Genomic DNA, 114,208 nt, shown 5'->3' with positions numbered 1-114,208 from the left:
ATAGAGGACACATGTTGGTTGGTCTGTCAGACACTGTCCCTAATTTTATGGCAGGCAGCAATGTAGTGCGCTGCCAATCCACAGCTCTCTGCGTCCTCCCCCAACAGGACGGGTAGCCCGTCCTCATCAGAGAGTTCTTTGAAACCTTGAATAAGGGTTTCAAATTTGTGGAAATTACACTCTCTAATTGTTTTATATTTTTTACATTTTGTCAGGAAATGCAGCTCTGTCTCGGGTTCTGCTGAGGTGCAGTGGTTGCACAGCCTTTCCTCTACAGGGAGCCAGGTTTTCCTGTGTCTACCCTTCTCAATGACAAGGCTGTGCTCACTGAGCCTGTACTTCGTCAAGGTTTTTCTAAAGGTTTTGATCAGTAACCATGGTCAAATAGTTATCCACGGTGTACTGTTGATTTAGGGCCAGATAGCACTGCATTTTGTTTTGTGCTTGTGTTTCTCAATAAGTCATGTCGTTTTGTTTTGACTATGTTGTAATTTGGTTTATTCTGATTGATTGGAGGTTCTGGTCCTGAGGCTTCAGTGTGTTAGTAGAACAGGTTTGTGAATTCAGCCCTAGGACCAGCTGGATGAGGGTACTCTTTTCTTTGCTCAGTTCTTGGATTTGCAAGGCTTGGTAATGAATTGAGAGGGGCTCACTGTATTTTAGATGTTTCCAAAACTGAATTGCTATTTTTGTTTGTTTTTATTAATACTAATTTATACTAGCTGTACTAATTTATTTACTAATTCTGCCCTGCATGGATTGTTTGTAGTTTTCCTCTGGACATGTAGGAGAATCTTACAGAACTCTGCATGCAGGGTTTCAATGGGGTATTTGTCCCAAAAGGGTGAAATCTTGTTTTGCAAGTGGACCCAACACCTCGCTGCCACAAAGTGCAATTGGTTCAATGACACATTCAATTAGTTTTAGCCAAATTTGAATAGGTATTTCAATTTGATTTTTTTTTTAATGGTGTAGAATGCCCTGCGTTCTTTCTCTCTCAACTCATTCACTGCATCATTAAGGTGTCCAGTTGAGCTTGTTTTTAAACGTAAGTAGTTGTAGTGTGTGCAGTACTCTATATATGTTGTACCAACTGAGAACTTTGGTTTAACTTCCTGAGATCTAGATCTTCTCTAGAAAATCATAATTTTTCATATTTTTGGGGTATACTGCCAGGGTCCAGGTATGGCAGTACTGCTCTAACATGTCCAGGCTCTGCTGTAGGCCATGTGCTGTGGGTGACAGCAGGTACAGGTAATCTGTGAAGAGCAGGCATTAAACCTCTAAATTGTGGAGACACTATTTTTCTAGAATAGTGGCCATTTCGTTTATGTAAATATTGAAGAGTGCAAGGCTCAGATTCCAACCCAGCTCCTGGTTAAAGAATTAAAGTTATTTTCTTGCCTTTTCTTTTCTCTCTCTCTGTGTGTGAAATGTTTAATTTGTTTCACTAAACGTTTTGTAATACATAACTTGTAACAAACAATTTGGATCATCAAATATTCACCCAAGTAATTCCTTCCTTCTGGCTATCAGTCAATTATGAGTATACTATTGTGACAACATTTAACCACCAGGTGGCGTATGTTCAATAGTTTTCAAACCATGTCCATTTATTTTTTATTTAATGTAACCTTTATTTAACTAGGCAAGTCAATTAAGAATTAATTCGTATTTACAATGCCGGCCTACCAAAAGGCAAAAGACCTCCTGCGGGGACGGGGGCTGGGATTTAATATATATATATATATATATATATAACATATAAATATAGGACAAAACACACATCACGACAAGAGAGACATAAGACAACAACATAGCAAGGCAGCAACACATGACAACATAGCAAGGCAGCAACACATGACAACATAGCAAGGCAGCAACACATGACAACACAGCATGGTAGCAACACAACATGACAACAACATGGTAGCAGCACAAAACATGGTACAAACATTATTGGGCACAGACAACAGCACAAAGGGCAAGAAGGTAGAGCCATATTGCATAATTCTACATCTACAATGTAATAATGAAAATAAAGATGAATCGCTAGGTTGCTAGTTATAATTATTAACTATGTGTAATTAAAATAATACAATAAACAATCTTCATAAATAATACATTCATATGACTGAATCATGTAATTATGCCTATAAACATAATGTAAAATATTCCCATTACAGTTCAATCGATCGCACCAACAGCTGTAAAAAGATTCAACTGAAAAGTTTAATAAAGCCAAATGTGCTCAGAGTTTCCATCATCGGGATGCAATTTGATGAGGGTTGCATTTTTGTTGAGTCTTGAGTGTTGTATTTCTTGTTATGAAATGTCCCAATCGTTCAACCGTGCAGCACATGATGTGATCTTCAAAATAACTTCCAAATTCCACAATATTGGCTGAAGAACACATAGGTATTCCTCTAAGAACCAAACGGGAATTCATTCGATTCGAATTAATCTCTCTCTCTCTCTCTCTCTCTCTCTCTCTCTCTCTCTCTCTCTCTCTCTCTTTCTCTCTCTCTCTCTCTCTCTCTCTCTCTCTCTCTCTCTCTATACTCTGCCTCTCTCTCCCTCTTAAATTATCTCACATACTATGGACAAGTGTTGACTGACAACTTTTCATAGTAGCCCCACGTCTAAGCGAGGGGACAGGAGCGGAGGGGACAGGAGCGGAGGGGACAGCGTTACAGCGAAGTAGTCCGTACACTGCTGCAGCAACAGTACATGGATTAAAGCGCTCTGCCTACTAGCTAAATAGTAGCGATGTGCATTCCGCATCATTTGGCTCCGTTCAGTTTAAAAGAGCCGCATAATTTGCCTCCCAAACGACTCTTCATTGAAACTGTTGGAAAATCGACCTAGAACCACGAAAACATTTGCAAATCTCCAATGCAAAGACAAAATAGTAAGTTACCATTACCCTATGTGAGATCGTGATATGCAAGTTCAACTACATTTTTACCTAGCCAAATTGTTAGATCGCCTGCAAAACGTTTTTTTTTTTTATGCACTGCAAAAATGAGAGTGAACCAGAATGACCGCTATTTATTGTTTCTGCATTCAGAAATCCTCCATCTTCAGATAATGATTGTGTAACTTAGTTGTAAAAGCAGTAGTAAAAGTAGTAGTATGCAAATCAGGGAGCCAAATGAACGGCGAACGACTCATTCGCGAACGACTCATCACTACTACACAGTAGTAGCAGGCGCTTTCGCGCAGTTGCCGAATGTGCTCGCCTGTGTGTTCGTGCAGAAAACTAAAGGAGAGACTGCTGAGTTGAACAAGGTAGTTATTGCAACGAGAAAGGAAGGGGATATTTAGCTAATCTTTTAAAAGACTAAACTGGACCAGAGGACCTCTCTCCCTTGCATACATGTGTTAAAGGGAGGGAGGGGAACGGCACAGAAGGATGTTTGAATTACCCTCTACAGTTAACTTGCGAGAGTGTTTTTGCTGAGTTGAAAATATTAAGTTTAGGTTCGAGAAAAACAAGGTAACTCGAGCGCAATGGAGAGCCAACCACCCGAGCCGCAAATCTACGAGGACGTTCGAAAGAGCGGCTATCTCCGCAAGCAGAAATCCATGCACCGGCGATACTTCGTGCTCCGGACGGCCTCGGAGAGGGGCCCGGCCCGGCTCGAATACTACGAGAGCGAGAAGAAATTCAGAGGAAAGACACCCGTCCCCAAGAAAGCGCTGGTGCTGGAGACGTGTTTCAACATCAATAAGCGGGCTGATGCCAAGAACAAGCACATGCTAGTGCTGTACACTCGGGCGGAGAGCTTTGCCATCGCGGCAGAAAACGAGGCGGACCAGGACGAATGGTATCAGGCCATGGTGGAGCTGCAATGCAAAAGTAAGTAAGCAAACTACAACGAGCTCTATATGGCTGCCTATCGTTATAACGAAGTGGCCATAGTATTACATCTGAACGTGGCGATGTAGCCCACTGCAGCAATTTGCTCAAATGCAGCTTATAAACACGACACGTGCTGGTTTAATATACCACGACTGTCATTGTTATTAGGCTATTTGTTATTAGGTTATTGTTATTAGGCATTTCAAATATATATATATATATATGGTTATTGTTATTAGGCATTTCAAATATATATATATATATATATGGTTATTGTTATTAGGCTATTTTTAGGACATCCAGAAATGTGCATAACGGGAGTAACTTAACATTGCTCGTCAGCAGCGAGGAACGTCCCACTGCTCACTACCAGCGATGTTTTAAAACATGTCCGCACACGATTTTAGCGTAATAGTTTGAGGCATGCTCTTTGCGTTTTAAAGAAAAGCGATGTCAAAATATATCCATATTACAGTGTGTGGTAGGTTACTGTACTTATTAATGTGTTTTGCTGCATATGGACCATCATTTAAATATGATGTAAAATTACAGTGCATACTTCTTTGCATAATAATTATATTTAGCCAAGGTCCCCCAGAAACGGCAAATCGCATGTTCCAAGTTGCGGTGTGTGCTTATCCTTGCCAACACCCTGAGAACGTTATCATACTTTTTTCCCACACCCTAATAGATAGCCTACTTGCGCCAAAAGTTCACATATGGACCAAAAGCTTGTGGTTTGTACAGGGTTTAGAGACGGGTTAAGCAAGTAGTTTCATTAAAACGTATGTATCAAGAGTAGGCTATATTGGAGACAATGTTCTACAGCCAACCCTCCTCCTGCTTCTTCCTTTGCCGAGTCAACCCTGGCCATTGCGCAAACGCATCCAGATTTTTTGTCATGAGCCTGATTCTCTGTTTACTTAGTATGTACGATAAAAGTATGAACAAAGTATGAACACTCCCTACAGTAAATCGCCAGAGCGTCTGTTAAATTACTAAAATGTAATTATAAACTGGGCGATTCGAGCCCTGAATGCTGATTGGCTGACAGCCGTGGTGTATCAGACTGGTATGACAAAACATTTATTTTTACTGCTCTAGTTACACTTGTAACCAGTTTATAATAGCAATAAGGCACCAATGGGGTTAGTGATATATGGCCAATATACCACCGATAAGGGTTGTATCCAGGCACTCCACGTTGCGTCGTACCTCAGAACAGCCCTTGTGTGGTATTTTGGCCATATACCACACCCCATCGTTCCTTATTGCTTAAATGTATGTTTTTATTTTCTGCTGAGATGACAATATTTGCCAAGACAAGACATCACAGTAGAGGATACACGCAAAACCAACAGCATGAACAAGTTGACACAAGATCCATATTGTTGGATACCTGTGTAGTGTGCACAAGTACCACTAGGCACACTCATCTTCCCTTCAGAGTTTTTTTTTGTATTATTTATTCACATTTGCAATTATGCACATACAGTAACAAAAAGCATCGGTTTTCAATTTATACACGCGTTCAAATCCCTCCTGATATCAGCAGTTGAGCAAACCTTTTGTGCAAACAAAACTATCAAGCCAGTGGCTGACTGTGGCTGCAATCACCCGTTTTTTTTTCTGCAGTCTCATCATGGGAAAGAAAGCTCATAGACCAGTGACGGGGGTGGGGAGGACACATGATGCAATCTTGGGTTCAAGGTACTTACAGCTGACCTGCTGGCCTACGTTATGTAAAAGAGCTGACTACAATGAGGGGGGAAAGTAGGTGCTGCCGCAACCAACAAGAGAGAAAAGCAGAAGCCTCTTACTGTGTTGAACATGTCTTAAACATTCTCCACGGGTAACGGTGATCAAGAGGTTGACATAGAATTGGACCTCTTTTGACTTGGTTAACCTGTGCCTTAAAGTAACTGTCCAGTGTTTCTATGAAATATGGCCTATAATTTAAAAGCATATTATCTGTGTGGGAAGGGTGTGTGTGTACCCCAACAACAGAATGGTGTGGGAATATACCAGTCACTAAAATTATTCATGCGAGTAGACCGTTGATTGGCCAGGTCACCCTACTCTAGAATGGTGATTGGCCAGCTCATCTCCCCTCAGGAGTATGATATCTTACTCGATTAGAAAATAGCGAGCATTTTTTAAACGGCCTGTTGGAGATACAATTTTGAGGTGGGTTTTTAAAGTATTTTTTCCCCCTAAAATGTATTCTTTGGCCACAGATAGTACCGTAGGACAACTTTATTTAGATATAAGTCGACAACATTATTTGGGTATAAGTCAACAACATTATTTGGATATGAGTTAACAGAATATGAACTTTTAAAATTAGATTTTCACTGGACAGTTACTTTAACTAATGTCTTAGGCCTATGACCTGTGCAAAGGGGTCCAGGCTGTCTCGGGCTTTAGTTGGCCCTATGAACAGATCTAAGATCAGTTTTCCCTACTCCAGTCCTAACTGTAACCAATTGGGCACCAAAAACAGCAACAATATGTTTACATTTACATTTTAGTAATTTAGCAGACGCTCTTATCCAGAGCAATTAGGGTTACGTGCCTTGCTCAAGGGCACACCGGCAGATTTTTCACCTAGTCAGCTCAGGGATTCGAACCAGCAACCTGTCAGTTACTGGCCAACACTCTTAAACGCAATGCTATCTGCCGTGCATATGTTATATGCAATAGGTTACATACAGTGCCTTCAGAAGGTATTCATCCCCTGGACATTTTACTCATTTTGTTGTGTTAGACCCTGAATTTAAAGATTTTTCGTCACTGGCCTACACACAACACCCCGTAATGTTAAAGTGGATTTATTTTTATTTTTACAAATGAATAAAAAATGAAAAGCTGAAATGTCTTGAGTCAGTAAGTATTCAATCCCTTTGTCATGGCAAGCCTAAATACATTCAGGAATAAAAATGTGCTGAACAAGTCACATGATAAGTTGCATTTACTCACTCTGTGTACAATAATAGTGTTTAACATGAAAAACTACCTCATCTCTGTGTCCCACATACAGTGCATTCAGAAAGTATTCAGCCCTCTTGACTTTTTCCACATTTTGTTACTTTACAGCTTTATTCTAAAATGGATTAAATTGATTTTTTTCCCTCATCAATCTACCCACAATACCCTATAATGATAAAGCAAAAACAGGTTTCAACCGGAAATATCACATTTACATAAGTATTCAGACCCTTTACTCAGTACTTTGTTGAAGCACCTTTGGCAGCGATTACAGCCTTGAGTCTTCTTGGGTATGACGCTACAAGCTTGGCACACCTGTATTTGGGCAGTTTCACCCATTCTTCGGTGCAGATCCTTTCAAGCTCTGTCAGGTTGGATGAGGAGCGTCGCAGCACCGCTATTTTTAGGTCTCTCCAGAGATGTTCTAATGGGGCTCTGTCCGGGCCACTCAAGGACATTCAGAGGCTTGTCCCGAAGCCATTCCTGCGTTGTCTTGGCTGTGTGCTTAGAGTCGCTGTCTTGTTGGTGAACATTCGCCCCAGTTTGTGGTCCTGAGTGCTCTGGAGCAGGATTTCACTAAGGATCTCTCTGTACTTTACTCCGTTCATCTTTCTATCGATTCTGACTCGTCTCCCAGTCCCTCAGTCCCTGCCGCTGACAAATATCCCCACAGCATGATGCTGCCACCACCATGCTTCACCTTAGGGATGGTGCCAGATTTCCTCCAGACGTGACGCTTGGCATTCAGGCCAAAGTGTTCAATCTTGGTTTCATCATACCAGAGAATCTTGTTTCTCATGGTCTGAGAGTCTTTTAGGTGCCTTTTGGCAAACTCCAAGTGGACTGTCATGTGCCATTTACTGAGGAGTGGCTTCTGTCTGCCCACTCTACCATAAAGACCTGATTGGTGGAGTGCTGTAGAGATGGTTCTCCTTCTGGAAGGTTCTTCCATCTCCACAGAGGAACTCTGGAGCTCTGTCAGAGTGACCATTGGGTTCTTGGTCACCTCCATGACCAAGGTCTTTCTCCCCCGATTGCTCAGTTTGGCCGAGTGGCCAGCTTTAGGAAGAGTCTTGGTAGTTCCAAACTTCTTCCATTTAAGAATGATGGAGGCCACTGTGTTCTTGGGGACCTTCAATGCTGCAAAAGATTTTTGGAATTATTCCCCAGATCTGTGCCTCAACACAATCCTGTCTCGGAGATCTACGGACAATTAGTTTGACCTCATGGCTTGATTTTTTTCTCTGACATGCATTGTCAATTGTGGGACCTTATATAGACAGGTGTGTGCCTTTCCAAATCATGTCCAATTAATTTAATTTACTGCATGTTGACTCCAATCAAGTTGTAGAAACATCTCAGGGATGATCAATAAAAACAGGATGCACCGGAGCTCAAGTTCGAGTCTCATAGCAAAGGATCTGAGTACTTGCAGTTGAAGTCGGAAATGTACATACACCTTAGCCAAATACATTTAAACTCAGTTTTTCACAATTCCTGACATTTAATCCAAGTAAAAATTCCCTGTCTTAGGTCAGTTAGGGGCACCACTTTATTTTAAGAATGTCAAAATAATAGTAGAGAGAATTATTTAGTTCAGCTTTTGTTTCTTTCATCACATTCCCAGTGGGTCAGAAGTTTACATACACTCAATTTGTATTTGGTAGCATTGCCTTTAAATTGTTTAACTTGGGTCAATCGTGTCGGGTAGCCTCCCACAAGCTTCCCACAATAAGTTGGGTGAATTTTGGCCCATTCCTCCTGACAGAGCTGGTGTAAGTGAGTCAGGTTAGTAGGCCTCCTTGCTCGCACACGCTTTTTCAGTTCTGCCAACACATTTTCTATAGGATTGAGTTCAGAGCTTTGTGATGGGCACTCCAATACCTTGACTTTGTTGTCCTTAAGCCATTTTGCCACAACTTTGGAAGTATGCTTGGGGTCATTGTCCATTTGGAAGACCCATTTGCGACCAAGCTTTAACTTCCTGACTGATGTCTTGGGATGTTGCTTCAATATATCCACATAATTTTCCTTCCTCATGATGCCATCTATTTTGTGAAGTGCACCAGTCCCTCCTGCAGCAAAGCACCCCCACAACATGATGCTGCCACCCCCGTGCTTCACGGTTGGGATGGTGTTCTTCGGCTTGCAAGCCTCCCCCTTTTTCCTCAAATTATAATGATGGCCATTATGGACAAACAGTTCTATTTTTATTTCATCAGACCAGAGGACATTTCTCCAAAAAGTACGATCTTTGTCCCCATGTGCAGTTGCAAACCGTTGTCTGGCTTTTTTGTGTCCGTTTTGGAGCACTGGCTTCATCCTTGCTGAGTATAGGACTCATTTTACTGTGGATATAGATACTTTTGTACCTGTTTCCCCCCGCATTTTTACAAGGTCCTTTGCAGTTGTTCTGGGATTGATTTGCACTTTCACACCAAAGTACGTTCATCTCTAGGAGATAGAACGCGTCTCCTTCCTGAGCAGTATGACGGCTGCGTGGTCCCATGGTGTTTATACTTGCGTACTATTGTTTGTACAGATGAACGTGGTACCTTCAGGCTTTTGGAAATTGCTCCCAAGGATGAACCAGACTTGTGGAGGTATACCAATGTTTTTCTGAGGTCTTGGCTGATTTCTTTTGATTTTCCCATGATTTCAAGCAAAGAGGCACTGAGTTTGAAGGTTGGCCTTGAAAGACATCCACAGGTAAACCTCCAATTGACTCAAATGATGTCAATTAGCCTATCAGAAGCTTCTAAAGCCATGACATCATTTTCTGGAATTTTCCAAGCTGTTTAAAGGCACAGTCAACTTGGTGTATGTAAACTTCTGACCCACTGGAATTGTGATAGAGTGAATTATAAGTGAAATAATCTGTCTGTAAACAATTGTTGGAAAAATTACTTGCACACAGTAGATGTCCTAACTGCCTTGCCAAAAATGATCAAGAAATTTGTGGAGTGGTTGAAAAACGAATTTTAATGACTCCAACCTAAGTGTATGTAAACTTCTGACTTCTACTGTATATAAATAAAGTATTTAGTTTTTTTAGGTTTAATACATTTACAAACATTTCTATAACCCTGTTTTTGCTTTGTCGTTATGGGGAATTGTGGGTAGATCGATGAGTAAAACAATACATTTAATCATTTTAAAAATAAGGCTGTAACGTAACAACACGTGGAAAAAATCAAGGGGTCTGAATACTTTCCAAATGCACTGTACAATTAATTACCTGTAAGGTCAGTCAATCAAGCAGTGAATTTCAAACACAGATTCAATCACAAAGACCAGGGAGGTTTTCCAATGCCTCACAAAGAAGGGCACCTATTGGTAGATGGGTAAAAAAAAGCAGACATTGAATGATCATGATGAAGTTATGAATTACACTTTGGATGGTGTATCAATACACCCAGTTGCTACAAAGATACAGGTGTCCTTCCTAACTCAGTTGCCGGAGAGGAAGGAAACCTCCACAATACTAACCTAATTGACAGAGTGAAAAGGAAGCCTGTACAGAATAAAAATATTCTAAAACATGCATCCTGTTTGTAACAAGGCAGTAAAGTAATACTGCAAAAAATGTGGCAAAGCAATTAACATTTTGTCCTGAATACAAAGTGTATGTTTGGGGCAAATCCAATACAACACATTACTTAGTACCACTCTCCATATTTTCAAGCATAGTGGTGCCTGCATAATGTTATGGGTGTGCTTGTAATCGTTAAGTACTGGAAAGTTTTTTCTGGATAAGAAGACACGGAATGGAGCTAAGCACAGGCAAAATGTTAGTGGAAAACCTGGTTCAGTCTGCTTTCCACCAGACACTGGGAGATTAAGTCACCTCTCAGCAGGACAATAACCTAAAACACAAGGCCAAATCTTAGCTGGAGTTGTTGACTCAAGAGGTTGAATACTTATCAAATCAAGATATATTAATGTTAGAATTTTTCTTCCACTTCACAGAGTATTTTGTGTAGATCGTTGACAAAAAAAAAATACAATTGATCCCACTTTGTAACAGAACAAAATGTGGAAAAAGTCAAGGGGTGTGAATACTTTTTGACGTCACTGTAGGCCTCACTGATCCTGGATCTATGTCAACAGTTTCTCCCCCACACACAGCACTACGCATGGAGTGGGTATGGGATGTGGTTGCCAGATTAGGGAGACCGGGAGCAGGGAGGGAGAAGAGAGGGAGGAGAGGGGGTGTTTCTCACTCTCTGTAGTTGTCAGCCAATAAACAATCGGCAGAGCAAACCAAATAAACGACCCTGTCGACTCTTCGTCTGGTCAAACATTTTGACATCTGTCTTTTGGCATATCTTGTGTCAATTGTGTCACTGAATTCTCTGTTACTGAATGACAGCTTAACTCAACATTGCTCAGAATGCTGCCACCCTCTCCTCCTGTTTGTTTAGTGTTGTGTTATAAGCGTAAATCTATTTTCTCTGACTGGTCTGAAGTTTAGACATTTCTCAGTCAACCCCAGCCCCAGCCAGCTACATCAATCTACACCCATACGGCTCATATTGCATATAGGGTCTAGCTCATGCGGTTTCAACATTTTCCATCTCTTTCATGCAGACGTTTGACAAAATAATTTTTGAGGTGTATGAGGCCACCTTGTGTGCACACCCACTCACACACAACCCTTGGGATTCCAACCCATATAGAGTAAACGGGTATATCATACAGTGCTTGGAAGAGTCGACAACAAGCTCCTCCCATTTTAAATGATGCCATTGGAAAAATGGGCGGAGTCTCTGTGTCAGTGACCATCTAGTCTTCGGGGTTTCCGTCCAGTAAGCTGAAAGTGTATGGGGGTAACGTGAACCCCCACTTGTACAGTTGGGAGGGCAGAAGGATTCACACCCACCCAGATACCTTTTCAGTCGAGCAAATACTGTGCTGCTGCCACTTTCAAGTCAAGTCAGTCTCCTTGATCCTATAGCAGTGCTTGGTGACATGCTATGGCTTGAACTGAGATTTTGAGCCAAAGCTGACACATTGAGAGGTAGCTACAGTATTACGTCACAGTGCTACATTATTATTGGCAGTGTATGTGAGAACAGGGGCTACAATGGAGAGAAATGCATTCTCTCTCTCTCTCCACACACACACACACACACACACACACACACACACACACACACACACACACACACACACACACGGCATATGTTTTACTATCCTTGTGGGGACTTAAAATGAACCCCTAACCCTAATTGTAACCCAAACCTTAACCCCTAACTCTCATTGTAACCCTAACCCTTACCCATAACTCTCATTGTAACCCTAACCCTTACCCATAACTCTCATTGTAACCCTAACCCTTACCCATAACTCTCATTGTAACCCTAACCCTTACCCATAACTCTCATTGTAACCCTAACCCTTACCCATAACTCTCATTGTAACCCTAACCCTTACCCATAACTCTCATTGTAACCCTAACCCTTACCCATAACTCTCATTGTAACCCTAACCCTTACCCATAACTCTCATTGTAACCCTTACCCATAACTCTCATTGTAACCCTAACCCTTACCCATAACTCTCATTGTAACCCTTACCCATAACTCTCATTGTAACCCTAGCCCTTACCCATAACTCTCATTGTAACCCTAACCCTTACCCATAACTCTCATTGTAACCCTAACCCTAACCCATAACTCTCATTGTAACCCTAACCCTAACCCATAACTCTCATTGTAACCCTAACCCTTACCCATAACTCTCATTGTAACCCTAACCCTTACCCATAACTCTCATTGTAACCCTAACCCTTACCCATAACTCTCATTGTAACCCTAACCCTTACCCATAACTCTCATTGTAACCCTAACCCTTACCCATAACTCTCATTGTAACCCTTACCCATAACTCTCATTGTAACCCTAACCCTTACCCATAACTCTCATTGTAACCCTTACCCATAACTCTCATTGTAACCCTAGCCCTTACCCATAACTCTCATTGTAACCCTAGCCCTTACCCATAACTCTCATTGTAACCCTAACCCTAACCCATAACTCTCATTGTAACCCTAACCCTAACCCATAACTCTCATTGTAACCCTAACCCTTACCCATAACTCTCATTGTAACCCTAACCCATAACTCTCATTGTAACCCTAACCCTTACCCATAACTCTCATTGTAACCCTAACCCTTACCCATAACTCTCATTGTAACCCTAACCCTTACCCATAACTCTCATTGTAACCCTAACCCTTACCCATAACTCTCATTGTAACCCTAACCCTTACCCATAACTCTCATTGTAACCCTAACCCTTACCCATAACTCTCATTGTAACCCTAACCCTTACCCATAACTCTCATTGTAACCCTAACCCTTACCCATAACTCTCATTGTAACCCTAACCCTTACCCATAACTCTCATTGTAACCCTAACCCTTACCCATAACTCTCATTGTAACCCTAACCCTTACCCATAACTCTCATTGTAACCCTAACCCTTACCCATAACTCTCATTGTAACCCTAACCCTTACCCATAACTCTCATTGTAACCCTAACCCTTACCCATAACTCTCATTGTAACCCTAACCCTAACCCATAAGCTTAAAATATCCTTTGTCCCACAAGGGAGAATTTTGTTTGTTTAACTATCCTTGTGGGGACTTTGGGGGATTTCCTGTACCCATGAGGAGCCCACACACACACACACACACACACACACACACACACACACACACACACTATCCGTGCTGCGTTCTGGGAAACTCACCTGGAGCAACCAGGGACTGCCTTCATCTTAATATCTCGCAGGCCATCTCCCTCCCCCTGCTAACCCGTAACTTTCACAAATACAGTCCAGCTGCCATGCAGAGACCGAGAGAGATATTGAGATCTTGATTTGTTCAGCTGGGTCCAGGGGGGCCATATGGCCAGTAAATACAGTATCAAGCTGTAAGAGAAGCTTATTTACCAAACTATTTATATTCACTGTATCAAGGCTGAAGTAGGGTATTAGAAGTATGGAGCATCATCGTTTGCCAGGCAAATAAAGTCCTCTGGCTCACAAGCCACCTCAAGAACTGTTGTTAGACCTAGTAAACAATGAAGCAGTGTAAACTGGAGATGAGAGATGAGATACACGGCACTGTTAAGCCAGGCGCCAGGCAGGGGAACTGTGCGCGCGCGCACGCACGCACACACACACACACACACTAGGAGGTAAACCGCTCATTAAACTATAGTGTCATACACAACCAGCAAGCCACAACCCAGAACAAAGGCCCTTCCAGGTCTGTCTCGATGATAAACAGCTACTAAGCTCTGATCTACAGTCAGTGTTCCCTTTTGGCCTCACATGAACCACAGATATATTCACTGGTGTATGATCCACTAACCCCATATTAGCTCTGATCTACAGTCAGTGTTCCCTTTTCACTTCATATAACAGACATGACTGTTATCTAACACTCTGACTCTATATCAGTGCAAGCCAAGACACCACTTCACCCATGTGGATACACTTGTCTCAAGGCATGGCTGTAGTGTAGTATTTATACCCAGCCCTTGTCTCCCAGTCATCCAGGCAGGCGGTATGATCCGGACCTCACCGGTGGCCGCCTCGGCCGGGGAGGCGATTAAAAGTTAAACCCAGTTAAACTGCTGCTCATCTCCCTAATTAGACCGTAATTGTTGTCTCCGGGTCGGCCTGACTCGGCGCTGCCCGACGGGGACAACAGGATGGTGGGTGTGAACCGGAGCTAGCTTAGCCTAGAGCTATTTTGGCCGCTAAGACCCGGGGCCTGTGTCACAAATGGCACCCTATTCCCTATGTAGTGCACTACCTTTGACCAGAGCCCGGGTCAAAAGTGATGCACTACATAGGAAATAGGGCACCATTTGGGATGCCGCCTGAGTAAGCACTGTGAGCTGGACCCTCCCTCCTCCTTCTCACATTAGCCACAGGGCCACGGGGTCATTTCCTATGCAGAAAATAGTTGACACCCATTAACACCCTGTAATTTCATTCAACATGTAGGGCTAGCCCGTGTTTTGCTGGGCAGGTAGATCCCCTGTTGCACAATAGACCCATGTTCTCTCTCAACAGTCAGCTACTGTAAAACGTCAGCCCAAAGGCTTGGCTCGACATTTAGGCTTGAGAGTGATCAATTTAAATCCCCTACACGTGCTTCATATGCATGTTATATGTGCAACAAGCGCGATTTATCCCAAGGATAGTCGGTAAGTGGCCCATAATTTGATTGACATGAGGGAAAGGCTGAGAGAGGAACACAATCGATCACGTCGATGAGCATGCATAGAAACCTTTTTATGGCGATATTGATCTGCTGGTTGATAGCTAACCACCAGCTCACCGCACGCTGCTGCAGGACCAGGTCAATGGGTTCATCTCAGTGGTGAATGAATTGGACTTCTGCAGCTGCATTGGCATGAAGAAAACTGGACAGGCTCCAGTAAATTCCATTGGTAGTCCTCCTCTGCTATATTACTTTGGCTTATCTTGTACTTTTGGCTGAGTGATGAAGACTAGGAGACGAGAATAGACCGCCTCTTCTGGTATGCACCTGGTGTGTGTCCTCCTCCAGCGCAGTCTTCTTCCGTTAGTGGTTCTGTGAGCACACAAGAGCCTTGACGTGGCGCTCTTTAATGATGGCTGCCAGGTTGACGAGGCTGTTGTGAAGACCGACCAGCACGCTAGCTAACCTTCACGCTCACTTTCATGTGGTGCTTTAGCAATGACAAATCTGGATGCCTCACTGATAATTGTGTGCGTGTGTGTGTGTGTCTTCATAACGCACACCATATGTGCGAACTGAGCCTTAGGGAGGTGGTGGTGTTGTGTACGTGTTGTGTTTTTTCCTCCGGGGGGGCCGGGAGAGAGGGGGATGGATAATGAGGGAGTGGGAACGGAGGAGAGGTGGGGGAATAGAGGAAACAGACTGGGACACTCGGCAGTAAGGGAGATACTTTCTGGAGGGGACCCACGGTTTTATTGACACACACAGACACACACACACACACTAGACACAGCTGTCCTGTGTCTCTCCGCACTGGTAACTCAGGGTGATGGCGAGAGATGAGGGGGAGAGATAGCCGAGCAGGCAAGATGGTAAGCGAAGGGACTTCAGGCCTCAGATGTCCAGCTTGTTGGCTTCTTTAGTGACGTATTTTAGAGTGTTGTGGCATGCTAGGGCACTGGGGTCAGCGGCATGAAACAAGGCCTAGTGGGAAAAGGATCTTTCCATGCCAGCTCTAGCTTTCAGTGATTAGCTGAGTGCATTAGCGAAACTAGGAGAGATAACGTTTTTACGCCTAGCACTCAAAGATATCGATCCCCTCCATGAATCTGATGAGATTGGAATGTAAAAATCCACAAAAAGCGATGGGGGGCGGGGGCGCCACACGGTTTGGGAACCCCTGCCCTACTTCATAAAATGATCATACGAACAGTACAGTAGGCTACTTCACACCAAAAAAATAGGTTCTAAATGTAACCTAAAGAGACTTTTTGGTCAAATGAAAGTTGAGAAACTAAACCCTCAACTTCACTACAGCGTCTGACCAATAAAATAGACTATACATTATGCAACACTACTGAATCCTACCAGACATCACACATGAAGCCTACCTGCCAACTGAGGGCTACTCCAAGGCACACTGTCCATACTGAACCTACATGTCAGAGTTGAGGGCATTTCCATGGAAAAGGATCCATGAGCACCAACATGTGAAGCTCATAGGAGCATATCAAGTCGGGGGTCAGATGAAATGAAATCTACGTCTATCTTTTTTAGAAACTGGAATAAGCAAAGGCTTTGATTTCTTGTCAAACAGATGGAGAACGGGTCATAGGAAACATCCAGACCGAAAAAGTATTTAAAGGTGTTAGAATTACATCGAAACACAATAATGTAAAACTAAAGACTTCTGGCAACTAATATCAGCACTTACTGATATTTAGTTAAGGATATATATTTTTTCCTTCTGTAAGTTTAAAGGGACACTTCAGGATTTTGGAAACGAAGCCCTTTATCTACTCCCCAGAGCCAGATGAGCTTGTGGATAAAAATCGTATGTCTCTGCGTGCAGTTTGATGGAAGTCGCTAACTAGCATTAGCGCATTTGCTAACTAGTGTTAGCACAAAGACTGGAAGTCTATGGTAACTGCTAGCATGCTAGTAGATACCATAGCCTTCCAGACAATGGCCTAACACTAGTAAGTGCATTGGCTCGCGAAACTACCTCTTAACTTCCTTCATACTGGATCCATTGCCAAAATCCCGAACAATACCTTTATGAAACATTGCCTTGTGCCTTGAAATTCAGTAACCAAAAACCCCACACAGATCATTAAGATATTTTCAAAATGTTCTCCCTTTTGAGGAGGGAGGATCATGAAATTTCACAAAAGTAATGAGTAAAGGTAGACCTATCAATTAGTTGTAGTATTTTTATGTTAATTAACTATTAAGTAATAAAAGTGAAATTCTGTACCTATTATTCTGAAATTCTATTAATGATTTGGTAACGGAATTTCTGCAATTTAATTGGATACAAGGAGAAATTGTAGTGGTCACAAACCACAGTTGGGTCACCTGCTACAGTCCTTCCTTCCACTGGCATACTGTTATGTTCAGCTCTTTACCGTTTTCTTTCTCTTTCTGTGGTCATTTCCAAACGCCTGAAAGTACCATGTTCATCTGTACAAACAATAGTACGCAAGTATAAACACCATGGGACCACGCAGCTGTCATACCGCTCAGGAAGGAGACGCGTTCTGTCTCCTAAAGATGAATGTACTTTGGTGCGAAAAGTGCAAATAAAATAAAATAAAGTGGTGATCCTGACTAACCTAAGGCAGGGAATGTTTACGAGGATTAAATGTCAGGAATTGTGAAAAACTGAGTTTAAATGTATTTGGCTAAGGTGTACGTAAACTTCCGACTTCAACTGTACACACGCACACACAGGTGCGCGCATGTGCAAAGGACAAACAGCTGTTACGACCCCCAATAAAGGCCGGGCTGAGCTGGAGCAGGAGGAAGCAGGGGGAATACCGTAGTGCCTTGGAGCCAACAAGTCATAATCACACCTTAAGTCATATAATGGCCTGTGGAGAGATTCCCAGCAAGACATATTAGTCTACTGTATATGCTTATACTCGTCTTGAGGGGGTAGAGAAGGGTGCAGTTAATAAAGTATGCATGAATAGTGCAGTGTGTGTGTTCTGGACTTCACACTGCAGTTGGTGGTAGCCATACGTGAAGCTGAAAGTTGTCATAAGGTTGTAGTTAGGTTATAATACGTGACCTATCTTGTATGAATAGAGTAGTGTGTCAGAGTGTGTTCAAACTGCAGTGTGTTACATCCATTAATCACATGTTGAACTGAATGTTTCCATAATTTGTATTTATTTTTATTTTACCTTTATTTAACTAGGCAAGTCAGTTAAGAACAAATTCTTATTTTCAATGACGGCCTAGGAACAGTGGGTTAACTGCCTGTTCAGGGGCAGAACGACAGATTTGTACCTTGTCAGCTCGGGGATTTGAACTTGCAACCTTTCGGTTACTAGTCCAACGCTCTAACCACTACAAATCTGTCGTTCTGCCCCTGAACAGGCAGTTAACTGACTTGCCTAGTTAAATAAAGGTAAAATAAAAATAAATAAAAATGATGGAAACATTCAGTTCAACATGTGATTAATGGATGTAACACACTGCAGTTTGAACACACTTTGCCGTAAGGTTGAGGTACAGAAACGATGGGCTATATGAATAGAGTAGAAAGTGCTCTACTTATCCTGCAGTTTGGCTGTAGCCACAGACTAGCCACGTGGAAAAGCCATTTGAAGCTGAATGTTGCGATAAGGTTGCCCTACAGTTGTCTTGCTAGCTGGAACCGTCTGCTGTTCACCCAGAGAGGTGCTCCTTGTAGCCCTGGAGCACAGGGTCACTTTGACGCCGTCTTCGCCATCCTGTAGTCTTATGAATCATCCAAGACCGCTGCTGAGGGCTTTGGGAAATGACCGCTGTGTGTGCGTGAGGGCTAAGCTCGTTTGCAGTGTTATGTACCCCCCCCCCCCCCCACACCCCTGTCCCTCTGTCCTTGTGCTGGACCTGACTGCACGGCCACCCCACTGGGTTTTCATTGCGTGAGCTAAAGGCCTTGCTCTTTCTCCACCGCTGGCTCTGTTAGTAACACTCTGCCAGGGAGAGGTCCCTTAGGGGACAACCAGTCACATCTAGAATTCACACACTTCTGTACACCTCCTACTTCTGGAACGTCTGAAAGAGGTTGGTACGATGGCAGGTTGGGTAGCTGAGATGGATATTATGGCCACTTTAAGGCGACGATAAGTGCAGCAGTGGAACCATGTACGCAGAGAGTCGGGAAGCACGTTCAGGGAGCGAATACATTCAAATAAATAAATGAGCAAAACAAGAAACACAAACAGCGCGCCGTCATGAAAAACAGGAACAATGACTGGAGAGGAAACCAAAGGAAGTGACATATAAAGGGCAGGTAATTAAGGAGGTCATGGAGTCCAGGTGAGTGTCATAATGCGCGTAACGCTGGTGACAGGTGTGCGCCCTAACGAACAGCCAGGTGACCTACGAGGCCGGAGAGGGAGCACACGTGACAAGCTGATGCGTTTAACTGAGCTAGCGGGCTGCTCTGACTGCTGCAGACGGCGTGTGTGGGTGCGTGTGCACGTGCACTCCGTGCGTGCGTATCACTAGCAGGTGTAGGAGGGAAAACGGTGGCCTTGCAAGACCCGAGATCAAAGAAGGCTGTTGTGGGGTTGAAGTGGGAAACTTGACGCTCGGCTGATTTCTAAGGATGTATTCATAACAAGCAACACAGGGCTGCTTCGCGGATAGCTGAGGAGTTGTTGGGGATAAAAGAAACGCCCGGTTGAGCGGTATTTGGCCTGGGGATCTGAGGCCGTGCGTGGGAAGGATGGTCAGCGGAGGGGGATTGTAAGATGGTGACAGGGAGAGATAGTGTGAAGGAAGGATGGCGGATCTATTTTGACTTCCATTATTACCCTTCAAGTCAAGTTTCTGTCGTCACTCAGTAGATCCCGGAAAGTCTACGTCTTTTCCTTCCTCGTGTTTCATTCATTCTTTAACTTCTGCTTTCATTTTTCTCAAGGACCTTTTGTTTTCCTTCTGCATTCCCTCATCTGTCTCAGTCCCTCTGCCTCAAAATCTACAAAACACATTTTTCTGGTGGTAAATCTTTATGCAGCTGGCAACAACACACACACACACACACACACACACACACACACACACACACACACCCACCCACCCAGACAGCGGTCGATTAAATAGTCGTGCTTGGCTTAGAGTGACTCATCTAATGCAGAGGACATACATCGGACACAGCCAATGGTCTACGTTGTTTTCCATTTGTTTGGTACCATTGATTCCATTCCAGCTATTACAATGAGCCCGTCTTCCTACAGCTTCTCTCACCAGACTCCTCTGTCTGGCATAACAGCTATTCTGGTGTGCCTTGATGTCCTGGTTCATCATCCATTTAGCGGTAAGAAAGCCAGAAGAACATACACACGCAGGTTTCCCATTCCACGGCCACAACTGAATGTTTTGGAAGCGGGGAGTGGAAATGTTAGTCATAACAGATGGTCGAGTCTGTCGTCGTTTTGTTTTTGCGTTCGTGCCGGAGGTTTTTGTCCATACACGTGGTTGTGATTATTGGGTTAAACAGAAGGCACGGGAGAGACAGAGGAACACATGCTTCCCTGCACCTAATTGATACCACTTCATGTATGTGCGCGAGCACATACACACAAACATGCACACGTGCACAGTCCAGTATGATAATGTTGGAGGCTATGGAGAAGTAAGGGCTTTCTTGTGTTTGGTTGAAGTTGACAGAGGTGCCTCTAAGAGCTATCAGTCTAAACATCTAAGCATTTAGGCCTAGTCTTAAAGCGAGTGTGGGTCGTATGCTTGCGAAGGATTCATTGACACCCATTCTTATCTATGAAAGCCGTTATTAAACACATGTTCTGGTCCCCTTACCTACCACTGATATTAACAGAGGACTTCACTGTTCAGTATTCAGTGAGCGACCTGTAAATGAGGGTCTACTGTAACCAAACCTTATACAGTAAATGAAACATTTTTTTCTATGGGGTTGTAATGTATTCAGAACGTCTCAAACCTGCAAACGCCAACCAGGTGTATGGAAAAGAAGTCGTCCTAAGGGCTACAGAGATGGGCGGGATGGATGGTAAATTATCGACACCGACCATACCGATCACTTATCGCAGGCATTTTGCTGATATCGTTCTTCACAACAAGTAGCCTGTTCTACAGAAATTAAGTTTGTAATTAAAGAAGTTTGCTAATGCGGGTGATCGTTATTGGGACAATTGATGGCAACAACCATCAAACTAGTAACAGTAGTTTAAAGGATAATAAGAAAAGAGGAGTGGTGCACATGAATGTTATGAACCTTTTGTTCAATTTATCGTTATCACATCAGTTCAGACAGTTTATCACGATGTGGATTTTTGTCAATATCGCCCAGCTCTAATCCGCAGGAAGTCAGTCGCCTGTAGGCGTTGCAAGTCAGGTAAAAGACAGGCTAGTCTTTTTGTTTTCAGTCATTGTCCTTTTGAAGTGCCTGAATCCTCAACCGTTTACATTTTTCATGCGTGTGTGTGTGTGTGTGTCTGTGTGTGTGTGTGTGTGTGTGTGTGTCTGTGTGTGTGTGTGTGTGTGTGTGTGGCCACCGAGTTGAAACATGCAGCTGCATGAAGAGCAGGACTCACAAGCCCGCTGTGGATTGTTCAGAATTTGTTAAAACACTAGATATCAGCACAGTTTGCATAACAGCGGAGGCTTAATCGTGTGTGCTGGGTAAATAGTGGTGCTTTCACCTCACATTCCCTCGTAACTGAGGCACGACGGTCATGTTGGTCTGTTTTTATCTCTATATTCCCTGTATCCGCCCACCTGTTTTAATCTCTATATTCCATCCCTCTATCCGCCCACCTGTTTTTATCCCTCTATCCGCCCACCTGTTTTTATCCCTCTATCCACCCACCTGTTTTTATCCCTCTATCCACCCACCTGTTTTTATCTCTCTATCCACCCACCTGTTTTTATCTCTCTATCCACCCACCTGTTTTTATCTCTTTATCCACCCACCTGTTTTTATCCCTCTATCCACCCACCTGTTTTTATCTCTCTATCCACCCACCTGTTTTTATCTCTCTATCCACCCACCTGTTTTATCTCTTTATCCGCCCACCTGTTTTTATCTCTCTATCCACCCACCTGTTTTTATCTCTCTATCCACCCACCTGTCTCTCAATCTCTATATAAAACACTTCTCTCTCTCTCTCTCCTCTATATCCATCCCTTCTGTCCTCCTTTCCAGGTAAGGTGGCTAGTACCGACACCGGTCCGGGAGGGGACTACGGTGTACCCACCCCAGGCCCAGCCTTCAAGGAGGTGTGGCAGGTCAAGGTGTGGCCAAAGGGGCTGGGCCAGGCCAAGAACCTGGTGGGTGTCTACCGGCTGTGCCTGACTGAGAAGACGGTCAACTTCGTCAAGCTTAATTCAGACGCCGCAGCCGTGGTCCTGCAACTGATGAATGTGAGGCGCTGCGGTCACTCCGAGAACTTCTTCTTCGTGGAGGTTGGTCGTTCCGCGGTCACGGGCCCCGGGGAGTTCTGGATGCAGGTGAGATGAGATGTAACACAGGCCTAGTCTCTGGGGTTGCAGCTCTGAGTGGTCACTGTGTTTTGATTGGCAAGCTGTGTATTCATCCTAATGCATGACCATTTGATGTTGGCTAAACTTAAAGGAAAAGAGAACCCATATAGTATAACTGTGTTCTGTCTCATGCAGGTGGATGACTCTGTGGTGGCCCAGAACATGCATGAGACCCTGCTGGAAGCCATGAAGGCCTTGAGCGAGGAGTTCCGCCAACGCAGCAAGTCGCAGTCCAACTCCGGACCAGGAGGGGGCGCTACAGCCTCCAACCCCATCAGCGTCCCCTCGCGACGCCACCACCCCAACCCGCCCCCCAGCCAGGTGGGCTTCACCCGCAGGCCCCGCACTGAGCCGCCTGGAGGGGCTGGAACTGGGGGCAACAGTGCCAATGCATCGCCCACTCCCCGCCACAGCTTCCCCAGGTCACGCACAGCCAGCGACGGGAGTAAAGGTGAAGAAGGTGTGGGTGGAGCGTGTGGAGGGGTAGGGCAGAGTTCCAGTCTTACTACCAACGGGTCCTGCTCCACCACGCCCATCCTCAGGTCCAAATCGGCCCGCTCGGCCCCCACCCTGGCCAAGAACAACCCCATGGGCCTGATGCGCTCTGTCTCCACCCCATCCCCCTCCCCGGCCCCCAGCCTCTCCTCCAGCTCCGGCCACGGCTCAGAGTTTGGGATAGTGGTGGGTGCGACCGGAGGGGGGGGTGGTGGAGCAGGGGCCAGTGCATACAGCCGCGTCCCCTCGCACAACGCTTCCGTGTCGGGCTCCCCCAGCGACTATGGCTCCTCGGACGAGTACGGCTCCAGCCCTGGGGAGCAATCCTCCCACTCTCTCCTGGCCCCCTTCCCCAACATGCCTGGAGGGTCAGCCGGGTCGGGCGGCCACGGTCAACCCCTGGACGATGAGGCTGCTAACTACACCCTAATGGGTCAGCGTGGTGGTAGTGGAGCCACGTCATCTGGCTGTCTGCCTGCTGGTGCATCCAGCTCAGCCCCTTCCCACCAGGCCCAGACCAAGAGGGTCTTGCGTCGCTCCTCCAGCCGGGAATGTGAGGCTGAGAGGGGGCTGCTGAGCAAGCGGGCGTCCCTGCCCCCCATGGCACTGGAACGCCTGGCCCCACGGCCCCGCAGGGGGGAGGAGGAGCAGGACGAGGATGCGGCCGACTACGCCATCATGTCACGAAGCACCAGCAGGGAGTCCTTCACCACCTCCTCCTCTTCACGGAGAGACTCTGAAATAAGCCACGGTGGAGAGGGGGGAGGAGGGGGGTACCTGGATGTGGCTGGAGAGTTGGGTGGAGGTGGAGGTGTAGTGCGGGATAATGGCTACATGTCCATGCTCCCGGGAGGAGTGACCCAACCCCCTGTCAACCTCACCAACTCTCTTTCCGCCTCGGTTGCTGACGAGTCCAAGCTGGCGGACGACTACATGGCCATGACACCCAACAACAGCGTATCACCGCCACAACAGATCCGGCCCCCTCCCGGAGACGGCTACATGATGATGTCACCCAACAGCAGCTGCTCTCCGGACCAGCGTGGTGGCCTGACAGGCGGGGCCTGGGTGGGCAGCAGCAGCGCGGACAGCCGGGCGGGCAGCGACTACATGAACATGTCCCCCATCAGCGCCCGCTCGGCCAACAGCAGCCCCCCTCCCCCCGAGCACCCCCCTCAGACAGACCCCCATCCCCTTCAGCAGGCCCCTCAGACAGACCCCAATCCCCTTCAGCAGGCTCCCAAGATGGTCTACTCCTACTACTCACTGCCCCGCTCCTACAAACACACGCCACCTGGTGGACACTTTGAGGACGGCCGAGGAAGGAGGCCCAATGGGAGCGGTGGTGGTAGAGGGGTTGGCAGAGCAGTGGGTGGTCGTCAGGACCCCAATTTGGGTGCGGTCCAAGGTCGCCACCTGTCCCTCTCCTCGTCCTCATACTCCTCCAGCTCGGCCAGCAGCGAGAGCCTAGGGGAGAATGAGGACAGGTCTTCCCAGGGAGCAGGCCCCTCAGGTGGGGGAGCTCACTCTAAAGACATAGGGCTCCTCCAGCAGAGACGGGCGGCCCCCAAGCAGGGCCAGCAAGGGGGAGCCAGGACCCGGCCGGTCAGCCTGTTTGTGGACGTTTCCAAAGCCAACACCCTCCCCAGGGTCCGTGAGAACCCCCTCCCCCCGGAGCCCAAGAGCCCAGGGGAGTATGTGAGCATCCAGTTCAGAGGAGGGCCAGGAGGTGGGGAAGGGAGGGGACTCAGACATGGGATGTCCCTCCCTCGCGGTTCCAGCCAGCGCCCCTCACACCAGCCCACGTCCTGCCTGGGGGGGTTCCTGCCCCTCTCCCGCAGCCCCTCTGCCCCCCTGACACCGCTCACCCCACCATCAGCCTCTGAGTATGTCAACATGGACCTGGGGCCCTCTCCGTCCCCCTCGCCCCTCTCCCTGACACCGCTGGGCTTCCCTTCCTTCCCCACCCCTCCTACGCCCCCTCCCATGGCCCTGGCACCCAAGGCCCGCGGTGTGCTCAGGGTGTCCCCTCAGCAGCAAGGGGAACCCCAGGGGGTTGAAGCAGGGCCCAGGATAAACAGACAGACTACCCGCGTTGTGGTGACTCAATCAGAATCCCCTACCTCCTGCGGGGACTATACAGAGATGGCCTTCAGCCTGAACAACAACAGCGTTGCCAGCTCCATGTCCAACAACACCTCCTCCAAAGCCCCCTCCCCAGCCAGCCCCGAGCCACCAGTCCCTGTCCTCACCTTGGGCCTGGACTTCCCCCTGGCCAAAACCGGGCCCAACCCAGACCACGGCGCTAAAGTGATCCGGGCCGACGCCCAGGGCCGCAGACGCCACTGCTCCGAAACCTTCCTCCCCTCCCCCTCTCTCCCTCCCCAATCCTCCAACTCTTCCTCTGTCGCCTCCCTCTTCCCGGAACACGCCCAGGCTGTGGCTCGCCGTCTGGGGTTGGAGGGCGTGCTGTGGGGAAACGGAGCATCAGCCGAGCATCTCCCCTCGCAGTTCCTCCATCCCGGGCCTGGCCTGCCCTCTGCCCAGACTTCATCCATGGAGCAAGGCCTCAACTACATAGACTTGGACTTGGCTAACAAAGAGAACCCTCATGCAGCCCTAGACGGGTCTTCAACCGTCCAGGCCAACCCCCTTCGCCTCTACTCGTCCATGTTGACTGGGGGGGCCGGGGCAGTGGCGTCCGGGGCTGGAGTGGGGGGCAGTGTAGGCTCCAACCTCAACACCTATGCCAGCATCGACTTCTATAAGTCAGAGGAGTTGCGAACGCATCAGAACGGAAACAAGGATGGTACAGGTAAGATGAACTGTTTTTTCACATCTGCTCCTTTTGTCATATTTAGGTAGTAGTCTAAATGTCCTCGCTCTCTCTCTCTCTCCCTCTGTCTCTCTGTCATGCTCTGTGTGCAGCTTTGGTTGCTCTCCTGAGCCTCTTCTTATGCCACCTCTCTCTCTCTCCCACCTCCATCGCTGTGTCCTGCTGCTACTGTCGAGATTATTCAGATGAAACAGTGGCCTTTTACATAATCAAATGAAACTGAGCAGTTCTGTCCGTTTATGTTCATATTCAGGCCCACCTGGCGCCGGATTACGCACACACACACGCACACACACAAACACAGAAACCAATCAGATATTTGTTACTGTCTATTTAAGCCTAAATCAAAGATATGGTTAGGCTGCTTGCTATCTGTAGCTAAGTACATGCAATGGTTTTATCTGCAAATCTATTTTGTCTAAAGGGCAGAGCAATATGAAACCTTTTTAAAATTCAATGTTCATTTGTAGCAGTTGCATAAGGCTGAAACAACCTATTAAAACAATTCTTATTCCATGAAAATGTGCTTATCGATTTTTTTCATGTCTCGGACTGCACATTCTATTCAATTTTATCAACAGAAAATATCCATTTAGATAAAAGTTCATAGCAAATTCTATACTAGCCTTGCGTTTTGCTACATGTATGACAAACATATTCTCTGAGACGGAGACAAACGTTCTCTGTAAGAGAAGGCTGTCTTCCCTGACCTAGCCTGAGCTGGCTCATTAGAGAAGCCCGTCTTCCCTAAGATTGACGAGGGAAATCTCTGTGGAGTGGTACTGCTTGGCCTACAAAAGGCCTTTGAAACAGTTAACCACTGTCTCCTAATCTCCAAACTGGAGGCACTGGGGTTAAGCAGTATCCCTCTAACGCTGGGTAAAGTCCTACTTATCAGGAAGGGAGCAAGTAGTAGAAGTTAATGGCTCACTGTCTCAGGCAAAACCAATGAGTTGTGGCGTTCCGCAGGGGAGCGTGCTTGGGCCGTTTTTATTGTGTGCTGTTTTTATTGTATATCAATTATATGAAAGACGCTTGTTCTTGCCGTCTTTTTCTTTATGCGGATGACTCTACACTTCTGGTGTCTCACAAAAGTAAAACTATGTTGGAGAGCATACTTAGCACAGAGCTTACTAACATTAGCAAATGGCTTGGAGATAATAAGCTATCTCTGCACTTAGGGAAAACTGAAGCAATTATTTTTGGATTCAGACCTAAATTGAGTAGGTCCTCTGAAATCAGAGAGGAGTTACGGGGTAAGGTGCTGACTACTAAAACCTCTGTTAGCTACCTGGGATGTATCCTTGATGGAAGCTTGGGAGGTGTGAGCATGTCCAATAAGGTGCTAGGGAAGGTTAATGCCAGGAGTTTTTGGGTAGAAAGTCCAAGCTGCTTGATAAGGACTCCATGAAAGTGCTAGCTACTGCCCTCATTCAATGCCATTTAGTATATGCTAGTACTTCCTGGTTTGGGGGCTTAGCAAAGCTTATGAAGGGAAGCTCCAGATAGGCCAGGATAAACTAATCCTGGTAGTATTGAAGATGAGTCCACGTACTCATATAGGCAGGAGCTGCTTTCTCGAACTAAACTGGCCTGTTGAGGCTAGGGTGTCCCAGATTAGACTCGGTTTGGTTTACAGGAGTATTTATGGTCCTGCGCCCAGATATCTAAGTGATTACTTTCCTCATGTTAGGGATGCACACAATCACAACACCAGATCAGGTGTTGCTGATGTGTGCTTATACAGGTTCAGGAGTAATGCTGGGAAAGGTACAGTGCCTTGCGAAAGTATTCGGCCCCCTTGAACTTTGCGACCTTTTGCCACATTTCAGGCTTCAAACATAAAGATATAAAACTGTATTTTTTTGTGACGAATCAACAACAAGTGGGACACAATCATGAAGTGGAACGACATTTATTGGATATTTCAAACTTTTTTAACAAATCAAAAACTGAAAAATTGGGCGTGCAAAATTATTCAGCCCCCTTAAGTTAATACTTTGTAGCGCCACCTTTTGCTGCGATTACAGCTGTAAGTCGCTTGGGGTATGTCTCTATCAGTTTTGCACATCGAGAGACTGACATTTTTTCCCATTCCTCCTTGCAAAACAGCTCGAGCTCAGTGAGGTTGGATGGAGAGCATTTGTGAACAGCAGTTTTCAGTTCTTTCCACAGATTCTAGATTGGATTCAGGTCTGGACTTTGACTTGGCCATTCTAACACCTGGATATGTTTATTTTTGAACCATTCCATTGTAGATTTTGCTTTATGTTTTGGATCATTGTCTTGTTGGAAGACAAATCTCCGTCCCAGTCTCAGGTCTTTTGCAGACTCCATCAGGTTTTCTTCCAGAATGGTCCTGTATTTGGCTCCATCCATCTTCCCATCAATTTTAACCATCTTCCCTGTCCCTGCTGAAGAAAAGCAGGCCCAAACCATGATGCTGCCACCACCATGTTTGACAGTGGGGATGGTGTGTTCAGCTGTGTTGCTTTTACGCCAAACATAACGTTTTGCATCGTTGCCAAAAAGTTCAATTTTGGTTTCATCTGACCAGAGCACCTTCTTCCACATGTTTGGTGTGTCTCCCAGGTGGCTTGTGGCAAACTTTAAACTACACTTTTTATGGATATCTTTAAGAAATGGTTTTCTTCTTGCCACTCTTCCATAAAGGCCAGATTTGTGCAATGTACGACTGATTGTTGTCCTATGGACAGAGTCTCCCACCTCAGCTGTAGATCTCTGCAGTTCATCCAGAGTGATCATGGGCCTCTTGGTTGCATCTCTGATCAGTCTTCTCCTTGTATGAGCTGAAAGTTTAGAGGGACGGCCAGGTCTTGGTAGATTTGCAGTGGTCTGATACTCCTTCCATTTCAATATTATCGCTTGCATAGTGCTCCTTGGGATGTTTAAAGCTTGGGAAATCTTTTTGTATCCAAATCCGGCTTTAAACTTCTTCACAACAGTATCTCGGATCTGCCTGGTGTGTTCCTTGTTCTTCATGATGCTCTCTGCGCTTTTAACAGGCCTCTGAGACTATCACAGTGCAGGTGCATTTATACGGAGACTTGATTACACACAGGTGGATTGTATTTATCATCAATAGTCATTTAGGTCAACATTGGATCATTCAGAGATCCTCACTGAACTTCTGGAGAGAGTTTGCTGCACTGAAAGTAAAGGGGCTGAATAATTTTACACGCCCAATTTTTCAGTTTTTGATTTGTTAAAAAAGTTTGAAAAATCCAATAAATGTCGTTCCACTTCATGATTGTGTCCCACTTGTTTCACAAAAAAATACAGTTTTATATCTTTATGTTTGAAGCCTGAAATGTGGCAAAAGGTGGCAAAGTTCAAGGGGGCCGAATACTTTCGCAAGGCACTGTACCTTCTTGTATACTGGAGCCTCAGAATGGAATGAGTTGCCTCTGCCTATGAAAACAACGTCTTTTCTGTTTTTTTTAAATGGTCGAATTAATAAACTAAACTAAACTATCCTGAGCTGGCTCATTAAAGAATCCCGTCTTCCCTGACTTAGCCTGAGCTGGCTCATTAGAGAATGCCGTCTTCCCTGACTTAGCCTGAGCTGGCTCATAAGAGAAGCCCATCTTCCCTGAGCTGGCTCATTAGAGAAGCCCATCTTCCCTGACTTAGCCTGAGCTGGCTCATTAGAGAAGCCCATCTTCCCTGACTTAGCCTGAGCTGGCTCATTAGAGAAGCCCGTCTTCCCTGACTTAGCCTGAGCTGGCTCATTAGAGAATCCTGTCTTCCCTGACTTAGCCTGAGCTGGCTCATTAGAGAATCCCATCTTCCCTGACTTAGCCTGAGCTGGCTCATTAGAGAATCCCGTCTTCCCTGACTTAGCCTGAGCTTGCACATTAGAGAATCCCGTCTTCCCTGACTTAGCCTGAGCTGGCTCATTAGAGAATCCCGTCTTCCCTGACTTAGCCTGAGCTGGCTCATTAGAGAATCCCGGCTTCCCTGACTTAGCCTGAGCTGGCTCATTAGAGAATCCCGTCTTCCCTGACTTAGCCTGAGCTTGCACATTAGAGAATCCCATCTTCCCTGACTTAGCCTGAGCTGGCTCATTAGAGAATCCCGTCTTCCCTGACTTAGCCTGAGCTGGCTCATTTGAGAATCCCGTCTTCCCTGACTTAGCCTGAGCTGGCTCATTAGAGAAGCCCGTCTTTCCTAACTTGGCCTGAGCTGGCTCATTAGAGAAGCCTGTCTTTCCTAACTTGGCCTGAGCTGGCTCGTTAGAGAAGCCCGACCACTGTATCTGTATAGATAGACCCCAGTTAAACCCTGAGTGGGGATTTATAAGCCGATACTAACTATTAAAGTACTGAGTGGTGGAGCGTTAGCACTAGCTAGCCTTCACACTGTGGGCCTTTATGGAGGATTTTAGCCCTCTACAGTGGGTTCTTATTGGGAACATGTTAGCATGGTCGCGTAAGCCAGGCAGCATGGGGCAGAATGTTACACGTTGGCTGTGAATGTGGAGAGGGGGCCAGCGTTTCACTAACTCACACTGCTCCCAAATGCCTCTGTACAGTGACCCCTCCTCTCTTCATCCCTCCAGTCCATTCCGCCTCCCCCTTTTTCCTTCTCCAATAAATGATCCTTTTGTTCGGGTGTTTCTGCCGTGGTAGGTTGCCAGCTCCCTTCAGCTGGGCCAGGCTGGACTGAACTGAACTGAGCTCCCCCCTCTCCCCTTAAACGTGTTTTCGCTCTCTCTCTCGTCCCAACCTCTCTCTCATCTCTTTCTCTCCTTTCTCTGTGTCTCCTCTTCTAATCTTCTTTCTTCTGTCTTGTATCCTCTTTCTGCTCTTTCTCTTCTCCCCCTCTTTCTCTCCTCTCTGTCTCTCTCTGCTCTTCTCTTCCCCCCTCTTTCTCTCCTCTCTCTCTTTCTGCTCTTCTCTACTCCCCCCTTTCTCTCCTCTCTCTCTTTCTGCTCTTTCTCTTCTCTCTCTTTCTGCTCTTCTCTTCTCCCCCTCTTTCACTTCTGCCTCTTTCTGCTCTGCTCTTCTCTCCCTCTCTTTCTCTCCTCTGTCTCTTTCTGCTCTTCTCTTCTCCCCCTCTCTTTCTCTCCTCTGTCTGTCTCTTTCTCGTCTCCCCCTCCTCTCTCTGTCTCTTTCTCGTCTCCCCCTCCTCTCTCTGTCTCTTTCTTTTCCTTCCCTCTGTTTTCCCATTGTGTCTCGCTCCGTCCCGGAACGATGAGAGAAGGCAGATAAAAATAGATTTTGGGAGTGCATGGGAAGTACCCCTCTTATGGAGGAAAGAGGAAAGCGACTAGGATAGAGAGAACGAATGCCAGATAGGAATAGAATGAGAGCCAGTGTGAATGAAGTGTGAAGAACCCAAAAGTACAGACTGATCCGTGGATTACGACGTGGTATGGAAGCAATTATTAGTCTCGTCTGTGCATTTATGTAGGCCTAAGATTTTAGGTAAACTAACTCTGGTCCATGGTAATTGTGGGGATTTCTTTCTGGCAAGCTCCAGCATGTGCGGGTGTGTGTGTGTGCGTGTGGTGGGGTGGGTGGGTGGGGGGTGTGGAGGACTTGTTTAACTATACTTGTGGGGACCAGAAGAGTAAACTAACAAAGATCGGACCAACTGGGAGGCATTTTGTTAGTCCCTACAAGGTGAAGTGTTATTTTGAAGGCGTTAAGGTTAGAATTAGTGTTAGGGTTAGAATTAGAATTAGGTTATAGGCACTAGGGTTAGGGTTAGGGTTAGGTTTAGTTAGGTTTAGGGTTAGGTTTAGAGTTAGCGTTAGGGAAAATAGGATGTTGAATGGGAATGAATTGTGTCTCCCAACAAGGTTAGTTATACAAGACTGTGTGTGTGTGTGTGTGTGTGTGTGTGTGTGTGTGTGTGTGTGTGTGTGTGTGTGTGTGTGTGTGTGTGTGTGTGTGTGTGTGTGTGTGTGTGTGTGTGTGTGTGTGTGTGTGTGTGTGTGTGTGAGAGAGAGTGTGTGTTTGTGAGAGTGTGTGTGAGAGGCTGTCTGTTTATGTAGAGTTTATTCGTGGGTGTGTACGTCATGTGTAGTGTACAGTGCACACGACTGCATGCCTGTGACCGTTTATGTGTTTTTTAATGGGAGCTTTAAATTATTTAGATGGGAAGTGCACTGTGAACACGTGGTCCCTCCAGAAACACACACATCTGTGTTTAGGGTTACCTCATACTTATGTATGTTTCAACTACGGTGTCCTGCACATATGCTTCGTCAAAAAGGAGAAAGGCGATTTGGATGGTTGGGGCAAGTGCATGTGTTTACCAATGAGTGATGTGAAGTGGTTTTCCTGTGAAGTCAGATGGTGGAAATCCAATCCCCCTGTAGGCCATGCCAACATGTTTCAGGAAGACCATGTGACACTCTATTAGCCGTCTCACCACCATGCCTCGGGCTGCCCCTCTAACCTCCACATTACAACGGTTCATAATGTACCTCGATCCTTGGTCATTTGAAAAAGGCGACCTATGCTAAACTGACACCTAGCCCCTAAACCGACACCTACCCCCTACCCCCTAAACCGACACCTAGCCTCTACCCCCTAAACCGACACCTAGCCCCTACCCCCTTAAACCGACACCTAGCCCCTACCCCCTAAACCGACACCTAGCCCCTACCCCCTAAACTGACACCTAGCCCCTACCCCCTAAACCGACACCTAGCCCCTACCCCCTGAACCGACACCTAGCCCCTCCCCTTTCCCTACCCCCTAAACCGACACCTAGCCCCTCCCCTTTCCCTACCCCCTAAACCGACACCTAGCCCCTCCCCTTTCCCCTACCCCCTAAACCGACACCTAGCCCCTACCCCCTAAACCGACACCTAGCCCCTACCCCCTAAACCGACACCTAGCCCCTACCCCCTAAACCGACACCTAGCCCCTACCACCTAAACCAACACCTAGCCCCTACCCCCTGAACTGACACCTAGCCCCTTCCCTCCTAAACCGACACCTAGCCCCTCCCCTTCCCCTACCCCCTAAACCGACACCTAGCCCCTCCCCTTTCCCCTACCCCCTAAACCGACACCTAGCCCCTACCCCCTAAACCGACACCTAGCCCCTACCACCTAAACCGACACCTAGCCCCTCCCCTTTGCCCTACCCCCTAAACCGACACCTAGCCCCTCCCCTGTCCCCTACCCCCTAAACTGATGCCTAGCCCCTATCCCAGGTCCCTAGCCCCTATCCCGGGTCCCTACACCGAGCCCCTATCCCGGGTCCCTAGCCCCTACACCTAGCCCCTATCCCCGGTCCCTAGCCCCTACACCTAGCCCCTATCCCGGGTCCCTAGCCCCTACACCTAGCCCCTATCCCTGGCCCCTAGCCCCTACACCTAGCCCCTATCCCGGGTCCCTAGCCCCTATCCCGGGTCCCTAGCCCCTACACCTAGCCCCTATCCCCGGACCCTATACTAAGCCCCTACCCCAGGCCCCCTAGCCCCTATCCAGGGTCCCTAGCCCTTACACCTAGCCCCTATCCCATATCCCTAGCCCCTACACCTATCCCGGGTCCCTAGCCCCTACACCTAGCCCCTATCCCGGGTCCCTAGCCCCTACACCTAGCCCCTATCCCAGGCCCCTATACCAAGCCCCTATCCCAGGCCCCTATACCAAGCCCCTACCCCAGGCCCCCTAGCCCCTACACCTGGCCCCTACCCTTTTAGCCTTTAATAGTTGCCTCCAACTACTGACGTAGGATCCGATACTTTGCAATCTTTTCAATTCAATAAATCTTTTTAAGTCTCTGAAGGGGCAGCATAAAAACTCAGGATTAGTGAGAAACAAAAAATCATGACCTACTTACTTATATGATCTCGGTCCCTGCATTTTCATAGCCTGTCATAGTGGTATACACACCAGTCGCATGGCACTGTCCTGTATCGCTCTGTAATGCTGTAGTGCCTCCTGGCAAGCCTAAGGGCGACATGGCATGTTGGCACCTCCTCAATGCCCCATGCCAACTGTGGAACTTCTGGAGAGGTGCTTAACCAGCCATGGGCACCACTTGCTCTGGGGCACACGACACACACACAACACACCACACCACACACGGACGCACATATACACACACCGTTGGGACTCGGGAGGAAGGGAAAAATAAGAACCCATTCACCCAATTCTACTGCTCTCACTCACACACACACACACACACACACACACACACACACACACACACACACACACGTCTGGCCTCTGTTCTGTGGTGGCTGCTCTCCCAGTGGTAAGTGCTGCAGTGAGTGATGGAGTAAAGTTGAGCCGAGGCGGTTTAGAAGTATTTAATCCGTCTCACCCCTCCTCACCCCACCCTCTTCATCCTTGTTGTTGGAGTTATATTACAAACACACACACATACAGTACATACACACATACAGTACATACACACATACACACATACAGTACATACACACATACAGTACATACACACATACACACATACAGTACATACACACATACAGTACATACACACATACACACATACAGTACATACACACATACAGTACATACACACATACAGTACATACACACATACAGTACATACACACATACAGTACATACACACACACACACACACACACACACATACAGTACATACACACATACAGTACATACACACATACAGTACATACACACACACACGCATACAGTACATACACACGTACACACACACATACAGTACATACACACATACAGTACATACACACATACAGTACATACACACACACATACAGTACATACACACATACAGTACATACACACATACAGTACATACACACATACACACATACAGTATATACACACATACACACATACAGTACATACACACATACACACATACAGTACATACACACATACAGTACATACACACACACACACATACAGTACATACACACATACAGTACATACACACACACACACACACACACACACACACACACATACAGTACATACACACATACATACATACAGTACATACACACATACAGTACATACACACACACACACACACACACATACACACATACAGTACATACACACATACAGTACATACACACATACAGTACACACACACATACAGTACATACACACATACAGTACATACACACATACACACACAAACCCTTTTTCTTTCTGTCCGTCTGTCACTCACTCTTTTGCTCTCACACGCACACACACACACACACCTTGACACCACACACTGAACAAGTCTACTCTGTCATTGAATCCCTGACCTGAAACCATAGCCAGGCGAGGCCTATTTATATGCCTCCAGTATTTTCACTATCCTTTTGTACTTGTTGGATGACTGCAGTCAGTTCATAGCTTATTTTTTACTTGGTACAGATGTAGGATCTTAATTTGATCACCCTGCTGCGGGAGTACTTTCCTTGCAATGCAGCACATGTTAAACGTGAAGGTGTATTTGAGGTTTAAAAAGGCTTCTGAAATTTGTAATTTTCAAGTTTAAATTTCAGACTTGATTTTCCCTTCAACATGTATCAACCCCTACAAAAAAATGGCATTAATTATAATGCACAAAGTAATTCACATTTCTGTTTCTGCAGGATTATTTGCCTTCGACATCTATAATAAGATGGTTGGATAGATGCAGTGCCTATTCGAGTATATGACCAGGTATGACATTCAGTACAGTTAGTCACACAGTTGCCGCGGGTGCCATCTTGACAGGGAAATTATGAAGAGATGTTCGTAACTTCTCAACGTGACGCTACTCAAAAGGACTTAGAGAAACTGAACTGTAAATGAAGTGTTACAGAGTGTTGAACATTAGGCAACATCCTGCCAATTGCGTCATATGTATCAGTAACTGCCTTCTCATGGATGCTGCAGATTATAATGAAATTCATTCTGCTACAGATATTGTGTGGCATGGTCAGTTTGATGAGAACATTTTTCCACTGTGAAAAGTGACTTTCTACTATTAGCTCTATGCTATATCTACTTCTACGAGAGAGAGAGAGAACCCTGGAGATCCTTCTGGACCCTCAGATCCAGTTGATCCCCCCTCAGCCTATGTTAGGTCAGGATGTGAGCTATGCTATGGACACAGCCCTAGTCTAGACCAGACCTAGGTTCAAATACATGTGTATTTGAGTATCTGCCACGCTCCCCAGCATCGCACACTCCTGCCACCATCATTACATACACCTGCCCCCCCGTCACGCGCATCAACGATTATTGGACTCACCTGGACTCAATCACCTCTGTCATTTCCTCCCCTATATCTGTCTGGTTTCCCGTTCTGTTCCCTGCTTCAGCGTTGTTGTCGTATGTTCTTGTTTACCCATGTGCCAACGCTTCGCCTGTCTTGTTACCTGCCTGTTCCTGATTAAATGTTGACTCCCCGTATCTGCTTCTCATCTCCGGCGTCGGTCCTTACAGTACCTGGTATTTCAAATAGTTATTTTTGCAAAAAACAGCCACTTTTATTTAAGTAATGGTTATTTGTAAAAAGTAAATAGTCTACCAAATACTATTTTCAAATACCTGGGTTAAATACCTGGGTTAAATACATGGGTTAAATACATGGGTTAAATACATGGGAGTCTATTTGAGTCAGTGTATTTGAGTATCGACAGGGTAGCCTAGTGGTTACAGTGTTGGACTAGTAACTGGAAGGTTGCAAGTTCAAACCCCTGAGCTGACAAGGTACAAATCTGTTGTTCTGCACCTGAACAGACAGTTAACCCACTGTTCCTAGGCCGTCATTGAAAATAAGAATTTGTGACTTGCCTAGTTAAATAAAGGTTAAATAAAAAATCCACATTTACTTCCAAATACATTAAAATAGATAATTGAAAATAGTTACTTTGAATTGATGTGAAAGTTAGCCTAATTCAGATATTTGAAGGTCTGGTCTAAATATAGGACAAATAGCATTTTCTTAAGACTATTTATTTATTTATTTTACTAGGCAAGTCAGTTAAGAAAATATTCTTGTTTTCAATGGCGGCCTTAGAACAGTGTGTTAACTGCCTTGTTCAGGGGCAGAACGACAGATTTGTACCTTGTCAGCTCGGGGGTTTGAATTTGCAACCTTCTGATTGCTAATCCAATGCTCTAACCACTAGGCTACCCTGCCGCCCCACGATGAAGTGAGTTTTCCATTTGTATCTACAGTTGAAGTTGGAAGTTTACATACCTTAGCCAAATACATTTAAACTCAGTTTTTCACAATTCTTGACATGTCACGTTCTGACACCTTAGTTCCTTTGTTTTGTCTTTTGTTTTAGTATTCTCAGGGCGTGAGTTGGGTGGGTTGTCTATGTTAGTTTGTCTATGATTTTCTATTTCTGTGTTTGGCCTGGTATGGTTCTCAATCAGAGGCAGCTGTCAATCGTTGTCCCTGATTGAGAACCATATTTAGGTAGCCTGTTTTCCATTGTGTTTTGTGGGTGGTTGTTTTCAGTCTTTGTGTGTCTGCACCAGACAGAACTGTTTCGTTGTTGTTTTGTTATTCGGTGTTCAGTTTACTTTATTAAAAAGATGAACACGTACCACGCTGCACATTGGTCCTCACCTTCTTCCACCGACGACGGCCGTTACATGACATTTAAGTTTACCAACACTCAATTAGTATTTGGTAGCATTGTCTTTAAATTGTTTCACTTGGGTCAAACGGTTCCAGTAGTCTTCCACAAGCTTCTCACAATAAGTTGGGTGAATTTTGGCCCATTCCTCCTGACAGAGCTGGTGCAACTGAGTCAGGTTTGTAGGCCTCCTTGCTCACACACACTTTTTCAGTTCTGCCCACAAACTTTCTAGGGGATTGAGGTTAGGGCTTTGTGATGGCCACTCCAATACCTTGACTTTGTTGTCCTTAAGCGATTTTGCCACAACTTTGGAAGTATGCTTGGGGTCAATGTCCATTTGGAAGACCCATTTGACTTCCTGACTGACGTCTTGAGACGTTGCTTCAATATATCCACATCATTCTCCTGCCTCATGATGCCATCTATTTTGTGAAGTGCACCAGTCTCTCCTGCAGTAAAGCACCCCCACAACATGATGCTGCCACCCCTGTGCTTTACGGTTGGAATGGTGTTCTTCGGCTTGCACGCCTCCCCCTGTTTCCTCCAAACATAATGATGGTCATTATGGCCAGACAGTTCTTTTTTTATTTCATCATACCAGAGGACATTTCTCCTAAAAGTACGATCTTTGTCCCCATTTGCAGTTGTAAACCGTAGTCTGGCTTTTTCATGATGGTTTTGGAGCAGTGGGTTCTTCCTTGCTGAGCGGCCTTTCAGGTTATGTCGATATAGGACGCGTTTTACTGTGGATATAGATACTTTTGTACCTGTTTCCTCCAGCATCTTCACAAGGTCCTTTGCTGTTGTTCTGGGATTGATTTCACTGTTTTGCACCAAAGTACGCTCATCTCTAGGAGACAGAACACGTCTCCTTCCTGAGCGATATGACGGCTGCGTGGTCCCATGGCGTTTATACTTGCGTACTATTGTTTGTACAGATGAATGTGGTACCTTCAGGCTTTTGGAAATTGCTCCCAAGGATGAACCAGACTTGAGGAGGTCTACAATTTTTTTGCTGAGGTTTTGGCTGATTTTTGATTTTCCCATGATGTCATGCAAAGAGGCACTGAGTTTGAAAGTAGGCCTTGAAATTCATCCACAGGTACACCTCCAATTGACTCAAATTATGTCAATTAGCCTATCAGAAGCTTCTGAAGTCATGACACCATTTTCTGGAATTTTACAAGCTGTTTAAAGGCACAGTCAACTTAGTGTATGTAAACTTCTGACCCACTGGAACTGCGATACAGTGAATTATAAGTGCAATAATCTGTCTGTAAACAATTGTTGGAAAAATTACTTGTGTCATGCACACAGTAGATGTCCTAACCAACTTGCCAAAACTATAGTTTGTTAACAAGAAATGTGTGGAGTGGTTGAAAAACTAGTTTTAATTAGTCCAACCTAAGTGTATGTAAACTTCCGACTTCAACTGTACATGTTTGGCAGAATTGGCCTGGGATTTCCAGTGTATTATAAATGTATTATAAATGCTGCATTATATAGGGCCCTATAAAACCTGTGGCAGGTTTCCACCCTAAAACTCACCCTTTTTTTATAGAACATCCAATCTTGTTGTTTGTCCACAAGAATGCTTAAACAAACATCAGGGTACCACTTGAGGTCTGGGGAAAATCTCTCATTTGTGGTGTTGTTGTCCTTTTAATGCATGTGTGCACCAGCCATAGACTGTTGTTTGGCCAGCTGTGTTTCTGTAGCCCTCATGTGAATGCAGAGTTTGCAAAACAAATTGCGACTGGATTGATGCAAATAATCATGATATAATGAATTAACATTTCATTGAGAAGATTTTGGGGGATAGCCTTTCTATCTACCAGCAGATGGTTATTGTTAGCATTATCGCTAACGGATACACAAAGTGAGGACTAGACATACACAACACACAGACAGTGACATTCCTCCCACTGGGCACAGACTGGTTGAATCAACGTTGTTTCCACGTCATTTCAATGAAATTCCGTTGAACCCACGTGGAATAGACGTTGAATTGTCACCTGTGCCCAGTGGGCTGTGTCGTTTCAGAAAGTTCTAGGAAAATACGAATCGCTCATGCATTTTGTTCATGTCTTCTGATTATCTTCGGCAAATGAATGCATTTCTAATGAGTTCAATTCAGTAAGTTGAATTCGTACTAAGTTCAATACTTTTTTTTTTACGTTATTGAATTCCGTTTGAATGTCTGGATTCCGTGATTCTCTGCAGATTTTATGGAGCCCTGATTATATAGCCTCTATGTATTTGTAATGTAGTGGAACGCAACCCAGCTCAACCAGTCTTCCTGTGCTAGTTTTATTCATGTTTGGGCTTGTACGTCTGTCCTATTGACATATACTAGTGCTGTACTGCCCTCCATAACTCATTGGCTAGTAGCTACATCACTCTACACAGCTAGTGGTCTCACGGTGCGGATACGTTTGTTACGCTCTTTGTATGAAACTGTGTCAAGGATATATTTCAGAAACAAGCCATCTTGTTCAGACTTGAAGGGGTGGGATGATTTCTCGGTGCACACTGACCCTGAGCACCACATTCCACTCGAGTGACATCATCTTTGTGCGCCAGAGCAGAATATGTCAGTTGTCTAATAACACCATGTTGTTATGATGCCATGAGTCCAGCTGTATGTTAGTTAGTGGAAGTAGCTCAATTTAATACCCCTACATGGGTGAATCCCGACCCAACTCATAACCCCTGGGGGCTGGGTGATGTAACCACACACAGGTGTGTACACACACACACACACACACACACACACACACACACACACACACACACACACACACACACACAGCTTTCCACTATACTGTAGGGGGAGTGATGAAAGAGACACAGCAAAGCATGCGGGCCAGCAGAGGGGGACAATAAAAGCAGAAATGACATGTTTGGGCTGTGTCACAGTAATGTCCCCTGGAGTCACCTGTGACCTACTTTACTCGTGTTAATGGTGTCACTTGTGTGTGTGTGTGTGTCCTTTAAAAGTTGTGTGTGTTGCGTCAGTCTGTGCCCGAGGTAGTGGCTCACGCAGCCTAATATCCCATTGACCACAGAGAGAGAGGAAACGGAAGGATCTGGTTCTTTAAAAGGAGGAATAGAGACCGAATCCCTCATTGAGAGAGAGAGAGAGAGAGAGAGAGAGAGAGAGAGAGAGAGAGAGAGAGATTTAGCATGAACAGGGCTATCTTCCATTCTATCCACATTCAGTTACAGCATATATGGTTTCATTTTCCTTGTCAGTTAGAATGTCTTCTATTCTTCTATTCTGTAATATTCTGTGTTATCTTTCTGTTCCATTCTATTCCCTACTGTATGTTGTAGTGTATGAGGCCAGTGGTTGAATGGAACCCATTGTGATTGCCTGTGTCCGTTTTGTTGCCCCTCCTCTCTCTCTACCTCTCTACCTCTACCTCTCTCTACTTCCCTCTACCTCTCTCTACCTCTACCTCTCTCTACCTCCCTCTACCTCTCTCTACCTCTACCTCTCTCTACCTCTCTCTACCTCCCTCTACCTCTACCTCTCTCTACCTCTACCTCTACCTCTCTCTACCTCTACCTCTCTCCACCTCCCTCTACCTCCCTCTACCTCTACCTCTCTCTACCTCTACCTCTCTCTACCTCTACCTCTCTCTACCTCCCTCTACCTCTCTCTACCTCTACCTCCCTCTACCTCTCTCTCTCGCTCTCTCTCTACCTCCCTCTACCTCTACCTCTCCCTCTCTCTCTACCTCCCTCTACCTCTCTCTACCTCTACGTTGGTTATATTTACTATAGCCGTCCTGACATTGATTTCATTTTGGTGGACTTCAAAAGGCTGTTTTATTGCCTACTGTGGACAGTCAGCGGTGTTAGCCTTAGTGGAGCGCTACACTTGACTTGGTGAGACAGACTGAGGTTGTACAGGAACAAATATTGAAAGGAGGGAGGTAGAGAGGGATAGGTTTTTTTGGACTTTGATTTTAGCCCTCAGGGGAGGAAGTAGGTTTAGTTTAGCTCCGTTTCCTTGGCGATGCTAATGAAAGAAATACAAATAAAGTATTTATTTCTCGCTCTCGCTCTCTGTCTCTCGCTCTCTCTCGCTCTCTCTCTCTCACTCTCTGTCTCTGTCGCTCTCTTTCTTGCTCACTTTCCCTCTCTCTCTCGCTCTCTCTGTCTCTCTCTCTGTCTCTCTCTCTCTCTCTCTCTCTCTGTCTCTCTCTCTGTCTCTCTCGCTCTCTCTGTCTCTCTCTGTCTCTCAATCCCTCTGTCTCTCTCGCTCTCTCTGTCTCTCTCGCTGTCTTTCTCGCCCTCTGTCTCTCTCGCTCTCTCTCTCGCTGTCTTTCTCGCCCTCTGTCTCTCTCGCTCTCTCTGTCTCTCTCGCTGTCTTTCTCGCCCTCTGTCTCTCTTTTTTCCCTTCCTGCTCTTTCTCTTTTTTCACCCTTTCTTTCTCTCCCTCTTCTTGCCTTCTCTTCTCCCGTTCGTCCTCTCTTTCACCACCCTTCTATCAGTTACCTCTCCATGGTATCCTACCAGTCTCGCCCTTCTATCTCTCCTTCTCTCACTCCCCTCTGTCCAATCTCTTCCACGCATCTCCCATCTTCCCATTTGTTTGTGTCCTCAGTTCCGTTCTGCAAGTGCACGCACACACACACACACACACACACACACACACACTCACATTCACACTTGGCTTTCCTGTTTGGTGGTAGATTGCCGATAGTGCTGGGGAATGGTGTGTGTGTGCATGTGAGCATAGCATGTGTGCTGTGTGTCAGTAGATGACCTTTTGTGTGCGTGTGTGTGACTTTGTTGTTTATGGGGGTCATAGTGAGAGACCTGACTATCTTCATTCCTATGCTAGAGAGCGAGAGTCAGAGAGAGAGGGGGGGGGGTGCTTACGTCCACGGATGACTGGAGTAAGGGATGACAGATCAGGTGCATGTGTATGCATTGCAAGTGTGTGTTATGCAAGCTTGTCGTGATGGTGTGTTTGTTGTTGAGTAAGTCCAGCAGGAATAGTTCAGTGGCCTATATGGTAACAGACAGTCCCATCCCTTAGTACACCAGTATATCACGTTCACTCACTGAATAATAGTGCATTAGTTACACAGGCACACACACACATACATGTTCCCTGTCCGTTTGCCAGTCTGGTTGACTCTAATGGGGAGATCCAATGACTAAGTAGGCTAGTCGTGTTTTGAATTCTCAGTGCTTTATTCAAATGCTTTGACGAACACACACACACGCGCGCGCGGCGCTAAGAGAAAAAGGTCTTCTTGGCAGTCAAACCAGTCAATGGGGCGCCAGACAAGTTTGCGAAAGAGTGTGTGCGTGTGTGTATGTGTGTGTGTGTGTGTGTGTGTGTGTGTTCCTCAAATAAAATTGTCATAAAAAAAGTTGTTACGTTTTAATAAGCTCTCAGGTCGCTGTGTTTATGTACACACGTGGTCGGGGCTCCTCTCGCCTTCACTAGGGAAGGGCTCAGACTGGTCTGGAAGCCAATCAAATCACAGGAAAAAGGGATAGCCAAAAAGCCTATCCCCTAATGCCCTAAGGCCTCAGCCAGGCTCAAGTCTGCAGAAGGCCTTAAGACTGCTTTCCTGGCAGTAGACCCACTCGCTCTCTCCTCTCTCCAGGCGTTGATGTGCTCCCTCTCTATTTATCTTTCTCTATTTCTCTCCCTCTCTTCCTCCCTCCCTCTCTCTAATTCCCCCCCTCTTTCTTCTTATGATCATGTTTGTGGTTTAAGGAGCGAGTGTGTTTGTTTGTGGTTATGTGTGTGGGTGGTTGTGTGTGGACGGAAGAGGGTTTCTCTCTCTTTTTCACTCTCCATGACACACGCCCTCTTTCGTGCATTTCCTCTCATTCTTTCTCTCGCTCTCCTTGTTTTTGCCATTTTGTTTCTTTTTGGCTTAGTCTTTCTTCCATTCTCTCCCTCTTTCTCTACCACTTTCTCTCTCATGTTGCGTTCTCGCCGTCCTATGCTCATGAACTCTCTCCCCCTCTTGCTCCCATCAATCTCTCTCTCTCTCATAGCTCGCTCTCTCTAACTGGGTTTGTCTGTAAAGAGCTTTGTGCCAATGGGCGTTCCAGAACACTAAGCTGATTACTGTCTGCTAATGAGACAGTTCTCACATGGGGGAGGGGGGACTGGTGTGTGTGTGTGTGTGTGTCACAGACTTGGGTCAATGCTGAGGCAGAGGGTCTCATTTGTCAGTGGGTATGATGAGTGATGTGTAAAGGCCACATATGGGGTCAGGGGTTATTATTTTGCAAAAAATGGTTTTATTTCACCGCAAGTCAGTTAAGAACAAATTCTTATTTACAATGACGGCCTAGGAACAGCGGGTCAACTGCGTGGTTCATGGGGCAGAACGGCATATTTTTATGTTGTCAGCTCTGGGGTTTGATCGAGCAACCTTTCGGTTACTGGCCCGACGCTCTAACCACTAGGTTTCCTGCCATCCCAGGTTATAGTGCATGTAGAGGATCATCCCAGGGTGACACAGAGGGGATGTGATGTTGAAGGGGTCAGGTTAGTAATATTGGATCAGATGGCGACTGTGTGTTTGCTGATTCACACACACACGCAAACTTTCTTAGACCAGCTCTCAGGGCAAAGACTGGTTCAATCATGTAGAGACAGAAGAACAAAACTGATTCAGCTAGACAGCTGAGTTATGTCATCAATGTGCCAGAGGGCAGGCAGAGGTAATGGACAGCGAGAGGAGAGGAAGTTGCTTGCTCTTTCTCTCACTGTGGTGCTTGTTATCGTCGTCAACCTTCAAGGCTTCTGCCACTGAAACAGAAAGAAAGTCCCTGCAGAAATGTCACGGACACTCTGGGGAGTGTGTCTTGGTGGAGGCTGTGAGGAGAGAAGAGACAACCAATGTGCTAGTTACAGCATCAGAGCGCTCTGGAAAGACAGCAGAGAGTGGAAAGGCAGTTTGCTAGTTACAGCATCAGAGCGCTCTGGAAAGACAGCAGAGAGTGGAAAGGCAGTTTGCTAGTTACAGCATCAGAGCGCTCTGGAAAGACAGCAGAGAGTGGAAAGGCAGCAGAGAGTGGAAAGGCAGCAGAGAGTGGAAAGACAGCAGAGAGTGGAAAGACAGCAGAGAGTGGAAAGACAGTGTGCTAGTTACAGCATCAGCACGCGCTCTGGAAAGACAGCAGAGGTGGAAAGGCAGCAGAGAGTGGAAAGGCAGCAGAGAGTGGAAAGACAGCAGAGAGTGGAAAGACAGCAGAGAGTGGAAAGACAGCAGAGAGTGGAAAGGCAGCAGAGAGTGGAAAGGCAGCAGAGAGTGGAAAGGCAGCAGAGAGTGGAAAGGCAGCAGAGAGTGGAAAGACAGCAGAGAGTGGAAAGACAGCAGAGAGTGGAAAGACAGCAGAGAGTGGAAAGGCAGCAGAGAGTGGAAAGACAGCAGAGAGTGGAAAGGCAGTTTGCTAGTTACAGCATCAGCGCGCGCTCTGGAAAGACAGCAGAGAGTGGAAAGACAGCAGAGTGGAAAGACAGCAGAGAGTGGAAAGGCAGTTTGCTAGTTACAGCATCAGCGAGCGCTCTGGAAAGACAGCAGAGAGTGGAAAGGCAGTTTGCTAGTTACAGCATCAGCGACCGCTCTGGAAAGACAGCAGAGAGTGGAAAGGCAGTTTGCTAGTTACAGCATCAGCGAGCGCTCTGGAAAGGCAGCGGGAGAGTGGAAAGGCAGCAGAGAGTAGAAAGGCAGTTTGCTAGTTACAGCAACTGCCATTTAGAAAGTTTGAGGTGAAGGAGAAAGTGTGGTGGAACAAGTATTGTTAGCATTGTTAAATATCTTGCTAGCTGGATCGAATTCTCTGTTAGCTAGCCAGAGAAATGTTGAGCAACATTAGCCAACTTAACTGATCAAATAATTGAGTTTATGGTGTGAAAATTAGCTGTCTAATAAAGTCAGGCAGCTAACATTAGCTACCTAACGTTACAACATCAGATGAGCTAACGTTAGTAACCTAACCAATTCGCTATAGTATTAACTGTTAACGTTATACGACTCCTTGCCGTTCCTCAAGTTATAACGCGTTAACGTTAGTTGCTTACTGAACCTTGGCAATCTGTGTGAAATGTTAACTAGCTAATGTTTTCCCTCTACAGTATGTGGTTAATTTTCAGAATGAGAGAATTAGGTGAAAATGATGCGTTGCTTGTTAAACAAGTGGTTTCAGGGATCAAGTGTAGCCGGGCCTGGCTTAAACGGGATGCCTCTATAGAGGTGAAAGGAACGCAACACACTTTCCCTCTTTTTCAGTCAGTGGATAAAAGGGGTATGCCAGGTGTCCTCTCTGCCTGAAAGAGATCCGTTATGCCAACAAAGGGTATCATGCTCTGCTGGCACATTGTAGAACAGATGTCCGCAGGCAGAAAGTGTACAATGTAATAATGTGGAGTGCAGCCCAAATATATTGTATGTGTTGTGTTGAACTTGACAGTAACACATGTGGGTGAGTGAGTGAGGGGGGATTATTACATTTTTTACTCAGTGAATGTTATTTTTGCCCACATGTAGCCTTGTGCACTTGATTGATGTCTACTGTAGTGGCCACTATAATAGAGCAAAAATAGAATGTCTGTTTGTTTCATTCTATTTCTACTTTAAGATGTGTTTTCCCCAAGTGCAATATTTAGATGTGTGTGGTCACAAGCATTCTATTATAAAGGCTGTCATGGCTAACTGAAATATTAGTGGATTGTTTTTTCTCAAGACTTGAGTGTCATTTGCAGTAAAGTCTAGGCAACAAATAACATTGGATTGCTTTCTTTACATTTTGTAGCTGTGAGTTAGGTTCACATTAACCACTTTTTATTTTACACACAGAGACGGATCATGTAGATCATATAATTTGTTGTTTAATTAGTTAAAACCTGCATTTCCCCCTAGCAGGGATGTTTTGCATGTTTCAGGGCAACAAAAGTATCACCTTTTTGGGCCCTGACCAGTTTGCTTCCTTGGTCTCTGTCTCTCTACCATTTGGAACACATCCCATGCCAGTAGGCTTGTGATGCTCAGCGAGCCAGCGTCAGTAATTAGTGTCCGTCACACAATGTTCTCCGCCAGCCGCAGAGAAGCACATAGAACCTAATCTTCGGTGCATTAGGACTTATGAAAGGATTGACTCACCCAGGAATGGAAAGGAAATAACCACTATACTCCCCAATTAAAGAGAGAGAGAGAGAGAGAGCTTACATCCAGTGGAGTGAGGGATGACAGATCAGGAAGACGTGCCACCTCTCCCCTGCTTTGTTTGTTTATCTTTCATTTCATATTCATTTGTCCTTTGTCTAGTCTATCTGTTTCTATTCATCAGCGGCCTCCCGGTGGTAGGCTGGAGTGGTGGGGTTAGGCGTGTTTGTGTACTGTGGTTGTGTGTTTAAGTGGTCCTGGAGTGGCCACGTCTTTTCACACTGAGGTCAACTGCAGATGGATTGAAAAGGCTTTTAGAGTACAACTGGGTATATGTCATATTACCAACCAAAACGCACATCAAGCACCACTGCTGTGCGTCATGTGAGGGTACATTTAAATATGTACTGGTGACTGTGTGCCCGTGGGGTCAGGCAGAGTGGTAACATTTATGCCTGACTGTGTGTTTGTGTCGTTAAGTGCTGTTGGTTGATTATGTGTTTTGTGAAAGATCATGGTGACGTGTGTGTGTGTGTGTGTCGATTGGTCGAAATGTTATGACGTGTATTTTTCCATTTATAGACACATCACGTGTTTTAATCAAATCAACTATATGCACTGAGCTTGTCGGATACTTTAAGCGCACAGTTTGATAATTAAGGCACACAAATGACTAAAGGGAGTCTACAGTGCCTTGCGAAAGTATTCGGCCCCCTTGAACTTTGCGACCTTTTGCCACAGTTCAGGCTTCAAACATAAAGATATAAAACTGTATTTTTTTGTGAAGAATCAACAACAAGTGGGACACAATCATGAAGTGGAACGACATTTATTGGATATTTCAAACTTTTTTAACAAATCAAAAACTTAAAAATTGGGCGTGCAAAATTATTCAGCCCCCTTAAGTTAATACTTTGTAGCACCACCTTTTTATGCGATTACAGCTGTAAGTCGCTTGGGGTATGTCTCTATCAGTTTTGCACATCGAGAGACTGACATTTTTTCCCATTCCTCCTTGCAAAACAGCTCGAGCTCAGTGAGGTTGGATGGAGAGCATTTGTGAACAGCAGTTTTCAGTTCTTTCCACAGATTCTCGATTGGATTCAGGTCTGGACTTTGACTTGGCCATTCTAACACCTGGATATGTTTATTTTTGAACCATTCCATTGTAGATTTTGCTTTATGTTTTGGATCATTGTCTTGTCTTGTCATTGTCTTGGATCATTGTCTTAAGCCTAGCGGTTAAGAGCGTAAACGAAAGGTCGCTGGAACGAATCCCCAACCTGACCAGGTGAAAAATCTTTTGATGTGCCCTTGAGCAAGGCACTTCACCGTAATTGCTCTTGTAAGTTGCTCTGGATAAGAGTGTCTGCTAAATGATTAAAATGTATATAAATTATAAACGTACCAGACAGTGTTGTTGTAATGCTTTTTGTAAAGCCTTTTTTACAGCAAAGACTAAAAACAATTTACGAAATTGAACTGTTTATTACGCTAATTATTCAAGTCGTTTTATTTGATTTTAAAACTGAAATGCTTCATTTGCATTTCGAAACATGAATGACTCATGCTGTGTGATGAAATGAACAAATTAATGATTGATTGATACAGAAGCCTCTACAGGTATTGAAATATAGGCCTAAGTAAGTTATGGTATTAAGACTAAACAGGATGTGCTCTTTGGCCTACAGCTCGATGGTGGTTATACAAGGCTGTTATACCCTGCTTACTAATGATAATGATATGACTTATTATTATAGTAATAGTAACAATAACAATAAGACGGCGGTCAAGAAAAAGGAATGTTATGGCCTCCCGAGTGGCGCAGCGGCCTAAGGCACTACATCACAGTGCTTGGAGCATCACTACTGACCCGGGTTCAATCCTAGGCTGTCACACAAATGTCCGTGACCGGGAGTCCCATAGGGCAGCACACAATTGGCCCAGCTTCGTCCGGGTTAAGGGAGGGTTTGGCTGGGGGGGCTTTACTTGGCTCATCGTGCTCTAGCGACTCCTTGTGGCGCCTGCAGGCTGACTTCGGTCGTCAGTTGTATGGTGTTTCCTCCGACACGTTGGTGCAGCTGGCTTCCGGGTTAAGGAGCGCGGTTTGGTAGGTCATGTTTCGAAGGATGCATGACTCAACCTTTGCCTCCCGAGCCCGTTGGGGAGTTGCAGCAATGAGACAAGATTGAAATTGGGAGAAAAAGGAGCATTATTATTAATATTTTTATTTGTAAAAGTATAAACAACACTAAATAAATTATAAGTAATACCAGAGAGGCTGTTGTAATGAAAAAAAGTGTAAAGCCTTTATTACCACATAGCAAAGATTTAAAAACAGCCGAATTTGGTAAATTGTGGTTGCTCACGGAATCAGTAGGCTATTAAACAAACAGGATCTGTCTTATTTCAGTAGATATACACTACCGTTCAAAAGTTTGGGGTCACTTAGAAATGTCCTTGTTTTTGAAAGAAGAGCACATTTTTTGTCCATTTAAAATAACATCAAATTGATCAGAAAAACAGTGTAGAAGTTGTTAATGTTGGAAATGACTATTATAGCTGGAAACGTCTGATTTTTTATGGAATATCTACATAGGCTCATTATCAGCAACCATCACTCCTGTGTTCCAATGGCACGTTGTGTTAACTAATCCAAGTTTATCATTTTAAAAGGCTAATAGATCATTAGAAAACTCTTTTGCAACTATGGTAATCAGCACAACCGTTTTCAGCTGTGCTAAAGAAGCAATTCAACAGGCCTTCTTTAGACAGGTTTGTGCCTTTCCAAATCATGTCCAATCAATTGAATTCACCACAGGTGGACCATAATCAAGTCGCAAAAACATCTCAAGGATGATCAATGGTAACAGGACGCACCTGGGCTCAATTTCAAGTCTCATAGCAAAGGGTCTGAATACTTATGTAGAGAAGGTATTTCTGTTTTGCATTTTTAATACATTTGCAAACATTCTACAAACCGGTTTACACTTTGTCATTTTGGTGTATTGTGTATAGATTGCTGAGGATTTGTTTTTGTTGAATAAATTATAGAATAAGGCTCTAACAAAATGTGGAAAAGGTCAAGGGGTCTAAACAATTTCCGAATGCACTGTATATTTTTTTGCGGTCGACCAACAGCCTACTGACAAAACAATCAACCTGTCGACTAAATGGGGTCGGCCCTAGTGTGTTTCTTAGTGTGTGTGAGCCAAACGTACGTGTGTGTGTTGGGGACATAGCCTCCTGGGATGGTTAAAAACAGCAGTGTTGCAGACATGCTTTATGACTACAGACAGCTACTGTTACCCTGCTGTCCAGATAGTCCAACTGATCCAACTGGATCCCACCGCTCTCCCTTACACACGACCAGCCAGCAACTCTACTGCTGCTCTCCCCCTCAGCGACACATGTGTCAAACATGCACACACACGCAGACATTCCGGTACAAACACACGCACACACATCAGCTGTCGCTTCACCACAGGGCTCCAAACGCCAACATTTCATTAGGATGAGCAGAGAAAAGAATCTACCATTGTAAGTCTACCAACCTACTTACGTGGGTTGGAGAAATGGATTGAGGTAGGGAGGGTGTTGAGAGCTCTAAAAAAATATGTTCTCTTTTTCTGTTGCCACTGGTGAAGAGAAGGGAAGGAGAGAGCCCCTATGGAGTACCTAGCATTCCCTAGGCTCATGGATAAATATTTGCGGTGCCATGTTGGGCCTGGCTGGCTATCTACCCGCCTCATGCACACACACACACACACTTGTCTTTCACACACACACATACATACACACTTGTCTGTCGCACACACACTCTCTCCTGTGCACCCTGTTTCACAGAACTGCACTCCTCTGAATTAACGTCCTAAGGTTACACATGGTAACTTTAAACACCCCAGGGGGGAGGAAGGAGGGAAGGGGGACTGGATTGATGGGATGCCACTTACATCTCTATTAATAATTACACTGTTTATTATGAGGTCTCAGGACAGGGGTATGATCCGGGCATGTGGGGACACACACACAGACACACCAGTTTCTGCCTCCTGAATCATGGTATGATGTTCGCTAATAAGACGTTTGGTCAGCAGTTTTGTTTTCTCTTTGTCTACATTTCCTAAGAAGTTTGTCAATCAATCCCTTTGGGGCTCTAATCTAGTAACCAATATTTCTGACTTTGAGAAATCTGTTTTGGTGAAACAAAGAAACAGGGGATGTGAAATAGCCTTCGAGGTACATGTTTTTCTTAGCCACAAATCTAGGATCAGATTACCCTCCCCTAACCTCAACCACTCTGCGAGTACAAACAATACTGCCCCAAGATTAGTGTCTAGACCAGGGATGGGCAATTTTGATGGGGGTGGGGGCCCACAAAAAGGCTGAAATGCTGATGCTTGCGGGTGCTGCATTGTGTGCAAAACATTTTAGCAGCCCACCTCTTGACAGCAGAGAGAAATGTGTTACAGTTAATTACATGCAATTCTACACATTTTGCCATAGGGTGGAGAAACATGTTGGCCATTTTTAATATGATATCTGATTGAGACTGACTAACAAAATCAATGGGGTCCCCCCCGAACGGTACATTTACCATGGTAACTAGGTTGAGATGGCTGGCTGCTAAACTGATTTACCATGGTTACTAGGTTGAGATGGCTGGCTGCTAAACTGATTTACCATGGTTACTAGGTTGAGATGGCTGGCTGCTAAACTGATTTACCATGGTTACTAGGTTGAGATGGCTGGCTGCTAAACTGATTTACCATGGTTACTAGGTTGAGATGGCTGGCTGCTAAACTGATTTACCATGGTTACTAGGTTGAGATGGCTGGCTGCTAAACTGATTTACCATGGTTACTAGGTTGAGATGGCTGGCTGCTAAACTGATTTACCATGGTTACTAGGTTGAGATGGCTGGCTGCTAAACTGATTTACCATGGTTACTAGGTTGAGATGGCTGGCTGCTAAACTGATTTACCATGGTTACTAGGTTGAGATGGCTGGCTGCTAAACTGATTTACCATGGTTACTAGGTTGAGATGGCTGGCTGCTAAACTGATTTACCATGGTTACTAGGTTGAGATGGCTGGCTGCTAAACTGATTTACCATGGTTACTAGGTTGAGATGGCTGGCTGCTAAACTGATTTACCATGGTTACTAGGTTGAGATGACTGGCTGCTAAACTGATTTACCATGGTTACTAGGTTGAGATGGCTGGCTGCTAAACTGATTTACCATGGTTACTAGGTTGAGATGGCTGGCTGCTAAAGTGATTTACCATGGTAACTAGGTTGAGATGGCTGGCTGCTAAACTGATTTACCATGGTAACTAGGTTGAGATGGCTGGCTGCTAAACTGATTTACCATGGTTACTAGGTTGAGATGGCTGGCTGCTAAACTGATTTACCATGGTTACTAGGTTGAGATGGCTGGCTGCTAAACTGATTTACCATGGTAACTAGGTTGAGATGGCTGGCTGCTAAACTGATTTACCATGGTAACTAGGTTGAGATGGCTGGCTGCTAAACTGATTTACCATGGTTACTAGGTTGAGATGGCTGGCTGCTAAACTGATTTACCATGGTTACTAGGTTGAGATGGCTGGCTGCTAAACTGATTTACCATGGTTACTAGGTTGAGATGGCTGGCTGCTAAACTGATTTACCAATCTCAAAAATGTTAGCTGACATGGGATAATTGAGTGACTATCAGTGACTGACCTGACAAGAGAAAAACTGCTGATGCACAAACCAATTTCTACGTTGCACCTTGTGTATTCTACTATTCTAACCTGCAAAAGTAAGCTGAGACCCCGACTGAGTTAAAAAATATATATATATTTATATAGTGTGTGTGTGTATAGATAGATATATATATATATATATATATATATATATATATATATATATATATATATATATATATATATATATATATATATATATATATATATATACATATATTCTTTCAACCAGCTTCATGAGGTGGAATGCTGGAAATGCTGGAATGCATTTCAATTAACAGGTGTGGCTTGTTAAAAGTTAATCTGTGGAATTTCTTTCCTTCTTAATGCGTTTGAGCCAATCAGCTGTGTTGTGACAAGGTAGGGGGGTATACAGAAGACGGACCTATTTGGTAAAATACCATGTGCATATTATGGCAAGAACAGCTCAAATAAGCAAAGAGAAATTACCGTTTTTATTGATTTATTTCACCTTTATTTAACCAGGTGGGCTAGTTGAGAACTGTGACCTGGCCAGGATAAAGCAAAGCAGTGTGACACAAACAACAACACAGAGTTACACATGGAATAAACAAACATACAGTCAAATATACAGTGTGTACAAATGAGGTAGGATGAGGGAGGTAAGGCAATAAATAGACCATAGTGGCGAAATAGTTACAAACACTGGAGTGATAGATGTGCAGAAGATGCATGTGCAAGTAGATATATACTGGGGTGCAAAGGAGCCAAATAAATAACAGTATGGGGATGAGGTAGTTGGATGGACAGTCCATCATTACTTTAAGACATGAAGAACAGTCATTCTGGAAAATGTCAAGAACTTTGAAAGTTTCTTCAAGAGCAGTAGCAAAAACCATCAAGAGCTATGATGAAGCTGGCTCTCATGAGGACCGAAACAGGAAAGGAAGACTCAGAGTTACCTCTGCTGCAGAGGATAAGTTCATTAGATTTACCAGCCTCAGATTGCAGGCCAAATAAATGCTTCACAGAGTTCAAGTAACAGACATCTCAACATCAACTGTTCAGAGGAGACTGAATTAATCAGGCCTTTGTGGTCAAATTGCTGCAAAGAAACCACTACTAAAGGACACCAATAAGAAGAAGAGACTGGCTCGGGCCAAGAAACACGAGCAATGAACATTAGACCGGTGGAAATCTGTCCTTTGGTCTGATGAGTGCAGATTTGAGATTTTTGGTTCCAACCGCCGTGTCTTTGTGAGACGCAGGGTAGGTGAACGGATGATCGCCGCGTGTGTGGTTCCCACCGTAAAGCATGGAGGAGGAGGTGTGATGCTGAGGGGGTTCTTTGCTGGTGACACTGTCTATGATTTCTTTAGAATTCAAGGCACACTTAACCAACATGGCAACCACAGCATTCTGCAGCGATACTCCATCCATCTGGTTTGTACTTAGTGGTACTATCAATTGTCTTTCAACAGGACAATGACCCAACACACCTCCAGGCTGTGTAAGGGCTATTTGACCAATAAGGAGAGTGATGGAGTGCTGCATCAGATGACCTGGCCTCCACAATCACCTGACCAGAGTGAAGGAAAAACAACCAACAAGTGCTCAGCATTATGTGGGAACTCCTTCAAGACAGTTGGAAAAGCATTCCAGGTGAAGCTGGTTGAAAGAATGCCAAGAGTGTGCATAGCTGTCATCAAGGCAAAGGGTGGCTACTTTGAAGAATCTAAAATATATTTTTATTTGTTTAATACTTTTTTTGGCTACTACATGATTCCATGTGTTTTTTCATAGTTTTGACATTTTCACTATAATTCTACAATGTAGAAAATAGTAAAAATAAAGAAAAACTCTTGCGTGAGTAGGTGTGTCCACATTTTTGACTGGTACTGTATATATTATAATAATAATAATATATATTTTAAATTAAACTGAGGGCCTTCAAAAGGGCGCCGGCCGCCGAATGGGTCAAGACTCTGGGGCTGGATGGAGCCCCATGCTGCCTTGCCTGTCTTTATGTTAGTAAATCACCTCTCTGAACTGAACAGTATTTATTCTGCAGCCTTCTACGAATACTTTGGCAGAAACGTGGAAGAGAGGGAGAGGCAGAGCGAGGCTTGATGTCCAAACTGTAGAACACAGGTCGTAGATAGGCCTTAAACTTTGGGCCCAACAACACGGTGATCTAACGTGTAAGGTGGGCATTAGAGGTTTACACAGATCCACCTGTACCCAGGACCCAGCCCGGGAAGGGCCCATACAGATCAGCGACTGCTGCAGAAGGGAGAGAGAGAGACATTTGATCATTTATGCTGCTGCTCTTGCTTTTCACGAGAGTGGAGCGTGGTGAGTGTTATCTAATCAATGGAGGATGCAATTCAAATGATGGAAGGAGAGGCTACAATGATCAAGAGCCGACAGGTAGGCTGCTACATAATATCCCGAATTGAGTTGTTACACAGTAGAAGGAGAAAGGACGTGCACTGTTTTACCCACTACCCTTTGCTCTTGTTGGCTTCCCCCTCTCCCATTCTGGAGCCAGGGACAGGACGTTCTTAACAGATCAGGACGCACACACACACAGTCACACACCCACATGCTTTCTCATTCCCATTCCCCCTCAAACAAATGCCAACGCAACAAGTCCCTATCCTCCATTCGGTATTGGTACACAGCCACACCCACCCATAGCTTTTACTGCATACTGCAGGCCTTACCTGCTCCACAGCACAGCACATACATCTCCCAGCTATCTCACACACACACACACACACACACACACACACACACACACACACACACACACACACAGAGACTGCATTTCTCATTCGCTATATCTCTCTCTCTGCTCTTTGCACTGGTCCCCTCTTCCCTACTGGCTTTCATAAGACACTCTCTTTGCTTGGCAGAGGCCTTCCTATGGTGATGCACCCCCCCCCCCCCCTCCTTGTGTGTGCGTGCTTACTGTGGCTGCAACATTGTGAGTTTTAGTACGCACATTGCACAGGTTCAAATCTCTAAGAAGATATGTATACACTTATACATACTCACATTCACACACCTGCCTAAATTAACGTTATATAACTTGACAGCCGTGAAGTAATTGGCAGTGAGTCAGAGGGGAGAGTGTGTGTGTGTGTGTGTGTGTGTGTGTGTGTGTGTGTGTGTGTGTGTGTGTGTGTGTGTGTGTGTGTGTGTGTGTGTGTGTGTGTGTGTGTGTGTGTGCCGCGCGCGCGCGCTTTTCTCCCCGTTTCAGCCAGTGTCAGACTACTAAGTACAGTGACCCTACACAGACAGACAACTTACTCAGATAGACAAGACACTAGAGTGATCCACAGACCTCTGTGTGACATACAGAACAAGGCATTGCATCTTAATAAACAACTTGTATTAAGTGAGCGGTCGCGGACACTGACTCACAGACTGACAGATGCAAGGGTGACACACACACTCAAATCAATCTACTTAAAGGCACAGGAAACAGGGTGTCTTATCCTTAATGAATCGCTAAAGTGAGCCGTGACAGAAAAGGACATTGACAGCCCCAGACAGGCAGACGAACACACGCAGACACCCACCAAAACACACACGCACTACAATGACTGCTACAACAAATGAGCCATCACTGCCCCAGACAGACTGACAGGAGGACAGAAATAGAGAGGGAACTGTTTATTGGCCAGTCAGTGGCAGAGGCAGGTCGTAGCCCCATCTTGGCTTCAGAGTTAAGGAGCCTGCAGAGAGGAACAGTCACACTCACACACAGACTCCCGCAGGCATCATCACATCGATTAGATCTCAGAACGGAAAGGCAACTCAAGGAAATGAATGAGATCGATAGACAAGCAGAGAGCGGGAAGGAGAGAGAGAGAGATCTGATTACAGTAGAAAGGAAACGCTTCCTGTCTGGTCTGGTTGCATATGACTGCACCGATGTCAGTGGTTAGTGTGTGTGTGTGTCTGGGTTTGCATTTAGATCTAGAATAGCAGAAGAGGATGCACCTACAAGCCTAATGGATTGGTGCGTGTTTAGTAATAGTCTGTTTGGTCTAATGTGCCATCCATATAATCCTCTGTAAATCCCAGTCACTGTCTCCTCAGACACTCTGTGTCTAGACGCGCGTGTGTATGTGTGTGTGCCCACACCAATATGTGTGTGTTTGTGTGCGTGCCAATGCGTTCCCTGTCTCCCTGGGTCCGTTGGGCTGATTGTTGGTACGGCTCTCTCAGGCTGAGCTGCACTGGCTGCTGTTGTTAGCTGGCACCATCTGTGCCGGGACGCTAAATATAGCTCTGCACCAGGAAGAAGAAGAAGAATGAGGGGGGGCGGGCTCTCACCAGAAATATAGACGAGACACTTTTTTTTCATTAACAGTTAGAGAGCAGGCCTGGGAAATTTCAGGGAACAAGAGAGTCCTTTCTCTCAATCGGTCACCATTCATCACTGTGTTTATTTGATATATCTGCCATGTGGCCAGCCCCCAGCAACCTTTCCTCCTATTTTAAACTGCCCTTTAAGGACGATGTTAAAAACATGATGATTATTATACACCTACAGTACATACTTGTCACATGTGACTGTTAGCTACCCCTAATAAAGGGATAATCGACCGATGGAGAGGAAGACGTATGAGAGTCGTGTTATGGTGTGCATTTTCAGTCCTTTTTCCTTTCCGTAGTCTAAATATCCTCTGTCAGTACGACCCTCGCAGGCATTATCAATCGTACAATAGGTTCCATAACAAAGACAAGTGTTGATGACCTTTTCTTAGTGACGTACTTGCTCTGGTTTTGTAATAAGATGGGGAAAAGACTATATTGCCCTAAAACAAAACATGTACGCACACACACACACACACACACACATTATCTCTCTTGTCCAACCTCTCTCTCTCTGTATTTCTCTCTCTCTCTCTCTGTATTTCTTTCTATCTGTATTTCTCTCTCTCCATATTTCTCTCTCTCTCCGTATTTCTCTCTCTCTCTCTCTGTATTTCTCTCTCTTTTTGTATTTCTCTCTCCATATTTCTCTCTGTCACTCTGTATTTCTCTCTCTCTCTCTGTATTTCTCTTTCTCTCTGCATTTCTCTCTCCATATTTCTCTCTCTGTCTCTGTATTTCTCTCTCTCTATATTTCTCTTTCTCTCTGCATTTCTCTCTCTTTCTCTTTCTCCGTATTTCTCTCCCCGTATATCTCTCTCTCCGGCGGTCTCACACATTCCATCCCTCTGTTGAACTTCGCCATATATATTTCATTTGAGGACACAATATTCCCCTGTGGATAAACAGACATAGATATTTTATTTGTAGATTTGCAAACAATGTTGGTGATAAAGTGTGGTAGCCAGTAGATGAATGTCATAATATTTAGTTCATCTTCGTATCATATTCTGTTGTCTACTGTTCTTCTAACCCAACCATTTCCTCTGCTTCCAGAATGCTGATGTCTACGCCCTGGCCTTGGAATTATGGGGGGGGAATTACAGGAGACTTGGAGATCCCTAAGCTCCTCATCCTTTTGTGACAACCAATGGGAAGAGAGAGGAGTTGGACTGGTCACGCCCCTGAAGCACTTTGGAAAGACTGATGGAAAACCTTTATTTCGTTGCTTTCAGTTGATTGGTTGTGATACCAATGGGGATGCGTGCCGATTATAGCCCGTGAAGGAAGGACTCTCAACCAATAAGAGAGAAGAATAAAGACCGACTGCGGACGGGGAGCCAATGATATTTTTCGATCATCAACCTAAATGAAAACACAATTAACCAATCAAAAAGCAGGATTTCCTCTAATGATGGCTGAATATACATAGTATTATAAGGAAATATATAGAAGTATATATCTTTTCAAAAGTGCCTCATTTTTTGATTGTAGCCATTTTACAAAGAACTTAGCATTGACTAAGGAACTGAAGAAGCTTCAATTGTTGTGCTCCTTTTGAAGTAGAATATGTTGTGGCGACCAGATGTAACGGACAAAGAAGAGAGCACTGGTACTGGTATATATTTTGAATAATAATGATGGTGATGATAATAATAATAGCAATTAGCTGGCCTGACTGTGTTACTGTGAGAGATGTTAGCGGCATAGCTTCTAATGACTTTATGCTCACCGCTTCAATGTAGCTGACAGATGTTTCTCTCTCTCTCCACTCTCTTTCAATATCTCTATCTCTCTCTGCCCACACCTCTCATCCAAGAATGCAGAGTTATTCTATATCACATATCAACATGCTCACATACTACACAATATGCTCTGGTCAATATGTATTTAATGCACAGAGAGACACTTGGCACTTGTTGCCGAATAAAGACAACTAAAAAAAACAATTGTATGGAACTATATTTAACCATAAATAGTTCTTTCAAATACTTGTATTAATTATAACACAGAAATAGATTACTCCACAATGTCCGTAATCTTAGCCTATCTATACTGAACAAAATATAAAACACAACATGTAAAGTGTTGGTCCCATATTTCATGAGCTGAAATAAAAGATACCAGAAATGTTCCATACACACAAAAAGCTTATTCTTTAGCTCCCGAGTGGCTCAGGGTTCTAAGGTACTGCATCTCACTACAGACCCTGGTTTGATTTCAGGCTGTGTCACAACCGGCCGTGATTGGGAGTCCCGTAGGGCGGCGCACAATTGGCCCAGCGTTGTTCGGGTTAGGGTTTGGCTGGGGTAGGCCATCATTGTAAATAAGAATTTGTTCTTAACTGACTTGCCTAGTTAAATAAAGGTGAAATAAAACATTGATAAATACATCTCTAAAATTGTGTGCACAGATTTGTTTACATCCCTGTTAGTGAGCATTTCTCCTTTGCCAAGATAATCCATCCACCTGAGAGGTGTGGCATATAAAGAAGCTGATTAAACAGCAAGATCATTACATAGGTGGACATTGTACTGGGGACAATAAAAGGCTACTCTAAAATGTGCAGTTTTGTCACACAAGAAAATGCCACAGATGTTTCAAGTTTTGCCCAATTGCAATTGGCGTGTTGACTGCAGGAATGTCCACCAGGGCTGTTGCCAGATGTTGATTTTTCTACCAAAAGCCGCCTCCAACGCCGTTTTAGAGAATTTGGTAGTTTGTCGAACCAGCTTCATAACTGCAGACCATGTGTAACCACACCAGCCCAGGACCTCCGCCTCCGGCTTTGTCACCTGCGGGATCATCTGAGACCAGCCGCCCGGACAGCTGATGAAACTGGGAGTTTGCACAACAGAACAATTTCCTCACAAACGTCTCAGGGAATCTCATCTGCGTGCTCTTCGTCCTCACCAGGGCCTTGACCTGACTGCAGTTTGGCGTCGTAACCGACTTCAATGGGCAAATGTTCACTTTCTATGGTCACTAACACTCTGGAAAAGTGTGCTCTTCACTTATGAATTCCGGTTTCAACTGTACCAGGTAGATGGCATCATGTGGGTGAGCGGTTTGCTGATGTCCATGTTGTGAACAGAGTGCTCCATGGTGGCGGTGGGGTTATGGTACTGACAGGCATAAGGTACAGACAACAAACACATTAGCATTTTATTGATGGCAATTTGAATGCACAAAGATACCGTGACGAGATCCCGAGGCCCGTTGTCGTGCCATTCATCTGCCTCCATGTCCTCATGTTTTCAGCATGATAATGAACGACCTCGGGGATCTATCTGTATACAGTTCCTGGACGCTGAAAATGTCCCAGTTCTTCTTGGCCTTTATACTCACCACACGTCACCCATTGAGCATGTTTGGGATGCTCTGGATAAACGTGTAGTCCAGACTACTTTACACAGCCATTGAAGAGGAGTGGGGCAACATTCCACCTGCCAAAATCAACAGCCTGATCAACTCTATGCGAAGGAGATATGTCGTGTTCCATGAGGCAAATGTTGGTCACACCAGATACCGACTGGTTTTCCATTTTTGTTCAGTGTTGTAATTATAGAATCACCCACGTTTGGTAGGCTATACTGTTTCATGCAATACTTTATGGCCATGGGAATGGTTGTTCATGCAGTGGTTACAATGTGCCACTGTTCAAACGTTGCTATAAGGCCTTAAAAGGTCAGCAGCAAAGCCGCGGGAGCAAACGAGTTTGGTACAGGGACAGACAACATTTTTTACATGCAAATCTGATTGGATACAGCATTTGATAATTGAAATATCAGCCTCATTTTAAAAAAAGTGTATTTTTTCTTTCTGAGGGCAAATCAGGGACTTTTCCAGGTACAGGGAACAAGCTACCAAAATCGGGGACTGTCCCAGGAAATTGGGGACTGTCCCGGGAAATCTGGGACATCTTGTCACGCTAGTCCATAGGGATAAAAGAGGTGCTAACAATAGCCCTTGGTAATGTTGGCTTACCTAACGTCTGGCTTTGATAATATGGCGTGCCTCGCTTAGCTGTGGGCAACATGCTAACTTTAGCCTAGTTAGCAAAGTATTTGGTTCTGAGGCATAGATAGGGCCACAACCCTCCTTTATGTTTCTCAGTTGCCGTCTTTCTCTCTCTCTCTCTCTCTCTCTCTCTCTCTCTCTCTAGCTCTTACTTTATACTCTTTCTGCTATGCATTAGCACTAAAGTGCCTGTCTGTCTGTATGTATGTCTATCTGTCTGCCTGTCTGTCTGTCTATATGTCTGTCCCTGTCTTTCCCTTCAGCGCTATGAGGGCAAAATATATACAGTCTATTTTCCTCTTATTTCTCTATTATTAGCTGTTCAATATTGTGTAAACTTAAGGTACCCTGCCCTGATTGATGTGTCAATGATGTTCAAGGATGTAGTGACCCATGAAATGACTTGACCAATGGCCCCTACCTTCGTGTTTGTATTGGGTTCGTGCTGGCTGTTTTGGCCCCATTGAGGACCTCATCTATGGATGGCCCTATCAGTGCCAAAACAAAAATACGTTTTGACTCTTTGACAATATATTAAATAGCTAGCTACAAGTTCAGACCTTTTCTTTTTTCTTCTTGTTTGTTAAATGCTATTATAACCTTCCCTCCGCTCTTGTTTGATTTTGCAGCAAAAAAAAAAAAAAACTGTCTTGGAAGTTTGAGAGACATCTTGCCTCATTAGTTTGCCTCTGGGACACGTATGAAAGAAAGGTGTGAGAGGAAGCACTTCTGAAATTACTTCATGAACAATACTTACCATAAGTTGCCAATATGAGCCATCACAGAAAGAGAAAACACCTTTCAAAGAGAACCACGTTTCTCTGTCCACGTTTCTCTACCAGCACTTATGTATATTCCGACAGTCAGCCCAAGGTGTCTGCCTCGTGCACTTCGTCCTCCCTCTTGTCACATGACTGTCGGGACTCGTAGAATAACAAAGCAGCTTTATTGCTACCAGATTGGGATCTGTGGTCAGGGCAATTGGCCATAATGGTTTCTAATGCAAAGGTGAGATTAGGAAAGTAGTTGGTTTCCAACCTCACTGTGCCGGGTTTGTTTCTAATGAGGGTTCACTGCAAGGCGCAACCAGGCAGTGATACGAGCACAACTTACACATTACAACACAAACAGTAAATAGTGTCAATGTTTCCAAAAGGTTTTGGGGAATGTTTTCTTTTGTTATATAATGACTCCACAATCTTCCAAACTGAAGCCAGAGAGTTCACTCTGAAATCAAAGTTAAGTCTGATGCTTTCTGGCCTCAAAAGTGGACAATGGTCATGAACCCAGTCACTGTTGAGGTCTGAAAGCATCAATATATATGACAAACTTTAACTTTGGAGTGAACTATCACTTTAAAGCGCTACTGAACATACCGATTGACACCTGTGTTTTTCTGTTGCTCATTAGAAAAACAAGGTTTCCTGACCGATTCCATAATAATCCGGTTAATGATGTTTGCCCCCGTAGACACTAGACGGGAAGCCTATTTCACTTCCTCAAAATCCTCAGAATTAATTTAACATAACTCAAGAAATCTGTAATTAGTTTTGATGTTTTGCCGCGGATGTTTTAGTCATGCATTTTTACATCTAACTAAGGTGTTTGGTGCAGTATTTCTCAAGTTTAAAAAATGTGTGGCGTGCTGGGCAGGTTTGTCTCACTGTGTATGCTATTGGATAGAGAGCAATCACTGCAGCTGTTCACAACCATGTTAGGGGGAAAATGGACATCGTCAAATCAAAACCCAAACTTTATTTAGCCGTTGTGACGCACGGATGTTCCAAACCCAGTTTTAGACCAGACTGACTTTATGACCAAAATGATCCTATTTTACACCTTGTAGTCAATTTTGACACAATAATGAATGTTTCTGACTCATCTCAATGCCGTATGAGCCATTTCCAAATGGATTTGTTTCTTTTTAAAATGAAATGAATGAATGGTGATCATGTATTATGAACTGTATTTGGGAGAATTCAGGGGTTCGGGTTCGGGGGTGCTAAGCTTAATTGCTGTTCTCCATGACGATAGGGGGGGGGGGGGGGGGGGGGTTCTAGAGGATGGGAAAATACACATTTTTCCTATCTACAATTCTAAATGGGAAATTCTGATGCTCTTTGACTGTGATGTGACAATTTCACTTTTGTTGCTTGAGAAGAAAAAACGACAACAACAAAAAAAGATCTTGGAGTTGTCCTTTGATTAAAGGGTAATGATCTGGTTAAAAGAGGAGTTGTCTAGATGTCTGTGCGGAGGGACAGATTGAGACAAGGGGAAACAAGGCAAAGTGACGGGCACAGACAGTTACAAAGGCAGGCGTTGGTACCGGCATACTGTACTGTAGTGACAGACACACAAACACGCACAATCACACTCATAAAGGCTTTAACAAGCATAATCAAACTGTTTCATGATTAGTTACCGTAAACAAAAAGCCTCTATTAGGCATCTCTCTCCCCAGTGATAAGATCGATGTGACTATGTAGTGGCAAGATGCCAACAGAGTTTATCACTTATCTCATTGGAATTATGACCAATTGCTTTGTTTGTGCCTGGGAAAGGCTTTGTGTGTGTGTGTGTGTCTCTGTGTGTGTGTGTGTGTGTGTGTGTGTCACACACTCTCTCTCTCAGGCTCTCTCACTCACAATTAAATTAGTTTCAATGGGCATTATTAGCGAGAAAAGTCGGTATCTTTCATGTCTCTCCCTCTTTCCACTCACTCTTTCTTTGCCTAATGAAGTCTATGTTGTGATGATTCTCTGTGTCTGTCTCTCCCAGATGGCTTGGTAACTCAACCCCAGGTTATATGTGCACCAAATCCCCATTGGGATGAATAGGAATGAGAACACAACACACACACACACACATCTGTATGAACATGAAACAGATGCTCTCACTCTCTCTCTGCCCTGCCCATGAATATGATGGAATATGGGAGAAAAGGGCACATATCATCACCAGTATGTATTAGGGGAATATGAGGCTGAAACCGCTTCACCAGAAGGCCAATGAAAACCATGTAAGTACACTGTATCTGTAGTCTAGTCACTGTGGCCCTGACCCTATTGCTCTTTTCTTGTAAGCTGTCTCTTGTTCCCTCTCACCTAACGCCTCCTCTATGCTTCCCTCAGGGCATGTTCAGCCTTGTTAGACTTACATGTGAACCTTGTAGTCTAACCTCAGACACAGGAGCGTGGATCTTATGGGGGGGGGGGGGCATGTCCCACTCAATGTTAAACAGACGTTAACAGAGACGCTAAAAAGCCAGAAAGCTCGGTGGCTTGGCCCAAGGTGAAGAAGTAAACTGTACTGGAGCTAAGCGCTAGCTAACCGCTAACCACAAACACACTGCTTCCCTCTGTTAGGGCTGCTCTTACGTTACAGCGACCATTGTTGATGTAACGTGACAGGACAGGACAGTAGAGTAAAGTCTTTCAAAGAGCCAAGCTGTGAATGAATGGCCTTTGAGATGGATGGGTGAGAAGGGATGAGAATATGGCACTTGGAGCCTCCACATCAGAAAGAAAGAGGTAGAGAGGGATCGAGAGAGTTGGGAACTTCCGCCATCTGGTCATCATGGAGACGCAGAGTCAATGCCCATGTTCCGTTGCCTCCGCGGCAGTGCCACAGTTCACCCCTCCCATGAGAGATAGAGAGAATATTCTGGGATGGCGCCAAGGAGAGGTGGTAGAGGACAGCGAGTTTAGATGGGCACCGGGCACAGACAGCCATGTCATAAACCTAGAGGAAACGAGAGATAGAGGGAGGGGGGACGAGAGGTAAAGTGAAATGAGGGAGGGGAAGAGAGGGAGTGACAGAAACGGAGAGAGAGGGAGAGAGCAGCTTTCCTCGAAGGCCAGAAGACAACAGGTGGATCTGTGGCTGTGAACTCTAGTTGCAAAACTAGGTAGAAGGACACACCCTCTGTACAGCAGCGTCCTTTGCCTCTCGCCCAAACACTCAGTCACAGGAGATTGGTGGCACCTTAATTGGGGAGGGCGGGCTCGTGTTAAATTGCTGGAGCGGAATCAATGGAGTGGTATCAAAAAAACATCAAACACATGGTTTCCATGGTTTCCATGTGTTTGACCATTCCATTCGCGCTGTTCCAGCCATTATTAAGCGCCGTCCTCCCCTCAGCAGCCTCCACTGGTCTCAGCCACGTGTTCGGGTGACGGACAGGAGCATGCGGATCCACACACATGCATACAGACTAGACATTGTAGGGCTTGGGGTCCACATGACACACAGACAACAGGTGTGTGCTTACAATGTAATATGTAATACTCATCAGTAGGCTATAGAAGAAAATAAACAAGTGATGATGTGATACTGGGCATTGTACATAAGAATCCATCATTGTATTTTGACAAAACAAAAAACGTAAAGAGACTAACATGTTACAGAATTACTTTTGGATGTGTATGTGGGGGCTTTTTCAAGCCTGTGTAGTGGGTTCAAAAAGTATATTAATTGGCTTGTTATCACAATAAAAGTGTAGAATGGATGCATTTTAATACATTTCATGTCCCATGATCTGTCATTCATCAGCTCCAACCCCCATATGATGCAGCAGCATGTAGCTGTGCTCTGACCCATCGGTAAGAATACAGGAAGTCTTCCTGCTTTATGACTTCCTCTCTGGCACGGCCAAACAGGAAGCTCACTCTGTATTTGACACAGAAATAGCAGGAGTCCCTGAACCAGATGCACAGAAATACACTGTCGAACAAATATCATGTTTTTATAGATTGATAAATATCTGAACTCTAGATTCATAATATACTTGATACGGTTTTGTACGTTTCGGTTATTCACCCTCTCCTTCACATTATCCTTTTTTAATCAATTACATTCTATGTTGGGCACTTGTTAAAGGTAATTTATTGTGAAAATGTTGCGGCACAATTACTACAGTACAGACTAATAAGGAAATTGTAAAACTCAGCGATTCCAATGCTTCTGGTATCTGAAGTAATTTGATCTGCAAAGGCCACAGCAGACCCAGCCCTTTCAAATGTATTTTCAGCCCCTTTCTGTGTCCTCTTTCCTCCCACTTTTTCACAGTGTTCTTAGCCAAACCAAAATGTCTTCAATATCCCCCCCCTCTTAATCGTGCTCTATGGGAATGTGGATGTCAATGTTTATGTGTTTAGTTGCGTACGTCGTTAGCTCAGTTACTCTGTCGTTTTTGGTTCAGAGAGAGAGAGAGTTAGAAAACATAAAATTACCACATGTAGCGAGGAGGGGGAGGGAGGGAGGGAGGGAGGGGAAGGTGACGGTGAGGCCTCCATGCTTTATTTTCCTTGAAAGCTTCCTGAAAACCACAGACACATGGTACAGAATTCCCCTCACAGTGGGAGAGAGGGGGACCAGGGGGTAGACAGTTTTAAAGAGAGAAAACACACACACACAAATACATAGATATGCAAAAACAAACACACACACACACACAGAGTGAGAAAGAGAGTTACGAGAGAGAGCTTAGAAAGAGCCGTCAGTCTAACTTGGCTTTGATGGGTTTGAACTCTCAGGGAGACTTCTATGGGAAAGTGGAACACCACGAGTTTTGCAGGGGAGGGGGAGGTGGGCTGTAGGGTAGTTGCATTAATCCAATGTACAATGTATTTCAACTTGATTGACAGATCCCACCAAGCTTCTCCCTTGGCCCCCGGCTGCTGGGTCCTGAAAGACAGTTGAGGACAAGCGAAGAAGTGGGTATTTTGGTGAGGCTTGCATGCTGGGAAAAGGTAAAGGGTCATCCTCCATAAATTAGACTGTTAGCGCTGTGATTTGAGCTTAGCATGGACACATGGAACCATGTTAAATCACTAGCTGCTGGACCAAAGCAACAACACCCTGTACTGGTGAAATGTGTGTCTAATTCAGACTGTAGAAAATCCCCAGTAAAAAGCCACTAAACTATACTGAACAAAACTATAAACGTTACAGTTCATATAAGGAAAACAGCCAATTGAAATAAATGAATTAGGCCCTAATTTATGGATTTCACAACTGGGCAGGGTGGCAGCCAATGGGCCCTCCACCCACTGGGGAGCCAGACCCAGCTAATCAGAATGAGTTTTTCTCTACAAAAGAGGTTTATTACAGACAGAAATACACCTGAGCACATCCGTGGCATTGTGTTGTGACAAAATTGCTCACTTTAGAGTGGCCTTTTATTTTCACCAGCACAAGGTGCACCTGTGTAATTATTTAATTTGATTTGGATCTCTTTTAGTCCTCATTTGGACTAACCTTCCAAGAGTCCTTAAACATTAAAATACAATTTATAATACAATCGCATTTTTACATAATACACTGACACATTGACCAGATAAATACTCTTAACAGTCTGAAAAGATAGATTGGTTCCTTCAACTTCCCATAGTCCTGCACAATCTTCCAATTTGTCCTAAAGTATTGTTTGATCTTATATATTGAAAGGTTTCTTGCTTGCTGAGATAAATTGTTCAATTTCTTTATTGCTCTGAATCAAAATGTTATTTTGCCTAGTGGGCTAACTAATGATCATGCTGTCAGCTTCATGATATGCCACACAGGTGGATGGACTATCTTGACAAAGGGTAGAATGCGCACCAACAGGGATGTAAACAAATTTGTGCACACATTGAGAGAAATAAGCTTTTTGTACATATGGTACATTTCAGAGATATTTTATTTCAGCTGGGACCAGCACTTCACGTTGCGTTTATATTTTTGTTCAATGTAGTTTCAAAGTTAATGTCACATCTACAAGTACAGTGAAATGCCTTTTTTTGCTAGCTCTAACCCCAATAATACAGTAGTCTATGTAATACTAAAAATAATTTAGAACAAAAACACAAGATAAGAAAATAAGAAACTAAGTAGCACTATGACTAATCCAGCAATAATGTTTGGTATCTATGAAGTGTTCTGTACAGTGAATGTGTTTTATAGTTTCATATTTGAGATCCCTTTCTCTACTTCTACAGATTCCTGTAGTAAGTAAGCACTAACGTTACACTTCTTACACTGGGGAAACCAAGGGGAACTGGAAAAAAAATGTGCCTTTGGTTTTTAAGTGTCACGCGCCACCTAGTGGGCTAACTAGGTACTTGCAGTAAGTGCACTTCAAATCATTGAGTCCAACAAGTCTAGACAGCTATTACTCCACTGTATGCATGTCAAGAACATCACTGATTACAATCTGGATATCAGGTTTACTGAATATGTATGTGACCTAGAACTCGGAGGGGGGATTGTCTCTGGACATTAATACCAATGTTCATGTTCTGAGATGCATTTCAACCTTTCCAACTATTGTTTCGATCTCATTTGACCTATTTTTCCCCCCCTTCCTCTAGCAGCGAGTTCAAGTGAACATAAAACACATTTACAGACTGATAGACATTGTAAAACTAGACTTTAGGCATCATCCAAAAGAACAGTCATCATTAAAAAACAAATACGTTTTCCCATGTGGTTTTGTCAAGGGACCATTACGCCAAACCCTCAAGCAGAGACTGGAGAGAAAGTATGTCCGTAGATTGTATAGGTCCTCTGGTTAAAAAGGGACTCAGATGGGTAAAGTTTCATTTTAACAAAATTCCAATTTCCCCTAACTAATACTCATGACAAAATCCAAATAATTTGTTTCCAAACAACCCTAATGTCATGTACAGTGGACCATGAGTGCATCCCAAATGGTACCCTTCTCCCCTATGTAGTGCACTACTTGTTAATTTACTGTATTTTGTCCTTGAGATGTCAGTGCTTGAAGTGGGTAATGCTGGTTAATACATCCTATAAGCCGCTAAACCAATGTCAGCTGTGGCTAACCAGATAAAATAGACAATCGAGACTAAAAAGCTATTGGGGAATATGGTTGATTCAACATAAAGTACATTCTTCCCAAAGAGAAAGTCTAACATCACATATAACATTAACACTTATGGTGTCACCTGTACAAAAGGTTAACCATGCTGCAATCCTGTTAGTCTAAGCTGAATTGTTAGGTTTCAACAAAAAATGGCAAGTCTGCATTAAAAGAGAACACATTTTTTTTAAGTATGAATATTTATTATAAATCACATTTACAAGCACAACCATGTTGTGAATAAATACTTGAGAGCAGGGCTATGGGGTAAGGTCACGTCGTTCATGAATTCAAACCGGACTGACTTCAAGGAAAGATTATCTGCAGACACCCTCAACTAGTTAAGTTCTTTCCTCATGGCTCCCAAACTACTAAAGTCCCCTACCACTTTGAACAGCCCATATGACACTACCCACATCCCCCTCTCTACTCAGAGCAGCAGCACTGGGGAATGGTAAGGCCTTGGGGTCCCCTCCTTCACCTTGGGGTGACCCCAACCCTCGGTGTTGGTTGATCTTTGTCCAGTGCGCCGCCATCTTCACCTGATGCTGGGGTATTGGATGTTGACTGCACACTGGGTCTGGAGCTTCCCCTGGGTTGGATTCCACTGAAAGAGGCACTTCCTAGGATATCAGCAAATTGGATAGCCTTGAACCTCATAGTTTGGGGCTTGGCTGGTTGGGAGGCGGTGTCGTTCGAAGGTGAAATACTATGTTGGCTCTGCACGCGCTTCACCTTCACACGTCTGCCCTTTACAACGCTGCTGGTGGGTTTGCGACTCTCTGTGAGTTCAGTGATGCTTAGGTCTGGTTGAACTTGGATTCTGGGAGGGCTTGGGTGGACACTGGGGGCAGAGGTGGGCACAACTGGGGGTGGATGCTCTTTGTTGATGGGAGGCAATGTTTGTGCACAGAGATCAGCATCCTTGTCCTGGGTTGATCCTGCTTTGCTTATAGGTTTTTGGAAGCCTATGAAAGCATAGCTATTCTGGCTTTTTGAGAGTTTACCAGATATGAACCTAAAGGGATTGCTTGTCATTTCATTTCTATCCGAGTCACGTGGGTGAGACTTGGGGTCTTCATAACTAGAATGATTCACAGTTTTGTGAAATGAGTCACTGCTTTGAGAAGTTTCTTTACTGTGGACATTTTGGCTCTGACTGGCTGTTGTCAAATTAATGGAGGTGGGCTGGATTTCAGCAGGGGCAGATACATTGCAGCCCGAGGGCCTAGTTGCACCTGGGAGCTTTATGCCCAGAACACATTCATTCTGTTTGGACCTGGAACCTTTGGGCAGTCTGTAAATTACAGACCCAAACATGTTGAATCTAGCTTCAGGCTTGAAAGGGGCCGAGCTTGTTGGACCAGGTTTAGCCTCTCCTGCAGTCAAACGGTCATGGAAAACATTGTTGCCAGACAGACTAAAAGTTGGCTGAACATGTTTTAGACTCTCACTCTGGGGAGATTGTAGTAGGGTTGTTTGGGATCCCTTGAAAACATGGCCGATTTTAGCCTCGTTATCCTCACTAGGTGTAGATCTAAGAAACCAAGGCCTACCAGATCTCGTGGTAGAGCCAGACATGTCAGTGGTAGTAGTCTGCACTTCTGAAGACTGGACATTGCTGGAGGCATGCAGGCTGTTAGTGACAAGGTCATCTTCTATGGACGCAAGTTGGACTTCTCGTGGACCTGATTTGAATGTCATTGGGGCTAGAGTATCGCTTTGGGCAGAGGAAGTTGTAGTGGAAGCTACTCGAATTCTAGGGGCAAAGCTATACTTTCTGTATACAGCTGGATACCCACTGACAGAACTCATTCTCATGCCCCTAGGTATACCATGACCATTTCTCCAGCCAGTACCCTGACTCTTTACAGTGTTTGTGTTGACTGAAGTTCTGATGGCAACAGAGGGTATGTCATCGTCACTCACGATGGGAGCCAACGTTTTCTCGTGATCTTGGAACCCTCCGAGTGTATTGACATTTGTGGATTTTCCAGGTTTGTAACCACCGGTGGCTAACGCGTACTGACCACTGGATGAGCTGCTTAGCCCAGGTTTCTTCCAAAGGACATAGCCACTCCTGGTTTTCAAAGACTGGTCAGGGGCAGTTTCTCGCTCTGCAGGCTCAGAGGGACTTTGGGTGGGTTGAGTTGCAGTGGGGGCCATTGTGTTCCAGAAAGAGCCAAATCTAATAAGAGGTTGAATTTTGCTGAAAGCACTTTTAGCCTGAGTATCAGCCATTTCACCAGGGAAATAGCTACTAGGGCTACCTCCACTTTGAGCAAAGTTAGCACTGTGATGGAAGGGTTTGTTGATACTAGAAGCATGTTGGGCTTCACTGGTAGCATCTACTTTAGAAGAACCGGATTGGCTCAGAGTTGGTGGGTGCACTTGTTGTCCATTGGCAGACTTAATGGTTGTAGGGTACAACTGAGAGCCTATGTAGCCATAACCCCTTTGGACATGTGTGGATCTTCCAGACTCATGAACACTGGAGTTTCCTTCACTTTGGGTAGCAGAGGCAGCACCAAGTCTGCTAATCGTCTTCACTCCTTCACTAGGGCCCTTGTGAGTGGTTTCAGAGGTGCTGGAAGTGGATTGGGATTCCCTGAAGAGGTAGGAAGACAGAAACGTCCTGTATTTGGATCTCTCATTCTTGCTCACAGGGTTTTCAGCCTGTTGGGCTGGGATGGGGTAGTTTTCAACAGGAGAGCCAAATGTGTCCCTGGCAGGTTGCGAACCATGGCTCCTTTGGATCATAGGGTTTGAGACTGAATGAAAAGTACCAGAGGCACCCCAGGTTTTGGGGACAATTGGACTAACTAGGCCACTAGAAGGGTAGGTACGAAAATGGACAGTCTTACTGGGCACAGAGCTGCTTGAAAATCTGTTAGATTGACTGTTGGAAGGCGAAGACTCCTCACCATCAGGGGAACCTTCTCTCCCAGTCTGGACTCCCGGTCTCAGCCTGAAGACAATCTGAGCCTGGTCAGGTTGGACACTACTGGGGACCGGTTGGCTTGGGCCAAGACTATGGCTCTGGCTAAATGTGTAAGGGTTGTTGAAAGTCCTCCATTTTCTTGGGCCCTGTGTACCGAGAGAACTTCTCTGTTCGTGTACTGCTCGCTTGCCTACAGGGAAAGAAGAGTGCAATTCAGTATTATTAATGAATGTCATGTCTAAATACACTGAATAAAAATATAAGATGCAACATGTAAAGTGTTGTCCCCATGTCCTGAAATAACACATCCCAGAAGTGTCAAAAACAGCTTATTTCTCAAATTTGTTCTCATTCCTGTAAATTAACATTTGTCTTTTGCCAAGATAATCCATCCACCAGACAGGTGTGGCATATCAAGAAGCTGATTAAACAGCATGATCATTATACAGGTGCACCTTGTGCTGGGGACAATAAGACATGTGGCATTGTGTTGATGTGACATAACTGCACACTTTAGAGTGGCCTTATGTTTTTAGGGTGCGTGCAATTGGCATGCTGACTACAGGATTGTCTACCAAAACTGTTACCAGAGAAAGGAATGTTAATTTTGACCATAAGCGACCGCCGTAGTTTTAGAGAATTTGACAGTACGTCCAACCGGCATAACAACCGCAGACCACGTAACCATGCCAGCCTAGGCCTCCACATCCAGCTTCTTCACCTGCATGGTCAGAGACCAGCCACACAGACAGCTGATGAAACTGGGTTTCCACAACCCCCCCCCCCCAAAAAAAACACATGCATGCTCGTCATCACCAGCGTCTGGGCCTGACAGCAGTTCAGCATCATAACTGACTTCAGTGGCAAAGTGTTCACAGTCGATGGCCACTGGAGAAGTGTGCTCTTCACGGATGAATGTCGGTTTCAACTGTACCGGGCAGATAGCGTGTATGGCGTTGTGTGGGCGAGCAGTTGGTCAATGTGAACAGTTTGCCCCATGGTGGCATGTATGGGCAAACATACGCTATGTACACAATTGCATTACTTTACTTAAATCGGGGGCAATGTGAATGCACAGAGATACCATGAGATCCTGAGGCCCATTGTCATACCATTGATCCTCCACCATCACCATGTTTCGGCGGAACCTTCCACCTCTGGAACCCCTTTCCTCGGCTGATGTACTTTGTGTACATCTGTACACAAAGTGTCCCAGTTCTTCCATGGCCTGCACATTCAGACATGTCACCCATTGAGCATGTTTGGGATGCTCTGGTTTGACATGTACAACAGCGTGTTCCAGTTCCTGACAATATCCAGCAACATCACACAGCCATTGTGGAATGTTGTCCCACTCCTCTTCAATCAGCCTGAGCAACTATGCAAAGGAGCTGTTGTGCTGCATGAAGCAAATGGTGGTCACACCAGATACTGACTGTTTTTTTGAGCCATGCCCCTTACCTTTTTAAAAAAAAGGTACCTGTATTCCCATTCATGTGAAATACAGACTAGGGCCTAGTGAATTTTACATTTATGACAGTTTTCCTTATATGAACTGTAACTCAGTAAAATTGTTGGGGAGTGAACTACAACCTCACATTAATTGCATCACTGAATTAAAATGGACATGTTGGTCGTGCTCAGTTTCCTAGTCAGATTATTTGGACTGAGAGAGAAATGCTGAGCCCTAACTATAATATTTTAAAAGTTGGCTTGTCCTTACATTTAATATGTATGCTTACTAATAAAGTAACAGCAGCTATGGAAGTTCACTGAGCATGTTGTTTCCAAACAGTCTAAATCATGTCTCCTCAAGGAAAACAATTTCAAGTCAAAAGATATGAGGTCAAGCACACAGGTTATGTAAGGATAGATTCTGAGCAATAACCCTGGGCAGCTGGATATTGTTAACCATTAGCCCAACTCACGTATTGAAGTCTATGACAAAAACGTCACGGACATAGGTGTGACCCGAAAACATTCACTTCCTGTGCAATAAGTTAAAAATAGAAACGGTATCATGCTTATTACTCTTACCCATTGATAAACATGAGCTGACTTCCACAGTGGCTAATACCAGACACAGGAACAGAAGCCTGTAGGACAAAAAATAAAATTTGATTTCATTAGTGATAATTACATTACTGAAAGACAAGTCAATTTCTCATTGTTATCGTAGTACACAAAATATTAGGCAATAGTCTGAGGTTACTTGATTAAGAAAAGAACATACCTAGAATTAAGTCTTAAAGTCCTTGTCATTATTGCTGGCCAGCAACCAACATATGATACACGACAGCACAATCAGATTGTAGTAGATTGTAACTGAAAAAGAGTCCAAGGTAAAAATATCAATTTAAAAAAGCCTTGTTTTATCAACCTCTTGCTCCTCTAGTTGTTAAATAGCACACTGTGGTCACAGAGCCCCTTGATTAGCATATTAGATGTGCCTGTTGCTATCTCAACAGGTGCATCTAATTCAGGACCAGTTCAGAAGAGTGCAACATTACAGTATTTTTCAATTGGGATGTATTGTGCAGATTAAAACATATTATTGTCTGTATAGAATAGACCAGGGAATCGCGTTAGCGCTGTTACGTTTATATTTGCGTCCTGACATTTTCTGAACGTTTCACCTCACTGAACACACGCCCGGCCCATGTGAACACAGGTGCAACCAATTATGTTGATTGCATCCTCCAGAATTTTGGGGGGACATGACACCTGGTCTCACTTGTTGGATAGGTCTATATGACATGAGCTTACACTGTCTTATATTCTAAATAATGGTAAACCGAGCAGAAGTTCAGAACAGTATTATTTATTAACTTATTCTTCAGCGAAAAAGCAAGCATCAGTTACTACTGCAAGCCATTTATCCAGGCGAGAGAAGAAAATTAACAAAACAATAACATGTTTTATTACAAAACAAAGGTGCAAAATATCACACACAATCAATAAAAGTGAATGTAATAAATACACTACAGTCAATTAGTTTTATATTGAACTGAGCACCAACAAAATTCAACACATTCTAATAGTTGGAAATGGAAAGCCACTACTTCAAAGCACAAAAAAAAATACAATTTTAGATAAAACTATTTCATTCAGTAGCCCAATGGCTTCAAAGAATAGCCTATAGTCTTTACAATTCTGTTACCATTATGTGTTTGGTCACCACCAATTATTACATGCATGTGTGAAGAAATGGACACAGAGGCCTAGTTGGCTATTATATGGAATACATATTACTGCTTGCTCCAACTTCCAACTGGACCCGCCAGTCTTCTACAGTCCAAATAGGTTACTGTAGTGTAGGCTCGTGGACGGCAACGCCCCCTCTCTGATCAATCAGGTGCCACTGAGGTGCGTTCAGTTCGCTCGAACGTTTGCTAAGTTACGGAACGGTTTGTACCGATTGACACGTTTCCCCCCAAACGTTCTTGAACAGACTGAGGTAGGGTGGCTCCCGTTGGTGGGTGTGGCGAGGTGTGGCTTGAAGCAATGTGTGACATATTTAAAGGGCAGTGGCCATGCCGACAGCTTTCTCCAACCCGGTTTTTCAACTGGTCGTTCAGTACAGCACCGGATCCGTTCAACTGAACGTGCCAGAACGTAAAAACGTACTGAACGCAGCCCTGATGACTTTCCAATCAATTAAGTCCTCATCAAATGGTATAGCATGACATCATGAAGAGGTCTCGTAGGTCATCATCAGTCATACAATCTGTAGGGGAAAAATAAAATATGTAAGAGAACACAATAAATGTCCTTCTTTGGGCAGGCTACATACAATAGCCTATTTTGGTCCGCAGGTCAATTGTTAAGGAAAATACCATCAAAGTAGGCTATGAACAACTACCGGAATATGAAGTAATGTTTTGTCGTGAAAACTAGAGTATTGCAATATAATAGGACAACTTACGCGCTCTCCTTTGGGAATGATTCCCAGTGAATTTGCCCCAGACGCGCCTCAGCGAACGGCGGAACCTTCCACCTCTGGAACCCCTTTCCTCGGCTGAGTTCTCATGGGGAGTCTCATTGTCATCCTCCTTCCCCTCGCTATCCCCCTCGTCGTCTGTCATGCTTTCCCCGAGAACGCCAGATACCACCATGCGCTCTAGAACACTTTCGTCTACCGGAAGCGCTGCCCTCACTTTTCCCGATACAGAGGTCTGGTATCGGCAGAGTGGGCAAACGATTGTCTTGTCCTGCGGCGAACATTCCTTCGTGGATTCCACTTCACATACTGAGGATTGGGAAAGAGTCACCAGACAGCGCTCACAAAAGCTGTGTTTACACTGTAACTCACGAGGACACCGACGGCCGGTGTTGTAGCTTCGGTAACAAATTCCGCACTCAAGATCTGAACACATTTTCCTTTCTCTTTGGGTGCTGTTTCGTTCAACGAGAATGAACTGTCTGACTTAATTGGCTATATTTATATTTCTTAGTGTGGGAGGGACTTTCACTTGACAGAGTGCCAAAAAACATAGTAGTAACCTATGACTAATATTTTGGAAATAGTGATGTCATCAAAGAGTCGCTGCGTCCACGTGCTAACCCTCCCACTCTCCACCCACACATCCTTTTTTACTGTATATGGAGGAGTGTTAGTGGGCCATTCTGCTACAGTTTGGCCAATGTCTGTCTGATATTCACCCACAGTTTCCAGGTATGAAGAAAGTTAGCCCACTATACAGATTATCACCCACATTTCCCAGATATAACAGAACCATGAATGTAAGACAAAGTGCTTGCATCAAGAAGGTTTCCTCTCTTTTGAAATAGTGATTTTGATATTAATCTGTGCCGAACTGGCTCCTGTCTGTCTGTGTCTTATAAACAACAGAACTGCCTTATGGGGGAGAGGAGAGAGACGAAGATACGAGTAAGAATCTTTAAATAAATTCCAGATCCCTTAGTAAATTCCCCCGGTCTGTTTCTTGATGACATCGGACTACTTTGTAACTGAACAGAACAGGAGTGAGCCATGACTGCAAGGAGCTTGAGCTGTCAACTTCCTATGCTGTCCTATAGCCGATCTGCTAATATCTGTCTAGCCCATAGATAAACCCATATCAGTCACTTAAGGTGACCCATAGGTCTCACTGTTGTCTACTCTCGTGACTCACACTGGCTCAGAAACCCTTTGAATTCCATCTCATTTGATATGCCCTTGATTACTGAAAGCATAATAGAAACATTGATATCAAACAAGCTGATAGTTGCAAACGTGTTGTGCAACAGTCTGTTATGAAAACACAACAAAATACTATTGTCTCTGTTGCCGCTGCCTACTCACTCTACTCACTCTACTGGCTTTACCCTTCCCAGAAATCCCAGCACCTCCCTCTTACTGACACTCTCCGGGGTGTATCTGGTCGTAAACGTGATGTCAGCCTTTGTCCCCACGCTAATCCTCCAGACAAAGCCCTCCAGGTGACCCTGTAACTCTTTTCATGGTGATTTCCTTGTCCTACAGTCAAAGCCAAGAGTAACAGGATCTTAGGGAGGATAAGACATTTGAAAGAAATGAAGACAGTACTCTTTGATGTGTTATTGTGATCTGAGGAACCATTTTCCTCTGTGCCTGCCACCTGTAGATTGACTTAATGTAAAAAGGATCATGTATTTATGTAAAGAACAAAACAGTTTACAACTTGTACTGAACAGAAAAAAGAGGCATAGGGCTAGTTTCCCGGACCCAGATTAAGCCTATTCCTGGACTAGAAAATACTCTCAATGGAGATTGAGCATTGAGCAGCATGCTTTTTAGTCCAGGGGTAGGCTTCATTTGGGTCTATTAAACCTGCACATAAACTTTACAAACGTAATACATATTTTTATTTTTTATTACACATTCCTTTACTTTCTCATTCCCAGCTCAGTCCATATAATGATGAATTGACAAACTATTTAACTTTTGTCATATGATTGGGAAGTACCGAGATTCCGTTCTTCATTTGAAATAACACCCACATGGGGCTCTGAAGTTTAAACTCAGCTCAGATAAGGAGACAGGGAAAGCTGGGTCTGGTTTTGAAAGTGAGTCATCCTCTCGTGGGCGAAAGAGTGCAACGTCCAATCTCACACATACATTATGGTGACTCGATGCGATAAGATCCACTGACTGTCATACCTGACCAGACACGTCACTCTGGGTTTCTTCACGGTACCCAAACCCCCAAAATGTATTGAATACATCGCTCAGTTATGTATTAGAGCCATGTCATCATGGAATGCTCTTGAAAATAAAAAAAAGATAAAATAAATAAAGATAAGATAAAATCTTTTTAAAAGATAAAATTGAATTACCAACGTTTCGACAGCCAAGCTGTCTTCATCAGGGTATATCAGGGTTCATACCCTAATGAAGACAGCTTGGCTGTCGAAACGTTGGCCATTACATTTTTGCATCTGAGCTCCTAGAGTGTGCGGCTCTCTTTTATTTTCAAGTTTTCTACTCCGCTAGCCAGCGCCTCGCCTAAATAGGTGTGCGTTTCTTTTTCTTCTAGATTATCATGGAATGCTCTGCCACCAGAGGTTGCTCAGGCAAAAAGCAAGTTTAGCTTTGAAAAACAAGATACAAAAACACACATTGTATCACGGTGCCTCTTCTCTCATCTAATGTAACTGCACTGTATATTAATGTATACATGAATAGTGTGTAAATATTAATATATAATTGTGACATACGATACACACACACCATACCACAGCATGAATGTACAGAAACACATGCACACACAATATTTGTGAATTAGGCAAATAGTGATTTGTTTGTATCCTATTTTTGGCAACCTAACTGTATGCGGATCTTATTTGACTGCATACATGCATGATCAGAGACATGTTTTTCTGTAGATACACTATATATACAAAATAATGTGGACACCCCTTGAAATGAGTGGATTCAGCAATTTCAGCCACACCCCTTGCTGACAGGTGTTTACAATTGAGCACACAGCCATTCCATCTCCATAGACAAACATTGGCAGTAGAATGGCCTTTACTGAAGAGCTCAGTAACTTTCAACGTGGCACCGTCATAGGATGTCACCTTTCCAGCAAGTCAGTTCATCAAATTCCTGCCCTGATAGAGCTGCCCCCGTCAACTGTAAGTGCTGTTATTGTGAAGTGGAAATGCCTAGGAGCAACAATGGCTCAGCCGCGAAGTGGTAGGCCACACAAGCTCACAGAATGGGACCACCGAGTTCTGAAGCGCGTAACACATAAAAATTGTCTGTCCTTGGTTGCAACACTCACTACTGAGTTCCAAACTGCCTCTGGAAGCAATGTCAGCACAAGAACTGTTTGTCGGGAGCTTAATGAAATGGGTTTCCATGGCCGAGCAGCCGCACACAAGCCTAAGATCACCATGTGCAATGCCAAGCGTCGGCTGCAGTGGACTCTGGAGCAGTGGAAACACGTTCTCTGGAGTGATGAATCACGCTTCACCATCTGGCAGTCCGACGAACGAATCTGGGTTTGGCGGATGCCAGGAGAACGCTACCTGCCCGAATGCATAGTGCCAAACTGTAAAGTTTGGAGGAGGAATAATGGTCTGGGGCTGTTTTTCATGGTATGGGCTAGGCCCCTTAGTTCCAGTGAAGGGAAATCTTAATGCTACAGCGTACAATGACATTCTAGACCAGGCCTGGGCAATTTCAGTCCACGGGATCCTTATTGTTGTCACACTTTCCCCCCATCCCTAGCAAACACACCTGATTTAAACTAATTCAATTTTTAACTGAATATCATGATTAGTTGATTATTGGAGTCAGGTGTTTTAGCTGGGGCTGGGGCAAGAGTGTGACACCAATCAGGCCCCTGAGGACTGGAGTTGACCAGGCCTGTTCTAGATGATTCTGTGCTTCCAACTTTGTGGCAACAGTTTGGGGAAGGCCCTTTCCTGCTTTAGCATGGCAATGCCCCGTGCAAAAAGCGATGTCTATACAGAAATGGTTTGTCGAGATCGGCGTGGAAGAACTTGACTGGCCTGCATAGAGCCCTGACCTCAACCCCATTGAACACCTGTGGGATGAATTGGAACGCCAACTGCAAGTCAGGCCTAATCGCTCAACATCAGTGCCTGACCTTACTAGTGCTCTTGTGGCTGAATGGAACCAAGTCTCCACAGCAATGTTCCAACATCTAGTGGAACGCCTTCCTAGAAGAGTGGAGGCTGTTATAGCAGCAAAGGAGGAACAACTCCATATTAATGCCAATGATTTTGGAATAAGATGTTCGACGAGCAGGTGTCCACATACTTTTAGTCGTGTAGTATAATTCAGAGAGGATGTTAGCATGTGTGGCAATATGTCTCCTGGGGTCTTGCAGATATACAGATAGAAAGACTAAACATCATATAAGTTCCATTAGACCAGCACCAGTAACTCAACTAGTTATCAGGTTGCTGCTTTTTGAACTGATATCCCGAAATCATAAAACATTGTTTTCCACACTTGAATGATATCCACAGTAATTTGACTCACAACTGTCATTCTGAATACCCTGGACATTGAAAAATACAGTGTACATACAAAATACCGTACTGTGAGGACAGTGAGAAGTGTCAGGGTTATAGGAGGTGGCTTCTACCTCTATTCCATGTCCCTGGTTACTAGTTACCACCACAACCTAGAGATGACTTAATGTCAGGGCAACCAGGAGACAACCCTGGCTCCAGGAGGAGAGGATGTCAAGGCATGGGTAAAGCAAGAGAGGAGAGGAGATATGGAGTGAAAGAAAACAGAGAGAGGGAGAGCGAGCCAGTAGAAATAAGAGGTAGAGAGGTAGATTAACGAAGTGTGTTCATTTCTACTGTAAATGAGAACCATGATGTGTCCGGTGAGAATGTTGGTAGTGGAGAGGAACGTCAAAGCTCACCCTTATCTGAGAGGTGTGTGACAGCGAGTGTATGAGGCGGTAAGTGTTTGTTATCTTCCCACACACTACATGATTATGAATTCTCGGTGAGTTTAACTCCCATGGTGTTTTCATATCAACTGAACTACATTCAGTAGATAAAGTATGGCAATATATTAATTTACAAGCTATCATAGCAGTTATGACATCATGCAGTATCTATTTTTGCCATTCTGTTGTAATGCTGCACTATATACCAGTTCTGCCTGTGGATGTCAAGGAGTTGGAGAAAGTAATTCATTATTGTCAAGCAAATTACACAGGGTGAATGTTGAACAAATTTGTCTGGAATATGTATTGAGATTATTGAACCAAATAAAAGTGTGACATGTACAGATAGACCAATCCTATGGAAACATGTTCATTACAATCTCTGCTCCTGGGGCCCAATACAAAATAGACCACTATTGCTAGGCAACTGCCCTGTTGAGTACGGCTTGCCTTGCTCTATCCCATGTGAATGGAGAGGCTGCTGTTTATGAAAGTACAGTTTGATCTTTATGAGGTAAACACATGGACACCGAAGGGAATATCAGATGAGTACAGTACACCCCTTTTCCATCATGTATATTACAATTGATTTTCATATTGTGGTTCATTGGTGCTGTTATGCAGCAGTGGAACAACGTTGACTTTGGGAGGAGATCCTTGGCAGTTTACTTGATTCAAATCTCTATTTCACTAGTCAACTAACAGTGGAATTTTATACAAACCCAGTAGCGCTGAGGGCATTCTTATTCATTGTATGATCGTTGCGTTGGTGTTGTTAGTGCATCAGCGTTCTAACTAGCCCACAGTGAGAAATAGCTCAAACACAACAACACACAGAGGGACAGAGAGAGAGTGTAGGGCCCGGTAATCACTTCTATCCACGGCTCCTGTCCTCCTTTGTTTTTCCACCTCCACTTCTCTACCTTTTACTTGTTATACTGCTTTCACATAGAGAAAAAAAAGGGAAATGTTTATCTGCCCCCCCCCCCCATCTATTTTAATAAATCTATTGAATATACACCATCAAAAGTCAACATTGTTAATTTGTTTTGGCAGGGGCTCAGAAACTATAAAATGTATTTTCAAAACTATAGAGTTGCATATTTTTAGTTGAATTATGTTACCTTATGTTAGTCTGAAGCCATTTGGCTCTGGTTTCACAGCCCTGTAATAATGCTTTTTTTTTTAAACTGGCAAATACAGATTTTTACTCCAATCTGGCAACCCTCATAAAATCTGACATAACACCAGTATCCTAAAGTATTAAGTGAAAACAAGCATAGAAAACAGTATTGGCATTAATAAAAATTAAAAAACGTAAGACTAGTATTATATTATAATTATTTAGGTGACAACCTGGTTGATTAACAATATTGGGTTGTTAACACATTTTTTTATATAAATAAATGTGGGGGGAAAATAAAAAGAATAATTGCAATCCTATTTTCAAAAGCGTGCGAGTATCCTGTTCATATTTCACAACCGCGGGCTTTTGTAGCTGCCTTTACTCGATTGAGCAAAAACAATAGCCTTACACTTGATTTGGGCTACATTATTGCATGCTAAATGTTTCTGATCAGTGATAGATGAGCAAATGAATAAATGAGCTACCATTTCCACTTGTACAGACAGCCAGAGAGCAATTAACCAAATATACAGACAGAGATTCAGTGAAACAAAATCACATTGATTGAAGTCACGTGCTTTTGGTCGGGAGTAGTCCTATGCTACTAAGCGACTGTGAGTGAAGAGCAAAATAATACACTTGCTAAACTAAACTACATAACATGCTGGCAAACTGTTCTAATAAATGAGCCAACTAGACAAGATGATCATGAGCAGCCCTCACCTCAATTTAGCTAACATTTTCCCAGCCTAATTGTAGCCTAACCAATATCCAAACAGAGATTCAGTGAAAACAAATCTTACATTGATTTAGAATTTCTCAAGAGGAGTCCCCATGCTTGTCTCAAAGCAGAGCGATGGCGCTGTCCCAATCTGAAAACTGCACACAAACTGAAATTATAATCTAGTTGACCGTAGGCGGTTAGGCTATTGCTTGACATTTATTACAATGATTGGATGACTTTGGGAGTTTCAATAAGCAACAATTGTATAGCATTCCTTCAATTGCATTAGCCTACTTTATGCCAATATTTCCATAATTAAGTGATATTTATTCCCACAGTAATTCTTAATGGATCTGTCATGTATTGTCATGTTGTGTCTTTCTGTCCTTTCCTTTCACCCTGTCTCCCTCTGCTGGTCGTCTTAGGTTACCTTTTCTCCCCCGCTTTCCCCCAGCTGTTCCTTGTCTCCTCTTGACTACCTCGTCACCCCTTCTTCCACCTGTTCCCCTTTTCCCTCTGATTAGTCCCCTATATCTCTCTCTGTTTTTGTTCCTGTTCCTGTCCTTGTCGGATTCTTGTTTGTTGTGTTTCATGCCTGAGCCAGACTATCGTCATGTTTGCTGTAACCTTGTCCTGTCCTGTCGGAATCTGCCGGTCTATCTGAGCCTACCACAGTTTGGTTATTAAAGAAGCTCTGTTTAAGTTAGTTCGCTTTTGGGTCCTCATTCACTCACCGTAACAGGATCCATCCAGTTGTGTTCATGCTTAGTGGTGGGTTATGGGAGAAGTGGCAGGGGGATGGTTAACTGGCGCTGCCTAGCAACCATCAAGAGTTTAAAACCTCTTAAGGTGTAAAGTCCCCTGTTTAGTCCCCTGTTTACATTTTCTCTTATAAATCAATTTGTGCACATGCCTGCAATCCTTACATCATAGTGCAGTAGGAGAGAGTGGTTTCATCACAGTAGCACATTCAGATATCGATTTATAGCGATTCATCTAAAATAGTTTATAGATAAAAAAAAAAACAGTTTGTCATAGATAGACAAGATTTATATGAGATGAAAGGGAAGTTCCTATTGAGTTCAGGAAGCTAAGATATAGCCCTGTGAGATCTTCACAGTGATGGGGGCTGATGTTCTGATCAAATCCAATTTTATTTGTCACATGTGCCAAATAAAACAGGTGTACGACCTTACAGTGTAATGATTACTTACAAGCCCTTAACCAAAAATGAAGTTTTAAGAAAAATACCCAAAAAATAAAGAAATAAAAGTACAAAATAATTAAAAGAGCACCATTAAAATAACAATAGTGAGGCTATATACAGGAGGTACTGGTACTGATCAAGAGAGACCTTTAGAAAATATGCACATTTTCTCTAACACTAAACATACAAATATGTATTTTACGGTTATAAGGAAGGTGAAATGTTATAATCTGATTATACTATATTTAGGAAGTATGTAAATCATTTCAAGCGGTATTCATACAGTTATGTTGAATAGAAAATAGACCAAATCAAATATTTCACATTTTTATCATATTTGTGCTGTGTACTTAAGCTTGTGTTCTCAAGTGAATACACCTCAGCAATTTATTTTTAAAAATGACTAGAAAAGTGAGACTTTAACCTTTCTTGGAGTATGCAACATTTCTAGTTATTGTTTATGGCCCTCTCATAATAAATAATTACTTTGGGGGATTACATTTAGTTACATTTAACTGGTTGAAATAGCATAGTGCGTGCCAATGCCGCCTCAGCATTACGGCTAAGTTTTATGCTAAGCCGTAGGCAGAAGTTTACCGAAATGATACTAGATCATTAGGCAGCAATAAAAGTTTTGGCTTTGATACCGGCAATAGCTTTCAGATACATGGAAATGGCGGAAAAAAAGTTGGCAGCATGGAAAAGTTGGCGGAAGAACATCTTAGTATGAAAGGGATATCAGTCTGAGTGTGGATCCTGCAGTCAGGCTTTCCATTTCCTCTGCTCCCCACTGCTAGGGGCTAGGGGGCAGGCTTTACATCTCTTCTTCATTTGGTAATTAACTGAAGCTAGTGATTCAAGGGCTTAGGAATCTCGCCATAAACCAAGAGGAAACAGAACAGAAAACCCCAAGGACCAGGTTTAAGATGGACTATTTTAACCCCATATAGGCCTAGGCCCATTCCCTCTGTTACACACATACTGAAAGGTTAGGTTACCATAGCCAAAAACACTTGAACTGTAATACTGTATCAGAATATAATCAATATTTATTATATCATATCTTCCTCCAGGTTCTGCAGACATAGCAAAGAACATCTGACCATCCCAAACGAAGTCTGACCCTGAACCCCCCCCCCCCCCCCCCAACTCCCATCCCCACTTCCATCTCTCCCTTTCCCTCACGATGGCTGAGCCTCCAGAACCAGTGCACTTCCAGGGGGGCCAAGCAGCAGCAGAAGCAGCAGCACTCGGCTCTGAGCCGGGTGAGTCCACAGAGGTGGAGTGTCCCATCTGCTACCACGAGTACAACCAATGTGGCAAGTGTCCTCGCATGCTGGAATGCCTCCATGTCTTCTGCACCGAGTGCCTCCAGAGAATCCAGCTGTCCCCGTATCCAGCTGAACCCGTGGACCCCCAGAGCCCTCGCAGCCCTGCCATTTTCTGCCCCCTCTGCCGCCACCCCACCCTGCTGGAGACCGGCGACCCCCTCACCCTGCCCTGCAATTCCCGCATCCTGGCTCAACTACCCCCCATGGCTTTCTGCACACCTGTGTCGATGGCTGCCCACTTGGCCACCGTCACCCAGAGGGTGGTCCTCTCCCTGGATACCAGCAGGGACGCCCGCTTCATCATCCTGCCCACAGTGAGCCTAAGGGTGGAGCAGATGCACCCAAGCGATAGGCCCCACGGTGGAGGTGTGGGCCTGGTGGGTGAGGTGGAGGTGCTGCAGCACCACAGGAGGACCTTGGCCGTGGTATTCTGGGTGTTGTTTATGATGACCTGCGTGGTGGGACTGGTGTTTGGGCCCAGGTTTTTCCGCAATTAAGGGGAGAAGGAACCGAGGGGCCTGTTCCAATACTTTTACATGCAGCCTTCCTTCCTTTTGTATTTCCTTGTTTCCTTCCCCCTTACTCAAGGAAGGAAGGGTGTATTGTCAACATATTTGAATATGGCCTAAGATCTAGACTGAACTACGGGCCTACATCAAACGTAGCCTTGAAACGTCCTGTTAACTTCAATTCAACTGTAAATTACATATCTTTAAAATATATAAAAGGTTGATGCATACAGCCTCATAATCACATGTCTAGCTCTGTTAATTGGTGTTGAGAAAATTATATATAGACAGTTCTGAGTTTTTCCGCTATGCACTGATTTAGAGTTCCCTCTAGTGGTCTAATCTAGGAGCGCCTATTACATTGGGGCGCCAGGTAGCCTAGTGGTTAGAGAGTTGGGCCATTCAACAGCTTGCTTGTTTTGAATCCCTGATCCGAATAGGATAAATGTCTACCGATCTGCCCTTGAGCAAGGCCCTTAACCCTAACTGCTACAGGGGTGCGCAATAATGTCTGATCCCTGGCCTTGACCCCACTCTCTGAGGGTGTCTCAGGGGGAGTGGAATTTCACACCAAGCACTTGTACAGGTTACCCACTAGTACATGTGTGAAACAGGACAAATATAAGCAGCCCCTATTTGACCTTTGATTGTATTGGCTATTTATTAAAATATTTTCATGTGTTTCCTATTTTGACTCTCTCTCCCTGTGCATGTGTGTGTGTGTAACATCATTTAGGCTACATAATGAATATGAATTATGACTAATGTGGGAAATGTATTGTGGAATAAAATCTCCGGAATATTTCTACAGGGGGACGAGGGCACGTTGAGCAAAAACGTAAAGGGAGCATAAACGACGTCATACGCCGCGTTGGCTTGCAACAGTCGAGAGAAACGTTTTTAGAGTCCCCCTTCCCTCCGTATGTTTTTGTTGGGGGAAAAGTTGTGGGTGGCCGACAGTGTGAAGGTAGGGTATGCTTGGTTTTTAAATCTTTGGCCGTAGGAGAATGATATTTTGTATCTTTGGGAGATAGAAACTAAGGGGATATGCACGTGATATAAGTATAATTTTTTACCTTTTTGTTAGTTCTGGCCAGTGCAAATATACTGGCTAGCGTTGTAAGAGCATTTCACCTCACCCCCTTTTCCCGTTAGCCTGTTAGCTTTCTCTTCCATAGTTTTTGTGGGACAGCTGAAAAAGAGTTTGGAGAAATGGCGGAAACCAAAATAATATACCACATCGACGAGGAGGAGACGCCGTATTTGGTGAAGATTCCGATTCCTGCCGAAAATATCACTTTGTTGGATTTTAAACAGGTCTTGAACAAGCCCAACTACAAATTCTTCTTCAAGTCTATGGACCAGGACTTTGGGTGAGTGAGCGCTAACGTTGGTGATTAATGATTGTGCGAGTTGTGGGTTTCAGGCAAATTATGATAAAGGAGAAAACCAACCAACCCAGCATGAGTTCTATAAGAGCAATGGGATCCAATGTTACGAACGTTTGTGAGTGACTTTCGCCTATCGAATAGGGAGGGAGGGGATGTGGGGGTTGACTGACTGCGCGCAGAATGGGAACCATTCAATTAGGCCTCTCTCGCTATACATCACACCCTTCCCTTTCTCATAGCTAAGAGCGCCTTCACACTTAGAGATTGATAGAAATTTACATAATTGGTACCTGGAGGAAAATGGAGGGTCATGCTTTTTCAGTCAAGGGGAGGGTTTAGTATTTTTTTATTTATTATTATTCTAGTCCAGGGGAGGGTCATGTAATTTGTAATGGCAATATTTCTCAGTGTTTGAGTTGCTTACTAGACTATATATCGATGTGTGCTATAGGCTACAAAGTGCATGCTCAGAAACACAGAGCAAAGTTATATTTCTAAAATAGCTGCTGGGATGGTGTAAATAAAACTAGGCTACATTACACACGGCAATGTATATTCCACCCCTAAGCCCTTGCCTGCTCTGCTCTTGGGCCCCTATTCCAACCCGAGTTAAGCAACTGTAAATGGAACGTAATTCCATTTGAATGCGCTTTTCTCTCCATGTATTGTGACTTTGAACTTAAGTATGAAAATAACATGCTATTCACCTACTTTGTTTGAGGTAGAGCTCGAATAAAGGTGTGTTTACAGATGACATATTCTGACCTTGACTTAATTTCCTTATACTTCCACCAATTTTACGCTTGAGGAAACCATAAGATCAGCAAACCTGTCAGTTCCAAGTGGAAAAAGCGTCTACTTTTTTCAGATAAAAAAATAACAGCATTCTCCATGTGCTGTAATTTATAAATTGGTCAGAGTTATTGATAAGAGCTAGTTAAATGTGTATTGTAAATGCACATAGCAATTGTTTTACATGATTTAAATGCTTTTTCCTTATGATAACAGGAGATGAATGTGAAACCAGCCAAATGGAAGCAAACTGAAAATCATATCGCCATGTATTGCAGCCCCCTTTTCCACAGTGAAATAGGATATAAATTAGAGGTCGACCGATTAATCGGAATGGCTGATTAATTAGGTCCGATTTCAAGTTTTCATAACAATCGGTAATTGGCATTTTTGGACACCGATTGTGGCCGATTTGTTTTACATGTCATTTTTTGTATTTTTTTTTACCTTTTATTTAACTAGGCAAGTCAGTTAAGAACACATTCTTATTTTCAATGACGGCCTAGGAACAGTATGTTAACTGCCTTGTTCAGGGGCAGAACGACAGATTGGAGTTTGACAAAAATATTCTCTGGTCTGATGAAACCAAGATTAACTTTTGTGCCTGAATGCCAAGCGTCACGTCTGACGGAAACCTGGCAGCATCCCTACGATGAAGCATTGTGCTGGAAGCATCATGTTGTGGAGATGTTTGTCAGCGGCAAGGACTGGGAGATTAGTCAGGATTGAGGGAGAGATGAACGAAGAAAAGTACAGAGATCCTTGATTAAAATGCTTTTCCACTGCGCTCAGGACCAGGGCAAAGGTTCATCTTCCAACAGGACCCTTAGCGCACACAGCCAAGACAATGCAGTAGTGGCTTCGGGACAAGTCTCTGAATGTCCTTGAGTGGCCCAGCCAGAGCCTGGACTTGAACCCTATCAAACATCTCTGGAGTAGAGATCGACTGATTAATCGGCATGGCCGATTTCAAGTTTTTATAACAATCGGTAATCTGCATTTTTGGATGCCGATTATGGCCAATTACATTGCATTCCACGAGGAAACTGCGTGGCAGGCTGACCACCTGTTACGCTTGTGCAGCAAGGAGCCAAGGTAAGTGTCTAGCTAGCATTAAACTTATCTTATTAAAAAACTATCGATCTTCACATAATCATTAGTTAACTACACATGGTTGTTGATATTACTAGGTTAACTAGCTTGTCCTGCGTTGCATATAATCAATGCGGTGCCTGTTAATTTATCATCGAATCACAGCCTACTTCACCAAACGCGTGATGATTTAACAAAAGCACAATCGTTGCACGAATGTACCTAACCATAAACATCAATGCCTTTCTTATAATCAATACACATAATTATATATTTTTAAACCTGCATTTTTAGTTTAAAGAGATTCATGTTAGCAGGCAATATTAACTAGGGCAATTGTGCCACGTCTCTTGCGTTCATTGCACACAGAGTCAGGGTATATGCAGCAGTTTTGGCCGCCTGACTCATTGCTAACTAATTTGCCAGAATTGTACATAATTATGACATAACATTCAAGGTTGTGCAATGTAACAGCAATATTTAGACTTGGGGTTGCCACCCATTCGATAAAATACGGAATGGTTCTGTATTTCACTGAAAGAATAATTAACGTTTTGTTTTCAAAATGATAGTATCCGGATTTGACCATATTAATGACCTAAGGCTCGTATTTCTGTGTGTTTATTATAATTAAGTCTAGCAGTCTGACTGAGCGGTGGTAGGCAGCAGCAGGCTCGTAAGCATTCATTCAAACTTTACTGTGTTTTCCAGCAGCTCTAGGCAATGGTTGAAGCACAGTGCTGTTTATGACTTCAAGCCTATCAACTCCTGAGATTAGGCTGTCAATACTAAAGTACCTATTAGAACATCCAATAGTCAAACGTACATGAAATACAGATAGTCCTATAATAACTACAACCTAAAACTTCTGAACTGGGAATATTGAAGAACTGGGAATATTGAACTACCAGCTTTCATATGTTCTGAGCAAGGAACTTAACTTATGGTATAGGGGAAGCTTGCGTCCCACTTTGAAACAAAACCCAGGGAAAATGCAGTGCGGTAAATTCAAATAATGATATAAAATCAAACATTCATTAAATCACACATGTAAGATACTCAATTAAAGCTAAACTCATTGTGAATCCAGCCAACATGTCAGATTTTAAAAAGCTTTTCGGCGAAAGCATTAAGAAGCTATTATCTGATGATGGCACAATGTCAATAAAGAGGGTAGCATATTTCAAACTTGCAGGCGCTACACAAAACGCTGAAATAAAATATAAAACATGCATTACCTTTGACGAGCTTCTTTTGTTGGCACTCCAATATGTCCCATAAACATCACAATTGGTCCTTTTTTTTCGATTTATTCCGTTCATATATACCCAAAATGTCCATTTATAAAGTGCGATTGATCCAGAAAAAAACAGCTTACAAAAACACGTCACTACAAAACATTTCAAAAGTTGCCTATAAACTTAGCCAAAATATTTCAAACTACTTTTGTAATACAACTTTAGGTATTTTTAAACGTTAATAATCGATCAAATTGTAGACGGGGCAATCTGTATTCAGTACAGCAAGTAAACAAACCATGCTCCTTTTTACGTCTTGCGCAACTCTCAATAGTGTAACCTTGTTCCAGGATGTGCTTCTTCTTCGTTGCACAATTGAATAACCTCAACCAAATTCCAAAGACTGGTGACATCCAGTGGAAGTGGTAGGAACTGAAAAATGGTTCCTATCAAATATCCCTTGGCAAAGACAACAGAGGGAACGGTCAGAGGCAAAAAAGAAATACGAGCCTTAGTTTCCGGATTTGACAATATTAATGACCTATCATTTTGAAAATGTTTATTCTTTCAGTAAAATATGGAACCGTTACGTATTTTATCGAATGGGTGGCAACCCTAAGTCTAAATATTGCTGTTACATTGTACAACCTTCAATGTTATGTCATAATTATGTACAATTCTGGCAAATTAATTACGGTCTTTGTTAGGAATAAATGGTCTTCACACAGTTCGCAACGGGCCAGGTGGCCCAAACTGTGGCATATACCCTGACTCTGCGTGCAATGAACGCAAGAGAAGTGACACAATTTCCCTAGTTAATATTGCCTGCTAACATGAGTTTATTTTAATGAAATATGCAGGCTTAGAAAAATATACTTCTGTGTATTGATTTTAAGAAAGGCATTGATCTTTATGGTTAGGTTCATTGGTGCAACGATTGTGCTTTTTTTCGCGAATGTACTTTTGTTAAATCATCACCCGTTTGGCAAAGTAAGCTGTTATTTGATGATAGATTAACAGGCACTGCATTGATTATATGCAACGCAGGACAAGCTAGTTAAACTAGTAATATCATCAACCATGTGTAGTTAACTAGTGATTATGTTAAGATTGATTGATTGTTTAAAAAAAAAAAAAGTTTTATGCATGTAGCAACTTACCTTGGTCCCTTGCTGTACTCGCATAACAGGTGGTCAGCCTGCCACGCAGTCTCCTCGTAGTTTGCAATGCAATCGGCCATAATCGGCACCGATTATGAAATCGGCCCTAATTAATCGGTCGACCTCTACTTTAGACATACTTTTTTCCTCTTCTTACTTTCTCCCATTTAAATCCTCCAGACTGGAAGAGCTGTGACTGTCAAGCTTTCTCTGGTGGCTGTTTGTCAGTTGTGCCCTACCCTAGGTTGAATGAAATGCATGTTTGTGGTGGAGTTTGCCTGATGAGACCTAGGGCTTCTGTTAAACACATTAATTGCAGTAAAACCGCTTGCGTTTTGTAAGCTACAATGAAATGTAAACTTACTCACACAAACAAAGAACACCACAAAACACCAACTTATATTATAAAAACAGGCGCTAAAACAATCAAGTTCTCCAGCGTCCACTGAGTTGTCTGACCATACTTCTACCGCAACATTTGGAAATGAACCTCAAAATCCGTTACAAGTAGGCTACATTAAAAATCTGCTCAGAAGTCAGCTACCCAATCAAAACTGAGCTACTTTTCTCAGGGCCTGTTCCTTCAGCCTGTGGCCTCAGCAAAGTAACTAAAGCATCAGTGTGTGTGTTTTGCCTGTTCCTTGTGCGTTTTCTTTTCCGGGAGTGCGAGCCAGCTGTCAGACAGGCTGTGTGTCAGTTGGGGCAGAGCCAGCAGCATGGAGTGGAGCAGACCAGGAGAACCTAGGGTTGGAGAGGGGCCATTTGCTGGGGGTCTGGCTGCGGCAGAGTCAACATCAAGAGAGGCGCGAGAGATGGACAGGAGGGGTGGGGGAAGTGGATGGTGGTTTTGGGTGTGATGTGTGAGACATTAGTAGACGGGAGAAAAAAGTTGATTTGTTTGGGATGTGCGGCCAAGGGGTAATGGCTATGAGGGGATATTTGCGATGTTTGTGTTTTGAGGCTTTTTTTTGTGCGTTGGTGAAATAGCTTGAGGGGAGATAATTTGTTTGTAATGGTGAGGTATGCGGACAATTACTCTGTTGGGTAGAATGTTTGGGAACACACACACCAAAGCACGGAACAGGATGACCAATACAAGGGTTGAAAAATGCTTTTTGAGCCTGACGATGAGCCATCCTCAACAAGGTTGAATAGTGACAGTGAAGATGAGGCCTCAGAGTCTGATGCTCAAGAGGTGGACAATGAGGAGGTCCAGGGAGAAAACATGGAAGCATGAGAGGAAGACAACCACAGCTTTAGTTTCTAGGCTATCATTTTACAGATGTATGTTAAATACGTTTTTGGAAGATGCGATGGATCATTGGGGATCATTGTCCTGTTGTCTGGACCTCTGGCCTGTTGTCTGGACCTCTGGCAGTCTCTATGGGGGTGCCACAGGGTTCAATTCTCGGGCTGACTCTTTTCTCTGTATACATCAATGATGTCGCTCTTGCTGATGGTGATTTTCTGATCCACCTCTACGCAGACGATACCATTCTGTAAACTTCTGGTTCTTCTTTGGACACTTAACTAACCTCCAGACGAGCTTCAATGCCATTCAACTCTCCTTCTGTGGCCTCCAACTGCTCTTAAATACATGTAAAACCAAATGCATGCTCTTCAACCGATCGCTACCAGCACCTGCCCGCCTGTCCAGCATCACTACTCTGGATGGTTCTGAGTTAGAATATGTGGACATCTACAAATACCTAGGTGTCTGGATAGACTGTAAACTCTCCTTCCAGACTCACATTAAGAATCTCCAATACAAAATTAAATCTAGAATCGGCTTCCTATTTCGCAACAAAGCCTCCTTCACTCATGCTGCCAAACATACCCTCGTAAAGCTGACTATCCTACCGATCCTTGACTTCGGCGATGTCATTTACAAAATAGCCTCCAACACTCTACTCAGCAAATTGGATGCAGTCTATCACAGTGCAATCCGTTTTGTCACCAAAGCCCCATATTCTACCCACCACTGCGACCTGTATGCTCTCGTTGGCTGGCCCTCGCCTCATATTTGTTGCCAGACCCACTGCTGGCTCCAGGTCATCTATAAGTCTATGCTAGGTAAAGCTCCGCCTTATCTCAGTTCACTGGTCACAATAACAACACCCACCCGTAGCACACATTCCAGCAGGTATATCTCACTGATCTCTCACTGATCTCCAAAGCCAACACCTCCTTTGGCCGCCTTTCCTTTCAGTTCTCTGCTGCCAGTGACTGGAATGAATTGCAAAAATCACTGAAGTTGGGAGACTTTTATTTCCCTCACCAACTTTAAACATCAGCTATCTGAGCAGCTAACCGATCGCTGCAGCTCTACATCTGTAAATAGCCCACCCAATCTACCTACCTCATCCCCATACTGTTTTTATTTTATTTACTTTTCTGCTCTTTTGCACACCAGTTTCTACTTGCACATCATCATCTGGTCATTTATCACTCCAGTGTTAATCTACTAAATTGTAATTATTCGCTCCTATGGCCTATTTATTGCCTACCTCCTCATACCTTTTGCACACACTGTATATAGACTTAATTTTTTTCCCTTTTTTTTCCTACTGTGTCATTGGCTTGTTTTGTGTTATTGGCTTGTTTATAGTTTACTCCATGTGTAACTGTTGTCTGTGTCACACTGCTTTTCTTTATCTTAGCCAGGTCGCAGGTTTTAAATGAGAACTTGTTCTCAACTAGCCTACCTGGTTAAATAAAGGTTAAATATATATATTTTTTAAATAAGGTAAAAGGTTTTATGTTTCTGTCTCCATATGATATTGTGAATATATCCATTGCAAAACATGTGTAACCCTAGTCCTCACAGAGCGAGAAAGAAGAGTGAGCAACCAAAATTATTCATAGACTGTGAGAGAGAGTGAGAGCAGGGTAAGAAAAAGATGGTAGGAGGGAGAAAGAGGTACCAAGAGGAAGTTAAAAGAGTGAGAGAGTATGTGAGGGACTAAACCAAGTTTGCTCACACAAGGCCAGCCTCCTGCCGGTGACAATGCCTCCCCAGTGCCCACAACAATCCGGCCCTGTGCTACCACTCACCCACAACAATCTGGCCCTGTGCTACCACTCACCCACAACAATCTGGCCCTGTGCTACCACTCACCCACAACAATCTGGCCCTGTGCTACCACTCACCCACAACAATCTGGCCCTGTGCTACCACTCACCCACAACAATCTGGCCCTGTGCTACCACTCACCCACAACAATCTGGCCCTGTGCTACCACTCACCCACAACAATCTGGCCCTGTGCTACCACTCACCCACAACAAAAAGATGGTCTTTTACTAAATAGGGCAAAGTCCATATTATGGCAAGAACAGCTCAAATAAGCAAAGAGAAATGACAGTCCATCATTGCTTTAAGTTTCTTGTAGTGCAGTCGCAAAAACCATCAAGCGCTATGATGAAACTGGCTCTCATGAGGAACGCCACAGGAAAGGAAAATCTGGAGTTACCTCTGCTGCAGAGGATAAGTTCATTCGAGTTACCACCCTCAGAAATTGCAGCCAAATAAGTGCTTCACAGAGTTCAAGTAACAGACACATCTCAACATCAACTGTTCAGAGGAGACTGTGTGAATCAGGCCTTCATGGTCGAATTCCTTCAAAGAAACACTACTAAAGGAAACCAATAAGAAGAATAGATTTGCTTGGGCCAAGAAACATGAGAAATGGGCATTAGACCGGTGGAAATCTGTCCTTTGGTCTGATGAGTCCAAATTTGAGATATTTGGTTCCAACCTCCGTGTCTTTGTGAGACACCGAGTAGGTGAACGGATGGTCTCCATGTGTGGTTCCCACCGTGAAGCATGGAGGAGGTGGTGTGATGGTGACACACTTTTTATTTAGAATTCAAGGCACACTTAACCAGCATGGCTACCACAGCATTCTGCAGTGATACGCCATCCCATCTGGTTTGCGCTCAGTGGGACTATCATTTGTTTTTCAACAACACAATGACACAAAACACACCTCCAGGCTGTGTAAAGGCTATTTGACCAAGGAGAGTGATGGAGAGCTGCATTAGATGCTCATCCATATATTTATATGTCCATATTCTTAATTATTCCTACTACAAATAAAGAAAAACCCTGGAATGAGTAGGTGTTTCCAAACTTTTGACTGGTAGTGTATCATCACACGCGTACAACAAACATACAGAGCCTTTGAGTGGAAAATCTGTCAGACAGTGCAAGACCTGTTGCTGCTGCAGCACCTCAAAAACAACAGAAGGCAGGCTTCATCAGTTTATCGCACCACTTTGCAATGAGTTGGAGGCATTATGCATTTTGAAAACATACTTCATTGTTTGAAACCTGAATGTTTGAAACCATCTTATGAGGCATGTCTTACCTTGCTTCAAAGTAGCCTATTAGATCTCTCTTTCTAAATATCGAATGTCTATTTTCATTTCTCACATGAAACCGCTAGCATGTGTGGTGGCCTTTTTGATAACGTTTTACCGCTAATTGCATTATGGAACGAGCATTTGCGCGTAGCCTACTGCCTGGTGCGCATTGCTGCGCTTATAATGTGAAGAAGTAATAGTTTATCAACATTTTTAAGCTAAACGTTCTGATCTGTTGCACGAGACTCATTGCTTTTTAAAGTTTTTGTTTTTATGTTGCCTAGGCCTACTGGTTGTATGAATTTGGGGTCGATTGTCCCCGAGTCTGTTTTGGAATAGGCTTTTTCTTTCTCGACAAGCTGACCAGTAGAATAGGTACATTTTTCTACTATAGGGGACAGTAGATTTACATAGGCTGTTGCAGGGGTCTCCAACCTTTAAGAGCATGAGAGCTGCTTTTTTTATTTATAGCTTTCAAGTGCGCACCTTTTCTTCTCTCCCCTGCAACTCCTTCCCCGGGTCCTTAGTGCAGTTTTCAGTAAAATAATGGTTAATAAACTCTAGAGATCCCTATAAATTCAGACCCCACCCCCCAAATTCTGTTCGATATTTTCCTATTTGTGTTGAATTTCTTGTTTTTAGAGTTGTTTTGCTTTACACTCGCAAAATTACAATAGTTCATAGAGAAACAAGGACATTTGATGTTCTGAGTCCATGTCAATGCTTAAATCATATCTGAAGACACTTTAAATTAAAACAAACAAATGTAGTTTTTTTTTGTGTAATTCCCCTTTAATTGCACATCTGGCCCTTTTTTTTAATTGCACATCTAGCAGGTGAGGAATGTGCCCTTCTAGCGATGGTTCTGTACTGACTAATGCTCATTTCATGTCAAAGTTTTCAAATAACAAATAATAGATATAAATAATATACTTATGATATACTTCTGCCAGGTAAGCCTGCTTTTTAGTTAACATTTAATTGAGAAGGCTTTGGGGAAAGTATTTCTGTCAACCCACAAGATGGCTAGGCCTATCGCATCAACTGGCTACAGACTGAGTGATAGACAAACCTGTGCACCACACTGACAGGCTGGGGAAATATTGATGAAAATTAATTGGCAGATAATGTTAGATTTGAGCTTTCTTTTAGCCAATAGTGGCTAACCAGGGGTGAGATAATGATATGTTGCGTTGATTAGCTGGGAGCTTGCTTGTGTCTGATACTTCTGAGATTTGTTTGACAGTTTGAGGTGGAAATTGCATGTAGGCTACTTTCAGAATTGTTTGGCGAGCTTCTCATAGATGGGATGCCCAGTAGTTCACGATGGACCTGATCCTAGTCTGGGCAGTCGGTTAAGTGTCTCCTCGACACAGTACTCGTGTCCAGCCCAGGTCCTAAGTACTGCGGTAATAACATGGTAGTTGGACAGACGGATAGAAATTATACAGCAGATGCTACCTGTCCAATCAGAGTGAAGAGGTGGATGCAGAGAGAAAGAAGGGTATGTTATAGAAGTCTTGAGGAACAATGGCTGGTCCATGAGTTTGTTTAGTTGTAGGGAGTTTGGTGTGTGTGTGTTTATCTATCTCCATTGTGGTTTGGGTAATGATGGTGAGTCATTGGAAAACAAGCAATAACACAGCAGTGTCCTCATGTTGCTCTTTGCATCTGTCTCCTGTGTATGAGGAGCGTAGCCTAGTGGTTAAAGTGTTGGACTAGTAACCAAAAAGTTGCAAGTTCAAATCCCCGAGCTGACAAGGTACAAATCTGTCGTTCTGCAAGGCAGTTAACCCACTGTTCCTAGGCCGTCTTTGAAAATGAGAGTTTGTTCTTAACTGACTTGCCTAGTTAAATAAAGGTAAAATTTAAAAAATGAGTTTACAGTGTGTATTTGTCTCTGTGTTTGTTACTCTTGGCCTAATCAAAACCGCATCGAACTCCTCTGCTCTGTTTCCTCTGTCTGTCTTCAGGGTGGTGAAGGAAGAGATCTCGGATGAAAGTGCTAAGCTCCCGTGCTTTAACGGCCGTGTGGTGTCATGGGTAAGAACAGAGTTGGGAGAGGTAGACTGTACACCATAATCTTGGACCTGTAAAAGACCAGCAGGAGAAGGGGAGCCAGAGGGGGGGAATTCCTGAATCGCTTGAAACTATTTTTCCAGGACTGAGTTGTAAAAGTCCCGTTCCCAAGTCGAAACAATATGGCTGAAATGGTCCTAGCAGCTCTAAGAATGCCAATTAGAATGTTATTGTCATGGAACTCTTGGTGCCAACATGGCCGATTTTTCTTTAACGACCTCAATGGCCTTGCTTTACTAGTAGAACCGTTACAAGAACCCACTATCTGTGATCGTAACACTGAAGAAACAAAGGATTTCTTACATCCTCAAATTTCCCTGCTTATGATTACCCGTCCCTAAACAAGGTTTATTACTTTGAGTCCTCCAGACAAAACATTGGGACTCGTCCCGGATAATGGGGGGTTGGGGAGGAATGCATCTGCTAAGTGCATAAGGAGGAGGAGGACAAGGAAGAAGGGAGAGGGATTGAAAGGGTTGGCCAAATAGAGGAGACCATAAGGATGGACACGTGATAGGATGGTCCCAGAGGCACGAGTGCTCTATAGTCAAACAGCAATTAGAGGAGACGGAGGAAAGTTTTTAAAGAAAGGGGGGCAAATTTGTTCTCTGTCACTTGGTCACTTGGGGCAGGGATATTAAATCAAAACCACAAACCGGTTCTCAAGGTTAAGTTCAAGACAGAACATTTGAATGCATGTAGTTTGTTCAATGCTAAGTCCCTCCTTTTCATACAACAGAAATGTATAGAAATCCAGAATCTGTGGTGATTGTTAAGGTAGTTGGCATGTTTGTTAGCATTAACCCCCCAGGCAGATGTACGTATGTGTGTGTGTGTATAAGGTGTATGCTAGGTCTGTAGAAAGTAGGTAATAGAACACCAGTGCTATTGATGGGGCCAAATTGCATGGGTATTTCCTTTTACCTTGCAACCATCCGTGGAGGACTGTGGTGTGTGTGTCTGTTTTCGTTCTCTTAAGCACTCTGGGGATATAATGGAGGGAGACAGGCTAAGTGTCAGATTAGTGTCTGTTGGCACTTGAGATTTTCCTCTGAATGGAGTAAAGATGTGTTTGTCAAAGCAATTGACATCTCTTACCCCCATATTTCTTTTCTCCCTCCCTATCCCGTTCTTTTAACCCCATATTTTTTCTCTCCCTCTCCCCCTCTTCAACCTGATTCCCCCTGTCTTGTATACTCTCCTCTGCTTCTTACTTAATTCCTCCTCTTTTGCCCTCATCCTCCTTTTTTTCCCATCCTCACTATCGTCGACTTTCAACTCCTTGTCCCTCTATCCATCTCTCTACTATTCTCCTCTCCTCCTCAGTTGGTATCATCAGACACCCCAGCAGCAGCAGAGCTGGTATCACCAGTCCTTCCTCCGCCCCCAGCAGAAGTCCGGCCCCTGCCCTCACCCCCTCCTCCTCCCCTCCCACCCCCACCTGTTGAGAGGACCGGGGGCATCGGTGACTCCAGACCCCCATCATTCCAGTACTTACACACAGACACCCTCTTCCGCAATCACATGAATCACAGTATCCTAGTCTCACTGTGCTGCATCTCTTCCACTGTATCTAGCGTATTCTACTCCAGCCATCATGTTACCTACTATTAAATTCAACTGCCCATTTCAACGTGATCATAGCCTGTGCCGCCCATTGACTCTTAAGCACCTGTCTAGAATATCATAATACACAGCAAACCTGGGTTCAAATAGTGTTTAAAATCATTAGCAGCACTAGATTCAGTATGCCTGGCACAACGGGACCAATGGAATGGCCCCAAAAGTACAAACCCGCCCATCTAGCACTGTTATTGAAAATGTAAATTTAAAATACTGTTTGAACCCAGTTGTGATATACTACTAGGCTTGATCCATTGCTTCCTAGTCATACACATTGTAGGGTGTCCAATCAGAAATGCATCTTTTAACCAATTGGTAAAATATGTTAATTGTATAGATACTCCTCTAAGGAAACCAATGGTCAAAACCCGTTCAAAAGCTATTGGAGTTTTAACGGCCAGAGAAAAAATCTGGAAAATAGCATATTTTGTCCGTTATTTTACCAGGTAAGTTGACTGAGAACACGTTCTCATTTGCAGCAACGACCTGGGGAATAGTTACAGGGGAGAGGAGGGGTATGAATGAGCCAATTGTAAACTGGGGATTATTAGGTGACCCTGATAGTTTTGAGGGCCAGATTGGGAATTTAGCCAGGACACCGGGGTTAACACCCCTACGATAAGTGCCATGGGATCTTTAATGACCTCAGAGAGTCGGGACACCCGTTTAACATGCCATCTGAAAGACAGCACCCTACTCAGGGCAATGGAATATTATTTTAAGCCAGAGCAAAGAGTGCCTCCTACTGGCCCTCCAACACCACTTCCAGCAGCATCTGGTCTCCCATCCAAGAACTGACCAGGACCAACCCTGCTTAGCTTCAGAAGCAAGCCAGCAGTGGTATGCAGGGAGGTATGCTGCTGGCATAGGGTCAGCTAGGCTGGATGCTGTGCGAGAACTGACAGTCTCACCTTTTGAACTCATTTTTCTTTTCGAATCCTGAGGACATAAAACATTATGTCGATTTTGGATATCGATTTTGAGACATGACGTAGTATTTTCATATTTCAGTATACGCTTATCAAATTAATGAGGTGCGCTTGTTTTTGTGAGAAATCTTGTCAGTGAAATGTCGACAGAGCACTGAACATTTTATTTACAAAGCATTTTACATTTAATTCAGCTCGTGTTAATTTAGCTTTTTGCGACCTGCTGAAACAACTTTGCAGACGACCACCACAAAATGTTAGGTCCTCAAACGTCATTGTGAGAAAGCGGCGCTTCTGTCAAGAGCTCGGTGCGTATTATCGGATGTATTAGGTTACGAAATCCAACTTTTTGGATATCATTGTTATGATATGTTAGAAAGTTCACACTGAACGATTCAGAACATAAAGAATCATATTTGTCTTGGTCAAATCTGTTTTATAACATAAGGAAGTGACTTCATCACCAAAGTGCGTTTTCAGCCACCCTGGGCAGAGTGGGTGGACACCCTACACCATTGTATGCTAGCTATCTGTCCTCTGGTCCTAATATGATCTGGCTTGTAGCCTATTTGATTACGAGGTTATGTGTGCTGCTATTTGTGGTTTATTAGGTCATTTATGTAACAGAGCCGACATACAATACCATCTCTCACCCATAGAATTAGAATGAGTAGAATGGACAAAGTAATTCTATGTTTTCCCCACTTCTACCCTCTCCCTATCCAGTCCCAATGCAGCAGACAGTGTGGAGAACCTGGATGACCAGTCGGAAACAGAGTCTGTGGTGTCCTTTAGGAGAGAGCGACCCAGACACAGGGAGGCCATGGAGCAGCGTGGTGAGCACTCTGCACAGCACACACTCTGTCACATGATGAAACTGCACTGGGTTGTGTTCAGTAGGGCACACGTAGGAAAAAATGGACAATGACAATGAGCGTTTCTAATTGGCCAATGTCAGGCTTCCCGTTTTCAAAATGTTTTCTCCCATTTTGGGCCTACTGAACACAACCCTTGTTCTAGCTGTAAAAACAATTGACATTGACAACATTACTAAACATGAGAGCCATAGTAAAGCCTCTCTTTCTCTCGTCCTCTCCCCTCACTCTGTGTCATCTCTCTGCGGTGCCTCAGGGCCGAGGATGAACGGCCAGAGTGGCATGGAACGCCACCTAGCGGGCTATGAGAGTGCTACAACTGTGATGAGCAGCGAGCTGGACACCACCAGCTTCTGTGACTCTGAGGAGGACGACACCATCAGCCGATTCAGCGGCTCCACGGAGCAGAGCACGGCTTCCAGGCTGCTCAAACGCCACCGCAGACGCAGGAAACAGCGCCCCCCGAGGCTAGAAAGGGTAATGCGTATGTGTGTATACATACAGTGCCTTGCGAAAGTATTCGGCCCCCTTGAACTTTGCGACCTTTTGCCACATTTCAGGCTTCAAACATAAAGATATAAAACTGTATTTTTTTGTGAAGAATCAACAACAGGTGGGACACAATCATGAAGTGGAACGACATTTATTGGATATTTCAAACTTTTTTAACAAATCAAAAACAGAAAAATTGGGCGTGCAAAATTATTCAGCCCCTTTACTTTCAGTGCAGCAAACTCTCTCCAGAAGTTCAGTGAGGATCTCTGAATGATCCAATGTTGACCTAAATGACTAATGATGATAAATACAATCCACCTGTGTGTAATCAAGTCTCCGTATAAATGCACCTGCACTGTGATAGTCTCAGAGGTCCGTTAAAAGCGCAGAGAGCATCATGAAGAACAAGGAACACACCAGGCAGGTCCGAGATACTGTTGTGAAGAAGTTTAAAGTCGGATTTGGATACAAAAAGATTTCCCAAGCTTTAAACATCCCAAGGAGCACTGTGCAAGCGATAATATTGAAATGGAAGGAGTATCAGACCACTGCAAATCTACCAAGACCTGGCCGCCCCTCTAAACTTTCAGCTCATACAAGGAGAAGACTGATCAGAGATGCAGCCAAGAGGCCTATGATCACTCTGGATGAACTGCAGAGATCTACAGCTGAGGTGGGAGACTCTGTCCATAGGACAACAATCAGTCGTATATTGCACAAATCTGGCCTTTATGGAAGAGTGGCAAGAAGAAAGCCATTTCTTAAAGATATCCATAAAAAGTGTTGTTTAAAGTTTGCCACAAGCCACCTGGGAGACACACCAAGCATGTGGAAGAAGGTGCTCTGGTCAGATGAAACCAAAATTGAACTTTTTGGCAACAATGCAAAATGTTATGTTTGGCGTAAAAGCAACACAGCTGAACACACCATCCCCACTGTCAAACATGGTGGTGGCAGCATCATGGTTTGGGCCTGCTTTTCTTCAGCAGGGACAGGGAAGATGGTTAAAATTGATGGGAAGATGGATGGAGCCAAATACAGGACCATTCTGGAAGAAAACCTGATGGAGTCTGCAAAAGACCTGAGACTGGGACGGAGATTTGTCTTCCAACAAGACAATGATCCAAAACATAAAGCAAAATCTACAATGGAATGGTTCAAAAATAAACATATCCAGGTGTTAGAATGGCCAAGTCAAAGTCCAGACATGAATCCAATCGAGAATCTGTGGAAAGAACTGAAAACTGCTGTTCACAAATGCTCTCCATCCAACCTCACTGAGCTCGAGCTGTTTTGCAAGGAGGAATGGGAAAACATTTCAGTCTCTCGATGTGCAAAACTGATAGAGACATACCCCAAGCGACTTACAGCTGTAATCGCAGCAAAAGGTGGCGCTACAAAGTATTAACTTAAGGGGGCTGAATAATTTTGCACGCCCAATTTTTCTGTTTTTGATTTGTTAAAAAAGTTTGAAATATCCAATAAATGTCGTTCCACTTCATGATTGTGTCCCACTTGTTGTTGATTCTTCACAAAAAAATACAGTTTTATATCTTTATGTTTGAAGCCTGAAATGTGGCAAAAGGTCGCAAAGTTCAAGGGGGCCGAATATTTTCGCAAGGCACTGTATGTGTGTATGTATATTTCTCTATGTATATTTCTATATATATATATGTACATTTCTATATGTATGTATGTATGTATGTATGTATGTATGTATGTATGTATGTATGTATGTATGTATGTATATATGTATATGTGTGTGTGTTTTATAGTATATACTTATATACTCTTTTTTTTTTTTTTTACCTGAAACATTGCTTGTCAGAAATGGCCCATTCTGCGTTGGAATGTATTGTAGTTTTACTTTTTCCCCATGTCTTGTCCCAGGCGTCGTCGTTCAGCAGTGTGACAGACTCCACCATGTCTCTGAACATCATCACCGTCACACTCAACATGGGTCAGTAACATCACTGTTCCCTTCTGTCAGTTGTTTTTACCTCTTCCATCTGTTTCTCTGACCTCTGACCTCTTTGACTGTCATGCTTCTTCATGTTATTTTAAACCTCGAACCTAACATCTACCTAACCAGTACTCTGCCCTATCCGTTTTGTAAAAAAAACTCTTTCTTGAAATGGCTGAGAAATCCTAGCCTGGTGAAACCAGCGGGTGCAGCGACCAGACTATAGAAATCCACCCCTCTCGCACATTTCTGCCCTGTTGACCTCCCTATGGGGCCTGGTCCAAAATAGTGCACCATTTAGGGAATAGGGTTCCTTTTGGGACAAAGCCCAATCTCCCAATCTCTTCGTCGCCTTTGCCCTCCTGTAGAGAAGTACAACTTCCTGGGTATCAGCATCGTGGGGCAGAGCAACGAGAGAGGCGATGGGGGCATCTACATCGGCTCCATCATGAAGGGAGGGGCGGTGGCAGCAGACGGACGCATCGAACCCGGGGACATGCTGCTACAGGTGCGGGGCTGCCCGGGGGACTACAGGATGACCCTAGATAGCCATGATACTACTGGTGCCATTTGTTCCTGACTTAAGATTGAACCATTAATGTTTACTGACTCTGCCTTTCTCATCAAGGTGAACGACATCAACTTTGAGAACATGAGCAACGATGACGCTGTGCGTGTGCTGAGGGAGATTGTACACAAACCGGGGTCAGTGGCTGACATAAATACGTTCTCATTGACATTCCCAACCAGTTGTTCTCAGTGTGAAATGTCTGGTCAGTTGACATGTGATGACGATGGTGATGACCTGTCTCTCTCTCAGACCCATCATCCTGACAGTGGCAAAGTGCTGGGACCCGTCACCTCAGGGTTACTTCACACTCCCTCGCAGTGAGTAGTAAGCTGGACGTCTCGTCTCTACCATAGAGATCGATGGAAGACAGATTAGTCGACTTGGTCTTTATATGGTGGAGCCATCAATACATGAATCTCTGAAATGTCAAATAAATTATGTTTCAAATTAATAAATTAGATATTTTGCCCCCTCTCTGTAGATGAGCCAATCCGGCCAATAGACCCAGCAGTGTGGGTGAACCACTCGGTGGCCCTGACGGGGGCCTACCCCCCCTACACCGCCAGCTCCGCTCTCAGCACCGTCACCTCTTCCTCCTCCGTCACTGAGACAGAACGTCAGTACCCCTCTTTTTCCCTTTCTATCTCTTTCAGTCTTTCTATTTTAGCATTCTCTCTTTTCAACTTTTCCTGCTCTCATGCTCCGTTCTACTCCTCCATTCACTCTTTCCCTCTCTCCCCTTGACCCCCATCTGCTGTCTCTTACTTCATCTGTTTGTCTTCTCTGTTTTTCTCGTCTCTGCCCTCCTCCCTCTTTTTTTTATTGTGGTATATCCATCCCTTCTTCGTGTGCCAGGCGTTTTAAACTCGGACATGGCACAGGAAGCACCAGCCACATCCGTCTTGCTCTTCTGGTCTTCATTGTTTTATGTGGTCAATGATGGCTGTCTACCTCCCTCTGTTTTCATCCCTCCCTTTCTCTCTCCACCTCTTTCCCTCCCTACAACCCCCCCCCACCCTTTTTTAAAAATCATGTCTTTATTTCTCTCTCCTCGTCTCTCTCTCTCTCCCTCCTTTTCTTTCTCTTACCCCTTCTTCTCTGTCTCTCCAGGTTTTGATGACTTCAACCTGTCCCTCCACTCTGACATGGCGTCGGTGGCTAAGGCCATGGCGTCCCCGGAGTCTGGCCTGGAGGTCAGAGACAGGATGTGGCTCAAAATCACCATCCCCAACGCCTTCCTGGGTGAGAGAGAGTGTGAACACTGAGGGCCTATAGTGACGCTGTGGATGGGGGATGGGGGGGGTCGAACTGATGGAACACATCTCCTGTTTTTCTCCTTTTTTTTTCATCCCTGTGTGTGTGTCCAGGTTCTGACGTGGTGGAGTGGCTTTACCACCACATCGAGGGCTACCAGGACCGCCGCGAGGCCCGGAAGTACGCCAGCAACCTGCTGAAGGCCGGCTTCATCCGCCACACGGTCAACAAGATCACCTTCTCAGAGCAGTGTTACTACATCTTCGGAGACTTCAGCGACTGCGAGAACTGTGAGGACTTGTGGGGGGGAGGAACAGTTTTAATTCCTTCGATTTTATTTAGAAAAATGTATTTGTGTAAAGGTTGATGTTTATACTCTCCCATCCGTATGTATTTGGGCAGTGCAGCTAAAATGTAACGTTATGAGAAAGAGTACAGGATGTCACTTTTTATTTGAGGGTGTTTTCATTCCAGTTTTAGAAGTGAAAGCGTTTTATTTATCTAGTCCCCCCCCCCCCCCCCAAGTCGAGAATCCATTTATCTACTCACTTCAAAGGAAAATGACTCCAGTCACCATTCAGTAACTATAGGGCAAAATAAACTGCAAATGCATCCAATGTTTTTAGTCACAAGCTTGATGTAGTCATTGCGTGCTAAGAATATGGGACCAAATACTGTTTGACTACTTTAATACACTACAAGTGAATTTGTCCAAACACTTATGATTTCTTCAAACGGGGGGACTAGATACATAAAATGCTATCATTTCTAAACGGTAAAAGATGTGTATGAAAATCCCCTCAAAATAAAAGGTGGTTTCATATGAAACATTTTGATTTCAAATCCAAAATGCTGGAGTATAGAGCCAAATAAAAAATGTTAGCTTCACTGTCCAAGAATATTCGGTGAAGAGTGTACAGTATCTCCTCCGTAGATGTACCTACAATTAGAGCTTATTCAAACCCTTTGGACAAACGAGTTGTATGACCAGTTTAACTTGACCTCCTTTTCTCCCCTCCCTCTCTACTCTCTTCTTCCTCCCTCCTTCTTCTCTCTCTCCCCCACCCCCTCTTTCCCCCAAAAGACATGGCCAACCTGTCCCTGAACGACAACGACGGCTCCAGTGGGGCCTCTGACCAAGACACCCTGGCCCCCCTGCCCCTCCCGGGGGTCACGCCCTGGCCCCTGCTACACTCCTTCCCCTCCTTCCAGTACCCCCACCCCCACCCCTACTCCAGTCAACCCCCACCCTACCACGAGCTGTCCAGTTACAGCTTCGCCCCAGGCAGCACGGGCACGGCCAGCCAGCACAGCGAAGGTAAGCCCTAAGGGGAGGGAGGGATCGACAGAGCGAGGGGAGGTAGAGAGGGGAGGTAGGGAAAGAGGGTCGGGGAGGGAGGGATCGACAGAGCGAGGGGAGGTAAAGAGAGACAGAGCGAGAGGGGAGGTAGGGAAAGAGGGTCGGGGAGGGAGGGATCGACAGAGCGAGGGGAGGTAAAGAGAGACGGAGTGAGAGGGGAGGTAGGGAAAGAGGGTCGGGTAGGGTGTCACATTTGGTGGCTAATTTCCAAATTGCGACTGCAGGGACATGTATGAGAGCTGGCAGCGACATGTTCTATACTCTCCTGACCCATTCTAACCAGTTCTGACCTGTTCCTGTCCCCCCAGGGAGTCGGAGCAGTGGGTCTACAAAGAGTGAGGGTGGTGAGAGGCGGCGGGGAATTAAGGGAGGTCCTGGCAGCACAGTGGTGGGGGGGGGAGCAGGAGGAGAAAAGTCCCCCTCTGGAGGGGAAGGGGAGGGCTCGGGCAGCGGCAGCGAATCGGAATACTCTGTCCGCAGCAGCCTGAGGCGTGGCCACGGCTCAGCCACACCCAGCGAACACAGCCACACATCACAGCGCTCGCATCATCACCGCATGCCCCCCCACATGTCGCCCTACCCCCCCGGGATGCCCATGCCCTACAACCCTATGATGGTGATGATGGTGCCCCAACACCCACACATGGGACACCCAAACATGGGACACCTCCACCAGCACCATCCCTCGGTCCCCATGCACCCAGGCATGGGCCCCTCCGCTGTCCCTGGAGGACCACCCGGGGCCCCCCCAACCCGTGACCTGGGCTCTGTGCCCCCTGAGCTGACCGCCTCGCGCCAGTCCTTCCACCTAGCAATGGGCAACCCCAGCGAGTTCTTTGTGGATGTCATGTAGTCTGATTGTGTGTGTGTGTGTGTGTGTGTGTGTGTGTGTGTGTGTGTGTGCTTGTGAGGTGAGTGACCATTCGTGTGATGTCTAGGAGTATTCCACTCTCTGGATGACAGACTGTTCTAGTCTGGTGGTAATTAACTTGTGGTCTGATTAGGCCCTAGTAGATTGGTGTCGTTCATTTCTAGTCTGGTAAAAACTGGGTTCAACAGTGAGTCAGGAATTTTGGCACAGCAACGTAAAAGACGTGAAATGCATAACGTCTGGCTTCCCTCTTAAATATACTGGCATGTTTTCAAGTCTCATTGTTTTCCCTCCAAACCGTTTAGCTGGACAGACCTGCAATCAAGAGGTCAGATCTAGGAGCAGCAACTCCCCCCACAACGTTCCACATATCTTATGACTCCAAAACATGTTGCTGGACTCCATATCAGATAAGCCGCAACTCTTGTTTGATTTCAAGCATGTATATTGGTTTAGTTCTGCCTCTCACACCATCTGTGAAGCTGTTGTGTGTTTTCTAACTGATTTCCCTTTTAGCATCGTGTTTGTTTTTCCTACCTGGGACTGACTGACTGATTGGCTGGGTGTAAGGAACAGTAGTGGTCTTTCATTGAATTGACCGAAGTAACATATTAACGGGCCAAATGAAGAGTCGTCGCCAAGTGTCCTGAGGACTAGAACAGTAGAGGGCGCCACTTGCTCTTATTTTCTATAGGGAAGAAGACATTTGAGAAGGTGAAATGCATCATGTTTTCATTGATTTATGAACATGGTGGGACATTACGTAAAGTATCCCATTTTGTATGAATTTGTGTGCCAATTAGTTTTAAATGCAAGATACAGGCCAACTTCTGTCTAGTATTCAGAGGATAGATACCTCAAATGACAAGAATGGGTGCCATGTATTTCCTATATGGGGTATAGGAAACGGTACTTGGAGGAAGAAGAGGGCAAACCAAAACGGTACTTTTGGGATTGAATCATGAGTTTTCTCTCTTTAAATAACTGTGATCCTCCTCATATTTTGTATGTTACTGACGCACGTAAGTGTCCATTTTGTACGAGTGAATATATATATATATATATATATATATATATATATATATATATATATATATATATATATATATATATATATATATATATATATATATATATATTGATGATAATCTCGTTTAACCCAGAACAAAATGCAGATATCTGTCCACAAGAGATGAGGATGTATAACCGAACCATAAAGGTGCTAAATGAAGTCAATAGTTTCACAAGTATAGCAGTGTCACATTGGGGTGTCATTTTTTTGGTTTGATTTCATTATTGTCACTTTTGTTTCTGTATTTGAGAATAAATGTGTAATAGACTGAAATCCAAAGACATTTGTTTTTTCTCTTGTATATGGAAATTGATTTTTATAGAGAATTATTAACATACTTTCCAGCACAGTAGATTACAAAATGTCATGAATATCTATTTTGTTGACTGCCATGTTTCTCATGCTGCAGAAGTCTGTTGTTGACAGGTGGAGAATGGCGTGCAATTGCGACCTGAATTCGGGGCGTTCCTGCATCTGCCGGAAACTCTCTTTTATACTTCTATTGGTCCACATGCAGGAATGCCCTGAATTGTGGGCAGCAATCTCTGGCCCCTGCTCTACGGAGGGGGTGGCTCAAGGCGAGACGTCTCACTGGTTAATTTTTTTCAGGGCGGGGTGGATAGGGTGAGCTGGCGGGAACAATAAGTAGACCAGAGCTCACTCGCCTGAGCATGCCAAATATTATGGAGGAACCATGTGCTCGCGGGAAAAGCATGCTTACGCTAGAGGAAACACCCACTTACATAGACAGGAACCTTTATTTTAGTAAAAATGTTTGTCATTTAGCAGATGCTCTTTTCAAGAGCAATTTACAAGAGCAATTAAGTGCCTTGCTCAAGTGCACATTGACAGATCTTTCACAAAGTCAGCTCAGGGATTCGAACCAGAGACCTTTCGGTTAGTGGCTCAACGCTCTTAACCACTAGGCTACATTTCATGCAATTCTACATAATTTACGTGATAGAAGACATAAGCAGAATCTTTTTTAATGCCACACAAATGACGAATGAGTGACACTGACAAACTGAGATCAATCTGGTCTTGAGTTTAAACAAACAAACAATAGCCCAGGCCAATGAAGCAACACACAGATAGTACAATATTAGGAGGCTATATACTGTATGTATATACAGTGCCTTTGGAAAGTATTCAGACCCCTGCCCTTTTTCCACATTTTGTTACACTACAGCCTTATTCTAAAATTGATTAAATTAAATAAAAAAATCACTCCCATCAATCTACACACTAACCCATAATGACAAAGTGAAAACAGAATTTTGCTAATTTATAAAAAGCAAAAACCAAGCCATGAGGTTGAAGGAATTGTCCGTTGAGCTCCGAGACAGGATTGTGTCGAGACACAGACCTGGGGAAAGGTACCAAAGAAAATCACCATCATTCTTAAATGGAAGAAGTTTAGAGCTGGCCACCTGGCCAAACTGAGCAAACGGGGGAGAAGGGCCTTGGTCAGGGAGATGACCAAGAACCCAATGGTTACTGACAGAGCACCAGAGTTCCTCTGTGTAGATGGGAGAACCTTCCAGAAGGACAACCATATCTGCAGCACTCCACCAATCAGGCCTTAGTGGAAGAGTGACTAGACGGAAGCCACTCCTCAGTAAAAGGCACATGACAGCCCTCTTGGAGTTTGCCAAAAGGCACCTAAAGGACTCTCAGACCATGAGAAACAAGATTTTCTGGTCTGAGGAAACCAAGATTGAACTCTGGCCTGAATGCCAAGCGTCGCGTCTGGAGGAAACCTGGCACCATCCCTATGGTGAAGCATGGTGGTGGCAGCATCATGCTGTGGGGATGTTTTTCAGTTGCAGGGACTGGAAGACTAGTCAGCATCGAGGGAAAGATGAACGGAGCAAAGTACAGAGAGATCCTTGATGAAAACCTGCTCCAGAGCGCTCAGGACCTCAGACTGGGGCGGAGGTTCACCTTCAAACAGGGCAATGACCCTAAGCACACAGCCAAGACAACGCAGGAGTGGACAAGTCTGAATATCCTTGAATGGCCCAGCCAGAGTCCGGACTTGAACACAATCAAACCTCTCTGGAGAGACCTTAAAATAGCTGTGCAACGACGCTCCCCATACAACCTGACAGAACTTGAGAGGATCTGCAGAGAAGAATGAGAGAAACTCATGACGCTTGTAGCATCATTGCCAACAAGTCTTGAGGCTGTAATCGCTGCCAAAGGTGCTTCAACGAAGTACTGAGTAATTTACCTTTCGTAGTTGAATAAAGTCCGATAAGATCAAATTCTTGTTAACAATGATGGCCTACACCGGCCGAACCCGGACTAATTGTGCACCGCCCTATGGGACTCCCAATCACGGCCGTTGTGATACAGCCTGGGTCCAAACCAGGGTGTCTGTAGTGATGCTTTATTTAGACCGCTGCACCACTCAGGAGCCCAAAGGGTCAGAATACTTATGTAAATGTGATATTTCAGTATTATTTTTATTAATTTGCAAAAATTTCTACAAACCTGTTTTTGCTTCATCATTATGGGATATTGTGTGTAAATTTAATAAAAAAAGAACAATTTAAATACATTTTAGAATAAGTGGTCTGAATACTTTCTGAATGCACTGTGTGTGACACAGTTTAAGTTGGAAGTTAACATACACTTAGGTTGGAGTCATTAAAATTTTTGAAGTTGGTTAGGACATGTACTTTGTGAATGACACAAGTAATTTTTTCAACAATTGTTTACAGACAGATTATTTCACTTATCATTCACTGTATCACAATTCCAGTAGGTCAGAAGTTTACATACACTAAGTTGACTGTGCCTTTTAAACAGCTTGGAAAATTCCAGAAAATGATGTCATGGCTTCAGAAGCTTCTGATAGGCTAATTGACATAATTTGAGTCAATTGGAGGTGTACCTGTGGATGTATTTCAAGGCCAACCTTCAAACTCTGCCTCTTTGCTTGACATCATGGGAAAATCAAAAGAAATCAGCCAAGACCTCAGGAAACAATTTGTAGACCTCCACAAGTCTGGTTCATCCTTGGGAGCAATTTCCAAACGCCTGAAGGTACCAAGTTCATCTGTGCAAACAATAGTACGCAAGTATAAACACCATGGGACCACGCAGCCGTCAATACTGCTCAGGAAGGAGACGCGTTCTGTCTCCTAGAGATGAACGTACTTTGGTGTGAAAGTGCAAATCAATCCCAGAACAACTGCAAAGGACCTTGTGAAAATGCTGGAGGAAACAGGTACAAAGTATCTATATCCACAGTAAAACGAGTCCTATATCGACATAACCTGAAAGGCCGCTCAGCAAGGAAGAAGCCACTGCTCCAAAACCGCAATAAAAAAGCCAGACTACGGTTTGCAACTGCACATGGGGACAAAGATCGTACGTTGCGGAGAAATGTCCTCTGGTCTGATGAAACAGAAATGGCCATAAAGATAATTTATGTTTGGAGGAAAAAGGTTGAGGCTGCAAGCCGGAGAACACCATCCCAACCATGAAGCACGGGGGTGTCAGCACTGTTTTGGGGGTGCTTTGCTGCAGGAGGGACTGGTGCACTTCACAAAATAGATGGTGTCATGAGGAAGGAAAATTATGTGGATATATTGAAGCAACATCTGAAGACATCAGTCAGGAAGTTAAAGCTTGTCCTCCATGCAGATGATTCTGCACTGTTGGTTTCACACAACGACAAAAATGTGGTTGAGAAAGTCCGTGCTGAACTTTTGAGTGACAGTAACTGTCACTTCATCTTGGAAAAACAGAGTCCCATCTTGTATGTGTACAAGTTGAAACTGAGGAAATCCCCTGAATTTAAGTTGGTAGTAGGTAACATAGTGGTCACAGTTAATTACCGTTAATTATCTTGGATGTGTGCTAGATAACCATCTGACAGGGGAGAACATGGTTCTAAACGTTCTCTCCAAAGCGAACCATACAACTTGGTTTCTGGCACGAACCTCAATATTTCTGTTTAAGAATGCAATGGTGGCATTGGTTAGAGCCAGGTATCCTAGTGGTTAGAGCCAGGTAGCCTAGTGGTTAGAGCCATAGGCAGTTTCAAGTTCTCATTGAAAAAATGCTAAATGGTGAAATGTCTCAAAGTGAGTTGTAAGACTACAGTACGTGGGTGAAAAGAAAATGCCCGGGATAGCATACGGTCTGCCTTTTGGTGTCTATTATGTATCATATTGTGATTGTCTTGTGTATATATTAGGCATTAGGCGTATGAAGACGAGGAAGATGTACCTGTCCAGAGTTGTTTATCCAATTCCGAGGCTATCCACATTTACTTTTCGTCAGCCAACGAGATGAGTAGGCCTAACAAACAGCAAAAGCACGAGCCTATGTCAATCTACTATCCCCCATAGTACAAAAGTTGACCTATTCTGTGTGAGAAATAAATATTCCAAACATAGTCTGGGACAGTTGTGGGATGCGATAGATCCCAAATGAATACAACAACAAGCATTAAAAAAAACAAAGGTTTTTATGTAATGAAGCTGATGCAACAGATCAGAACGTTTAGCTTAAAATGTTGCAATGCACACACGGCAGTAGGCCATAATGTTCCATTAGCGGGAAAACGCCATTCTCAAAGCAAATTTGATTAACGTGTGTAATGCTTTTATTATAAAAGTGCATTTTAATGGTGAAAATGATCTTCCCCAAACTTGAAACTCACTCGCTGCGTTTGTATTCCAGTTAGGCTCTACATGGATTAATGTGCTTCTTTTTAATGAGTTATTTGGACACTTTAGTTGTCATACAAACCTTATCAAAACATGTAGTCTAGCCCATAGGCCTATATGAGGTGTGATACTAACCTTATTAAAACATATAGGCCTATGGGCTAGGCTACATGAGGTGTGATACTAACCTTATTAAAACATATAGGCCTATGGGCTAGGCTACATGAGGTGTGATACTAACCTTATTAAAACATATAGGCCTATGGGCTAGGCTACATGAGGTGTGATACTAACCTTATTAAAACATATAGGCCTATGGGCTAGGCTACATGAGGTGTGATACTAACCTTATTAAAACATATAGGCCTATGGGCTAGGCTACATGAGGTGTGATACTAACCTTATTAAAACATATAGGCCTATGGGCTAGGCTACATGAGGTGTGCGACTATGATTTGAAAAAGTCACCAAAAAAAGGCATGCGCTGTTTCTTGCCTTAAACTTGCCATCATTCACAAGTGAGAATATATCATTCACAAGTGAGAATATATCATTCACAAGTGAGAATATATCATTCACAAGTGAGAATATATCATTCACAAGTGAGAATATATCATTCACAAGTGAGAATATATCATTCACAAGTGAGAATATATCATTCACAAGTGAGAATATATCATTCACAAGTGAGAATATATCATTCACAAGTGAGAATATATCATTCACAAGTGAGAATATATCATTCACAAGTGAGAATATATCATTCACAAGTGAGAATATATCATTCACAAGTGAGAATATATCATTCACAAGTGAGAATATATCATTCACAAGTGACAGGCTAATATTGTCACCCATCAGAATATTCTTGATTTAATCTTGCCTTTACATATACTAAATAATATTAAGTGTGAAATTTGTTTTGATTTAGAATGGACCATTATCATGCACCTGTCTCGAAACCGGTGCAGCGAAG

General features: G+C 44.1%; 5 protein-coding genes across 9 annotated transcripts; 3 read left to right on the top strand and 2 right to left on the bottom strand.

Annotated features, from left to right (window-relative positions):
• The first annotated feature begins 3,162 nt into the window (after positions 1–3,162).
• Positions 3,163–59,170, top strand: si:ch73-335l21.1 (insulin receptor substrate 1-B). 3 transcript variants are annotated; one of them, XM_036987547.1, is made up of 5 exons: positions 3,163–3,862; positions 22,281–22,585; positions 22,754–25,928; positions 35,535–35,604; positions 57,832–59,170. In XM_036987547.1, exons 1-4 carry the CDS (start codon positions 3,514–3,516, stop codon positions 35,573–35,575), a joined length of 3,870 nt encoding a protein of 1,289 aa, XP_036843442.1. In that variant the 5' UTR covers positions 3,163–3,513; the 3' UTR covers positions 35,576–35,604; positions 57,832–59,170. The 3 variants fall into 3 exon arrangements, with proteins under 3 accessions (XP_036843442.1, XP_036843443.1, XP_021470726.2); XM_036987548.1 differs by lacking the exons at positions 35,535–35,604; positions 57,832–59,170 and adding an exon at positions 26,135–27,513; XM_021615051.2 differs by lacking the exon at positions 35,535–35,604 and having other exon boundaries at positions 3,166–3,862.
• Positions 59,171–68,840: 9,670 nt separating this feature from the next.
• On the bottom strand, positions 68,841–74,152 carry LOC110531718. Its single transcript, XM_021615049.2, has 3 exons — positions 73,834–74,152; positions 73,638–73,696; positions 68,841–71,790 (listed from the first exon to the last, which is right to left on the bottom strand). Exons 1-3 carry the CDS (start codon positions 73,860–73,862, stop codon positions 69,137–69,139), a joined length of 2,742 nt encoding a protein of 913 aa, XP_021470724.2. The 5' UTR covers positions 73,863–74,152; the 3' UTR covers positions 68,841–69,136.
• Positions 74,153–74,408: 256 nt separating this feature from the next.
• Positions 74,409–76,070, bottom strand: si:ch73-335l21.4 (E3 ubiquitin-protein ligase-like). Its single transcript, XM_021615050.2, has 2 exons — positions 75,526–76,070; positions 74,409–75,327 (listed from the first exon to the last, which is right to left on the bottom strand). The coding sequence occupies exons 1-2, from the start codon at positions 75,974–75,976 to the stop codon at positions 75,269–75,271; spliced, it is 510 nt and encodes a 169-aa protein (XP_021470725.2). The 5' UTR covers positions 75,977–76,070; the 3' UTR covers positions 74,409–75,268.
• Positions 76,071–84,075: 8,005 nt separating this feature from the next.
• si:ch73-335l21.2 (RING finger domain-containing protein) lies at positions 84,076–86,156 on the top strand. The gene has a single exon (XM_036987546.1). It carries the CDS (start codon positions 84,765–84,767, stop codon positions 85,404–85,406), a length of 642 nt encoding a protein of 213 aa, XP_036843441.1. The 5' UTR covers positions 84,076–84,764; the 3' UTR covers positions 85,407–86,156.
• Positions 86,157–86,256: 100 nt separating this feature from the next.
• LOC110531717 (segment polarity protein dishevelled homolog DVL-2) lies at positions 86,257–108,522 on the top strand. 3 transcript variants are annotated; one of them, XM_036987545.1, is made up of 15 exons: positions 86,257–86,385; positions 86,597–86,791; positions 97,429–97,498; positions 98,861–99,024; positions 100,813–100,922; positions 101,218–101,438; positions 103,347–103,416; positions 103,788–103,927; positions 104,048–104,124; positions 104,240–104,307; positions 104,469–104,606; positions 105,101–105,232; positions 105,358–105,534; positions 106,329–106,562; positions 106,913–108,522. In XM_036987545.1, the coding sequence occupies exons 2-15, from the start codon at positions 86,631–86,633 to the stop codon at positions 107,455–107,457; spliced, it is 2,307 nt and encodes a 768-aa protein (XP_036843440.1). In that variant the 5' UTR covers positions 86,257–86,385; positions 86,597–86,630; the 3' UTR covers positions 107,458–108,522. The 3 variants fall into 3 exon arrangements, with proteins under 3 accessions (XP_036843440.1, XP_036843438.1, XP_036843439.1); XM_036987543.1 differs by having other exon boundaries at positions 86,304–86,385; positions 86,574–86,791; XM_036987544.1 differs by having other exon boundaries at positions 86,306–86,385; positions 86,574–86,791; positions 104,472–104,606.
• Positions 108,523–114,208: the final 5,686 nt, after the last annotated feature.

This window comes from Oncorhynchus mykiss, chromosome 9 (genome assembly GCF_013265735.2).
Source record: "Oncorhynchus mykiss isolate Arlee chromosome 9, USDA_OmykA_1.1, whole genome shotgun sequence".
Classification (NCBI taxonomy): Eukaryota; Metazoa; Chordata; class Actinopteri; order Salmoniformes; family Salmonidae; genus Oncorhynchus; species Oncorhynchus mykiss.
This window is presented reverse-complemented; position numbering and strand designations above follow the sequence as displayed.

What these genes read in the sequence shown, in the direction of transcription:
- LOC110531717 (XM_036987543.1), top strand. Translation starts at nt 86,341, where the DNA reads ATGTTTTTGTTGGGGGAAAAGTTGTGGGTGGCCGACAGTGTGAAG. An exon ending in GCCCCCCGAGGCTAGAAAGG is followed by an intron (nt 101,439 to 103,346) that starts GTAATGCGTATG and finishes GTCTTGTCCCAG; the next exon opens with GCGTCGTCGTTCAGCAGTGT. An exon ending in GAGATTGTACACAAACCGGG is followed by an intron (nt 104,125 to 104,239) that starts GTCAGTGGCTGA and finishes TCTCTCTCTCAG; the next exon opens with ACCCATCATCCTGACAGTGG.
- LOC110531718 (XM_021615049.2), bottom strand. Translation starts at nt 73,862, where the DNA reads ATGACAAGGACTTTAAGACTTAATTCTAG. An exon ending in ACTTTAAGACTTAATTCTAG is followed by an intron (nt 73,697 to 73,833) that starts GTATGTTCTTTT and finishes TTTGTCCTACAG; the next exon opens with GCTTCTGTTCCTGTGTCTGG. An exon ending in CAGCTCATGTTTATCAATGG is followed by an intron (nt 71,791 to 73,637) that starts GTAAGAGTAATA and finishes CTTTCCCTGTAG; the next exon opens with GCAAGCGAGCAGTACACGAA.
- si:ch73-335l21.4 (XM_021615050.2), bottom strand. Translation starts at nt 75,976, where the DNA reads ATGTGTTCAGATCTTGAGTGCGGAATTTGTTACCGAAGCTACAACACC. An exon ending in TCATTCCCAAAGGAGAGCGC is followed by an intron (nt 75,328 to 75,525) that starts GTAAGTTGTCCT and finishes TTTCCCCTACAG; the next exon opens with ATTGTATGACTGATGATGAC.
- si:ch73-335l21.1 (XM_036987547.1), top strand. Translation starts at nt 3,514, where the DNA reads ATGGAGAGCCAACCACCCGAGCCGCAAATCTACGAGGACGTTCGAAAG. An exon ending in GGTGGAGCTGCAATGCAAAA is followed by an intron (nt 3,863 to 22,280) that starts GTAAGTAAGCAA and finishes CCTCCTTTCCAG; the next exon opens with GTAAGGTGGCTAGTACCGAC. An exon ending in CCGGGGAGTTCTGGATGCAG is followed by an intron (nt 22,586 to 22,753) that starts GTGAGATGAGAT and finishes TGTCTCATGCAG; the next exon opens with GTGGATGACTCTGTGGTGGC.
- si:ch73-335l21.2 (XM_036987546.1), top strand. Translation starts at nt 84,765, where the DNA reads ATGGCTGAGCCTCCAGAACCAGTGCACTTCCAGGGGGGCCAAGCAGCA.